The following is a 116102-nucleotide window of genomic DNA, read 5'->3' as shown; positions in this document are numbered from 1 at the left end:
TTTTCCTTCGTCTTAAATATATAATATACATATATATATATATGCGTCTTTAACAATTTCTTTATTCAGATTATTTAGAGACGAAGATGTAAGTATTCTCTAACTATTATTCAAACCCAACAAGGGAGTGAAGTCGACGTTCTAGATAGATAATATAAGGACATCACCTGATATTTTATCATATATTTAAGTTTACAATTTATCAATTTTAATAAATTATACACACACATATGTATGGACTCCCTTCTACTACTTAATGTGATGGAAATCACTACTATAGCACAGTACAGGTAAAAATAAAATTTTTATCATATATCAAATATATGTATCGAAATAAAATATACACATCATACATAATTTGGGTATATAAGTAACACATTTAATAAATGAATGCATAAATGAATATATACTTATTGTTCGATGTAAGATTATGGTACAGAAATAATTTTTATACTGAGACCATATCCATCTCACGCTATAATGATTCTAGTATGTCCACACTTAGTATGATTAATAATATTATTTTGGTCACCTATTTTTGTACTAGACACAAAGATTTCGCGTATCACCAGTATTTATGTCTCAAAATTATACACATGACTCTCACACATATAATTTTTATGACAACAAATTATTTTTAGAAAATATGAAGAAAAAAGAAGAAAAAAATTGTTTAAATTCCCCCCCCCCCCCCCCCCCCCCCCAATTTATTTCTTCTTCCTCACCAAATTGAATTCTCTCTCACGTCCATGAAGCCCCACTTTTAACTATTCAACCAATAATTAATTTTATTATGTAATGAATAATTAATTTTACTATGTATTATATACTATGCACTATGCATTATTGGTAGAGGGATCAAGAGTCAACTTTTAACCAATCACATCTAGAGATATTTCGAACACAAGAAGACGATATCAAACGCAACATTATATGGTGTGTAACTTTCTAGATTTACTATTTACTAACAATTAGATAACATCAAAACACTTTTCGGTATCGATCAATCATTTAACCCATTACCAAATTTCTCCAAATCCCAATGATATTCTGAGAGTTCCTAAATAATGCCTAGCAACGATTCAAGACAGTATAGGTGTAGTGAAGTTTCACTTTAAGTGAACTTATAGTTGACGATTACCGTATGTTATAATTATTTCATCACCTAACATCCCAACTGAACAAGAGTCATAGAGTGACAAACTCACAAAAATCAATAACTATATGTCAGATCGCATTAATGTGATTAAATGATACATCAAGAAACACATTTCCTGACTTTCAATCTGCTATGGCCAGAGATTGTCCCGTCACACTAATAATAGATCACATAGGACATTCACCCAATCAAATACCGATGAGAGCAACGGATCCTATTCACAATATCTGTCTCCATATACCAGCAATACGGAATTATATAGATGAGCGTTCTCATCTCCCAATTGGATGGTTTGACTCATTAGCAAATTTCACACACCAATAAACAAAACATCCGTGCATGTTCAAATTTAAAGATCAATACATCATCACAATCTGATGACTCAATCATTATCAGTCATGTCATGTGACCAGTCATCAGCATCACATTCGATTGATCATTCCCCAACGACCACCACAGGTTTACTAGTGACATCACATGTCATATGACTCGTGACACTCCATCCTCCCATCAGTATCTCCATATTGAACGAGGTAGTAACCCCTACGCTAGTTCATATTCAATTAATCAAAATCCCCATCTAAAGAATCTAAGGATTAAGAATAATTTAAGAGGTTTTGTTAGTAGATAATCCTATCACGCAGTCTTAACATCTTGAGAATAAGATTCTCATAAAAAAAATTTAGGAACTCATTCATATAATTGATTGAAGAAAATATGAATGAAAACAACCTTGCCTTTTAAAGATTTATACAAAAATACAATTAATGTATTACAAACAAACCGATTAGATATCATCCAAATCTAACATAAAAGCACACAAGACAAACATAATGCATAACATAATTATACACAAGCATATAAGTTTGTCTGTCCATCAGTCTAGTAGCAGAGCCACATATGGTCAAGGGTGGGCCATTGCCCACCTTGAATTTTTTTTTCTAATTAGTTAAAAATTATTTATTAAAAAAAAAATTAACAAATAATTTACAAAATTCACAAAACATATTCAACGCAATATTCAAAGTCTTTCAATCCCCTTCTATTTTACTTCCTTTGTCTCTCATTATTCTCTTTCAACATTGTGGATTAAGCAAACTTAGCAACCAAATGATTACCCTAAAATCTATCACAAATATACATATCGAACAAGTAATATAATAGTGAGTAAGAATATCGTTTTCACAAGAAAAAATTTCAAATACCAAAATTTCAAACTTTCTATATTATTCAGACAATTAAAAATTTTAAGTTTAATAAAAAAATAGAAAAAAAATTAATTAAAGTAATAAAATAAAATTAATTTAGAAGGCAACTTGAATCAAAGAAATCAATGAATTTTAATAACTAAGGCACATGTATAACGCTAGCTATGTAATGCAAATCATAGATTTTTATGCAAATGAATTGGTAAATTAAGTATGTGACGACAAAATCTTCTAACGCATTCGTTACTCTATCTCTAGGTTATAACGAATATATTCTCATTTAATAATTTTTTGTATCTCTATGAAAATTTAATTAAATGAAAATGCATTACAATTTGTGAAATTTCTATCTAATCGCTAAAACCCGTCCAAAGAAATCGAATTCTATTTTGAATTAATTTTACTTTATGGTGTATGGTACTTACAATGCAATTCCCAATCTGTCTCCTTTTGATTTCAAGATTAAGTATCTAATCATGTAAATAGTAGTCAATTATTCACGAATATTAAATCAAATACTACAAAATTCAACATAATCTAATTTATTCAATTACATAAAATTATAAAGAATGCACCATCATAATTTTAGCTAAAATATGGCCTTAGTTTAATAAATTAATTCATGATAGAATTAATTAAAATCTAAAATAATAGTGAAAGTATAAGAAAATTAATTAAACTAGAAAGAAAAAAAAGGAAGATGAAGCTCCTTACCCAGACCTAGAACAAATGTGGGTGCTTGCTGCTCCAACGGATCTGCCTCAGCCACTTCAGCCCGCTGCCTTGCGTCCTTCCTGGCTGTCCACCGCTTCAATCCTTTGTCCTCTTCTCTGCCTTTGCTTGTTAATTCCCCCTTTGCTGTGCGCCGCTTCCTTCTCTGCCAAGTCCCTTCTGTCCGCCACACTCCACCAATTCCTTAATATTATTATTATATATATATATATAATAACTCCATGTTCACGCCACTTCATATATATATATATATATAATATACATAATATATGATATAATAAAATATAATCTTTAATATTTAACATAGTATTAATTATATTAACTTTAATTATATTATAATATTAATCTTTTTATAATATTTATTTTTTATTTATATTGTAATATTAATTTATAGTATTAATATTTAAATTAACTTTATAATATCTTATTTTTTATTTTTATTTTTTTAACTCAAACTAGTATTCCCGTAAAATAACAAGAAGTACTAGAAATTAAATATATGTAAAAAAAACTTAAAATACTAGACAATTATAAGTAAAATACATATAAAATATTAAAAATATTACTCAATTATGACCAATAAATGTGTAAATAAATTCCCACATCATCGGACGCTGGTTGACAATAGTGTTTTCTTCTTCTTCGACATCTCTTTTTCTATTTTAGATGTTTTAAAGAGATTTAATATTGAATTTTAGGACTTTTTTAAAGGATTTAGGGGCTTAAGGTTGGGGCTTTTTTGAAGAATTTTGAGACTAAATTTTGGGACTTTTTTTGAAAGATTTAGGGACTGAATTTTGAGGCTATTTTGAAGGATTAATGGATTGATTTTTTTTTGAAGTATTTAGGAACTGGTTTTTGGGGCATTTTTAAGAATTTAAAAATTGCAATTTGAAAGATTTTTGAAGGATTTTGGAACTGCATTTTGAGGCATTCTTGAAAGATCATAAGTTTTTTTTTTTTTTTTTTGCATTCATGAAGATTTTGTTAGTAGCTTGGTAGGCAGACAATAATAGCTTGTTGCCTTTCATCCTTATTCAGTCATTTCTCCACTTAGCCCTCCATCAAATGCTAAGACAATTATTTTGAGATTGTTTATTGGGATTGTAATATTTTATGCAATCATTGATATATAATTTTAGGAGTTGAATGATCGTTTTTCTGAAGTAAATAGTGACTTGTGCATTTGTGTAGCATGTTCGTGTCCAGATGATTCATTCTATACTTTTGACAAAAAAAAATTAATTCGACTTGATGAGTATTATCTTGAAGATTTTTCACCAACAAATCTCTTGGCACTTGATGATATACTTGAAGCATATATTATTGATGTGCGTGTTGTTTTGCCTTTGATAATGTAAACTTTTTATTCTTGGTATTTGAAAATGAATTAAATTTTATCCTTGGAAATGGAAAATGTTCATTTTGAAATGAATTTTGGGTATTTGGTTGAAATCAAATGTGTTAAGAAGTGTCAAAATATTTTTCGGTCAAGAAAACTCATTTTGTAGCCAAAACTATCAAAGCTATGTTTTAAAATCTAATGCCTAAGAGTCAACTGTTATTGAAAATGAGTTAACCGTTTTTGAAAAGGATTCCACCGTTTTTGAAAAACGGTAAACCATTTTTTCAAGCATGTCGATAGTTTTTATGCAAGCTCTCTACCAAGTGCGGTCAATAGCTACTATATCATTTGCAATCGACCGTTTTATGTCCTATTGACCATTGTTTTGAATTTGTACTAACTAATCGGTTGATCCATTGTTCCAGTCAACCGTTTTTGTTGCATATCATTTTAACGACTAGTTTCTTTTGAAGTTTTGGAGAAATTTATAAATACAACTCATAGATACTTTAGAGAAGATTAATAGATGAGAATGAGTTGAATTGAACTTACAAAATCATTTTATTTGAGCTTATAAGTGTTTGTGCTTATTTTTTCTCTCTAAAGGCTTGATCTTCATTTGTATCATTTTGTCTAAGTCTTGTGTGTATTTTAAAAGGCATTGTAACTAAGAGTGTGTGCTCTCAAATAATCTCTTTTGTATCATTATTGTATTTCCTAATTTGTGTAGCTAGAGGATCTATTTATTTATAAATAAGAGATTTGTAATTTTTAGCGATTTATGTTCGAGGGCCTACCAGGTTTAGTAGGAGATTTTAGCGAATGTTTAAAAATCTTTAGTGAGAAATTAAAGTAATGGATTAGGCTTAGTTTAACCGAACTACTATAAATCCTCGTGTCTTTTATCTTTCTTGCTTTACATTTTTTCAAGCATTTGTTTTAACATTTTTATATTTTCTCTTTTAACTCACTAAAATTTCATTTCTAGCAAAAGATTTTTAAATTTTAAGCATTTTTTAAGTTATCTAGTTCACCCCCCTCTTGGGTGCGTGATGGCATACATTATGCCATTACTATACAATTCTATCAATTGGTATCAAAACTTAGTCTCCTTATTTTTCAAGTTTAACCATCTAAGAAGGATCCAAAATATGGCACAAATCTTTGGAGGACAAAGCTTTATAAAGCCACCCTACTTTGATGGGTCCAATTATGCTCATATGATGACTTGCTATGTGATGTAAGACCTCAAAGTTTATGAGACCATCAAGAAATGAGTCATTCTATCCCCAATGGAAAAGATTGATAAATGGACAAGAGAAGAAATAGAGGTTGTGGAGAAAAATGTTAAAGCCATGATGTCCTTTTTTGTGCACTTGGTCCAGAGAAGTTTAATAGAGTATACACATGCTCAATGCTCAGAGAGATTTGAGATAAATTGGAGGTCACTCATGATGGTACTAGTCAAGTCAGGGAAACAAAGATAAATTTCTTAATTCATGAGCATGAATGTTTTTCTAAGAAATCTTGGGAGTCCATTAAGGATATATTTACTAGGTTTAATAATATTGTCACATATTTAGAGGCTATAGGAAAAACTTTTTCAAATGAGGAGAAAGTTGGAAAAATTCTTAGGAGTCTACCCAAGGAATGGGATCCAAAAGTGACAGTCTTTCAAGAGGCTAAAGATTTAGATAGCTTATCTTTTGATGATTTGTTAGGATCTCTCATGACTCATAAGATCATGATGAAGAGAGATGATAATGAGGAGAAAATGGATAAATCTTTTATTTTCAAAGTCTCACATTCTTCTAGCAAGTAAGAAAAAAATGATGATGATGATTTAGAAATACTCACTAGGAAATTTAAAAGATACATTATGGATGAATCAAGCACAAAGAAAATAGGGAGGTGACGAAGAAGATCACCCCTCATTTTGGCCAACTAAGAATAAAAAGCTTTCAAATTTCATTTTCGATGGTATATTCCTCAACTTTTCATGTTTATGACAAATGTATAATGATTTTGATTGCAATATTCTTTCAAAAAGATTTCAATTATATTGGTTTCTCAAATTAAGGGTGAGTTTTAGTGTCAAAATGGTTTTCAATTTTTTTTAAGGGAGGGGTTTTTAAAAGTTTCATCTTTCCCCAAGTTATTTTACCTAATTCCTACCTTGTCTAATGGTAAAATTCTTTCAAATATATCATTTTTTATTTATGACAAAAAGGGGGAGATTTTTGGGTATTTCATAAAATATTTTATCATTATCAAAAAAGGGGAGACTTTGTTTTTCCTTTAATAATGTTTTGATGATGAAAAATTTTATATTCTTAGCATTTGAAAATGAATTAAATTTTATCTTTGGAAATGAAAAATATTCATTTTGAAATGAATTTTGGGTATTTGGTTGAAATCAAATGTGTTAAGAAGTGTCAAAATATTTTTCAATCAAGAAAACTTATTTTGTAGCCAAAATTATCAAAACTATATTTTAAAATTTAAGGCCAACGAGTCAACTATTTTTGAAAAGGAGTCAACCATTTTTCTAAGCATGTTGACAATTTTTATGCAAGATCTTGACCAAGTGCAGTGACAACTATTGTATCATTTTTGGTCGATCGTTGTATTGAATTTGCACTAACCAGTTAATCGATCCATTATTCCAATTGACCTTTTTTTATTGTAGATCACATTAACAGTTAGTTTTGTAGGCTCTAATGGCTATAAAGCCAATTTCTTTTGAAGATTTGGAGAAACTTATAAATACAACTCATGGATGCTCTAGAGAAGGCATGGATGCTCTAGAGAAGGTTAATGGAAGAGAATGAGTTAAATTACGCTTACAAAATTATTTTATTTGAGCTTACAAGTGTTTTTGCTTATTTTTTCTCTGTAAAGGCTTGATTTTCATTTTTATTATTTTGTCTAAACTTTGTGTGTATTTTGAGAGACATTGCAATTGAGAGTGTCTACTCTCAGATTATTTCTTTTGTATAATTCTTGTATTTGTTAGTTTGTGTAGCTAGATGACTTACTTGTGTATAAGCAGGAGATTTATAATTTCTAGCGGTTTATGCTAGAGGGTTTAGGGCCTACCAGGTTTGATAGGAGATTTTAGTTAAGGTAGTGGATTAGGCTTGGTTTAGCCTAACCACTATAAATTCTTGTGTCCTTTATCTTTCTTGCTTGACATTTTTCAACCATTTGCTTTGACATTTTATATTCTCTTTTAACTCACTAAAATTTCATTTCTAGCAAAAGATTTTTAAATCTTAAGCATTTTTTAAGTCATCCAATTCATCCCTCCTCTTGGGTGCCATACATTGTGCCATGCTATACAATTCTATCAGTGTGTACTGACAATAATTTTGAAGGACAAAAAAGAATGATGTGTATCCATTAGTTTACAGATTTGTGACATAAGTATTAATTCTTTATGTTACTACTATTACAGTAGAAAATGTATTTTTTGTCATGAAACTTATTAAGACCCAACTGCTCAATCAAATTAGAGATTAATGGTTGAATGACAGTTTAATTGTGTATATTGAAAATGATATATTTAATGAAATTGATAATGATGTCATTATGCGACGTTATTAAAATATGAAGAGCTGTGCTACAGTGCCCGAAAAAGGTTGACATACAGATTTACCGAAAAATTATTGGGCGGACTTCATCCCAGATGAAATCCGCCTGTGCTGGAGTTGAAGTCCGCCCAGTTCACTTTGGCGGATTTCATCATAGATGAAATCCGCTCGGATTTTATTTAAACGTGTGTGCAGTGTTTTCGAGGTAAGGATATTTTTGACATTTGATATTTTTAGTTATCCCATACGTCAACTAATTCGGGCAAAGTAGAATAATCCAAATATGAAAACGTGTCGAGAACAATTATAGTAATTTATCGATATATTTTCTTTAGTATTATGTTATTTTAATTTTTTTTACTATTTAATTTTTGTTCACCTTGATAAAAAAACTTGGATCCTTTTACACAACCCGATAACCTTACCGAGAGGTTGATCGAAAGGCGCGAAAATGACAGAAATACCCTAAACCAAATTTCAAATTTGTTTCCCCTACCATTTCTTTTCCTGCCTCCTCTCTTCTCTCTCTTTCCCCTTCCATAGTTGCTTCCAACAAACATCGACTGCCTTGTCAATTGCCACTACATCGCTTTCACCTCGTTGACTGCCGTTGCGAGGTGGTGAGGCAATGTCTGCCTTGTCGATTGCTACTACATTACTTTCACCTTGTTGATTGCTGTTGTAAGGTGGTGAGGCGATGTAGCAACGATTGATGCTTGTTGGAAGCGGTCATGGAAGGGGGAGAGAAAGGAGAGAGGAGGCAAACAAATAAATGGTAAGGAAAACAAATTTATAATTTAAGCGAAGATATTTTTATTATTTTTACGTCCTTCAATAATCAGTCTCTCATAAGATTGCCGGGCAAAATAGATTAATCCAAAACACTTCTGGCTCCGCCACTGCATCCGTCCGTCCGTCCGTCCGTCACGCTTCGCTTCCATCAGCATGTCTTCATCTGTTACGGCGCAACCTATTTCCAAAACCAAAACGAGGAGGAAAAGGGTGACAGTTACTAATGAGAGAGAGGGAATTTCTATTGGAGGGAAGGGACAAGGAAGGCTGTCCTGCGAGTGGGAGAGAGACGTCGTCAGAGCAGGAGAAAGAAGTGGCCAGAGAGAGTCTCCACCGCAACCTTGGTTTCGTTATCCTCTTCCACCACGCACAATCCCACCATCGTTAGCTTCACTTTTCCTTCATTTTCATCTTCTTTGTACTTTGCTTTGCTTTGTGCCCTACTACTCTAGTACGCCTTAATTGTCCAATATCGTATTCCACTTCCACTTCCACTTCCACCACTTCCACTTCCATTCCATGTTGTCGTCTTCATCTTAATTCGTCTACAAGGATTTCAACTATCCTCCCCCTACTTGTACCAGTGGTGCTGCTGCTGTGAGTGACTATTCCCAAAAGCCCATCCAAATCCATCGTGCCCAAAAAGACATTACTAGTATTTTATCAGTTTGGTGGGGGGAAAGAAAACCCAACTCACCAATCCAAGTCTCTCTTTTCCCTTTCTGCCTCCAAGTATTCTCTTTCTTCTTCTTCTTCGTAGCAATTAGTACCATTAATTTATTGGAAAAAGTGCCCCACCCACCACTCTCTTCGGTGATTTCTTCCCTTTTTTTCATGTGGTTTTGGCCATTAGCTTTTCCCTGGTGAGAATTCCACTCTTTCTTTTTATTTCCCTTTTCTTACATTATTTTGTTGTTGTTGTTGTTGTTTTTCGTCTTAAATTATTTCCTCTTCTGGCATTTGCTTGCTTGTGCACATCAATATTCCTCCTCATTTCTTTCTTCAACTGGCAAATCTGTCTGTGTGTTTGCTGCTCCACCGCCCCCGCCCATGTTCTTATATAATAAACCTTTTCCTTCGCCTTTGGGGTAAATCATCTTCAAACACGCTAAAAATTTCTTTCTTGTTTGGTGTTCCTTTCGCAAACTACAGATTACTGTTTAACTGGGACGGATATCTCTGCTTCTGGTCGTCTTCTATCTCTGCTCCTTAATTTATGGATTTAAGCTGCATCTAACCACCTTTCCTTGTAATTTTCAATCGTCTGACTAACTTCTGTATCTGTTGATAGTTTACTTACTTGTGTCTTTGTTTTACAGGAATTATTTCCAATCTGCAACTCCTTTTCTCGCGCGGCTATAAGGCTTCCGAGTTCACTGAGGCTTGCTTATCATTTTTGTCTTCTTGATTCTATGTTCTTCATATGATCACTAAGGCTCGGGTATTCTGTCATTGTTATTATTATTATATTGTCGATTCAGTGTTGCAGCCAAAATTTCCGTTTGGAATTTTGAGTTCCCCTCGCAGTTTTTGACGGGACTTGTGGTAGCTTTTTCACGGCAGGGCAGGGTCTTGGTTCATCATTTTTTATTTATATATATATATATATATTGTCATGAATTTGGCTTGGTTGCTGCTGCTGCAGCACATATTCCTTCTACTCATTGGATCAGGATACTGTGGTGAGGTCTCAAAGCCTGATGCCGTGAATATTGGAGCCATATTTACATTTGACTCTCTCAATGGGAAAGTTGCAAGTATTGCAATGGGTGCTGCTGTGGAAGATGTTAATTCTGATCCCAGTTTTCTTGGTGGAAAGAAACTGGCTATTACTATGCACGATTCCAACTTCAGTGGATTTCTTGGCATTATTGGAGGTTTAATTCTTTTTAGCTTTTATATACGTTTGATTGGTCTTTACTAGCATTTATGTCTTTTGGCTTCTTTCATTCTTTTTAATGATGCTTCCATTAGCACTACACCCAAAATAATTTTGTTTGTCATGGTTGACTGATTTTGTTTGCTTCTTGTGATTTTTGATTCCCTCCTCCCTCTATTGTTTGTTGGCAGCATTGAAGTACATGGAGACTGACACTGTGGCTATTATTGGTCCACAAACTTCAGGAATGGCCCATATACTCTCCCATCTTGCAAATGAACTCCATGTCCCGATTTTGTCGTTCACAGCCTTGGATCCCACCCTCTCACCTCTCCAATACCCTTACTTCATCCAAACTGCACCCAGTGATCTATATCTGATGACTGCCATTGCTGAAATAGTTAGTTATTTTGGTTATAGAGAGGTAACAGCAGTGTTCTCTGATGATGATGGGAGCCGAAATGGCATATCTGCATTAGGTGATAAACTTGCAGAGAGACGCTGTAAAATCTCTTATAAAGCAGCACTTCCTCCTGATACCAAAACAACTCAAAATGACATTAAGAATGAATTATTGAAGGTTAGACTGATGGAATCTCGTGTAATTGTTCTACACACTTATACAAAAACAGGTCTTCTGGTTTTTGATGTGGCTCGATCTCTTGGCATGATGGATAGTGGGTATGTCTGGATTTCAACTACTTGGCTGTCCAGTTATTTGGATTCTACAGAATCACTCTCTCCAAAGATTGCTGGGTCCATCCAAGGAGTTATCACCCTTCGTCCCCACACCCCTGACTCTGAAAGGAAAAGAGTATTCTCATCTCGGTGGAATCAGCTGAGCAATCACACTATTAAGTTGAATGCCTATGGTCTATATGCTTATGATACTGTCTGGATGATAGCCGCTGCAGTTAAAATGTTTCTAAATCATGGTGGGATTATTTCATTTTCCAGTGATCAAAATTTAAGAGGTCTGGGGGGAGGAACCCTAAATCTTAGTGCATTAAGTATTTTTGATGGAGGGAAGCAGATACTTAGGAACATATTGCAGACCAATATGACTGGTCTTACCGGCCCTCTCGGCTTTAGTGCAGACAGGTCTCCAGTACATCCTTCGTATGATATCATTAATGTAATTGGATCGGGTTTCCAGGCTTCCCGACATATAGGATACTGGTCTAATTATTCTGGACTGTCTATTACATCACCAGAGATGCTTTATACCAAAGCACCTAATCTTTCGAGTTCCAATCAACAATTGCATAGTGTGATGTGGCCTGGAAACACAACAGTTCAGCCTCGTGGATGGGTGTTTCCAAACAATGGGAGGCTGTTAAGAATTGGAGTTCCACGCCGTGTTAGTTATCAAGATTTTGTTTCACAAGTCAAAGCTAATGATACAATCCAAGGATACTGCATAGACGTTTTTCTTGCTGCAATAAAGTTGCTTCCATATCCAGTGCCTTATAAATTCGTTTCGTTTGGAGATGGTCACAAAAACCCAAGCTATACTGAACTTGTAAATATGATCACATCTGATGTGAGTAGAAAATTTATCAATGCTCTATAGGGTACAATATCTAGGATTTTGAATTCTGCTAACTCCTATGTCGTTGCTATAGGTTTTAGATGCTGCCGTTGGTGACATTGCCATCATCACAAATCGTACAAAGATTGTGGATTTTACGCAGCCTTACATAGAATCAGGACTAGTCATAGTGGTGCCAGTTAGAAAGTTGAACAACAGTGCTTGGGCTTTCTTGCGGCCATTCACTCCATTCATGTGGGGTGTTACAGCTATATTTTTCCTCATTGTTGGTGCAGTGGTATGGATTTTAGAACACAGGATAAATGATGAATTCCGTGGTCCGCCTAGGAAGCAGTTTGTCACAATTCTCTGGTGAGTACTTTTTTGTCATTTGATTTCCCAGTATATAGTATTGTTAGTAGTTGGAGCTGTTGCCCTTACTTTCTACTTTGAATTAATTTTATCTAAATATTTATATTTGTTGCAAGGGTCAAACAACTGACTGTGGGTTAGGTTAGAGCCAGGGTACATTCATGGAGCAAGGTGCATAACACCTATAAGAGAGTTCAAGTTGTGTCTTAGATAGGGATTTTGAAATCATGGTTGTGTAGGGTTCATTTGATAGGATGTTGTTTTTCAGTTACCATTTTCACCATTTTGACAAACAATAACCACATACTAAGTTTTTTTTCCCATTATGTGGGGTCGTCTACATGAATTGTAGTTCCCAATCATTTTTATCTATGAGCTTTCCTTTTGTAAGGTCCTCATAACTAATTTCGTGTGTAAGTGTCTTCCACTATGTTTTTCTTGATCTTCTTGTATCTCTTTACTAGATACTTGTTCCATTCTATTTACTATCCTAATAAGCGCCTTTATTGATCTTTTTCTCACATGACCAAAATATTTTATCTTCAATAGGAGCCACTTTGATCTTATTACAAATAACTTTATTTTTTATTTTATATTTTTTGTATGGTCAAACATTCATCTTAATCTTTCCTTGTTCTCTCCTAAAGTTTCATGGTACAATTCTTTAGCTTAATTCCTCTATAATTTCCACAACTTTTAACATCATCTTTATTCTTGTAAATAGGTACTAAAATGCTCTTCCTCGCTCATCTGACATTCTTTTTGATTGAAATATCATGTTAAATAATTTCGTTAGCCAAAAGAATGTGTTGCCATGCTTTTATCTATATTATCTATATATTTTCTAGTCCAATTGCTTTACTATTTTTCATTTCTTTCATTGCTTGCTTTATTTCATTTGGACTATACACCTGTAGAATATGTAGTCTAGTCCCAGCACTTGTTTTGCTATTTTGACAATATATATATATATATATATATAAAATGGCATTTGGTTCCTAGTTTTGGCATTTGGCATTATTGAAGACTTTTCAAAATTTTGAGAATTCCAAAAGGTGTTTTCACATCAAAATTTTCATTTTTTTTTTTATTTCTTTCCTCTCCCACACTCCTCACTGCTAGCAACTCATGTCACCAGAGGGTAGCCAGTGACCCCACTGATGATGGTGTCACTTGCCGGCGACTCTGATGGGAGTCACCGAACTTGCTTTCACTGATATGAAAACTGCCATATAAGACCACTGGCACCACCACCACCACCACCAAGGTCCCTGAAAAATTGCTGTAGATGCCTGGACACCACCACCAGGCTTGAACTCGACCACTGTGGGAGCAGCACACACAGTAGAAGTAGCATCCAACTGCAACAATACCTAGCCTAGTTTCAGTTTCTTGATAATGACATTGAAAAGGTAGAAGAGAAGAGGTGGTGGCCCTCCCAAGCATGTGTTCCTTTACTGAAGTTGCAGATGGCCACTGCCTGAATGGGATTCCTGGCATCAGTTACAGGAACCTTAAAGACGGTGCAAGGAACTAAAAATCAAATACAAAACTGAAAATAAAACAAAGTTGGCAAACAACATGTCAGTTTTCATTTTTTCAAATGAAAATTTAAACTGAACATAAAAAATTACTTATAGAGAAAAAAAAAAAGAAAATTAAAAATGAAAATTAGAAATTGAAAGCTATGTCAAATGACCTCTTTGATTTTTGTTGCCCAGATATTAAAGCCAAAAGGAGGACTTGAATTGGTCCCTTTTGTTTTTAAGAAAATCTGACTTAGTTTGTGATAGGATACTGAAAATGGAGAGAAATACAACTGAAAAATTAAGCAAATGAAAAGAAAATGGACTTTCGAGAGGTCCACACTCTCCCAATATCCTCACTAAAATATTCCTTGCCTTCTACTCTATTTGCTTCTCTATATATAGGAATCTGGTGCCCTCACATGCCCCCCCCCCCCCCTCGCTCTTCCCATTCTACCCCTTAACTGAATTTGTTAGTCTGCACATGCACCAATTGGCCTCTCCTATTTCAATTCCTATTCTGTCCTTATTGCTTAGGTCTTTGGTAGCGGAATGTTATGGGCTGCCTATCAATTTGTTGATTTGATTTGAAATAATTTTATGATGATCTGAGATGTTTGTAAGATATGAAAATGAACCACATACGCAACCAAGAAGAAGACATTTACATAGGTTCGACTCTTTCAAGCCTACATCCTCTCTCTTCAAGGTAAATCTTGAAGGTTCTACTAAGTAGAATTCGTAGCTTTTAATGGAGTTAGAAACCAATGCGATCCCTTGCTAAACCAAGAAGACTTTTTGTAAGCAAGAACAAATCCCTCACGCTAAGCTGAGAATCCTCTCACTTACAAGTGAGTAAATGCCACAACAAAAACTCACTACAACTTATAGAGCTTTGATTGCAAGAGATACAAAGAAGATGTAAATGAAGAACCCCTTCGATCAATGCTCCAACTTCAACAACACGATTTTTTTGCCTTGAGAGAACTCAATGCTCTTGCAAGTATTCCTGATTTCTGTATATTTTGAGGCTTTACAGATAACTTTATTTATAGCCCTCAATTCAAAAACTAGTTAGAAAGAATGGACAAGGAGACAACATTTGTAAGCTTCTTCTGCAAGGACCACACCCTTTCATTAATGATATTCTAGAATCCTGCACCCAGGACCTAAAAGAGAAAACAATATGGAAAATTTGATTTTAGGCTTGGTAGTGGCTAAAAATAATAGTAGATGGTCAACTCTTGGTTGCCATATCACAATTCGGGAGCAAAAAGGTTATTTCACTAAAATGGGAAAGATTTGGCATGATGTGTAAAAGAAGTTGATCAAAAGATAATTCATTGCAGAGGAGATGTATATATAAGTGTGAGACTATTTATATCACTTAAAGTGCTCTTTTGGAGATATGATCTTTTGGAACATTTCTTGAAAATCAGTCCTATTCAGGCGTTTGAAAATGAGTTTTCATCTACCCTTGTTCAAACATCTGAACTTGCTACACAAACTTATATTTTTTAGGATGGTCTAATTTCTTCAAACTTTGTTTTTTTTTTTTTAATTTTTAGATATTTGAACTTTGGCCAAGAGCGAGGCTTGTTTCTACCCTTGTTCAGACATCTGAACTTGCTACACAAACTTAGATATTTTAGGATGGGCTAATTTCTTGAAACTTTGGTTTTTGTTGTCTTCAAAATCTTTTTTAATCTTTTTAGTACCCTTGAGCCTCACTTTTGCTAGTGGTGCTCCTATTGTCAAACTATGCAGTTAGAGACAGTGGCTAAAGGATTAAAGTGGTTCTGCATTTATCTTTTGGACATTTTGGTGCTATTATGCTTTCATTCTAGCTTGATGTTGCTCCTTTGTAAATTGGGAGGATTATTTTTCTCATATTTGTGCTTATATGATCTTCAGCTAGAGGTGATCCAAGATGTGTGAATTCTCTGGGAAGTTTTTGGGTTGGTTTAGAGTACTCCAAAATTGAGAAACTCTGGTGCTCCTCCTTTTCTTTTCTTTTCTTTTTTTTCTCTAGTTTTTGCATTGAGTCATTAGTCCTGCTACAGATCTGTACCAAGCAAGCTGTATGCTGCCTAACTTTCATTTGTAAATTTTGCTTCTACCTTCTATGAAATAATTATTAGAATGTTATCCCCATTATTACTAAGGTGGTTGTCTAGAAGCTGTGATGTATTGTTGCTTCTGAAATGCAATTTGTTCAAATAGTTTCTGGTTGTGTATATCTGGATCTTAATTTATTATAACTTGGGCAAACCATGGTTCTTGCTTGCGACTCCTCACGTCTGTCTCCCCTTTCTTATCTTGCAGGTTTAGCTTCTCAACTATGTTCTTCGCCCACCGTAAGTGGTCATACTGACGATTTAGTTTCATCCTTCTTTTCTTACTGAAGAAAGTTAGTTAATAGTAGTTTTGATACTGGCCCACAATAATTTTACTTCAAACTAATTCTCAGGAGAAAACACAGTGAGCACACTTGGGCGCCTCATTCTAATCATCTGGCTATTCGTGGTTTTAATTATAAACTCAAGCTATACTGCGAGCCTGACGTCAATCCTGACAGTGCAACAGCTATCCTCTCCCATTAAAGGAATTGAAAGCTTGATAACTAGCAATGCGCCAATTGGTTTCCAGGTCGGGTCGTTTGCTAGAGACTACTTACACGAAGAACTGAACATTGCCAAATCAAGGCTAGTTGCCCTCGGTTCGCCAGAGGAGTATGCTATGGCCCTCAATAATGGAACCGTTGCTGCTGTGGTTGATGAACGCCCATACATCGATCTCTTTCTCTCAACCTACTGCAGGTTCTCCATTGTGGGCCAAGAGTTCACTAAAAGTGGCTGGGGATTTGTAAGTAGTATTTATTTATGAAAATTGATTTGAAAAATTGAGTTTAGTTATTGATTGATTGATAATCAGCATCATCATTTATCATAATTATCATCTGTCATAAAGTTAGTTTGTGGTAGGTAGGTAGGTGAATATGTTCTCACTTCATTAGTAGTAGTAGTAGTGTCTGACTTGAAGAACATGAACATGAACATGACAAACGGCGGTAAGAGTGGTCATGATCAAGGGTACTACTGATGGATGATAATTCTTTTTCTTAATGATAATAACAGGCGTTTCCAAGAGACTCTCCCCTTGCCATTGACATGTCAACTGCCATTCTGATGCTGTCAGAAAACGGGACTCTTCAAAAGATCCGCGACAAGTGGCTGAACAAGAAGAAGAAAGGCTGCGGTTGGAACTCTCAGCTGGTTGAATCAGATAAGCTTAATTTAACCAGTTTCTGGGGACTCTTTCTCATCTGTGGGATAGCATGCTTTCTTGCTCTGCTTGTATATTTCTGCTTGATAGTGCGCAAGTTCAGCCGATACTTCCCTGACAATGACGACGACGATGATGATGAACTTCAGCAGGATCATCCTCATCCTCCTCCTCTTGGCCGGGGCAGGGGAGGTATCCGCTCTGCGCGTGTCCAGAGATTCTTTTCGTTTGTGAATGAAAAGGAAGACGTATCTAAAAATAAGCTCAAGAGAAAGAGGGCAGAGATGTCATCCTCCAGCACTACAACTGGCCGGAGGGATGCGACTGTGGACGGACCGTCATCATCACTAAGAGCAGACATCTAATCTATTAGTTACTAGTAGTTGGGGGGATACTTACATTACATATTGGCTGGATTTAACTGATTTTTCTTACTACTATTGTATTGTATTGTATTCTAGTGTTTGTTTCACTTGTATATTATCATACCATAAACTACCACTCCTTCCCAAGAATGATCCTGGTTTCTTCTGTATGTACATTTGATTCCAAGGGGAAGAAAAAGAGACCAACAAATAAAATGCCAATTTGATTAAGAGAGTTAGGATACAAAGAGAAGTTTTAGGTTTTCCTACACATTTTTAGAACTCTAAGCCTTTCACAAACTTGAGGGAACCAAAAAAAAAAAAAACCAAATTCATATTTGATACACCCACCAAATCAAAAGCTTTTCATCACATACTTATAGTAACTCAACGGTTCTCAGAAACAGCTGCCTGTTTAGCACCAAGAGAGAAAAACTCACTGATCACTTCAAGCGGCATGCCCTTGGTTTCTGGCACCTTTAGGAAAACGAAAAACCACGATATGATGCACACAACAGCATACATACCAAAAACACCAGAAAGGCCAACGGAGCTGAGCAGCATGGGCAACGAGTAGGTAACAATGATGTCCCCAATCCAAAATGTAAGGGCACATATGGCAATGCAGAGACCACGAACCCTGGTTGGGAAGATTTCTGCGCACAGTATGTTGGGGACTGGCCCAAATCCCATCACGAAACAACAGAAGTAGACCACAACACTAACAGTAGAAATAGCAGCATTTGCAACATCTCCCAAGTTCACAAGACTTCCAATTACAAGGACAACGAGGGCTACTATCAAGACAGGGATTGTGCCAAGCAGTAAGCTCCTGAAATGTAAAAGCAACGATGAGAAAAGGGCAATAGCACATGCCTTTACTAGTAAAGGATATCAAGGGCAATAGCCGCAAGAAACTAACCAACGCAAGCTGAACATTAAGAATAGCACATGCAACTTATTTACTGCTAATTCTTAGGGCCTCAAGAAGAGCACTCCAACTACATAAATGCATGCAACTAAGATTACATTTCTTACCGGTGGCAGTTAGTGTAATGAATAGTTGCTTTCACGAACAAAGGTTATAATAGGAAACAGGAGTTGCTTGAGCTCCAGGCATTATTTAATGTTTTCCATATACTTCAAAATGCTGGGGTGATAAAATTCTACTTGTTAGAGAGTCTAAATTCATTGAATAGCAAAAAATAGTAATATACGCTTAAATTTCCACATTTACTTCCATTTTTCTCATTTTTCTTTCTAGAAAGAGTCATAGACAAGAATAAATGGAAATTGGGTAGGGTTTTCTAGCTTTCTAGCTGTCATTGTAAATATACAGTCTGTCACCTGCTTTCCTCTGTTTCTCAGCCTTGTACGCTATGATACTTCCTTTTCCCCTTTCTTTTTTCATTTTTGGTGGGGAGGGGGGGATTAGAAACAAAACAGGAAAAAATCAAAAGAATATTGACCCAATATTTGCAATAATTCAAATCACATTTACACACTTATTTAAAGATGCAAAGCCAGTTAATTTCTCCCGTGACAACCCTTTAAACTGTATTTTCTGAAACACGCAAAGGAATTTAGCTCTTCTAGATAGGAACTGAACCTAGGAAAAAGGGGAAAGAAAAAGGATAACAGAAAGCAAACAAGATGACACAAAACCCCTAAAAAGAGGGAAGGGAAGAGGATCCGAGTTGTGTAAGAAGCTAACAAAGCCAACCCCAGGAATAGTGAATACTCCTATAATGTCCTGGTGGAGGAAGTCCAAGCCTTCACAGGAGCACCAAAATCTCTTTCCGACTTGTTCCCTGATAGTTACACCTTCAGTTCCAATTCAAAACTAACGTCCAAGAATGTATGCAGCATTGAAGTATAGGTACAATACCTTAATATAGCTCTAAGAACTGACTACTTATCATCAGGTCCCCTCTTCTTGTGTCTCCAGCATTTGTATGGTCAGCCCATGAACACAGTGCACTTAGTTGGCAAAGACTGTTGTTGACTACTGAAGATTAGATTGATTGTTTAATTTAGGGGATTTCATTCTAGTTTCCTAATGTTTAAATGTATAGGTATTTTCCTTTATTAGTTAGTTTCCTAAATGTACAGGTTTCCTTATTAGTTAATTTCCTAATTAGTTAGTAGTCTAGTATTTCCTTGTATGAAGGGTTCGGGATTCACCTTAAATAGGGATGTAACTGATTCTGTGAATATGAGAAGAAATTATCAGAAAGTTCTTTCATGGTATCAAAGCCTCTTTCCTAGGGCTTCTCGTGTTTTCCCTTTTCTGGCCTTAATCGCCATTGCTACCTTTCGACGGTTCTGCCTTCATTGCAATTCCTCTTACTCGTTTTTTCTTTTCTTTCACAATATGTTGACTGCTTCTACTGATGCTACTTCGGCTGCTGTGGGTGAATCATTGGCCACACCGATGACTTTTATGACAACTGGAACTGGGATGATTTCCAGATTATGAATTCACTTTACTGCCTCGATGGAACTAACTACAGGTGGTTCACATGTTTCTTAAGGGACGTGGAAAGATAGATCATCTCACCAATCCCAGCTCAAAAGATGAGGATCCAGGATTTAGAGCATGGGATGAGGAAGATTCAACTATCATGCCATGGTTATGGAATTCCATGAAGCCAGAGACTAACAAAAATCTAATGTTCCTTGCTACTGCAAGGGCCATGTGGGAGAATCTGCAATAAACCTACTCCAAGAAAAAGGATGCAGCTTTGATTTATGAGTTGAAGATTCAAGTTAGCTCTACCAAGCAAGGGAAAATGTCTGTTACCAATTATTACAATCAGATAACAGGACTATGGCTGGAAATTGACCATAACCGTGACCTACAATTGGAGTGCAGCCATGACACTCATTGTTCAAGAACTCCTTCAGAATGATTGAGTATTTAAATTCCTTGCAGGACTGAATGCAGAATATGACCAGAACAAAGTTCAGAATCTTGGTAAAAATCCTACACCAACTCTCCGTGACAGTTTTTCAATTGTTTGTGTTGAAGAAAGCAGACAAGGTGTCATGTTGGAACCTCGTACACAAGAGGCTTCAGGAATGGTTTCTCATAGACTTGGAGGAGGAGGGAATGAGGGGAATGATAACCCAAGGCCTGTTGAATCAAAGAAACCATCAAATAAAGATGGACTGTGGTGTACCTACTGCAACAAGCCGCATCACACTCGGGAGGACTGCTTAAAGCTGCATGGCAAGGTGCAGGTTTTGGCACGGATTGGAGGTTTCAAAGGCCAAGCACATGTACTACAAGACCAGACAAAGAAGAGTTCACATAAGAAGACATAGGAAGAGTGAGACAACTCCTTAACTCCCTCGACAAATCTTCAGGTTCTTGTTTGTCAGGTCCTTAGATCTGACAATGTAAATTCTCAGCCAATTGGTGAGAACTAGGACAGAAAATATGGAGAATTTGAGAAGAAAGTTCGGAGAGAGAGAAGAATAGAAAGAGGCAAGAGAGAAAGAATGATAGAGAGAGAGAGAGAATTCTGGGAATACTTCTTCGATGCCCTTTGCATTAGGCTGGATTAGCTTTACATACTAATCCAAGCAGCAGTTAAGTTGGCACCAACAAGGCTGCCAATTACCAATTCAAAGTACAACTATGAGCAGCTAGCCCTCTAAGTACAACTGCTACTACTAATGCTGTCTAGGTACAAACAGCTAGGTACATGATAATTTAACACCCCCCCCCTCTTTTTAAAATTTTTTATCCTCAAGAAAAAAACACAAAAACCTTCTATAAAAGTAGACTCCAGAGTTTTCAAATGTCAGCCTTCTCTGTTTCTTCTCTTCCACAACTTGTATGGAGAAATCTTGAAGAAATTTTGTAATTTCTTACCAGAAATTAGTTTACAGGCTCCATCTCCAAGCTGCCGGTGAGAGTTATCTTATTTCCTTCCTTTCCGAAAGTAACCTCCAATTTATTGAAGTCAAATATGATTGGACCGAATATTCTCATTCAATCCACTCCTAATACAATATCACATCCACCTAATTTTAATAACCGCAAGTCGGTGATAAATTCCTGACCTTACATTTTCTAACAAAAGTCGACACACTTGGATTTAATGTACATTTTACTTCCATTTGCCACAGTGACCGACAAAGAAAAAGTATTTTTCAACTTATAACACAAGTCCTTGGCAGTGTTTTCATAAAAAAAACTGTGTATTGCCACTATCAATCAATATTATCAACTTCTTACCTTTTGTTATACCCTCCACCTTTATTATTTTATTAAAAGAAACCCCTTTAAAACATGCAATGAAATTTTCACTTCTTCATTCTCATAAGTGGCTTCTATTTCTTCTATTAATTATTTTTCTTCATTTCTACCTTCCAATTGCAACAATTGTCATTTACAATGATGTCCAGGAGAATATTTTTCTCCACTTTTATAACAGTCCCAATTGCCTCCTTTGTTCTGAACTGACTACTTTTTTCATATTAGGTTGATAGAAAGATGATGGATCTTGGGGAGGTTTTTGCAAGAATTTTCCCTTATTAGTTCCAGGATTGAAGTTTCTGGTAACCGATGAAATCTGTGCTTCACTTGACTCAATTCCTTTTTATGGAATTATGTTCTTCTTCATCAGAGCTTCTACAAATTCTGTCCACTAATAGTTATCTCTTAACTGGATCCAACCTTGGAACCAAGCATTAGCAACATCATTTAGATAAGCAAAAGCCAAGGTGACTCTCTGTTGATCCAATATATTATAGAGAGTAAACATTTTCTGACATTGCCTCACCCACTACCTAGGGTTTTGGCAGTCAAACAAGGGAATTTCCAACTTATGCATTGGAAAGTAAGGCTAATCAGTTGCAGCCGGTACCTCTTGCTTTCTCTCAATCATATTCTCTCCAACAACCGTTGGTTCTACCTCAAATTCAAAAGATCCAGTTGTTCTATGGATCAATCCATTCCCTGGTAGGAGTGGATATGATCTTTCTTTAGGAGGAAAATCAGAAGGAAGACTTACTTGAGGCAATTTCAAGAACATCAACATAAATCCATCTAACCTCCTTGCTAGGCCATCCATAGATGCCTCAAACTTCCGATCCAATGTCTCAAAATTCTGATCAAACTTCCAATCCATTGTAATGATTGCCTCATAGTTTCTGCTGGATCCAGATTCTAGAGAATCCACTCGAGTCTGCAGATCTGTGATTGTCACATTCACTTGCTACAGCTGAGATTCGAATTATTTCATGTGTGTACCATCAGCCATGGAGGAAATTGCACAAGCACAAGAAATTGAAGGCCAAGGAGGAGCTCCGATACCAAATTGTCAGGTCCTTAGATCTAATAAAAATTCTCCACCAATTGGTGAGAACTAGGGCAGAAAATAGGAAGAAGTTGAGAAGAAAGAGGCAAGAGAGAAAGTATGATCAAGAGAGAGAGATTGAGAAAGAAAGAGAGAATTCTGGAAATACTACTTGGATGCCTTTGCATTAGTTTGGATTAGCTATATGTACTAATCCAAGCAGCAGTTAAGTTGGCGCCAATAAGGCTGCCAATTACCAATTCAAAGTACAAAATTGCTAAAGAGCTCCATTGCAAAATAATGTTTTTTGACTCTCATTGTGTTTTTCAAGATCGAACCTTGGGGAAGAAGATTAGATTTGCCAGAGAATGTGATGGGTTGTACTATCTTGAGGACTTGGGAAGCAGTCAAATAAAGGGAACCCCGTCCACCCTCTCTCAAGCCTTTTTAACTATCTCAAATAAGAATATAATCTAGGCACATCATCTTTGACTTGGTCATCTGCATTTTCCTCTCTTAAAACACATGTTTCCTTCTCTGTTTAAAGATATAGTTGTTTCAAATTTTCAGTGTGAAGTATGTCAATTTGCAAAACATTGTCGTACTTCATTTCCAATAAATTCAGTAAAATGCAGCACACCTTTTTCTTTGATATATTATGATTATTTCGGGGCCTTCAAAAATTCCTAACATTCATGGGGCTCAATGGTTTGTAACTTTTATCGATGACTACACTCGTACTACTTGGTTGTTTTTAATGAAAGACAAATCTAAAGTTAGCTCATTGCTTCCCCAATTTCAAAAAATGATTTTCACTCAATTCGGGGCAAAGAAAAAAAGGTTTTGCTCAGATAATGCCAACGATTATTTCAATCAAGGTATTTCTTCCTTTTTTACAAGGGAGGGTATTATTCATAAGTCATATGTTGAAACACCACACCAGAACAAGATTGCAAAAAGGAAAAATCATCATCTCCTAGAAGTCACTCATGCACTTCTATTTCAGTCAAATGCTCCAAAGTTTCTAAGAGGGGGGGGGGGGGGGGGGGGGAGGTGTCATAACTGCTACTTATCTCATAAATTGTCTTCCTTCTAGAGTCCAAAACAAACATAGTCCTATAAACACACTGTCCGAACACTTTACAGATGTTGTTTCTAATTGAAGTTTGTCCCCAAAGGTGGTCAGTTGCATTGCTTTCTTACATATCCATAAAAATCAAAACTCCAAATTGGAGCCCCGAGTAAAAAAATGCATTTTTGTAGGATATTCTTCCACCCAAAAGGGTTACAAATGCTATGATCCTTCCAATCGGCACAACATTATATCTCTTGATGTCACATTCAATGAGTCTAAGCCCTTTTACAAGTCCCTTCCCACTCATCTTTAGGGGGAGCAGTCCAGGGAAGAAGATGTGTGCTCAGGTTCAATATCTTTTCTAGAACTAAACACAAAACCCTTTGATAATCCATCACCCTCACAAAACCCCACCAATGTTATCACCCCAAAAACCATGGAATAGGCAGAAGATATCACTGCTGTTATGGAGCCTATCATTGCCAACTATGTTACTACTAAATCTGCCAGTGCTGAAATTGTTGCCAATTCCACATCTAAAAACCAGCATCCTCGAAGTATTCCCTTATAACAGGCCTCACAAGTCCTAAAGCAAGTCCAAGAGCCAACCCCTATTATGACCCTAGGGGCAAATTAGTCTTTTGATGATTGGCATAAACTGCTTGTAAACTGTTAGTTACTGCTATACATGATTGTACCCTTTCAGTTACATTTCACAACTGAAAGGAAGAGCCTATAAAAGGCTTCCATGTAAGAGGATGGGAATTATGTTAAGACTATTAACAAATTCTTTCCCCTCTAATTTTCTTTCCTCTCTTTCTCTCTCCGAAATTCTTCCTCCTCCCTTTCAAATTCTCCCTCCATTTCTATTCTCTCTCTCTCTCTTGGATCTCTTAATTCCCAAAAACACCAAGCCTCAGCCTCGAGGCTTAACATTCTGGTGTTAGAGCTGACAATCCCTAGCGTCAGCATTGTGATTGGCACAGATCAGAGGAGTAAGTCTGACCATGGTGAATTGTGATCATTGGAAGGGATCGCAGATCTTTGGCAGTCAAAAGGAGGAATTGTGATTGGTATAGATTGGAGGGGCCAAATGGATCACAATGAATAGCGATCAGTTGGACGGGATCGTGAAACCTTTGCGATCAGTAGGACTATAGGAGGAATTAGTTGCAGGGCAAAGGCAAAGTCAGTGTAGATAATTGAGAGATGGCCGAAGGGACCAGGTTGAATTAGCTGGAATCAAGAATGGAGGCGTTGGAGTTCGGGGTGACACAAACGCATGAGGCGGTGACCCACAACAAGGAGGATATTGTGACCATCAGAGAAAACATGTGGGAGGATCTAGCTACAACTCGGGAGGGAATGTAGAGAGAATTGGAGAGGCATCGGGAGACGATGGAGCAATATGGCCAACAGATCAAAAACATGTTCAACATATTGTCCTCGTTACCTCAATTCCAGTTATCGATGGATTTTCCTCCCCGCACAGTATTTGATCCAATTCTGCCCAGCCATGGCATCCTTCCTAGGACCTCTGGACTACAGGAGGCAGAGGAACAATCAGCCCAGGAATCAGAAATTTAGGTGAGAGGATCATCCCCAAACACCCCCAATCACACCCTGATGACTAGGTTGGAAATCCCCTTGTTTGAAGGGTCGAAGCCTAAATGGTGGATTCGTCAGTGTGAAAGATTTTTTTCAATTTTGTAATGTGGCTAAGAGGCAGAAAATCAATTTGGCAGTAGCCTATCTAAATGATATGGCTAATTCATGGAACCAAGGGTGGACTCGGACCAGGGGATTTAAGGCTTGGTGGGCAGATTTTGTTGTATGACCATTTTGGGGAGAAGAATATGACCGATGTGATTGAGGAGTTCAACAAGTAAAGGCAAGAGGGATCAGTGATTGATTACAAAGTTAGATTTGAGGAGCTAAGGTCCCTAATGTAAAGTTCTCAGCTAGCCCTGACGAAGCACTATTTTGTGTCAAGTTTCATAAGTGGTTGAAGGACAAATTGAGGTCAATGGTCAAGATGATGATGCATGCAACCGCAAAACAGGTGGCCGAGAAAGCAAGGTTGTAGGAATTCACTTTGGAAGCCATATTCAAGAAGCACAAGGTCTTGGCCAAACCAAGTCCCTCCACTAGCCATCTAATAGGGGAAACCCTCGGACTATAGCTATGGGAGTGATCCCTAACCCTCCTAAGGTGAACACCTTAGTACAGTGAGAAACACGACCCTAGAGTAGAAGAGACTGTTAGTGTAAGTGCTCTAGACCCAATCAGATTGGCTATGTTGTACACTGACAATTGCAATCATATTTATTATTGAATAAAGAGTTATTCAATTTCACAAGAAGTCGTTCTATTAATTTCTTGTTATTATTGTAATAACCAGATGATACTAGATAGAAGTTCATATGATATATACTGTGATTAATCTATAAAGATGTGAGATGATGCATCACAGTTTGTAGACATCATTAAATGTCCCAAGTCGTAGCAATATCAAGAATGGACATAGACAATTGCGGTAAGACTTGTATGTGCTATGTTTTTGCTATCTGATAGCATTAGGGGTCTTACACCTATAGGTATGGGGATGCCTAGACAAATACATAGGTGACCAATTTTGGAGAATATGTCACTGGACATGACTTGACATGAGAATTCATTTTGGTTATATGTTGATGGAATCCTCATACGAAATGGGTGTAACTAATCTTTAGACCTAAGGTTGTCACGGTCATCTCATAAGAAGACCGGTATGCTTTGACATTGTTACGATGGGCCTAGACAAAGGCTGCACATGGACAATCGTTGGGCATATCATGAGGCTTATGGAGATGGGTGCATACCCAAGATGAGACTCATCTACCCCTTAATAAAGGATTATGTATCTAAGACGCTTTCGGTGGATATTCACTTTAAATTCATGGCCATAGTGAAAGAGATCAATAAGGAGTTATTGATTCACTTTCTATTGAGTGAGGATATTTAGAGGATCGAAAAAAAACTCATGTGATCGTAATCAAACTCCGCCTAGGGATGTTATCCACTGCCAGTCCCAAGCCCGGATAAAGGAAGAGGGTTGTGTTAGGTAGCCGACAGCCAACGTAAAATTTAGTCGGATCCAAAACATGAACTCTAGACAAATTATGAAAAATTGTTTGGGCGTGGGCGTAACCATTCATAACGACACGCTACACTGCCCGCGTATAGTGCCAAGTGAGCTAGGGTCGCTGTATCGGCGCCCGAATGTAGTGACAAATGAGCAAGGGTTCCCGCATTTGCTTGGACGAATGTGGGTAAAGAAGTTAGTCCAAAATCAAAATCAAAATCAAAACCAAAACCAAAAACAAAATCAAAATCAAAATCAAAATCAAAAACAAAATCAAATTCAAAGTCAGAGCCAAAAACAAAATCATAGATTAAGGATTCGGTCATGGAACATAAAAACATTAACAGGCAAAGCTATGGAAGTGGTAGATGTGATGATTAAGAGAAAGATTAATATTATGTGTCTTTAAGAGACAAGATGGGTAGGGAAAAAAGCAAAAAGTTTGCCAGAAAATGGATATAAAATATGGTACACAGGAAATGATCGAGCAAAAAATGGAGTGGGGATTATTATGGATAAAAGCTTAATAGATGAGGTAGTGGATGTAAAGAGAATAAGGGATAGGATTATCATGGTGAAGGTTATTCTAGGAAGAATGACTATGAATATCTTTAGTACATATGCACCACAAGCGGGGTTAGGTGAGGAGATAAAAGCAAAATTCTAGGAAGACCTAGAGGGACTCATACAAATAATACCAAGAGCAGAGAAAGTGATTATAGGAGGTGACTTAAATGGTCACGTGGGTAGAGACGGAAACGGCTATAGAGAGGTACATGGAGGGTATGAATTCGGGGAAATTAATAATGAGGGTAAGTCTAGAGATTTTGCAATGGCATATGGGCTCATCATAACCAATACTAGGTTCAAAAAACGGGATGAACACTTAATCACATATAAAAATGTCACATCAAGCACCCAAATAGATTACTTCCTCATGAGACAAGAGGACCGGGTATGTTGTAGGGATTGTAAGGTGATACCGGGAGAGTGTTTGACTACTCAACATAGACTTCTAGTACTTGACGTCCAAGTAAGAAATTGGAAGAGAAAAAATCACATAAAACAAAATCCAAGAATCAGGTGGTGGGATTTAAAAGGGGAGAAACAACTAATCTTCAAAGAAAAATTAAGGGGTAGAAGAGAATGGAATGGAGAAGGACAAACAAATCAAATGTGGAGAGAAATGGCTAATGCCCTAAGAAGCACAGTAAATGTAGTGCTTGGAGAGACAAATGGTAGAGCCCCCCCTAACCTTAAGGAGTCTTAGTGGTGGAAAGAAGAAGTACAATTGAAAATTAAAAATAAGAAAAATTGCTATAAGGCAGTATATCAGTGCAACAATGAAGAAAATAAAAAAAATTACAAAGAATCAAAAAAGGCAGTAAAAAAAGCTGTTAGTGAAGCAAGGTCAAAAGCATACGAGAATCTATATAGACGACTTGATACAAAAGATGGAAAAAGAGATATATATAAATTAGCTAAAGCAAGAGAAAGAAAAACAAGGGATTTAAATCAAATGAAATGCATAAAAGATGAAAATCAAAATGTATTAGTGAATGAGGGAGCGATTAAGGAGAGATGGAATGAGTATTTCACAAAATTATTCAATGATGATGGCGACACAAGAGTTAAATTGGAACATCTTAGTAACTCCGAAGGGAACGTGAGCTATACATTTTATCGACGCATAAGTTCAAATGAAATAAGACAAGCATTAAAAAAGATGAAAAATTATAAGGCGGTGGGACCGGATAATATACCAATAGAAGCATGGAAATGCATGGGAGAAGAGGGCATCTCCTAGCTAACGAAATTATTTAACGCGATTCTTAAATCAAAAAAGATGCCAGATGAGTGGAGGAAGAGTACTTTGGTCCCTATATATAAGAACAAATGAGATGTTCAAAACTGTGAAAATTACAGAGGAATTAAGTTAATGAGCCATATCATGAAACTCTGAAACTCTGGGAGAGAGTAATAGAGCAGAGGCTCAAAAAAGAAACAGAGGTTTCGAAAAATTAGTTTGGTTTCATGCCTGGTAGGTCAACAATGGAAGCTATATACCTACTGAGAGGCCTAATGGAAAGGTATCGGGAGCATCAGAAGGACCTGCATATGGTGTTTATAGATCTAGAAAAGGCCTATGATAGGGTCCCTAGATAAATATTATGGGGATTTTAGAGAAGAAAGGAGTCCGAATAGCCTATATACAAGCCCTTAAGGACATATATCATGGTGCAGAGACAAGGGTCAGAACATGCGGAGGGGATACTGAACCGTTTAAAATTACAATAGGATTGCATCAAGGTTCTGCACTAAGTCCATATTTATTTGTTTTAGTAATGGATGAACTCACTAAAGATATTCAGACAGAGGTGCCATGGTGTATGCTATTTGCAGACGACATAGTGTTGGTGGATGAAACAAAAGAAGGAGTGAACACTAAACTTGAGTTATGGATAAACAATTTAGAATCTAAGGGATTTAAATTAAGCAGAAAGAAAATAAAATATATGGAATATAAATTTAGTAAGAATGCAAGAGTGGAGGATGTTATAATAAAATTGGAAGACCAAATCTTACAAAGAAAAGATCATTTCCGATATTTGGGATCAGTGATTCAAAAAGATGGAGAAATTCACAAGAATGTCACACATAGAATTAAGGCAGGTTGGCTAAAATGGAGAAATGCATCGGGGGTGTTATGTGATGGTAAAATCCCATTAAAACTGAAAGGAAAATTCTATAGGACAGCTATAAGACCAGTTTTGTTGTACAGCTCAGAATGTTGGGCAGTCAAATACCAGCATGAGTAAAAGGCGAGCATAGCGAAGATGAGGATGTTAAGATGGATGTGCGGCCATACAAGAAAAGATAAAATTAGAAATGAAGTTATTCGTAATAAGGTAGGAGTAGTGCCAATAGAAGAGAAGATGAGAGAGACTAGACTAAGATGGTTTGGTCATGTGAATAGGAGACCAAGAGACGCTCCTGTGAGGAGAGTTGATGAAATGGAACAATTAATCAAAAAAAGAGGTAGAGGCAGATCTAAGAAGACTTTGGAAGAGACATTAAAATTTGATATGAAGTTTATGGACCTCAATGAAGATATGACAAAAAACAGAAATACATGGAAGTCTAGAATTCATGTGGCCGACCCCACATAGTGGGATAAAGGTTGGATATGTTGTTGATCGTAATCAAGCAACACATCGCCAGACTTGAAATCACAGAAGATACATTGACGAGAGTATTGAATTACACAACAACCATGCTCGTGAAAGATTGTTTGCGAATTATGAATCCTTTTGAATAATTATGTAGGCATGATGTCTTGCTAGAGGCCAATCTTGTCTTATGTGTTAGTATTGACACATTGCTAATATATTCGAAAGCCTAATGAGTCATACGCAAAAGGTACAACCCCTGGCTTAAACTAGGAGAGTGGACGTATGGTTAAGTGGGATACTTCGGCAAGAAGTTATGTCGTTGTAAGTTCTCACGGAAAAAGAACAAATAGACGTAATGACGTCGATTTGACGAGAGGTCGTCATAAAGAAATGAGTTTTCTAAAATGGCGATTGATTAAATTAGGAATGAGTTTCTAATTTAATAATTTTCTATATTTGTTGGAGTGGCAAATGGGAAATAAAATATATTTAGGCTTAAATTAATATTTGGGCTAAATAGAGTATTTGGGACAAATATTAAATTAAATATTATATTTGGACTAAATTGGATTTGAAAAATTTATTGGGAATTGTTATCTTGTTTAAAGCCCTATAGTCCACACAAAATCTCCAACCACCATCCTTCTTCTTGACCAACAACCCAGGGTTGGAAAATGAGATGATACTCAGCCTAATAAGACCTGCTGCCAACATTTCTCAAACCAACTTCTCAATCTCATTTTTCTGGAGATAGGTGTAACGATAAGGCCGTATGCTTACCGGAGGTACTCCGGATTGCAACGTAATCATGTGATCCCTTTTCCAGTGCGTGGGCAACCCACAAGGCTCCTCAAACACCTCCTTAAAATCTGTTAGCAACTCATGCAAATCCCTAGGAACCGCCTCTTTTTCCCTTTTGTCCTCAGCTATCAAAATCTCAAAAACTAGCTATTAAGGGGAGAGTGCCCAAGAGGTTATAAACCTCACACCAGGAGCCTGAACTTCCAGTGTGGGACAAGTCCCATACCCTACAGTAGACCATGACATACCACCATGCTCCACAGCCCGGCGCCCACGACGGTAGGTTGTGCACTAGTCACTGCTAGTCCCGGGTGAACACTGTAATGTCGATGTCACCTCCGTCGTCGCTTGCTTGCACTGGGAGCCATAGGGCCGACTTTGATACCACTGTTACAACCCACCCTCCAAAGCTAGTTGTTAAGGGGAGGGTGCCCAAGAGGTTATAAATCTCACTAGGAGCCTGAACTTCCAATGTCGGACAAGTCTCATACCCTGCAGTCGACCATAACAGTTTTACATGGTATCAGAGCCACCACAGAAACCTTTGTTGTTTCCTCCATCTCCAGTGTTGCTTCTACTATTGTTTCCTGCTATGTCATCCCTCAAGCAATGCCTTCTTTCCCATTGTGTAATCCTTCCAACGAAGTCTTTCATCGCAGCTTGCTCTGCCACCACAATCTCCTCGCTCTCTCCATTCTTCAGGCGGCTAGTCACCATCACTGCCATCTCTTGTCGGCCCAGATCTATCGTTGCCTCACCCGTGACCGCCAACCACCAGATCTGGACTTGCCTGCGACCACCCCTTAGATCTACCTCACCTGCGACTGCCAACCATCGGATCTGACACACCCACAACTACCGACCACCGGATCTGAGTCAGATCTAGCTCACCCACGACCCCTGCCACCAGATCTTGTCGGTTCTGCCTCACCCACAACCGTCGGCCACTAGATCTGCCTTAGATCTAGCTCACTCACGACTGCTGGCCACTAGCTCTTGTCGGATCCCACCAGATTTGTCTTAGATCTAGCTCACCCACAATAGCCATCGCCTAGACCTAGGCTAGATCCGCACCGCCTCTAGCATATGGGCCGGCCATCGTCGGATTTTCTTCTCCTTCTGCGTCGATTTGTCCTCTTCTTGGTCAACGACTTCAGATCTGTCACCACCACAACCGCCTCTAGCTTCTCACCATTAGATCTGCTTCGATTGCTCCTGCCACCGCCTTCATTGCTCAAATCTTCGGCCACTACACTTCCAAATCTGACCACCTGTCTCTAAATTTTAGATCTGCTAATAGGTGCAGTTATTTCAATTTGGCCTTTCAGATCTACTTTGACCCTACCAAGTGTGATCCATTTCAGATGTTTAAGCCTAGATCTGACCCAATAGACTGGATCTATTTAGCCTAGATCCGACATATCCATTTTAGATCTGTTTAACCTAGATCTGACCCAACAAACCGGATCTATTTAACCTACGTCCAACAAATCCATTTCAGATCTATTTAACCTAGATCCGACAAATTTGCCATTAAATATGTTAGGACCTAGTAAATCCAGTTCTTTCTTTGTAGGGGTGTGCACGGTGCGGTTTGGTCGGTCTGAACCATTTTCAGAACGCCAAACTGCAGTAGCAGTTTGGCGACCAAACCATACCACGTCTGGTTTGGGTGAGGCCAAACCGCACCAATCCAGACCGCATTTGCGGTCTGGATTGGTGCGATTTACCGTGGTTTGAAAATAACCTATTTAACATACAATCTCCAACATGTTATAAATAAATAAAACATGCGACATTGTTATAACATATTCAACTATTTAGCAATAATTCTATCCAACATATTCAGCAATAGCCACTGGATAAAACCATCAAGCACCAGAAGTACAACTCAACCCCATTAATTGTGATGCCAGCTGGCTGCAAAAAATGTCCATCAGTGATTTATCACTTGAAGCTACTTAATTACAAGTAACATCCTTTAGTTTAACAGCCTCTACATTTGTTGAATCAGCTTGAGTCACAAGAAACTTCTCCATGATATTATCCAATGCTTCTGGTCAAATTCTAGCTTGCTTTTGCTATTTTAATGTCAGATTGTTCATCTATGCCTAGTAATTCTAACTAACAACTCAGAGGAAGGTGTATTTAGATTAGCATACCATTCCTTTGTGTATGGGCATTCCATCAAAGTATATAGCCTCATGATTCTGGTCAAATTCTAGCTTGCTTTCGCTATTTCAATGTCAGTCTAATTTGAAATCAGACTGTTTTTCCAAGCAAAAATTCACACAATAGTTGAGAAGTGCTATCAACTTGAGAATAAAAAATAACCTCTCCTCTAGAGTGTTTTTCAACAGGAGTGTTTTTCTCTCTAAGAAAAAATTCCAACAGAACAGAAGTGTTTCTCTCTAGACATTAATAAAAAATTAAAAATAGACTTGAGAAGTGCTATCAACTTGAGAAATACACACAATACCCATTTTAGGCTGCAGTTAGTCAATTGTTAACACTTAGCCGAATCTCTTATCAACTTGAGAAGTGTTACAAGTCACAACCTAATGACCTATTTTAGACCCAATAACAACAAACAAACAAACACACACTAGACATTAATAAAAATACACACACCTACCTATTGGAGAACCAGTCTTCGCTGCCAGGTACACGGAACGATCCTCGTTGGTGAGATCAGTTAACTGCTTCGGCCCCAGCTATGTCAGTATGTCCTGAGCTTCCTCTCCTCTGCCGCGATCTGCCCGAGCTTCGTCTCCTCTGCCTCGATCTGCCTGGCTTCCTCTCCTTTGCCTCGATCTGCCGAGCTTCCTCTCCTCTGCCTCGATCTGCCGCAGCCAGCGGTGGAACCTTGGGTGTGGGCTACCACGATAATCCAAGGACAAGGAGAAAGAGAAAGCAGAAGGGAAGACGGTGGAAGGTTGCAACAACAGGGGCGATCGGATGATTCCGATTGGGGGGAACTGGGGAAGGGTTGCGCGGGTGGGGAAGGGCCGGAGGGGGCTGTTGATTAGAGTTGCGCAGGTGGGGGAGGGGGCTGTCGATTAGGGTTGCGCGGGTGGGCGAGGGGGGGGGGGGGGGCTGCCGATTGCGATTAGGGATTAGGTTGCGGGTGGGGGAGGGGGCTCTGCAGATTGTGATTAGGGATTAGGGTTGTGGGTGGGGGAGGGGGTTGCGCGGGGCTTTGGGTGCCTTTATATATATATTTTTTAATTTTTTTTTTATTTTCTAGGCGGTTCGGTTTAAAACCGAACCGCCTACTGTCCAAATCGCAAACCGCGCGGTTTGGACAGCCTTCAAACCGTTTCCGACTGCCAAAAAAAAAAAACTAACCGGTTCAGTCTGGTTCAGTTCGGTCTGGCCAGTTTCCACGGTGCACCTGTTTTTTTGAACACCCCTACTTCTCTGGTATCTTGTCTCCCTCTCCAACCATAGCTACTAAGAAGTTAATGGGTAGTTCAAATTATCTCTCTTGGTCTAAGGCTCTTGAACTATGGTGTATGGGTCAAAGTTTAGATGATCATCTGACTACCAAGTCTGAGAATGTGACCACATACAAAACTGCGTGGGTAAAAGTTGATGCTGTGTTATGCAGCATCCTGTGGTAATCAATTTATCACTCTCTTCACCCAATCTATACCAACTATACCACCCGATGTGAGTTATGGAGTTAGGCAAATGCTCTCTATACAAATGACATCCAACGCCTGTATTCAATGGTATCTAATCTGATTAATTTGAGACATTAGGGTATGACTCTTCTCAATTTCCTTGGTCGGATAGCTTCACTGAAGGCTGAGTATAACTCTCTTCTTCCCACTGGTAAGACTGTTGTAGAAGATCTTGCTCAGAGAGACAAGTTCTTCATGGTATGTACCCTTGCTGCTATTGGTCCCAAACTTGCCCCGGTTCATGACCAGATCCTTGTTAGTCCCAACATCTCTACAATGGATGAAGTGTATTCCCGTCTTTTTTGGGTTTCCTCTGTTCCTGCAGTGCCTATCTCTTCCACAAGCGATAATTCAGTTATGGCTTCGCAGATTCAAAATCGTGGAGAACAGGGAGGGGGTCGTGGTAGTAATCGGTGCAACCGCCTCAAGTGTGACTTATGTCACAAGTTGGGGCATACTAAGGAATGGTGTTATAAGCTACATGGTCGCCTTCCTCATGCGAATGTTGCTTCTGTTGATAGTTCTCGATCTAAATCTTCTGCTAGACATCCATCGAATTCCTTCTCACTGGGGACAACTATGACGAGTATCTCAAGTACGAGACATCCCAATAGTCATCATCCACAATTGCCTCTATCACCCACTTTGTTGACTCTACTGCCTTTCTCGCTTGGTCATCCACTTTAGGACTGTAGGTTCTGAACTTAGGTGCTTCTAACCATATATCTGGTAATCCCATCTGCTCTCTCATTTTATTCGTTTTGTTTCTTTACCTTCTGTTACCTTGGCTGATGGTTCTAAAGTTGTTGCTAAAGCTATTGGCACTACCAAACCCTTACCATCTCTCCCTTTAGATTATGTCCTTTATCTTCCCCATTATCCTTTTAATCTTATATCTATCAGTCAACTTACATGTGCCTAGTGTTCTAAAAGGCGCTAGGCGCTAGTTGGGCGGCAAGCTGCTGCCTAGTGCCTAGGCAGGGCCTAAGCGCCACCTAGAAAATTTAATATTTTTTAATTTTTTAAATTTTTTTTCTTAATATATTCTTTCTTTCCCCCACCCCACCTCCCACCCCTTCAAATTTCAGCGCGTTCTCACTCCCCCCCCCAAAAAAAAATTTCACAGCACTCTCTCTCTCTCTCAAACCTGCCTCCTCCGAGCACATCGCTGCCCCCCCGCCAATGCCAATTGGATCGTCGTTGTGTTACCACAGGTAAGTCCGAAGGCTGCTCTAGTCCCTGTCCAGCAGTGGCGATGGCAGCGGCAATGGCGACAATGGAGTCGGGCTACCCAGGCGGCTGCGACGATCATCACTGGGAGCCGCCCGAGCCCGATTAATTGGGCCGGCACCTAAGGGGCCGATTTGGAGGAACTCACGGCGGCTAGGGGCCGCCTCTCCGCCGCCGTTTAGAACACTGCATATGTGCCTTAAATTGTTCTATCACCTTCAATAACAATTCTGTTACTATTTAGGACCGTAGTACGGGACAGATGCTTGGCATCGGATGTGAGTCATAGGGTCTCTATTACCTCAACCTTCCTAAACCTCCTACTGCGTGCTCAGTGAGTGAGTCTCCTATTCTTCTCCACAACCGTGTGGGGCATCCTAGTTTGGCCAAGTTTCAGAATATGGTTCCTAGTTTGTCTACACTGTCAACCTTTCATCGAGAGTCTTGTCAGCTTGGAAAACATACTAGAAGTTCTTTTTCAAAGCGTGTTAATAATCGAGTTATGTCCCCATTTGCTTTAGTTCATTCTGATATTAGGGGTCTTAGTTGTGTTGTGTCTATCTTAGGTTTTCAAAATTTTGTCATATTCATCGACGATTATTCTTGATGCAATTGGTTATATTTAATGAAAAATCATTCTAAGTTATTTTCAATTTTTGAATCCTTTTGGGTTGAAGTCAAAACACAATTTCATACATCTGTAGTCTTATGCCTACACACCACAAAAGAATGGGGTTGTTGAGCATAAAAATAGACATTTGATTGAAACTGCTCACCCTTTCCTTTTACACTATAATGTTCCTTTTTGTTTTTGGGTTGATGCTGTCATCACTACTTGCTATCTCATTAATAGGATGTCTTCCTCTGTTCTTCAGCACAAAGTTTCTCACTCTCTCCTGTTTCCTAATCAATCATTATATGTTCATCATCCTCGTGTCTTTGGTTGCATGTGCTTTGTTCATAACATGTCTCCAAGTCGGGATAAATTCTTTGCTCGATCCATCAAATGTATTTTTCTTGGTTATTCCTAACTTCAAAAAGGTTACAAGTGTTACTCTCCTACCACCCGATGCTATTTTCTATTTGCTGATGTCACATTTTTTGAGTCATCCCCTTTCTACTCTTCCCCTCCTTCTAAGAGCCATCCCATTTCCGAGGCCATCCCTATTCCATAGAGTCCTCCGATTCCTCTTTTCCTTGTTCCCTCGTCTATCCCATTATAGGTCTATCATCGACGTTCTCCGCCTCAGTCACATGATGGTCTTGGTGATGTCCCCGTGCAACCTCTCGCTTCTCCTATTGCACCAGCAACTCCTGTTGCCTCGCCTCACCTCCCACTCCAGCATCTTCACCTATCGCGACTCTACCTCATGAGGATCAGTTTCCCATTGCCCTTCGGAAAAGTACCCGTTCTACACGCAATCCTCACCCAATTTATAATTTTCTTAATTATCACCGTCTGTCTTCTCCTTACAGTGCTTTTCTTTCTTCCCTATCCTCTATTTCTATTCCCAAAACTGTTAGTGAGGCACTTTCTGATTCAGGGTGGCGACAAGCAATGGTAGAAGAGATGACCGTTTTACATTCCAATGGTACTTGGGATTTGGTTCCATTACCCCCAGGTAAATCTCGTGTTGGATGTCGATGGATTTATATTGTCAAAGTTGGTCTTGATGGGCACATTGATCGGCTTAAGGCCCGTTTGGTAGCAAAAGGGTTAACCCAAGTGTATGGTCTTGACTATGGTGATACATTTTCCCTTGTGGCTAAAATATCTTCCGTGTGTTTGTTTATCTCCATGGCCGCTCTGCGCCACTGGCCATTGTATCAACTGGACATTAAGAATGCCTTCTTACATGGTGAGCTTCAGGAGTAGATTTATATAAAGCAACCTCCAAGGTTTGTTGCTCAAGGGGAGTCTGGTTTGCTTTGTAAACTTCGACACTCACTATATGGGTTAAAACAGTCTCAGTAAGCCTGGTTTGGTCGCTTCAGTACTATTATTCAGAAAGTTGGTATGACCCACAGTGAGTCTGATCATTCAGTTTTCTACAAACACAGAAAGTGTATATACCTGATTGTCTATGTGGATGATATTGTCATTACAGGTGATGATCAGGATGATATTACTCAACTGAAGAGACATCTTTTCCATCATTTCCAGGCCAAGGACTTGGGGTTGCTTAAGTACTTTCTTGGCATAGAAGTTGCCCAATCCAACTCTAGTATAGTCATCTCTCAGTGAAAGTAGGTGTTAGACATTCTAGAAGAAACCGGGATGCTTGATTGTAAACCTATAGGCTCTCCCATGGATCCTAATGTAAACCTTTAACTAGGACAGGAGGAGCCTTTTGCAGATCCTGAAAAATATCGCAAGCTGGTTGGAAAACTTAATTATCTCACTATCACTTGGCCTGACATCTCTTTCTCCGTCAGTGTTGTCAGTCAGTTTCTATAGTCTCCTTGTGATAGCCACTGGAATGCAGTTGTTCGGATTCTCAAGTATATTAAGGGAGCTCCAGGGAAAGGACTATTGTATGAGGACAAATGTCATATTTAGGTAATCGGATATTCAGATGTTGATTGGACTGGTTCTCCATCTGATAGACAATATACTTCAGGATACTGTGTTCTGGTTGGAGGGAACCTAGTATCTTGGAAAAGTAAAAAGCAGGATGTTGTTGCTAGATCAAGTGTAGAAGTAGAATATCGTGCTATGGTCTTGGCAACATGTGAACTTATTTGGTTAAAACAATTGCTTCAGGAACTCAAGTTTAGAGAAATATCATAGATAAGATTAATTTGCGATAATCAAGCTATGTTACATATTGCCTCCAATCCAGCCTTTCATGAAAGGACCAACACATCGAGATAGATTGTCACTTCATTCGAGAAAAAATTTTATCTGGTTGTATTACTACAATTTTTGTCAATTCAAATAACCAGTTAGTAGATGTCTTTACTAAATCCCTCAGAGGTCCTCGAATTGGGTATATATATAACAAGCTTGGTGCATATGACATATATGCGCCAACTTGAGGGGGAGTGTTGAGTTGTATATAGAGATAACACTAGTGTGTGTATTCTAGACTTAGGGTTAGCCCTATGTCATGTCTTATGTCACGGCTTATGCCATGACATAAGAATGATTTTGTATAAATAGGCGTACATTCTATTAGTTAAGACGTGAAAATATTTCCAATCTTAAGTTTTACAGTAACCTTGAGGAGGAGATCTGCATTGCCAGTACCACCCGGTTTTGGATCAAAGGCAAGTGAAGATGTGGTGTGCAGATTGAAGAAGGCACTATACGAATTGAAGCAATCTCCAAGAGCATGGATTGGGCAATTCACCAAGGTAATGCTCTATATGGGATATAAACAGAGTTAGGGTGATCATACTCTGTTTGTAAACCATTCGGCCTCAAGGTGATTTGAAGACCTATTCTAAATATGGACAAGATTCTAATTACAAGGAAAGAATCAATTTAAGAAAAATAAATAAGAGGAAATACAACAATTAAAGAGATGGATTCCTAAACTAAAGTTATTTCTAAATTTAGAATAGGGAATCAAGGAATAATTTCAAGAATCTTAACAAGGTGCCACATTGGTGATGGACCACTTCATTGGACTTGAGACATCTTCCTCCTCAATTTGTCCTACTTGAATATAACCCTAGCTTGGCTGAATAAACTCCATTCAAACTCAAAACTCTCTTTCCATATCCAAGTTGAAGCAAGGCCTAAATCCACACAAACAAGACCCTGGGAGAATTGTGGTTTGGAGGGCTAAAATCAAGGACATGTTAAGAGGCTTTTTCCTTGAAGAGAGTTTGCGTTAAATGTTAGTACAAAAGGAGGCTTCATTGACAAATGGTCAACTGCCACATTGAACCTAAAGTATGCCTAGATCACTAACAATTAGCCCCTGCATTGGCAAGCTGTTAGTTTTTATTTTGACTAGATACTGAGTTTTTAAAGTTTGAATTTCATGTGTGGCAAAATTTACTTAGAGCACATGACGCCTACTATCTAATTTAAAAGAGCCAAATCATAATCCTAGTTAGGTTTCAGCTAAAATATGACTTAGCTAGGATGTCCTGAAGATTTGATATTAGTTGGTTTGAGAATTAGGTCATTGTAAATTGGCAGACATGATAGAAGAACTTCAACACTGGCATTCCAATATATACAATAACCTGATCGTAAGCCATCTGTGGTCAAAATGCCAGAGCGCATAGAGCATAGCCTTATTGTAGCCACAATGGATCAAGGATCAACATTGCAGCATAAAAAACTGTTCACTGTAGTCTGACAGTGAGATGACTGTGCCCATGATAAGCAGAAACAAAATTTGCTTTGATTTGTCACTGTGCCCATGACTATCAGGAAATTGTGGCATGATTTTTATGGAAATCAATCCATATAATTTGAACTTAGAAATTACAATCTTTTATTGAAGGAGACAATTTCATTAAATCAGATTCATAAGAAAATATTTCCTTAAAAATCAGAGAATAATTCTCAGAATTTACAGAGAAATAATGCAGAGAAAAGAAATTTTATAGAGTTCCTCACTGAGAAAAACTATAAATGCTGTGAATTCAACACTCGTAGGTTTGTTGGACAACATCTTACTGATGGAAATTTCACACATTGTCAGTCTGTGTAGTCATTTTTATTTGTTGTTTCTGCAATCCATTAAGTGGATGTATCCGAATATATCAGTATTCATTTACAAGGATTAAAGCATAAATCCAAACTACAGGGACATTGTTGAATTTTCAAGGTCATGTGGAGAAAGTTAATTTTTCTTCACATAATCAAAGGGCAGTACACGGACAGAATATATACAAGACAGAGAAAGCTAATCACATCCCTAAAAACTAGGAATCTCCCATGAATCAGCAATCAACTAATCTAGATGGAAAACAGAGAAAGTTAGAAACTGTATAATCTCCTAGCTGTACATTGCCTAAAACAGAGAGATTCTGGTATATTCTGACAGGTCACATCACTGATGACTTAGATGACAAGCTGCAGGGGAGAGCCTAATGATTCAACACAGTTCTCCAGGGTAAAAGTGAGATCTAAACCTTAAAAAAAGATCCCCACAACTCAAGAATTATAATCCACCTTCTTCCCTTAGGGCCCTGCCTCCTCTTTCTACTGATTGCTTAAGTCAACCCCCTTCCTTTCCCCTCTGGTAGTTTGACTGTTCATTCAGTATACCTGGCAACTTCTGCTACAGAATGCACACAACTTTCTCTTGCCCAATTGCTAATTAAGCCAATACAAAATTGTCGAGCCCAAGCCCAAGCCCAACCTATTATCATTCTGATTTCTAAATTTACCTGAGTAAGACAGAAAAGAGAGTTCATCTTCAAAAAATAACAGAATACCGAAATTCCTTGTAAATTAACAGAATTCATAGTAATCACTAATCATGCAAAATGCATGCAAGAACATCAACTAAAACAACACATGAAGAATAAGATTATAGAGAAAATTACCTTCTGCCAGAGATATCCATGAGCCTCATAGCAATTGCTATAGAAGGAAGCATCAACATGGTCGTGATGGCACTGATGAGAAGAGATGCAGAACCTGAACTGATTCCCATATTTGACAAAAGAACTCCAACACCTGCCTGCTCCAAAATTTGAGGAGTGTAGTAGAGTACCCCATTTATCCCAGAAAACTGCAAAAGAATAGCAACCATATGAAACAAGATAGGAAACAGAGGATCATAAAAACATAAATTAACCATTTGATAAACTGAATACTTAGAGATATATCTGCAACAGAAAACAGTGGTGTGAGTTTCAAATGTATCAAGACTGTCTTATCACTAAATGAAAATTTTATCATGATGACACAGTGACATTTTTTTTTTTAAGAAACTTAGTAATCCAAAAGCAAAATCTTGATTGGGATTGCCAAGTTTCTTGATCAGGGATATGTTATTAAAAGAATATAGAAGCTGAATAGAAATTTTTTCTTAAGCAAAATGGTAAAACTTTTATGATAAACCATCACATTAATAATTGGATTTGAGGAAATCCTTCAGTCTCTTCCATACTATTCTGAAAATTGAAATGCCCCTGGAAGTTGTCCCTGAACCCTTTTCACATTTCTCTCATTATTATTAGCCCTTAGGCTTTTCACTAGATCCCTTTTTTTTCCCTGCATATTCCTAACATAATGTCAAGACTAATTATCCCGCAAGTCAAAAGTTTGTAGCATGTCATCCAATGTGTCATAAATAGGAAAAACTTTTCAAGCCAACTAAATTAGACATGGCTTCTGAATTTCTCAAAAGGTGGTAGGAAAATAAGCTCTACTTAATATCTGATTACAATTAGGGGCTGTTGGAGAAGTTGAGAAAAGAATGATTCTGAGTTGTGGACGAGTGGATAAGAGATGAGGTTGTTATGAGAGAAAAGATAGGAGAATTTCAGACTAAGAGGATAAATAAAAGAAAGGAAAGAAAGGATGAAGCAGTTTCAAAACAGATGAGAGGAAGTCAAGTTCAAATTTATTCTAATCCATAATGTATTGTTATTTAAATTTTTTGTATTCCATTCCTGTATTTTAGGAGATTTTATAGGATATCTTGTGTATATATATATATCAAAATACATATCAATGAAGTATTGAGGAATAACTTATTTTATTCAGCTTCCAAACCTTCAATATATCCCTATATCTAGTTTGTGTTCATGGTATGTTCTTGTGAAAGACATTTCCTCCTTACCTACTAATTATAGAGTCCTTTAGGGACACGCCATGGCTGAAATTCAAGCAGCTAGTGAGACGTCTACTACCGTCCCTCATCCAACTAGAAGTACACAAGCTCCAACTGTTCCAATGGCTCTCGATAGCCATTCCCTCCAGCTTACTCAGCATAAACTAAACAGAACTAACTTTAGGAAATGGTCCCAATCAGTTTTGTTGGTAGTTAAGGGAAAAGGGAAGGTTGGTTAACTTACAAGAGCAGTCCCTAAGCCTGACACATAATCAGCAACCTATGGCATTTGGGAAGCGGAGAATTCTATTGTCATGGCCTGGTTGGTCAATTCCATGAAGCTGAAGATTGGAAGGATCTACTTGTTCTACAAGATAGCCAAGGAGATTTGGGAAGCGGTACAAGAAATATACTTAGACATGGAGAACATTGCTCAGTGTTTTCAGATTCAATCCACTATTCGAACAAGAAGGCAAGGTACTAATTCTGTTACCGAATATTATAACACAATGACAGAATTGTGGCAAGAGATGGATCTATTCTATGAAATCACTTGGGAGTGTTCTGAAAATGGAATAAAGTATAACAAGATGATAGAGAAGGAGAGAGTGTCTGACTTCCTACACGGTCTCAATTCTAATTTAGATGAAGTTAAAGGCAAATTACTTGGAACTAAGCCTTTCCCATCTATAAAGGAAGCTTTTGTAGAAGTAAGATGAGAAAAGAGCAGAAAGAGAGTGATGCTAAATTCATCAAGGTCTTCTAATAATGATGTATACACACAAACACAAGCCCTGGCTACCTCAAGGATGAAAACTCCTTAACACATCTAGAGGAGAGTCCTAGAAAGATAAACAATGGTGTGATCATTGCAACGCAATAAGCCATACCATACAAGAGATACTTGCTAGAAGATCAATGGAAAACCAGTAAATTGAAGGCCAAAGAACTAGAGGAAGGGAACCTATTAGAAGGCCGAAGGTTCTATGCTTTCCCAATATGGAGATTTTCGAATTATGATTGGTTTCCTAATAGTGTTTGTATCATATATTCTTTGTATTCTAGACTAATTTGATTATATTAGTAGCTGTATGATTTGTTTCCTTTCTGTAAATATTTCCTAAGCTAGATTAGGCAACTATTAATTAAGAATCCTTTCTAATTAGCCTTAGGATCTTGCCTATTCAGGATAGGCGTATGTGTATATATGTCTTGGCATTTCATTGAGATTAATAAGATTGGTTTTTTCAGTCTTCTTGACATGGTATCAGAGCTGATTCCGATTGCCCTCTAATTTTCGGCCTCAATTGTTTCTCTTTTTCTGTGTTCTAGTTTTAGCCCACCCTTCGGCCTTCAGTGTCGTTCTTCGCTCTTTCGCCTTGACTGTTTCTAGCTATTATTGCCATATTTCCAGTCACCTTTTTTTCTTCCCCAACCTAGGAACCATGACTGACTCCGTGGAATCTGGCAGCATGACTGAGGTTCCTTTCATGGGCAATTCTGGAAGTGGTCTAACTTCCGGTGGGGAGTTACAAAATATCTAAGCAGCCTACAGGTTGAATGAAAAAAATTATCTTAAGTGGTCTCAATTGATTAGGACTTTCTTGAAAGGTAAGGGAAGGTTGAGCCACTTAGAGGGAACCGGTCCCAAGAAGACGGATCCTACACACGCTGCATGGGATGAAGAAGATTCACTCATGATGTCCTAGCTTTGAAACTCTATGATTCCAGAAATTAGTGACACTGTGATGTTTCTCACAACTGCTAGAGAAATCTGGGAAGCAGTGAAGATAACATATTCAAAGGTGAATGATGCAGCACAGATTTATGAGATTCGAACCAAGGTTGTAGCTACTAAGCAGGGAACTCGGTCTATAACCGAGTATGCTAATTTGCTGCAAACCTTATGGCAGGAGTTGGATCACTATCAGTTCATCCAAATGAAATGTAGTGAGGATGCTGTTGTTTTCAAGAATTCAGTAGAGAAAGGGAGGACCTATGACTTTCTAACAGGATTAAATGTAGAATATAATGCAATCAAAGTGCAAATTCTTGGCAAAACGGAACTGCCTTCATTAAATAAGGCAATATTGATAGTATGAGCAAAAGAGGGGTGATGTTGGAGACTGGTCATATAGAAAATTCAGCCCTGCTTAGTTTGAAAGGGCGTGGTCAACAGAGGCTGCCAAGGGGAGATAGGAAGGCTATGGAGCCATTCAAGACCACAAACAAGGATGATTTGTGGTGTACCTATTGTCAAAAGCCTCGGCATACGATTGAAAAGTGATGGAAATTGCATGGGAAACCAACTAAAGGAGGTCCATCAAAGGGGCAGGCTTACATTGCCAATAATCAACATATTATTAAAACAAAAGGTTCCGAACATACTGGACTAATGGAGGTTCCAAACATACTGGACTAATGGAGCTAAAACAGGAGGAAATTGAGAGGCTGAGGAATCTGCTGGGACTACTTGAAAAAGAATCAGAGACAGCAAGTGCGATAGGAACCTCTAATCTAGCCTTCACAGGTATAACTTCCACTTCTATTGCTTTTCATACTTCAGATTTAAGCCTTAAAAATACTTGGATCTTTGACTCCGGTGCCACAAACCATATGACTCATTTTTCCCACAAATTTTTGTCTTATAAACCCTATCCTAGTACAAAGAAAAACATTCTAGCAGATGGGTCTTTAAAAACAGTGGTTGGACAAGGAGATGTCCTGATAAATGAAAACCTAACCCTGAAAGACGTTCTCCATGTGCCTAAATTATTCACCAACCTTGTTTCCATTAAAAAAATTGACCCATGATGCTAATTGCCGTGTTATCTTTTACTCTACCTTCTGTGAGTTTCAGGAAAAGAATTTGAGGAAGGTGATTGGGCATGCTAAAGTGAAGGAGGGGCTTTATCATCTTGAAAGTCCTAGTGAACATATTACAAAAAGGGGTTTCTCCTGCATCATTCTTAGTGAAATCCAAAAAGGATGTGCTTTGACTTCATCATTTTCACCTCGGCCATCCATCCTTTAGTGTTCTTCAATTTATGTTTCCCTCTTTGTTCGAGAGATTAGATATTAGAGAATTTTTGTGTGATGTTTGTCAATTTGCTAAACATAAGGGGCTTCTTTTCCCTTCAATAATAATAGAAGTTCTTCTCCTTTTGCTCTCATTCATAGTGATATATGGGGTCCTTCTCCTGTTTCTAATCTCTCAAGTACACGATGGTTTGTGCTTTTTATAGATGATTGCACAGGAGTGATGTGGTTATATCTACTGAAAGCTAAATTAGAAGTATGCACTGTCTTTCAAAACTTCCACACTATGATTAAAAATCAATTTGGGGCTGAGATTAAAAGAGTCCGAATAGATAATGCCAAAGACTTTTTCAATCAAACGCTGTCCAATTTTTTCAAATTAAAGGGGATAATCCATGAGTCTTCCTATGCCTACACTCCTCAGCAAAATGGGGTAGCTAAGAGAAAAAATGGTCATTTGCTTGCTGTTACAAGAGCCTTGTTGTTTCATAATAATGTTCCTAAAAACTATTGGGGAGAAACTGCCTTAACAACAACCTATCTCATTAATCGGCTGCCATCTAAAAGTCTTGACTCACACAGCCCCATTCAGCTACTTTCTAAGTTTTTTCCTTACTTCAGTCCTTCTCGCGGTCTTTATCCTAAAGTGTTTGAATGTCTGGTTTTTGTTCATAACCATTTACCTAATAGAGGTAAATTGGATTTGAGAGCTTTGAAATGTGTTTTTGTTGGGTATTCTTCCACTCAAAAAGGGTATAAGTGTTTCCATCCTCCATCAAAACGGTTCTTTGTCTCAGCCGATGTGACTTTTGTGGAGGAAAGTTCCTATTTTAACAAGTCCTATCCTCAGGGGGAGACTGCATTCTTGGAGGGCAGTGATAGGGAATTGTTCTTTCCTACTCTACCTTATTCATCTCCTCTCTCTTCTTTTTGTCATCCCAAGAATATCCCACAGGATTCTCTAAATATGATGCATGGGAAACAAGTTTATACTAGTCCACTAAAGGTCTATTCAAGGAGAAAAGTCTCAAATCCTGAACCTAAGCATGTTGAATTACCTACAGTAAGTCAAGATTCTCATCCGAGCCCTGATTTAGAACCCCAGCCTATGCATTGCCCTGATTCTAACACATCATAACCAAATTTCTCTACCCATCAAGAATCTGAACCTAATTTTGATGATCTTGACATTCCAATTGCCCTAAGGAAGGGAACTTGAACATGCACTAGGCATCCCTTGCACCTATTCTTGACTTACTCCCACTTATCTCCAGCTTATAAAGCTTTTTTTGACAAACCTACACTCTATCCCCATTCCAAAAACCTTATCTGAAGCATTAAGTAATAAAAATTGGAAGGATGCCATGAAGGTTGAGATGGAAGCTCTTGAAAAAAATTAGACCCGGGAATTGACTAAGTTACCAAAAGGGAAGATGCCGGTAGGGTGTAGAAGAGTTTTTACAGTGAAATATAAGTCTAACGGGTCCCTAGAAAGGTATAAAACTCGCCTAATAGCTAAGGGGTATACTCAAACATATGGGGTGGATTATCTTGAAACTTTTGACCTAGTAACAAAGATGAACACAGTGAGAGTTTACTATCATTAGCAGATAACTTTGACTGGCCTCTTCTACAATTTGATATAAAAAATGCTTTTCTGCATGGGGGCTTAGAAGAGGAGAGTTATATGGAAGTGCCTCTTGGTTTTGGAGTTCAAACTCAAGGAGAAAATGTAGTGTGTCGTTTAAAAAAGGCTCTCTATAGACTGAAACAATCACCAAGAGCCTGGTTTGGGCGGTTTGCATGGGTTATGGTTGGTTTAGGGTACAAGCAGAGCCAAGCTGATCACATTCTCTTTATACATTATTCAAAAAAGGGGAAACTTATAGCCTTGCTAGTCTATGTTGACGATATTTTTGTTACCGGGGATGATAAAGAAGGAATGGAGCTCTTGAAGGTGTGTTTGATTAAAGAATTTGAGATATAAGAGTTGGGGAAATTAAAATATTTTCTGGGTATCGAAGTTGCTTGATCTAAGGAAGGAATATTTATTTCTCAACATAAATACGTGTTGGATCTTTTGACAAATGTGGTATGCTTGGTGGCAGAGCTGTTGATACACCTATTGAGCCAAATCATAGACTTGGTGCTGATTCGGAAGAAGGTACAATAGATAAGGAATCCTATCAAAGGTTGGTAGGGAGATTTATTTATTTATCTCACTCTCGACCAGACATTGCTCATGCGATAAGTGTGGCCAGCCAATTCATGCATTGTCCTAATAAGAGTCATCTAAAAGCAGTGCATAGAATTCTTCACTATCTTAAAGGGACTCCTGGTAAGGGCATTTTGTTTAAAAAGGGAGGCAAATTGACTTTGGAAGCATATATAAATGCAGATTATGCTGGCTCCATTGTTGACAGGAGGTTTACTTCGGGTTATTGCACTTTTCTTGGTGGAAATCTTGTCACTTGGAGAAGTAAAAAACATAATGTGGTGGCTAGGTCAAGTGCTAAAGCTGAATTTAGATCCATGGCTCTAGGTATTTGTGAGTTATTGTGGCTGAAAATTCTATTGGAAGACTTAAAGGTGAGTTGGTCAGCTCTAATGAGGCTTTATTGTGACAACAAATCATCCATCAATATTGCTCACAACCCAGTCCAACATGATAGGACTAAGCATGTTGAGGTTGATAGACATTTTATTAAAGAAAAACTAGAGAATGGCTTGATCTGCACACCCTTTGTTCCTACAAGAAAGTAGTTGGCAGATATCTTGACTAAGGGTCTCCCAGGTAATGTGTATCACAGGTTCTTGGGCAAGATGGGCATGCATGATATACACGCTCCATAATGAAGGGGAGTGTTAGAAGGCCGAAGGTTCTATGCTTTCCTAATATGGAGATTTCCGAATTATGATTGGTTTCCTAATAGTGTTTATATCATATATTCTTGGTAGTCTAGACTAATTTGATTATACTAGTAGCTGTATGATTTGTTTCCTTTCTGTAAATATTTCCTAAACTAGATTAGGCAACTCTTAATTAAGAATCCTTTCTAATTAGCCTTAGGATCTTGCCTATTCAGGATAGGCGTATGTGTATATAAGTCTTGGCATTTCATTGAGATTAATAAGATTGGTTTTTTCAATCTTCTTGACAAAACCCAATCTGCCTATGTGACAGAATCTGAAGTTAGAAAACCAACTAATAGGACCTTATCAGCAGATCAGTTGGAAGTATTACAACAACTGTTGAACCAGACCAAGATGATCAAATTTGATGCCATAGATAATCTTAAGTCAATAGTATCTCTGGCCAAACAAGGTATATCTAGACACTCCCTACTATCTCATAAATTCACTACAGATTGTTGGATAATAGATATAGGTGCTTCAAACCATATGACTGGTTCACTCAAGGTTTTGTCAGCCTATAATCCCTGTGATTAGGGTATAACCATCTCCATGGCTAACAATACAACCTCTTTGGCTCAAGGGAAAGGGACAGCTTATGTGGCGGGCTTAACCCTAAAATCAGTATTATATGTGCCTGATTTAAAATGTAATTTATTATCAGTAAGCGAGCTAACTAGAGACAGAAGTTGTTTGGTAATATTTTTCCCATCTTATTGTGAATTTCAAGACCTATCTTCGAGGAAGATGATTGGCAGTGCTGAGGAGAAAGGTGATCTCTATCATCATTCAGGGCCTGTCATCCTCTTGGATCTAGGTCACATATTCGATCCTTCTTATCTTCTATTTCAGATTTTGAAGTCATATTATGGCACCAACGTTTAGGGCATCCTAGCTTTAATTATCTTAAAGTTCTGTATGTTTAGCTTTTCATCAATAAAAAGAGCCATTCTTTTTATTGTGAGGACTCTATTCTTGCTAAACAAACCAGAATTCCACATCCCATTCATATCTATAAGCCTTCAAAGCCATTTTACTTGGTCCATAGTGATATTTGGGGTCCAGCAAGGACTCCTAACTTAACTAATATTTGTTGGTTCATCACTTTCATAGATGACCATAAGAGGGTTAGTTGGGTCTTCTTAATGAAAGACAAATATGAAGCCTATATTGTTTTCAAAAGGTTTCGTCAAACGGTGAGAAATATATTTCAATCCTCCATCCATGTTTTACGTTTATATAAGGGTCAAGAATATCTCTCAAATGAATTTAATCATTGTCTAACTGAGCATACTATCATTCATCAAAGTTCATGCCCTTACAATCCTCAACAAAATGGGGTGGCAGAAAGAAAAAATTGTCATCTTCTTGAGACTGCTAGGGCTATCATGTTCACTAATTTCGTGCCTAATTCCTATTGGGGGAAGCAATTCTCATAGCCTATATCTTATTAATCGACTTCCTTCTAAGGTTCTTGCATTCAGAACTCCTCTAAGTGTCTTCCTTGAATTCTACCCTCATCATATTCAAATCCTTAATTCTCTTTCCCCAACAGATTTTTGGATGCACTATCTTTGTGCACAAGTACCAACCTTCTCAATCCAAACTTGAACCTAAAGTTCTCCAATGCATGTTTGTTAGCTATTCTCCTACCCAACAAGGATATAAGTACTATTATCCTTCTACTTGGTGATTTATTGTGTCTTGTGAAGTCTCCTTTCTTGAGCATCAACATTTTTTTTTCCCATATTTGTCCTTCTCCTACCTTTCCTTCTACGTCTCTACCTTCTACTGTTTCTGTTACTTCTCCTACAGTTCCCACTAAATCACTTCCTGTTCCTACCCAAAGCTTGGTGCCTTATCAAGGGGGAGATAAGAACAACCAGATGTAAGAAGGTCAGGCTTCTGAAAAACCACCATTGGTTTATTCTAGAAGGCCTCATGATCCTCAGCAAGGCCCATTGTCCAATCCAGAGATAAGTCCAAATGCTGATGCAACATTGGAATCCACAAGATTTGATGACTTAGATATCCCAATAGCACTACGGAAAGTGGTGAGATCATGTACTAATTATTTGGGGTATTCAAACCTATCTCCTCAATTTAGGCTATTAGCATTGATGACATTGAGATCTCTAAGATATATATCATGCACTACAAGATGAAAAATGGAAGGCAATAGTTATGGGTGAGATGCAGGCCTTAGAAACCAATGACACATGGGATATTGTGAGGCTACCTGATGGCAAAAAGATTGTTGGCAGCTAGTGGGTATTTACAGTTAAGTATAAGTCAGATGAGAGCGTTGACAGGTACAGGGCTAGACTAGTAGTCCAAGGTTTCACACAAACTCAAGGACTTGGCTATGAGGAGACTTTTGCCCCAGTAGGTAAGCTAAATTCTATATGGGTGTTACTCTCATTGGCAGCCAATCTAGATTGGAAATTGCACTAGCTGAATATCAAGAATGCTTTCTTAAATGGTGAACTGGAAGAAGAGATTTATATGAGGATACCATCAAGATTTGAGACAGAGGATACAAAGGGGAAGGTATGTGAACTAAAGAAGTCACTATATGGCCTTAAGCAATCCCCTAGAGCATTGTTTAAACAGTTTAGTGATATTTTAAATAAGCTTGGATACAAACATGGGCAAACAGTCCATACCCTATTTATAAAACTTGAAGCATATGGAAAAAGAATGGTCCTTATTGTGTATGTGGATGATATTATCATCATAGAGGATAACAATCAAGAAGTTGAGAATCTCAAGAAGCAACTAAATCACGTATTTGAAGTAAAAGGCTCAGGTGAATTGAGATATTTCCTTAGAATGAAAGTGGCTAGAAGCAAAGAAGGTATTTTCATATCCTAAAGGAAGTACACTTTAGATTTGCTGAAGGAAATGGGCAAACTTGGGTGTAAACCTACCAGCACTCTACTAGAACCAAATTGGAAAAATAAAGATAGCAAAGGTGAATATCAAGTGGATAAGGGAAGATACCTACACCTAGTTGGGAAACTAATCTACCTATCTCTCACTTGTCCTGACATTGCTTATGTTGTAAGTATAGTTAGTCAATTTTTGCACTCTCCTACAAAAAGACATCTTGAGGAAGCACACCACATCCTTAAGTATCTCAAGGAAATACCCGAAAAATGACTGTTATTTAAAAAGAGTCAAGACAAGGGAATTAGTGGATATGTAGATGCAGATTGGGCTGGATCCATTGAGGATAGCAGGTCTATATCAAGTTATTGCACTAAACTATGGAATAGCTTGGTTACATGGAGAAGCAAGAAGCAACTTGTAGTAGCTCGTAGTAGTGCAAAAGCAGAGTATAGAGCCATTGTTCAAGGCATATGTGAGGTTATTTGGCTGGAAAAATTAATGAGGGATCTAAACATTCTTATATCCTCTCTAATAAGACTCTATAGTGACAGCAAATCGCCAATAAGTATTGTAAATAATCTAGTGCAACATGACCGAATGAAACATGTGAGAATTGACCGACATTTGTCAAACAAGAGATTGAAAACGGAGATATAAGTCTCTCTTATGTTCCTATATAGTTTCAAGAGGCAGACATCCTTACTAAGGCAATGCAGAAACAAGAATTTGAATCAATTAGAGGTAAACTAAAAATGATAGATATCTATTCACCAGCTTGAAAGGGAGTGTTGGAGAAGATGAGAAAATAATGATTCCAAGTTGTGAACGAGTGGATAAGAGATAAGGTTGTTATGAGAGAAAAGATAGGAGAATTTCAAACTAAGAGGATAAATGGAAGAAAGGATGAAGCAGTTTCAAAACAGATGAAAGGAAGTCAAGTTCAAATTTATTCTAATCTGTAATGTATTGTTATTTAAATTTGTTGTATCCCATTCCTATATTTTAGGAGATTTTTTAGGATATCTTGTGTATATATATCTCAACCTACAAATCAATGAAGTATGAGGAAGAATTTATTTTATTCAGCCTCCAAACCTTCGATATATCTCTCTATCTAGTTTTTGTTCAGGGACTACTGCTTCAAGATCAAATATCAGCTCTGTAATGAATCTGTCATCCTCCCAAACGCAGGACAAACATATTACTAGGGCATGAAAAAATACAAATCACATTACTTAAAAAAGAAACAAGAAAGTGCAACTCATTTTTAAGATTTAAAGAAAGGGAAAATAAGATATATTATACTGCTGCTACTAGTAGGAAGGTCACAGATACTTCCAACAACTGAACTTCCGTAGCATGAGAAAAAGCTAGAATACATCTGAATATACTCTATATTTACCTGCTGAAGTATTTGAATTCCCACCCCAACAGCCAAAGCATGCTTGACTCCTGGTTCAAAAAGGTCAACCCAACTAGGCCCTTTGGCTGCAGTTTCAGAAGGGTGTACCATAGCTGGTCCAATTGGATTCTGACTCATAAGCTTCTCAGAATATAAGGCTGGTTGACTCACCAAAGCAGCAGCCTGAATGAATTCATTATCCCCAGGGGCATCACCACCAGGAAGAGAAACTACAGATGCATGCTGAGATCCAGGGACACCCTCCTGATGCAAATACATTCTTTTAAAGCCACCTTCCTTCTTTCCATCCTGACCTTCTCTCTCAGTCCACTTCCATGCCAGCTGCCAGCCCCCACCAATACCCAAGCTGTTGACTGGTTCTCCAGTGTTTCCCAGCATGAGACTATCTTGCCTCAAGGTTACAATACTTCCATGGGCAGCTGACGGGACCATGTCTTTCTCCAAAGTCGTTGTCTGACGCGAAATTAGTGGACTCTGCAAGTTGTCATCAGAATCAGCAGGAGCAGCATCAGATGTGTAATCCTCCCCTTCTCTGGCAAGGCTCTCTTCATCCCACTCTTCATTTTTAGGTTGCTGGCCTGCAATGCTGAACATGCTGCCAAAGTGTGGAAAAAGCATGCTTCTCATGCTTCCTGTCTCCGGAAGTTTTTCATGGATACTGCCAAAGAGCATCACAACAGGATCCATAAGAGGCACCTTTTGGCTTGCAATGCTTCCTTGACGAGATGCAAAACCCACAGAACTCTGCCTAGTGACTGGTCGAGCAACCCAAGATGCACCTTCTTGCCCATATAACCCAATTTTATCACTATCAGCAGTTGGTTCCTGGTCACCAGTAAGTACATTGGCTGGACAAATGATGTATTCTTCTATAGATGTTTCACCTCCTACTCCAAGACCTTCGACCAGCAAAGCCATTTCACCTATAGATTGAGAGGAATGAAAATTATCCACTTAATGAAATAGTCATGATAACAAAAATCTGCTAATCAATAATCCTTAATTAGTGCAATTGTCAGGAGTACAAATACTTGTAAGATACACCATGCTAACAAAATACATTACCCCAAAAAAGAAGGTTAAAGACTTTTAGGGGAAGAAAAGACCTTGCAACAATTTGAACCAATAAATCAGTATGCATGCACAAAGTTCTTCCCAAAAGGTAGTGTGCAGCAGAGGAGGAAAAAGAAGGGAGCTAAGTATCCAAGCCATTTATGGAACAAGAGTTGGGTCTTGAGTAATTGCTGCTATGGCATATTTCCTGGACATCTATTTGCCATTATTAGTTATCAGTTTTGAATAGTTTCTGGACTTTGCGAAGACTTGGAAGATGGATTTTCATTGTCTTTACTCTTACATTTTCCTTCCTGTTTTCTGTGTGTACTATGGAGCAAACAGATAAAGCCACTTATGCTTTTTAGTATTTGTAGTTTAATGAAGCCCATCAACACGTCTGATGTCTCAATTATTTGTAAGCCAAAAATCATTGTAATTCTGTAGTACATGAATAAGCTATGGTTATAGTTCAAGATCAGTCATAAAATACCTACAAATTTTCTAAATCTATGGAAGATTAGGATCAGAATTTCTGTATATTCTTCATTGCATCAATGGAAATATATATACAGTAGATGATTTACAAAAATGGAAACAGAGGCAGATTTCCTAATCACCTAATTAAGGTAAACTTCTACATACAGAAGACTAATTACATCCTTAATTCTAGCCTTAACTCTCTATACTTAATTCCAGCCTTGATTCTCAACAATAAGAGTCTTGATTCTCAACACTCCCTTTCAAACTAGTGAGTAGACATTGCCTATTCCTAGCTCGGCTACAATCTTATGAAAGAGTGGACTCTTGAGTTTGTTGTGGGGTGCCCAAAAATTCCTAAGTATTAAGCAATTTCCCGATATATCCAAGCTCCTCAGAGACTCTCCGGGGAAGTAGTCACCCGGGCCCCCGATGGGTCCCCCCGGGATGGTCCGACTTGTATCTTCGCATAAGTCCGGAGACACCTTCGAGGTCTCCTAGGCCAAAGCCACCCGATGGCCCCAAAACTCTCTTCAGGGCCACCCGGAGACAGCCATCGGAGCACTTCACCCCAAAGACGTCTCCTGGCCCCCGGCCTTCTTGATGCATTTCTCGTAAGAGTCCAAAGACTCGATCTTGGGTCGGGCCGCACCTATAGTCTATAAATATTTGCCTCCTCCAAGGTAAAGGGATATTTCGGGATCCCTTTGAACCCTACTCTTTCTCTCTAAACCCCATCTAGAACACCCTCTTCGGGACACCGAAACAAACTCTACATACATACATACATTGGAAATTTACTTGCACACTTCTCATTCTTTTCAAACTATTGTCTGACTTAGGCATCGGAGGGCCTGCGCGGGGAAGTCTCTCGTGTGCCTTTCTAACGTCCTTTGTGCTCACAGACTAAGGCAGGACCTTGCTCCCCGAAGACCCTGAGACCCCTTTCCCCAAAGACTCTTCCGGACCCCTTATTGTTCCCCCCGAAGACCCATATGGGCTAGCCATCCTAAAGGCCCCGAGGACCCCATCCGGGCTCTTAAAGCTCTGGCCTCCCAGGCTATGAACCCGGTGCTAACCCAGTTAGCCTCGCTCGCAACATCTTGGACCCTCTGCCTCGGTGAAGGACTCTGCTTTAGCTTATCCCAAGACAAATAAATTTAATTGTTGTAGTTTAACAACAATTTGGCATCGTCTATGAAAAATGTGCAAAAAGTCATCCTCCTTTGCAACAGTTGTAAGGGTCATTTGTGTGAAGATGTTGCCTTAGCGCTCCCATTCCAGCCCATGGTGCCTCCTAGAGAACCATGCCCTGAATCCTCCAGGAGGCACCGGGGAGCTTTTTTCGAGGGTTTTCTCCTACTATTATGAGCCTTCTAAGGCTTTTCTCCCGTTATTACGCCGGCCCATGGGAGAAAAACATACCTCCCCACCTTGTATCCAGGTTGGGTCTCCATGTTCTTTAAAGCATGGAACCAACCAAGGAAAGTGGGAAGTGAGGAGATTGGGCCCCCTATTGATGAAGACCAAGTTCGGGAGCTTGTCACTTCCCAGACTTGTATTTGATGATGGGGTCATTCTCCCTAGCAATGCCGACCCTCGCGAGAAGAGCGTTGCCCCCAAAGATTGGAATTATGAAGGCCTCTCCCGTGGGAGAAGTTCTCGTGGGATGTGTCTACAAGAGTGTTTTATGAACCCAAGAGGGAGTACCCCAGGCTTCCCAACTTTCTCGAATATTTTTTTCCAAGCCTGGGGCGATTAAAGAGCAGAAGGTGGCCTACCAACTCAAGTGGAGACAAGAGTTGTAAAGTTGCATGAAGGGTCGACGAAAGAAAATAAATTATCAACATCCTTTGCAAGAGCAGGCCCTATAGTGACTGTCAATCTATGAAGACAACTCTTTGTAGTAGTCCCTTTTCTGCAACCACTCCTGTTGCAGTCTTCGCCCCCTTTGCTAGAAGGTGTTTGGAGTTCCACGCTGGCCCACTCAAGCCACGCAATCAGCTACAACGAGAATTTCTCATGACCTGGCCATGGGTATTTCAAAGGCAAAGGACTGCTGGAGCCACTTGTAGCGTTATATTGATCGTTTTAGGAACACCATACCTAATGATGCAGAATAAAGTTGTCTCAGATCACAGATCAGAAGGTGCCAGTTCACAAGCAGAAGCTGCCAAGAGAAGACATTTCTAACTTAAAACTAATTCCTCCTTGTAAATCACGGATGTAGGTGCCTATACTGAACTGCGCCAACAAAATACTTCTACAATGTAACAAAAAGATATAAGGTAACATATATGTGTGTGTGCTCTATTTTGCAGCAACTCAAAGAAAGACTAAGGATTTGACTAGGGAGCTAAGGGGATGGAAACCCTCAAGCTCAGCCCAACATAAATCTTCTATAATCTCAAATTCAAAGTTGGAATAAACGAGGTTTCTGAACGGAAGTATTCCATCGAAGAAACACTACAAGTTGTCTAGTATTCTGATATAAAGACGACCACACTATTCTGCAAAGGCAATTTCTAAGGGCGAACGTAGGTGAAGGGCTGAATTGCCAACACAAAAGTATTTGACTACATCCAAAGTGTGATCACGGTCAAAGGCATTTTACAAAAGTATTGCCATCATAGGCCCCAGTTAAAATATTTATCTCATCACTTGATTGTGGAAGTAGGCACTCCGCTGAACTGCTTCAACAAAACATGATGATTATGGAAGTAGGCATCCCACTGAACCACTAAAACAAAATAGACACGCGAACGTAGATTATCGAACTACGTCAACAAAATAGAGTGCCTTCAGGCATACTCTGTGCCATTAGGGCCCCTATCCTCTCCACCCAGAATTCTCTTTCATACGGGGCCTCGAACATATCCTGTCAGACAGTTTCATTGTCTTTGGACGCAAAGACCAGGGTCTCTCCCTTCAATAACTGCTTCTCTTGCCCTACACATTTATATATCAATTGGTGGAAGGAACAGAGTTTAGAGAACATTATTTCATGCAAGTCTACTGGTACTCACTCCTTCCACTACACTAGGGTGCCTAGGACCGTGTACCACTCCTCGCGGCCAAACCTTTCCACAAAAGGACTCTATGGGTCGGTGGTCCTCCCTCCCCTCACATGGCCTAGGGGCATAGTGGCAAAATTCCAACTACAAATGAGACTAACGAGACTAAGGCGGTTGGAGGACTCAGGCACGTGTCTCACCCCTAGTTGCAAGTAGCAATAGTGGTACTCCCATATGATGCCAGTTGCGAGATGTTTTATGTCTCATTCTGAATTTATGGATCTTTCAATTGGGATTCTATATATTTCAGGACAAGATATTTCACATTACCCTGACAGGTATATCGATACCCCTAAAATTACTATACTCCTTCCATAAGTTCATATATGCAACTGTTTTAGCCTCCACGAGTTGGAGGAGGCCAACATCCCTGCTATACAAGGAGCTGGATTCTTTTGGTGTGCCTATGAATATGTAGGAATGCAGGAACTTATAAGGCGCGTGGACCCTACTTAAGGAGAAGGTGCGCCTTTATCAGTAACCATTGAATTATTCTATGTTTCTATTTCCCTCTCATTCATGCATGCATTCATAGAGCCCATGCATACGTTAGACTCTCGCTTAGCCAACCAAGCAGCAATTCGTTACCCAAAAGAGTGCTCATTCTATTATCATCTGTTCAATTCCCAAAATACAAAAAGTGCAATCAGCCAAAAAGTCAAAAAGGGGCAAAAGGAAGCCCATCCTAAATTAGAGCCGTAGGAAATCTGCCCTCTGGAGTAGGGACTCCTTTTGTGAAATCCAAGTCAACAAACTCAATGTTTGCCAAGGCATTAATTGCCTTCATCCCTTGGGGAGCTCTGTGGTCAACTGGCGTCAAAGGGTTTGAATCCGACTCTAGAACATATGGGCTCCATGGACCTATAGGTTTGTATAGATCCTTCACCTTGGCATTCAAAAAATTCATTTGGCGCTTAGGGTCCGAATCCCTATACTCTCGCCAGTTCCAAATGCCCATAATCTTTTCGCTCGAGAAGACGACGTCAAAGAAATCAACGTTCGAGCGCATTCTCTCCAAGTTCCGCCGGGCCAAATAAAATCCATACTTAGCAAAGCCTGAGGCATACCTCTCCTTCTTCTCATGGCATACCCACGACGATTGATATTCTTTCATTGCATCTTCTCAAATGGCGTCGATGTTGACCCCCTGGAGCTAGTTCGACAACTCCTCAATTTTCCTCTGTGCTCTTGAAATTGGATATGCGCGCTATCCCTCTCCTCCAAGGCCTGATTGTGCTCAGCAATTATGGCAAAGTTAGCCTCGTGAATGTCGTTTCGGTCTCCCGATATTTCCTTTGCTCTTCCTCAACATCACCCTTCAAAGAGTCTCTCTCCCTCTTTGCCTCCTCAGCCTCGCGCTCATGTTGAAGGGCTTGTTTCTTGTATTCTTTGAGGTCCCTGACCTCGTGCTCTAGCGGCCTCATCTTGTGTAACACCCCCTCTCCTAGAACTGCCAGAGAAGAGGTGCTACGGGGAAAATAAAATTAAATAACTGATAAACTGAAATCTGATACCATGACTAAACATCTCAATCAACTGGAATAAAAACTCTGAGTCATTACAAACTGAAAAGCATAAACTCTGACTAAGGGACAATCCCTCAACTAAAATATAAAATAGATCTAAACTGAGAAAACACTATAAAACTCAACAGACTCCCAGACATCTTTTATCTTGAGCGGCTCTACGTACACACACTACTGAACACTGCTGCTAAGCCCCACATCTGATACTCCCCTACTAGAACCTGGAGGGGTGAAGAGTACAAGGTGAGCTACAAAAGCTCAGCAAGTAATAAGGTGGAAAGAATACTGAAGCTGAATCGAAGAATATCGATACTGATAAATAACTCACTGAACTTATACTGAATAATCACTGTCTGATTGCATTCATAAAAATGTAATACACATAAACTGTAAACTAAATGCAAGTATGCAATTTTGGCTCATAGGCCCACATAATCTGATAATACATACATGTCTGATCTGAAACCTGCATATATAAAAACTGTAAGCACATACTGTGGGCAAAGCCCCTAGCCCCCTGGTTGCCACCAGGCAAGCAACTCATAAACTGAACTGAAACTGAAACTGATGGGATCCCCGCGGACAAGCCGCCTGGCGCGCATAATGCAATGCAATGCTCACATAAATACTAGCACACGATATGTAGTGCTCCATATAAAGTCATGCTCAATGCTCATACCAAAATGTATGCACATAATCTCACAAAATAATGCTGATCATGTTATGATAATGCTGAATATGATATGATCTTCATCTATATATTAGAATACAAAGATTCAATGAATTATGATTTAGGGTATGGGTATGATTAACTTGTCATGTTTTGGCTTATGAATTCAATGTTGGAAGATATTGAATATATTAATTGAATTAAACTTGAATTAGGACTCATTGGAAACTAAATTGGATTTCTGGAAAAGTCATCCGAATATCAGGAAGGATATCCGGATATGATGAAAGACATCTGGATATGAAGAAAGCTCATCCGGATACACTGATATTCAAAGCAGAAGCTATTCGGATATGCTGGGAAGTATTCGAATATGAACTAGGACATTTGGATTTGATTCTGGTCATCCGAATATCTCACTGATGCGTTCGGATATAACTGGGGACTATTTGAATGAAAAATTCAACTTTTAAGGAAGGCATCCGAATATCATGCGAGACATCCAGATATTATCTTGACCTTTCCGGATGTATAAACAAACCATCTGGATATTATACTCGAAGAACTTTAGATACATCCGGATACGATACAAGGTATCCGGATATTAGAACTTAGAGTAATGGAACTTGCAATCCAAAATGGATATGGATTAATGGAACTTGCAATTCAAAATGGATAAGGATTAATAAAACTTGCAATCCAAAATGGATAAGGATTAATGGAACTTGCAATCCAAAATGGATAAAGATTAATGGAACTTACAATCCAAAATGGATAAGGACTAATAAAACTTACAATTCAAAATGGATAAGGATTAATAGAACTTGCAATCCAAAATGGATAAGGATTAATGGAACTCACAATCCAAAATGGATAAGGATTAATAGAACTTGCAATCCAAAATGGATAAGGATTAATAGAACTTGCAATCCAAAATGGATAAGAATTAATTGAACTTGTAATCCAAAATGGATAAGGATTAATAGAACTTGCAATCCAAAATGGATGAGGATTAATAAAACTTACTCATAACTTCACTGTTATACGCATATATATATATATATATATACGTCTCTGCTTACTGATATAAATCTGAAAACTACAACGAAGAACTGGAATAATCTGAAATCAAAACTGATATGAACCTGTAATGGAAGGGATTACAGGAAGAATACTTGCCTGATAGAACTCTCTGATCGAACCTTGGAGCGATCTTGAAGACTCTAGCAAGCCTCTGCTATCTCTTGGCCTCTTGGTTCTTCACATGGCGTGAAGAAAAGCTAAGTTAATGGGCTCTATATATAGACATAAAGCCCTAGATCACACTTCTTCTACAATTTAGATTCCTTCACCAAATCTAACTACGAGACTTTCAATCCAAATCCATCTCATACATGGATTCTCATTCTCCTTTAAATACATAATCTCACTTGATTAATAATAATACAAAATTTATTATTAACACTCTCAATTAATAATAAAACTCCAAAATCACCTTCATGCCCTTGCATTTAATTTTCAAAATAAATAACTAGAATTAAATGCTCTTTAAATGCTATTTATATACTATTCTCTCAATTAAAAATCTAAATTGCCACTTTGGCAAATTCCTTTAACTCCAACATTAAAAGGAAATAAATGCTATTCTTTTCCTTCAAAATCTCTAAATTGCCACATTAAATAATTAATTGGCAAAATCACTTAATCAAATACTTCAACAATTAATTAAATCATTCTTGAAAAAATATTGGGTCCTCTAATGGGTCGTTACATCTTGTCTCTCTAACGGAGAAAGTCGCGAACCATTTTATCTCTATTTACCTGGGCTTTGCCCAAATTTGCTCGAGCGTTCGCCGTTGCTAATGCCTGGCGCTACATTCCCTATCGACTAAACAAAAGCCCAAATATTAGAAATCGCAATAAATAAAGGGGAAAAATATTAAAAGAAATTCAAAGTCTCTCATACCTCAACCAAATACTGTTCAGCTATGTCCAGTTGGCTCCAAGTGTCCCCCGAATACCTCGATTCATCGAGCGACATTATCGTGGCATACATCAACCTTGTCGCAACGCTTGGCTCCATAATAGAGTTTATATCCAGGAGCCCTAGGCAAGCCAAAAAATCATGCCCCCTCAGCTGTTGATCCCCTACTAGCACCACTCCCAGGTGGACAGGGCCCAAATTTGGAAAGATGGACAGATGTCTTTTGGACTCTGTGGCCAACGCCCTTCGTTCAAGCTGGTCCATTGGTTGGGGATAAGGTAAGTTGCTAATAGCCCGATTCCGAACACGGTGCCTCTCTAATTCAGCTCAGACCTCAGCCCCCTCTCTCGTCTCCCATTTGGCCCTACCAGCCTCAATAGTAGCTTGAGCCCCCAGATTTAAGGGCGATAGCAGTGGAATCTCTCCCTTTTCAATATTCCCGCTTGCAGATGGCGGAAGATCCGACAAAGGAAAATTGACAAAATCGTCTGAAAGTGAGTCTATGGAAGTTCCCACTATGCTTAGCCCCTCACCATCTAATATGGCCCTTTTGTTTCTTTAGGCCCGCAGAGCTTCCCCTTCGTCAGCTTCCCCTAATAAATGAGGAGCTTGGTTGATCTGCAGTGTCCTTTGGAGGGCTTCCTGCACCCTCCGCTCTAATTCTTCTTGTCTGGCTAATGTAGCCCTCTAAAGCCGCCTCATCTCTGCAAACCAAAAGCAGTCAAATCATCAGTGCAATTATCAAAATATTAAAAGTAGCAAAATGCAAAGAAAAAAGATAAGGGTTAGGGTGAGCACCCTCAGGGTCTATCTCCCCTTCGCACCCTTCCTCTTCCTCCTCTCCAACCGCATCCGCATCCGCATCCCTTGTAATATCTACCTCTTCGTCATCCTCATTTTCCTAACTTTCTTCTTCGCTATCATCCGACGAAGAGGATAACGGGGACGCGGCCTCCTGGGACTCAATTGGTTCCAAAGGACCAGCATCATCGCCCCCTTCAACAACCATCCATCATGTCGCAATAATGCGCGTGTCATTTATTAAATCTAACAAAACTATTGGACCCCCTTGGGTCAGTTTATTGATCTCATCTCAGTGGTCCTTCACCAGTGAATCAACGTCCAGCCAATCGCACCCCACGCTCCTCATTTCCTCATAGCACCAATATCGCATTGACCTCCAACATCCTAGGGGAGACGTGACCACTAGCCACCTAGTTTCAAAATCATTTATCTTTTGAGCTCCACCCCTAAATGATTTAACCTTAACAGGCATCCTTTGGAGGGACACAAATTCTTTCTCTCCTCTTATGGTTTGGGCTCGATAAAAGTGGTGCAATAAGGACGTGATGGGTTCCACCCCATGCTCCTTGCATAAAACAAAAAATCCTACTAGCACAGCCCATCCATTTGGATGCAATTGGGCTATCACCAGTATTTCCTTCTTCAAAAATTGCAACCCAAAAGGGTGCAATGGAATCCTAAGTCCTGCTCGTAAGCTATCTAAATGCATCGCCATCAATCCTCCCCTAACAGTAGCAGTAAACTCCTCTTCCCTAGGGCCCCTTGAGTCCCATGACTGAGGAATGCGATAGGACCATGCAAAGTCTTCGGCAATTTTGCCTTTTAAAACTGAGGGTTTTATTCATGGGGAGATATTAATTTCAGTGGGAGGTTGGGAAGAAGCCATTTTTACTTGAATGAGTTAGTTTTCCAACGAGTAAGAGTTTTCTGGAGAAGCAGAATCTCCGAGGCCAAAAGCAGCAAGGAGTCTCCAAGACGATTGAGGGTCTTCGGGAGCTCCAAATGACTCTGGCTCTTCGGGAGAAATGTAGCCCATAAGGGACCACCTAATATTTATAGTCAAAGTCCTCGGCAGACCAAGCGTAGCCAGTCCCCCGGAGACTTTGCCTCAATGAGTCATACCAGACACCCACCTTTTTTATACTCTTCTCTTTGCCTTTCAGCCCAAGACAAGAGTGGGGAGCTATTGTTGTGGGGTGCCCGAAAATTCCTAAGTATTAAGCAATTTCTTGATGCATCCAAGCTCCCCGGAGAGTCTCCGGGGAAGTAGTCACTTAGGCCCCCAATAGGTCCCCCCGGGTTGGTTCGACTTGTAGCTTCACATAAATCTAGAGACAACTTCGGGGTCTCCCTGACCAGAGCCACCCAGTGGCCCCTAAACCCTCTTCGGGGCCACTCGGAGACAGCAATCAGGGCACTTCACCCCGAAGACATCTCCAGGCCCTCCAACCTTCTTGATGCATTTCCAGCCAGAGTCCAAAGACTCGATCATGGGCCCCACCTATGGTCTATAAATATTTGCCTCCACCAAGGTAAAAGGATCTTTCGGGATCATTTGAACCCTACTCTTTCTCTCTCTAAACCCCATCCGGAACACCCTCTTCGGGACACAAAAGACATTCTGCATACATACATACATACATTGGATATTTACTAGCACACTTCTCATTCTTTTCGGACTATTGTTCGACTTAGACATCGGAAGGCCCACGTGGGGAGGTCTCCTACGTGTCTTTCTGACGTCCTTTGTGCTTGCAGACTAGGCAAGCCCCGAAGACCCTGAGACCCCTTTCCCTGAAGACTCTTCGGGACCCCTTATTAGTTCCCCTGAAGACCCATCCGAGCTAGCCATCCCAAAGGCCCCGAGGACCCCATTTGGGCTTCTGATGCTTCGACCTCCTAGGCTGTGGACCCGATCCTGACCCAGTTGACCTCGCCCGCAACATCTCGGACCCTTTGCCTCGGTGAAGGACTCTTCTTTGGCTTATCCCAAAACAAATAAATTTAATTGTTGTAGTTTGGCAACAACAGAGTCCCTTGGTTAGGACATTTGCTACTTGTGATTCACTTGGTACATAGGGTGTACAAATGGAACTACTGTCAAGCTACTCCTTAATAAAGTGTTGGTCAACTTCAATGTGTTATGTTTGATCATGTTGCACAGGATTGTGTGCGATGCTAATTGCAAACTTGTTGTCAAAGTAGAGCTTCATAGGACCATCCCACTTGAGTCTTAATATCTTCCAAAATGATCTTCAACCATAGTAGTTCACATACACCTTGCGTTGTTGCCCAAAATTCTGATTTTGCACTTGATCTTGCAACTATATTCTGCTTCTTGGGCCTCCAAATGACTAGGTTTCCTCCCAAGAAAGTGTAATATCCCATGGTGGATCTTCTATTTAAGCTTGTGTGGTCTACATCTATGTAGACCTCCAGAGTGAGTTTCTCTTTTCTTGAATAAAATTTCCATTCCTAGGGTTCCCTTAATGTAGTGCAGTATTCTTCTGTGGGCTTGCTTGTAAGTGAAGCTCCTTGGGGTGTGCATGAATTGGCTCACTACACTAAGTACATAGGCGATGTCGGGTCGTGTGTGGGACAAATAAATTAGTTGGCCAACTAATCTCTGATATGCTTCTTTGTCTGTAGCTCTGTCTCCCTCTGGTTCACCAAGTTTATGATTGGGATCAATCGGGATATTGGATGGTTTGCAAGCCAATTTTCTTATGTCTTTTAAGAGATCGAGGACATACTTATGTTGGGATATAAAGATCCCTTTTCTTGACCGTGCCACTTCAATACCTAGGAAATATTTCACATCCCCTAGTTCCTTAATCTCAAATTCCTTAACTAAGCACCTTCCCAAATTCTTCCTTGCTTTTTCATCATTTCTCGTCACTATGATGTCATCAACATAAACTACAAGAGCAATAACTCCCCCTAAACCTAAGTGTTTAATGAATAGTGTGATCCCCTTGGCTCTGCTTATACCCCATGGAATACATTACCTTGGAAAATCTCTCAAACCAGGCTTTTGGTAACTGTTTCAGACCATATAGTGCCTTCTTGAGTTTGCAAACCTTATTTGTAGTTGTGTTTCTATTAAATCCTGGGGGTATTTCCATGTAGATTTCCTCCTCAAGATCTCCGTGTAAGAATACATTTTTTACATCAAACTGTTACAAAGGCTAGTTAACTGCTAGAGGCAGAAGGATTCTCACCATTTTCATTTTGGCAATCGGAGCAAAGGTTTCTTGATAATCTATCTCATATGTCTGAATGTACCCTTTAGCCAGCAGCCTAACTTTGTACCTCTCAAGTGTCTCGTCTACTCTATAATTGACTGTGAAAACCCACTTACATTCCACCGGTTTCTTTCTTTTTGGAAAATCCACAATCTCCCAAGTATTGCTTTTATCCAGGGCCTACATTTCAACATTCATAGCATTCTTCCAATTCTCACAATTTAAAGACTGATAATGTTGTGGGAATGGATGTCGTGGTTATGCTTGTAAGGAGACTTCTATGGGATGGAGAGCATCTTTTAAAGGACACAAAGTGAGATATTGGGTATAGTGGATGTTTTGTGCATTTTTTGGTTCCTTTCCTGAGTGTTATGGGCAAATCAAGATCAGATAACGAATCAGAAGTTAGGCTAAAGGATATTACCTCATTTCCAGAAGTTGGGTATGATGACTGGTCCAACCTTGGTTCAGGCATTAGATTTGTCCTTCTTGAGTAAACCTATGAGAATCGTTTGTCAATAGTGATCTGTCCCCCTTCTGGTTTTGAAACAGTTGTGAGGGGAACTTATTTTGGGTTTGTGAGAAAGGTTCAAGTTTGGGTGTAGGGGTTGGAGTAACAAGGTTAGGTGAAGGCTTAAGAGATGATGGTGGTAAGTCAAGGAGGAAAAAATCATGATCCTTATCTTCCACAAATGATGTCACCCTCTGAAGAAAAGGTTGGGTGAATTCAACAAAGGTGACATCTGCAGAGATAAGGAGTTTTTTAGTAGGTGAATGATAGCATTTGTACACTTTCTATGTTAAATAGTATCCCACAAAGACACACTTGGTAGCTCTAGGGTCCAATTTCCCTCTATTTTGACAATGAACATGAACAAATGAAACACACCCAAAGACTCTGGGAGTGAGAGGGTTTGTTATATTAAGCCCGGGATAAAACTGAGATAATACTTCCATGGTGTCACATTCCTAGGGGCAAAAAAGTCAATTGTATTTCTTTTCTTATACTTGTTGTTTGTAATGCTTGTACTTAGCGGTTACAAGGATTGTGCTTAACTGGATTGTCCATTCCAGATAGTGGTATCGCTGGGCTATATATAGGCCACAGCTAGAGGATGGGAATTATCATGTGAATGAAGAATCCTTTCCCTCACTTTCTATTATCTTTCTCTCTCTCTATCTCTCTCTCTCTCGAACATTCTCCCTCTTCCTTGTTGTTTCTCTCCCTCCAAATTCTCTCTAGCTCTTAGTCCTTCCCAATTGATCCCTTGTCAGATCCAAGAATATGACAATTGGTATCAGAGCCAAGCGATTCCAACCTTGTTGACAGAGGTTGCAACGTTGGGGTGAAGCAATTCCGAGCGATCAGATTTATCACGATCACTATCAGATTGTGGGTGATCGGTGATTGGTGATTTTAGTAGCGGTCTATAGGTCAAAATCAACCCTTGGAAATTGGGTTGATCAAGGCTAATCGATAGATTAAGAGGATGGTTGAGGGAACTAGAATGAAACAGTTGGAAACTCGATTGGATGCGATGGAGATTGGGTTTTGAGTTTCCTCAGAATCAAGAGCAATTGGAGGATTGATTGGAGTCGATGCAGTTGGGCCTTCGCCATACTCAAGAGGTGGTGAGTCGTGGCAAGGCAAAAAACTTGGCCACTTGAGAGGCGATGCTATCGTTGGAGAAGAGTGTTCAAGCAAAGGTCACCGGTGTTAGAGAAGATGTAACAAGACTCAAGGAAGAGGATGAACTTCATGCCAAACATGTCCACTAGGGGAGTGTATGCAAACTAGAATCATGCTCTAATGCCAAGGTTGGAGATTCTAACATTCAAGGGTGACAAACCAAGATGGTGGATCCGACGTGAGCGGTTGTTCCAACATTATCGAGTGGGAGAAAGCCATAGGGTGAACCTAGCCACCGCATACCTTAACAATGCGGCGGATGCCCAGTTTCAAGGTTGGGGCAGAAGAAGAATTAAGCTGAATTGGGAAGAGTTCGTGGAGGATTTTTGTGCTCATTTTGAAGATAGAACCGTGATAGACATAGTAGAGGGGTTCAACAAACTTAAGCAAGAAGGATCAGTTGAGGACTACCAAACCAGGTTTGAAGAGTTGAGATCCCTACTAATCCTCTCTCACCCAACTTTGGATGAACCCTACTTTGTGTCTAGTTTCATCAATGGGTTGAATGATGAGCTTAAACCCACTATTAAGATGTTATAGCAAGCCACTGTTAAGCAGGCTGCAAAGAAAGCCCGACTCTAGGAGTTAGCCTTGGAGGCGATTTTTAAGAAGCACAGGTCAATATCTAAGGGTTTATCGAGGGCAATTTACAAGACAGTTGGGGGGGCAGGGGGAATGACTAAGCCTAGCAATCAGGCGGTGCAACTAGGGCTCTGTTTCCAATGTGGGGAGAAGTAAACCCCGGGACACCAATGTAAGAGACAGCTATTACGCATGGAGGGGCAAGTAGAAGAGGAAGGAGGCTGTAGAAATGGAATTAATAGGAAACAAAACTACAAGGGAAGAAGATGGGGAGATATCGTTGCGTGCTTTGCAAGGCTGCCCATCTGAAAAGATAATTAAGGTGAAAGGCTCAGTGGGGAAGAGGAGAGTGATGGTTCTTATTGACAGTGGAAGCACGCACATCTCCCAGGATGAGGATACTGCCATGGACTTACAGTGTCCACCACAGGCGACCCTTCCTCTATCTGTTACAATTGCCAATGAAAATAAAATGATAAGCAGGTTCAAGTGCCAAGGTTTCAATTGGGTGATGTAGGGTCAAGAATTTATAGCAGATTTGAGAATCCTAAAATTGGGTGGCTACCACATTGTTCTAGGGGTGGATTGGATGAAGACAACAAATCCCCTAATTTTTTATTTCAATAAACTTGAAGTAACCTTTGAAATGGCAGGGAAGAAGATGACATTGAGAGGGAGTTTAGATGTAGGTGAATGCAAGATGGTGACAGGTAAAAAGTTGCAGAAACTTTTGCAGCATGAAGAAGCTGCCATAGCCCAGCTACATTCTCTATATGCAGTGGAGTTGGAGGCTGAGGAAGGAGAGGCAAGAGAAAGTGCAATGGAAGAAAAAAGGGACCACTCATGGCCTACACCTACTTCCACTCTGCATTCTCTCAATGAGGTACACTCTTGTGACCCCCTACACTCACTGTTGATTAAGTTTGAAGATTTGTTTACTGAACCATCTGCCCTACCCCCGACTAGATTCCTTGACCACACTATCCACTTAAAAACCCAATGTAAAATCTGTTAACATCCGATCCTATAAGTATTCACCCCTATAGAAAGCTAAAATAGAAAAACTGGTCAAGGAAATGCTCACCAAATCTATAATATAGCCAAGCCAAAAGTCCTTTTTCATCCCCCATCCTCCTAGTCAAAAAGAAGGATAGAACCTGGCAATTTTGTGTGGATTACTAACAGTTGAACTCTCTTACTATTAAGAACAAATTTCCCATCCCAATCATAATGGATTTGTTAGATGAACTAACAAGAGCCACTATCTTTTCAAAGTTCGACTTAAGAGCTGGAAACCACCAAATCAGGATGAGTTCAACTAATATCCCCAAGATTGCTTTCAGAACTCATCAAGGCCTAAATGAATTCCTAGTTATGTCATTTGATTTAACTAATGCCCCTGCCACATTTCAAACTCTGATTAACCATATCTTTAACCCATATTTGAGAAAATGCATCCTTGTCTTTTTTTACGATATCCTCATGTACAACCCTTCTATTGATCAACATTTTATTCACTTAAGGACAGCCTTCAAAATCCTCAAATCTAATCAACTATTTGTAAAGAGGTCCAAATGTACTTTCACTAAGAGAAAAGTGGAATACCTAGGCCACATAATCACAAGAGAAGGTGTAAGCACAGATCCAAAAAATAATTGAGGCTATGGTGGGGTGTCCAAGACCACAAACTATCAAGGAGTTAAGATGTTTTCTAGGCCTGACGGGGTATTACGGGAGGTTCATCCAAGGATTATGGCATCATAAACAGGCCATTGACTGAATTACTTAAGAAGAATAGCTTTGGGTGGAATTCACAAGTGGAGACAGCCTTTCTAACATTAAAGAAGGCTATGACACAGGCCCCTATACTAGCCTTACCCGACTTTTCGAAGCCTTTCATTTTGGAGATAGATGCATGTGAGACAGGGATAGGTGTTGTGTTAGTTCATGAGGGTAAACCCTTAGCATTGCTTAGCCAAGCTTTAGCCCAAAACACTTGGGACTAAGCATTTACAACAAGGAGTTGTCAGCAGTGTTGATGGTTGCAAATAAATGGAGGTATTACCTAGAAGGGAACCAGTTTGTGATCCGATCTGACCATGAGAGTCTTAAATTCTTGATGCAATAAAGGCTGCACACCCAGCTACAAAGAAAAGGAGTGACTAAATTGTTGGGGTTGGACTATACAACACAACACCAGAAGGGGAAAGAAAATACAACGACAGATGCATTGTCAAGGAAAGAGGAATTGGGAATTACCAAGCCATTTCAGCTGTGGTGCCTAATTGGGTAAAGGAGATTATATCAAGTTATGAGCAGACCACTTGTGCAAAAGATCTCATGACATAGCTAGCAGTTCAACCTGCTCATCAGAAGGGATACACCTTGTTAGCAAGTTTACTTAGGTAGAAAGGAAGGTTAGGGATAGGAGAAGACGACCAGCTTAAAAAGAGGATCCTGCAACCACTGCACATCTCACCAGTAGGAGGACATTCAAGGTTAAATGTCACTTACCACAAGGTGAGACAATTGTTCATTTGGCCTAGATTCAAACGAGATGTGATTGCATATGTGTTAAGAGTGCCCTATCTGTCAGCGCTTCAAACATGAGCAGGTTTCTTATCCTGGCCTGCCAGAGCCACTAGACATACCAAATCAAGCCTAGGAGCAAATCTCTATAGACTTCGTTAAAGGGTTACCTAAGTCAAAGGGTAGGGATGTTATAATAGTAGTGGTGAACAGGCTGACAAAGTTTGGCCATTTCTTAAGTTTGTCCCACCCTTTTACAGCCCTTGAGGTAGACAGATTGTTGTTGGATTCAGTTGTGAAGATATATGGGCTGCCTTTGTCCATTGTCTCAGATAGGGACAAAATATTTACTAGTAACTTTTGGAAGGAATTGTTCAAGACTTTGGGTGGGATTGCATATGTCAACAGCTTAACACCCAGAAATTGATGGCCAAACTAAACAAGTAAACCAATGCCTTAAAACTTATGGCCAAACTAAACAAGTAAACCAATGCCTTAAAACTTACCTCCGGTGTATTTGTTTCTCTAGACCAAAAAGTTGGAACAAGTGGCTATCACTAACCCAATGGTGGTATAACTCTAATTTTCACAACTCCTTGAAGAGGACCCCATTTGAGGCCCTCTTTGGTTGCAAACCACCCCTATTACCTGCTGTTACGAGATATACTAGTGCTGAAGTGGCGGTGGATCAATATTTACATCAAAGGCAAGAGGCATTACAAGTAATCAAAAAAAGAGCTAACTGCGGCGCAAAACAGGATGAAACAAATGGAAAATAGAAGGAGGAGTGAAAATTCGTTTTAGGTAGATGGCATGGTTTATTTGAAGGTGAAAAGGTTTCAACAACAAGTGTTCTCAATGACCCCTGCAACCAAACTCAGCCCAAAGTATTACGGTCCTTTCCCCATAGTGGTCAAGCTAGGAAAGGTAGCATACAGGTTGCAGCTACAAGAGGGAGTATTGATTCATCCAATTTTCCATGTATCTCTGCTAAAGAAATTGATGGGACCTACTGTCCTCACTAGTTTGGATCTTCCCCCTATTGCAAAGGATTTAACAATAAATGTGGAGCCCCTAGCGGTGCTGGAGAAAAGGGTGATCTACCAAAATTCTCTATAGTCTATTAGCCCATGTTTTGGTGCAATAGACCCACTTACACCTTAATCACACATGAGACTACTTGCCTGACCTCCTCAAGCAATTTCCTTGAGTTGCCCAGCTTTTGTAACTTCTTAGGGACAAGAAATGTTTCATTGGGGAGGGGGAGGGGGAGGGGGGGGGGAAGGGGTATTGTCACATTCCTAGGGGCAAAAAGTCATTTTATTTCTTTTCTTATACTTGCTTTTTGTAATGCTTGTACTTAGCTATTATAGCGGTTGTGCTTAATCGGATTGCACATTCTGGATAGTGGTATCCCTGGGCTATATATAGGCCACAACTAGAGGATGGGGATTATCATGTGAATGAAGAATCCTCTCTCTCTCTCTCTCGAACATTCTTCCTCTTTCTTGTTATTTCTCTCCCTCCAAATTCTCTCTAGCTCTTAATCCTTCCCAATTGATCCCTTGTCAGATCCAAGGATCAAACACATGGGTCTCTGGAAGTTTAACACTCAGTATAGTAATCGGTTTATGACATGAATGGTTATAAGGACTACTTCTCCCCAAAAGTGTTTGGGCACATTTTTCTGAAACAACAAAGTTTGAGTAGTGTTTAGGAGATGGTTATTTTTCCTCTCTACAACACCATTATATTGTGGAGTGTGGACATAGGATGACTCATGAATAACTCCACGTTGGTGGAAATATGTGGAAAGGGTTTGGTTGAAATAATCTTTGACATTGTCCAACCTAAACCTTTTGATATGTACCCTAAATTGGTTTTGGATCATGGAAAAGAAGTTACTCACATCAAATTTGGATTTAAGCAAAAATAGCCAAGTAACCCTTGTACAATTATCAATAAATGAAATAAATCAACGTGCCCCCAGAAATATTTTGGAATGGTTGAAGGAGCCCATACATCATTATGAATCAACTCAAAGAGGAAAACGACATCTTGTATTATTGTTAGGAAAAGTAGCACGTTTGTGCTTTGCAAGTTCACACATCTCACAATAAAACTACTTATTATCTAACCCCTTAAATAAAAAAGGGAACATAAGATCAAGAGTTGAAAAAAGAAGGGTGTCCTAGCTTGTAATGGTGAAGGCAAATTTTCTCTTTTATTGGTCAAATGTTGTTCAAAGAGGCAGGTTAAGGGTTGATTCCACTTGCTAACTTTCGATTTCTCAGATTCCTCAAGATAGTATAGTCCATCCCTTTCCTTAGCACGTTCAATCATAATTCTTGAATCTTAGTCCTAAAATAAACAATAGGATGGGAAAAAGGTCACTTTGTAGTTCATATCATGGGAAAGTTTAGATATTGATAAAAGATTAGTGGACAATTTAGGAACATGGAGCACATTTTTTAAAGTAAGGTTTGGACTGACTTTTTTAAAGTAAGTTTAGATATTGATAAAAGATTAGTGGACAATTTAGGAACTTGGAGCACATTTTTTAAAGTAAGGTTTGGACTTACTTTTATCTCTCTAATCCCAGCTATCATGGTCAAGGAAAAATCAGCAATGGCAATTTTTCTACTGTTAGAACAGGGTGAAAATGAATGGAAATTTTGAGAGGAATGGGACATATGATCAGTGGTTCCCAAATCAATAATCCACGAATCTTTAAAGGGTATGTCCGAGGCATTTAAAGCATGACAGATTGGAAGTTTCCCTGAATGTACCAGTGAACAGTTACCTGAAGATTTTTCAAGGGTACTTAGAAGGTTTCTCAGCTTCTTGATCTCTTCCCTGTTGAACTCCTTTGGTTCTTGGGTCTTTTCCTCGCCTTGTAGTGCTGCCATACACAACTAAAATTATAAAATCCTAAACTAAATAGGACTCATATCTCTACCATTTTCCCCTATGGAAACAATAAGATAGAGGGGATTCGGAATTTTAAACTTTTGTTTAGATTATTTGTCTAGTGTGGATTAGAATGTTATGTTTTTGTTTCTTATTTAATTAAGGGTCATTGTTTGGTAGGATTTTTTATAAATATCTCACGAGTGTAAAAACTACTCATGTTTTATTATTGATTATTGATACAAGATTTGGATTCTCCTTTCTTGGTATTCTTTCTCTCTTTATTGGGTATTCTTTCTTCTTTTCCTGCTTGGCTCCATTCACTCTTCATGAATTAAGATCCATTTCCTTTATAGTGTTTCAGCTACTTATCAATATGCCTTATTTCTATTAGGGATCCCAAGTTTAATTTTACATCTTCAAATAGTTATTTTGGTTCATTTAAAAGAAAAGCATTCCTCTTATCATATTTCTACTAAATGTCACTATAATGATAAAGTTGATATGCTTTCGGACTCTAAGATAGATAAATCAAGGACCTTAAATCTCCATTCCACAAACTGTGAAAAGGATAGCATCTACATAACATAAAACATCAGTTCTAGATTCTTTATAAAACTCATTGATTGTAATTTCCTTTATCACAACCAATGCCACCTCGGTAGTTTACTAAGGAGGTCTTGAATATATTACTTGGTCTATGAACCCAATAGTCACCTTCAACAAGCACTTTAAAGTAATAACTTAAGGTGTTACAAGTGGTATCGGAGCCAATCTGGATGACAACCAAGTGGGTGAGAGCTCAGAAAGTGTTTTGAGACTGACATGTGTTAGATTGAGAAATGGGATTTTCAATCTAGTAAGGACACCAGGAAGTAAACGAAAGGAGTTTGTTATGACCCAATCCCACATTTGTAGTTTCCTAGGGGGCTTGGGTTTTATTACTTGGTCCCATGAACCCAATAGGCACCTTCAACTAGCAATTTTGGGTGATGACATGTGGTGCTTCATCCTGTTTGTTTGGATGCAGATAAGTTTGACATGTCAAGTTGGTTTGTGGGTCCATCTTCTTTGGAACTTTTAATATGGAAAAATGAGAAAAGCTCTAAAGAAATTACAATTTAGACTCTAGATTATAGTTCTGAAAGGCGATAGACACATCAAGGCGCAAAGAGTCCTGGAGCCTGAGGCACGAGACGCACGAGGCGAGGCGCACCTTTGTGAAGCGAAGGGCACCTTTTAGAAAAAAAACTGAAAATCTTGTAAAATCATAAACTATCAAATTATCAATAATAACACATACATATCATTCATGATTCATCATCTTCAAATTCTAAACTAACAACATTAAAGTTGATTCATTCATCATGTAAATTATAAACTAGAAAGATCATCAAAGTTCAAACACAAAGTCTCAAACTCAAACAAATACCAATCATCATGGAAAGTTCTAAACAAACACATAAACACTACAAGTTCACAATCAATAAACACTACAAGTCCACAATCAATAAAGAAGTTGTTGAAGTATGTCTTGATTTCTAGAATGAAGTCCGTTATTTGACCCGGCCTGGATAATTTGGGACAAGACCCAAATGTGGATTTTTCAGGAGAGTTGTGGTGGTAGTGGAGGCCCAAGCCCAAAGCCCACCACTGCTCTCGTGGGGGAGTGCCGGGAGGGGGGGGTCTTTGTCTCACTTTCCTCCTCCTCTTCAATCTCCAGAGTTACTCGTCGCTTTGAAGTCGAAGCAAAGTTGAACCCAATTGTGATCGAGTTTGTTTTACTTCTAATTCTAATCAAATAAAACAAGCAAAAAACTCACGAGAATAGGTTGGAACCAAGAAGAGGGGAGGCTAGAACCGAGAATGGCAACTGATTTCGGTGGGCAGCGAGCAGCTTAACAGCTGGTTTCATGAGGCGCGCCTCATGCCTCTGTGCCTCGCCATGCAAGGGGCGCGCCTCTCAAAAAACACCTCATCTCAGCCTAGTCGAGGCGCCAAACTGGCGCCTTGCGCCTAGGCGCGCCTTTAACATCTATGCTCTAGATCAAAATAAATTGGCTTAAGCGAGAGACATGAATATGATGGTTTGTACATGTGAGAAGAAGACCAATAGAAGCACATGTGAGGCAAGTGGATAAAATTGAGAGAGTGTGTAGCAAAATAGGGGGAAAGATACCAAAGAAAATGTGGCATGAAACCCTTAACTATGACATAAGATATGGTAGCCTTACGAAAGATATGCCCATGGATAAAGATGACAAGAGCTTTAGAATTTATATAGTTAACACTGCCTATTGGGATTAAAACTTGTGATTGTTGTTGAAGGGTTTTCTATTCCACAAGAAACTCTCACTAAAAAGTTCAGAAATTCAAGTTTTCAAAAATAAAAGTTCCAATTGAATTATAAAAGAACAAAAGATTGTTTACATGACAAAACACTTATTGGCCTACTGGTGACAAAGTCTAGAACCAAGGAATATTCAATTATCATACTGCCTGTGCCTGAATGTCACTCAGGAAGTGCAGACTACTTTTTCTTAAACACAACTAAAAAAGAAGATTTTAGCATTACATGTTGAAACAAACATTTCTTCTTGCTTTTCTATTAGGTAGACTGAAAAAAGGAAAAGGTTAAATAGCAAAGGAATCCCATAATAATATGAAAAAACAAACTTACCATCACTATCAAAGCTCACCTCTTTGCAAATATATTTGGAAAAAAAAAAATTATGAAAAGCAATGATATATGCTTAACTTATAAACCTTATTGTCGATTTTGGAAAAACAATGACAACATACCAAGCCTATATCCCACTAGTATTGTCAATTTTAGAACTAAAAAAAAAGGCAATAAACAAATGTAGTTTATTACTGTATGATAGCGATCACACAAAAAATAAAGAAAAAAAGAAAAGCTACATTAAAGGATATGCAGTTTAGCATATTTCTTGACTCATTTGCAGTTGGTTGCCATCTTTTTTTAGGCAAACCACATGTTGAAAATTGAAGAGTTTTAGTAAGGCACATAAGACTGACCGGAGACATCTTCGGTGCCACGCAGTCTCTGCAACACCTGTTTGGCCTCAAGCATGCGCCCTTTACTCACAAGCCACCTTGGAGACTCAGGCAGGTAAAATGCTGTTAATACAAAATAAAAGAGGGAGGGAAGGGCAAGAATCCCGAGCATCAACCTCCAGCTTGGTGAATTCATCAGGGACATTCCAAAAATCATACAGTATGACAAGAACATTCCCCCTGAACCAGTAAACTGAGGCAAAGTATTCAATAATCCCCTTATCTCAGGTGGTGCTGTCTCAGAAATATAGACTGGAACAATAGTAACCGATAAACCAATTCCAAAGCCATCTAGAAGCCTTGCAATCAGTAGTACATAAACATTAGGGGACCACAACATTACTAGACTGCTAACAAAGTAGAAGACAGATGAAATTATAAGCAGGGGTCGGCGACCAAGCCAATCTGCTGCAGCACCAGAGCATGTCGTAATTGAGATAGCACCAATGAGGGACATGGCTACAATTAGCCCCTCTATAGTTGGTTCACCTTCCAAATTGAATTCCTTCTTTATATATAATACAGCCCCTGTTGTAACAGAAGAATAATGTGTCAAGAAAGCAGGAAAATAAATTTGTGCAACACATGAACATTATTGAACAGTTAAAACTAAACCCTAGCTAAATTAGGAAGGTTATGAAGAATTTTGTGCAACAGATGATTAGACAATTCAAGCCTAACGAAAAGCAAGAAGGTCGTAAAAAAAAAATCCACCAAAAATCCTGCCGTTCTCTCAATCAAATACTGATTACTAATACAATAAAACGCGAATGCCCAAATGCACAGAGCTGAACCATAGTCCGAGCCTAATTGTAGAAACAAAAGTTTAGAAAAGGAAGAACACGTTAATATATACAGTGTATGGGTAGAAGAAGTATTAAAAATTTAAATTACCAGCGATAGTCGCATTGTCCCATCCTTGTAATAAGTTGCCTATTGCGGCAGCAACGGCAACGAGCACAGCTCCACTCATATCTTCTTCCAATTCTATAACGACTGCGATATGTACAGAGGCAACCTGCTTAAATAGGAACTCGATAAACTTAACTTATAGGACAACTAAATAAAGCCAATAAAACAAAATGATTAACAAGAATGAGAGAATCGTTTTCCCAGTTGGAACGAATTTGACAAAACCAGAGTGCTTGCTTAACAACTTTGGATCTCCATGAGAAGGTTGGCGATTCCTTCATTAAAAGTAATTAAACATAGCAACGGATCGCAGTCGTAGGAAACGAAGCTTCAGCGTGTACAGACACAGAAAGACAAACACAAGCATATGACCGTGATGGAAGTAAAATTTGACATGGAAGAAAATAGGAGGAAGAAGAGAAACAGTAAGCTTAAAAGACGGGAAAAATCAGAAATGAATTTGGGAAAGGGACTAGCGCCAAGTCTAATCTAGCTAAGAAATAGATTATAAAAAAGGAAGTGAAGAAGAAGAAGAAGAAGAAGAAGAAGAAGAAGAAAGCAACCCTACCAGAATCCTGTGTGGTAAGAAGGATCTGGATGTATTTGATCGGACAGGGTGAGAAATCGGCAATCGGTATCTTGAGTTTCAGAATTGGACAAGCAAACCCCTCTCTCTCTCTCTCTACTAGCTACGCCTGGGCTTGGGAGGGGAAAAGGCAAACACATTTTGGCACCATCTTAAGAGAGTGACTGAATTGCTGAGGTGGGGAGCTTTGGAAAACCATGGGTGAGTGGGTGGGTCATGTAATTTTTAGTAGCCCCCCGACCAGCACAAAGCTTTTAGAATAAGACGCATCGGAGAGCTTTTGTGGGTTTATAACCGCCGGTTCGCTCTCAGACACCTACTCTCATTGTAACATTCCAGGTTTAAGGAAACATCACCTTATAATCTGTTTCCCTCGAAAATTTTCATAAATATTATAATTTTAAAATATTTTAGCAGAATATTAGACTGTAAATTATCTAACAAATTATTAAAAAAAAAATTCCGACTTTGCATGTTATGTTAGTACGTGAGTTTTTTTTTTTGATAAATCAAATTCACTATTTGGAGTGGCAAAATATTATGCTACTTGCACTTTAATTTATTTCAATTCTTCTTTTTACCCATCATCTTCCTACACTTACTACTTGACACTTTAACAAATTTTTTAGTTTCCTCAAACTCGTTACTGAAAGTGTGTATTTCATTGTATCTCGCTATTACTAGTAGCGAGTTTAAAAAAACTTAAAAATTTGTCGAAATATCAAGAAAATAGTTTAGGAAGATGCTATACAAGGGCAAAAATTAAAACAAATTGAACTCACTATCGAGACTAACGTGTATTGTTGTAACTGGTTATTTCCATTGAACACGATGAGTTGATAAAAAGAAGTATTTTATTAAATTAATTAAAAAATTATAATATTTTAAAATTATATGTGAGTTTACCATGTTTAACTTAAATATTATGGGTTTTTTAAAATTATGTATTTAGTTATATTAAAGAACTAGGGTATACCCGTGCCTAAAGACACGGTGTAAATAATATTAAAATTAAAATATAATAATATTCACTAATATTGTAAAAAAAAAATTACAAATACTGTATACACAGAACACACACATGCACATAGCAAGAAGTCCAAATTGTTCCCAAGTGATGGTTTGACTCAAGGAAGTGTGGCTCTGACTTTTTTCCTATCTACTCCAAGCCTCCAAATGCCTGCAACAAAAGGACCAAAACCAAATACACAGAACACACAACTCGCGGTCGTCACACTCATATACATGTATACACAAAACACACACACCCATTTACATATACACAAAACACACATATACATGTATACACATAACACACCCATTTACATATACACATAACACACACACATGTATACACAGAACACACACACACCCCCGTTTACATATGCACAAAACACACACATACATATATTACATATATATGCACACACACATATATACATGTATACATAGAGAACACACACACACACCCATTTACATATACACATAACACATACACACACACACCCATTTACATATACACAAAACACACATACATATATTACATATAATTGCACACACACGCACACATATACACATGTCGACAGTTGTATACACAAAACACACACACCCATTTACATATACATAGAATACACACCCATTTACATATACATAGAACACACACACACCAATTTACATATACACACAACACACACATACATATATTACATATATTTGCGGGCACGCACACACTCGTCGGTGGCTATATACACAGAACACACACACACACACCCATTTACATATACACACAACACACACATACATATATTACATATATTTGCATACACACACATACCCGTCGGAAGCCGCGAGGAACGTGACTATCTGTGGAAGCTGTCACCCCTCCCTCTGTGCTCGCACCGCCTCTTCCCTACCACCGCAAAATGCGCCACCCCACCTGTCGGCCCCCCGCCATTCGCACCTCTTGCTGTCGCCCCCCACCGCCTGCAGGTTGCCCCTCCCACTGTCATTTGCTGTCAAAAGGTTACAGACAGCGAGCTTCTCGCTGAGAGAGGAAGAAGAACACAGAGGAAGAGAGAGATAGGAAGAAATGGAGAGAGAGATAGAGAGGAAAGATGGGGAGGCAGAGGCTAGATAGGAAGAAACCCAAATTACCTCTTTCATAAACCCATTCTTCTTCTTCGACGACCGCTTCATTTTTTCCTTCCCATTTTCTTTTTCCTTCTACTTTTACTTCACGCATGGCCGAACCACCAGCGCTAGTTGCCTTCGGCCACCGGCCTGGGCCCTCGCCGACCATCGTCGTGGCCTTTCCCTCCGCCGTCTATAGCCCCCTAGCCACCATCGAACACCATTGCGGCGTCGATGCTCGCCTCCGATCGCCATCTCTGGCCACTAATCGTCGTAGCATCCAATCGCCATCGGTCGTCCATCGCGGCTTCAGGTCATTACTACGCCTTCGACCATTAAACCCAGCCGTTGCATCGGCTCTCCACCGCGAGACCATCTCTGGCCGCTCCATCGTCAATCGCTGCTACAATCAACCCCACCAGCCAGCCCATGGCAAGCCACCATTCAGCATTCACTACTTGCTCTCTATAGATAGAGAGAGAAGGGGGGTCGACCAGAGAGAAAGAGAAAGGGAGAGAGAAAGGCAGTGAGTGAGAGAGTGGATGAGTGGGTGGGTGTGAGACAGAGAAAGAGAGGTAAGACAGAAGGTAGTGAGAGTGGGCGGGAAATTGAAATGTAAAAATTGATCCAAGCCATTCATTTACACTGAAATCACTCTTAACCATAGGATCAAAAGACATTTTGAGACATTTTCAAAAATAGTCCTCCCTTATTATATAGATTTAAATGTTATCTCTCGAGCGTAGGTTTGAATTACTAAAAAAAATATTATAGTTGATAGAGAGAAGAAGGCCATTGTATTGTGTCACTGACAAATAAAATAATTTCATCTAACTCCTTAAATCCCTAATTCTTATATTGTTGTGTCATAGAATTCCCGACGGTCCACCTAGGGGTATTTCGGTCAATAAGCCCAAGGCAGACAGACCCCAAAAGTGGTCCTAAGCCGGGACACATTTTCCAAGAAGAAACTGATGTTTTACACTTGTGATTAGTTTTGATGATGAAAAATATCATTTGGTTTTGATCCCCAAGTATCGAGTCAAGTTTATGATTTTCAACAAAAATCAATTTCAAGTACCTATGTGAAATGAAAACCGAATGATCTATAATTTTTTCTAAGTCTGAAAGATTAGTACATTATAAGGAGACATATATGAAAATATTTTCATTTTGAAAAACTATTTTTCGGTATTTCAATAGCTAACATTCATTGGTGTTAAAATGATTTTTAACGAATTTTTCAAGAAATAGAAAGTGTATATCTTGAAGGTGGTAAAATCGCAAAATCCTAAGTTTGTACTAAAACCCAAATTCTACTTTCTTATTGTTATGGATTTTGATTTTTTAGATATTTTTATTGAATCCAAATTAGGGGTATTCTCTTATTTACATTTATATATTAAAGTAAATTGAAGGTAAAATATAAATAAAATAAAATGAGGACATTTACTTAAACTAAAGAAATGTAAATATGTTGTGGATTATGTTGTGGATTGTATCATCAAAGCAGTGAATTTTTATCTTAGCAAACTATCAACAGTTTGTTTCAAGATGTCGACAATTTTTATAAAAATGTCGACAGTTTAATAGAAACTGTCGACAGTTTCAAACATTGCTCTCTGTATCTAAATGTCGACAGTTCCTGCATAAAAAATGTCTACAGTTCTTCAATATTATCGACAGTTCTTCATCAAATGTCGACAGTTTATGTCCCAGACAGCTTCTAACTACTAGATTCTCCACTATTTACGTCTCCAAAGGTTTTATTTTTGAATAGGCTCGAGATGCTCTATAAATAGAGATCAAATGGGTGATTCAAAGAAACCAAGAGATTATATTTCAAGCTTTCAAGTGCTTACTCTATTGTGTGCTTCATTGGTGATTTTATTTCTCTCCAAAAAGACTTTGTTCTTATCTTTGTAAATTTATCTTCAATCCTTGTTGTATTATTGAGAGAATTTGTAACTAAGAGTGATAACTCTTAGATCCTCTGTTATCTTGTACTGCTTTGTAAAATTCCTAGCTTGTTGTGCTAGAGGACTTGCTTATTGAAGCAAGGGGTTGAAATACCTAGCTTGGTGCTAGAGGGTTTGTTTGGTTAAGCAAGAGGTTGTATCTTCCTAACTTGTTGCTAGAAGATCTATCCGGAGAGATAAGAGGTTTTTAGTGGATTGATTGAAAAATACTTATTGAGGAGCTAAGGTAGTGGATTAGGCTTGATTTAAGCCGAACCACTATATATTGTTGTGCCTCTTATTTACTTGTGTCTTTGTTTCATTTATTGTTCCAAGCATTTCATTAATCCTCACTTATACTAAAATCTCTTTTTTCATCAAAAGGATTTTCAAATTTCAATTAAATTTTTAAAACAACCCAATTCACCCCCCTTTTGGTGTTGGTGTCATTACTATTCAAACCTAATAGAAACTGCGGTTAAATAACCAAAGAGCTAAGTTAATGGCTAAAGTGTAAATGACCAAACTTAAGGGGGTGAAAGTGTAATAAATGAGAAGTCTAAGGGTATATAAGGGAGAAAAAGACAAAAAAGAAAGGGACCCCAGCCTCTTCCAAACTGCTCCCTCTCCCTCTCTTGACAACCTCTCTCGGATAGGCTTTAAGCCTTTCCGAGAGGTCCCTCTCTCAGCAATCTCTCTCTGAGACGTCTCATCCCCCTCTCGGTAGTAAAAGCTAGAGCCCTCGAAAGTGATTGCAAGTTTCTCGACAACCCTCAACAAGGAGCAGCATGCCTCTCGGCCATGGTTACAATCTCTCTCGCTAGTCTCTCCACTAAGAATCCCCTTAGCTGCAACTGTAGCTCGTTCTCAGAAAGGTAGGGCCGCCATTCAGCAGCCATATGACAGCTCTCTCGACGAGAGTTGCATTCGGTTAACGAAGCAACAACAGCCCTCTCTGAAGCTTCTCTCTCCACAACAATCTCTCAATAAGAAGCAGCATGCCCCTTCGCCATGGCTGCAATCCCTCTCGGTGGCTTTTGGCAAGATGGCCTGTGGTGGAAGCCTCTCTCGATGAAGCAAAGCCACCATCCAGCGACAATGGTTTCTCGCAGGAAGGTTTCTTCCCGAGAGCTCTCTTAGCGGCGACCAGCTTCTCTCAAGAAGAAGCCTTCCTAAGAGGCTTCTCTCTCGCTCTCTATGTTTCTCCCCTCCAACCATAATGTATGTATATATATATATATAATATGCACGCGTATATGCTCACGTGATGGCTAGAGATGTGGTTTCATGGAGTGGAATGGGCTTATATAATATGCTAAGGTTGATATATAATGTGTAAACTACATGTATATATGTATATGTGGGCATGCGGCTTTGGCCAGGGGTATGGTCACAAGACAATGTATATAATGTGTTGGTTCCTTAGGGTATGGCCACTCAAGAGGGGGGTGAATTGAGTGATTAAAATTTTTCTCAATTTTAATAAATATTATTGATTAATGATTTTATTAAAAAAAATATATTTGATAAATATAATAAATTATATTTGAGATTAATAATAAATGAAGCCACAAGATATGACAAAAATAAATACAATGAGACACAACACAATTTATAATGGTTCGGTGTCTTCACACACACCTAGTCGACTCTCCCAAGGTCTAATGTAACGGCCCGCCACCCGGAGCCTCCTTGTGCACAAAGAGGATTCGTGAGAGGGTCATTATTAAAATGATACCGAACAATAACACAATCCTTATTTAAATCATAATATTTTTTATTATAACATCTCATAATCATCTTTACAAAAACCATTCATCACTTGGGCCCGCTTGGGCTTACATAACACACATCAATCTCAAAAACGTAAACATTAACCATAACAAAGGCACAATGACACCCAGGATCTAGTTTCGAGAGAGCTCTGCACTTACTACCATGACACGACGGCCTGGAATGATGGAAAGCAAACGTGAGTCGCGAGACTCAGCAAGCTCATGAAAGAAAGGCTGTAGGTTTAAGATTGGACTCTTCCCATGACACCCCATGCAATTCATGTCAATGCAAACACACCATGTCATGAGCCATACGTGCTTTATGTCTAAATGCATAACATAAAGTTAACGGCACATAAAGGAACTAGGGGCCCACATAAGTCACATATTAGCACCCAAGTCCCGCATATAAACCTGTTACAGCCTAACATAGGCTACCATTTCATCATTCTCTTGGACCCGCCTTTTCCTAACATAGTCGGCTTTTCCTGACATTCACATTTGGCTTTTCCTGATACTCGTTACATGTTCTTCCTGATACCCATCATAACCTCATATGCTTTTCCTGACATTCACATTTGGCTTTTTCTGTCATCCATCACATTATCATATCCTTCCGCGATCATGGTCTTCCCTCGGGCCACCCTGAGCTAATATCTAAGCCGAGCCGAAGTTCACAGTCTTCCCTCGGGCCACCCCCGAGCTAATATTTAAGCCGAGCCGAAGCTCACCCGAGTCAGTATTCCCTACACCTGGCACGGTACTCCCGTTCAAAACAACAGTAACAATAGAACCATGCAATGCAACACATAAGAAATGCAATAGCTTTTGTAGCATAAACGTGATGACAAGGCCCTCATAAACCAAGCATCAGGCCCTGCTACGCCCACATAGGAATACACACATGCGGCATACTATAAATGCATATGCTCACCTAGGATACCCAAGTTGGCTCTTAGACTAACTGGGTCATGCAAATGTTCACACATCCCATCACACACAAAGCATGTCCCCAAGTGAATGCAACCCAAGCCCCTGTAGCATACACATCATGATATGCACAAACTAAGGCGGGAATCTGAAGTACCAGCTTTTCTGGTCCATCTAGCGCTTATCGTAACAACCGATGACTAGCGCCCATACATCCAACCATCAACTGCCACGACCCACAGTCGATAGTCAGTGGCTTTGTACCCACACCCTTAGACACACTTACTGACACTATTAACTTTATATCCTCTAAACTTAGCATTACACAACATTTCTCCATAACTCTTCATGTACATAACCTCATGAACATCACAATACCGTTCTCATTCTCATCCCTTATAAACATGGAAATGAACCACCTACTTGTCCGATTAAACTCTTTAACATAACCCCATAAATCATACCGACTCTTCTAAGAACCTAACCCATCGGGTTCGACATCATTCCCAAGGAAAATAGAGTGATACAAAGCTCTATAACGATTAAAATGAAAGACACCAAGATATATTTGCTTAACTTATTTCATCAACAATAACCTCATTAATAATATATAAATCATAGGGTGGTTGCCACGCGGAGTATTATTATTAAAGCGTGGAACCGAGTCAAGGTGAGGGAGGGTTTAAAATACAAGAAACCTCGAAGACTTTCACGGGAAATAAATAACGCGAGGATAAGGTTAGGAGCTTGCCTAAAATCGACTAATTCCAACCTCTCTTGTACTCTCGTTGCGAAGTAAAATATTTTGTTGTGTTTAATAGATTCATAGCTTAAATTAATTAAATATAACCCCATAAAATTTATAATTTAAACATATCACGTTTCTACTAATTTTTAGCCACGTATCTGATCACTTTTCATGCCCAAAAATCCCAAAATTCCTTTATTTTTTTCATATTTTCTTCCTTTTCTTTCATTTTATTTTTCTTTTCTTTTCCTTTCTTTTCATTCCCTTTCTTCGTCTTCTTCTTCTTCCCGGCCTCTGCTCCTGCGCGCATGCTGCTTCTTCTTTTTCCTTTTCCTTCTTTTTTTCCCTTTTCTTTCTTCTTTCTTTTCTTCTTCTTCTTCTTCTTCTCTTTCTTTTCTTCTTCTCTTCTTCTTCCTGCACATAGCTGCCTCAGCACACTAGCACGGCTGAACTCCTCCAGACGCCGCCGTCGCCTCCTGCCAGCGACACCACTGGCCACCCCCGCTGCCGGCGCCGTCACCCACGGCCGCGCTACTGGCCGCGTCGCTCCCTCCTTGCTCAGTTGCGGAGCTCGATTGCCATGGCCGAGCTTCACTCAGCCTGCTCCCATAGCTGCCGCGCCTCTCTCCCTCTTTCTATCTCTCCATCTCTCTCCCTTTCCCTTCATCTCTCTCTCTCTCTCTCTCAATCTTGATCTCTCCCTCCCTCAATCTCTCAACTCCTTTCTCTCTCTCTCTCTCTCTCTCTCTCTCTCGCTTCCCCACTATCTCCTCTATTTTAGTTTGAAGACATGGCCACTGTGCAATTCTTAGACTCCAAGCATACGCGCACAGCCACACAAATACACATATTAATTAATTTAATTTGAATTAATTAGGTTTATTCTTTTATTATTATTATGATTATTGTTATTATCTCTATTACCATTGGCAATATATATATATATATGTATTTATATATTAATTCAAATTAAGTTAACATAATTTACACATTTTTTTTATTATCATCATCATTATCTCTTTTATTAGTATTATTTTTACCATTATTTGGTTACCTTAAATCCTCAAATATTCAATACAGACCCCAAGTACTGAAATTTAATAACTATTATCATCTTCAAAATTTCGAGATATTACAGTTCTCTCCTCCTTAATAGAATTTCGTCCTTGAAATTCGCGCTCGGTCCATTTCCTCAAGACACACTCGCAACTCTCATGAGATTACTCAACATCACTGTTGGGACATTCCATATCATCATTTTATAGTATCTCACCAGGTGTCTCGCCTCACGGGGTTACTTCCCAGGTTTCGCCTATACTGGTTTCATCTTATTTTTTCCATATACCAAGTCAACTACTAACCTCAATCTTCTTGCACCATTTGTGACTGACTACCGAATTTCTATTTGGGTGTCCTTGATCTATAACCATTCATCATGCACCAAGCCTCTCACTTATATCAGACCTTCCATCAGGGCCGCAAGCTAACACCAATAGGAACACAAACCCCAAGATCAACCCTAAGCGGCAAATGCGTACCTTGGGTGGGGTCTACCCCCACTTCTTTCCCATGGCTAATCTCAACACCCACGGATCTCTAAACCCGTGATGGTGCCAACTGGAAGTCTATTCCTGACATCCCTAGCACCTCTGACTCTCAAGCTGGTAATTTTCTTTCCTTAGCATTCACTTCCCTACATTAGCGACCATACTTAGAAGTCCAGATTCTAACTTAGCTTGTCTCACACCAGGAATACAATCCTAGCCTTACAACCGAGAACACACTCATAACTCTACTCGACCGTCCTATGTGTGCAGAGTCTCCTTCCTTAAACTTGCTCTGATACCAAACTGTAACGGCCCGCCCCCGAAGCCCCTACCGCGCATAGAGGATCCATGACGGGTCATTATTGAGTGATACCGAACAATAACACAACTACAACTCGCAAACAACCCTTATTTAAATCATAATCTCTTTTTTTTTTAGAAATTAATCTTATTTCATGCAATTAAAGGTCTGAAGGGCGAGGTAGGTTAATTAGCTTATACTAAACATTTTCTACGAATTAAATTGTATTTTTAGGCTGTATTTTGGTTTATTTTAGTGTTAATATTATTTTACAGTGCGCGGCCATTTAAGGCCAATGATTGATGTAAAAAAATGCAATATTTGTTATGTTTTTATTACCTCCTAATCCATTTGATCGACTTAAAATCTCCAGAATTGCTTGTTGCAGCCCAAAAGAAGGAAAAGAGATGAAAGAATGACTCATACTCTCCAAAAGCATGATTGAAAGAGGAATAAAAAGTCAAGAAATAAAGGTGTCCTAATGAAAGTCAAAGCCATTCGAATAAGTCTTCAAAGGTATTCAAATATGGAGCAAAACAGAAGAGAGCTGCTCAAACATTCGAATAAATCATTCAGACATTCGAATATGCAAGATATCGGGTATGTATTCAGATGAGCTTGGCCTAATTCGAATAAGAAGTAACAAAAATCAAGATCTCCAGATTGTGCATATTCGAATGAAATCCAAGTCATTCGAATGAGCCGAGCATGAGGAGAAATTCGGATGAGCATATCGTTTGGAAGCAGTGAAGACATATTCGAATGAGATCCAAGTCATTCGAATGAGCCGAGCATAAGAAGAAATTCGGATGAGCACATCGTTTGGAAGCAGTGAAGACATATTCGAATGAAATCCAAGTCATTCGAATGAAGTTGAAGAAGAAAGGAAATCTATTCGAATGAAGGCTGAGTAATTCGAATGAGAAGCAACCCAAGGAACTCCATATTCGAATGCTCTCCAGGTCATCCGAATGCAATGAAGAAGTCAAGAGAAAAATTAGAAATTCATTCGAATGAAAGTACTGTTGCATTCGAATGACCGAGAAAATCGCCGTGTAAGGAACAGTAAAGCATGAAATTCATTCGAATAGGACTAAAATTCATTCGAATGAGCCGATCAGCCAAAAGAAACTCCGCAAGCATTCGAATGAGCAGCCGAACAAAAATTCTGACATGCGCAAATACACGCGGTGGCTCTAAGGTAAATTCAACCAACTTTTTGAACAACTTTTCAACAAATGGTCCCCACTTCCATGCGCCATAAGCTTAAAAAGGGACCAACATTCTTTGGAATCGGAGGTTGGCGAGTGCAGAAGATACTAAGAAAAACAATACAAGAAAGAAGAAGATCATTTTGAAAGCGCAAATTTATTTTCCTTTCCTTTTGTCTGTTTCTCCTATTTTTGTTCTTGTCTGTATCTCTTTCTTTGCGAATAGCACTTCAGTTACACTAGTTGTTCTTGCTAATTCTGAGCTCTGTATTACAAGTTCATTTTAATTTCTGCTTCATGTTGTAGTTCGTTTCAGCAATCAATACAGCAGTAGTTTACCAAGTTCTTATCTGTTGTCTCAGTTATTTCCTTTACGAATCGTGTATTCATCTGTAGAGATTAGTTTTAGTCGTGCACTTCCTATGAAGATGTGTGGTTAATTCGATTCTTGGGTTAAGGCAAAGATGGTGCCCAAAGCCACTGATGAATCAATATAACAGAACTCCATATGTCAAAGTAACAAAAGCAAAAGCAGTTTGGGAAATATTATTAACGAAAACCTCAGGCTTGGATTGATTCGTACGCCTAACTTAGAGTCTCCATGCCATGTATGGAGGCTGCTTGACCTGGAAACGTTCTCATACCCAAGCCCCGAGCAATTATTTTGTCAAAACATTATTTATACACTGATTTATGATAGCTTCTTACCATAGAGTCTCCATGTCATGTATGGAGGTTGCTTGAGCAAAGAGTTATCATCATCTCAGTAGTACATTTAATGGTTGAAAACCCAAGCTATTTGAGCTGCTAGTTACATCACAGAAAGCTATATGGTGAATCAGTTGGGTTTGGCACCAGATTTGTCTTGACCCAAGATCTATCCATTTCCAGATTACAGTTATATCACATTTAGTTTGATCTCATTTCATTATTCCGTTAATCAAAAGAACTGGTGTGGTTATCTCCTTCCATGAGTAATCTCCCTGTGAGTCGACCCGGTCTTGCCCGGAAAAATTACATATAAATTTTCTGCTACAATCACACTCGTGCACTGGCGAGTCTAAACGCCTCATCCTATCTGCGAACATAATTAGTTGCTAAATCAGCTGAATTAGTGAAAGAAAAATACAAAAAGTGACAAATGCAGGGTAAGTGCTGCAGCAGCCAAGACTCTACAAAATAAGGTAAGCTCTAACCCTCTCCTCGCATTATTTATTTCCGTGAAAGTCTTCGAGGTTTCTTATACTCTAAACCCTCCCTCACCTTAACTCGGTTCCACGCATTAATAATAATACTCCGCATGGCAACCACCCTATGATTTATACATTATTAATAAGGTTATTATTGATGAAATAAGTTAAGCAAATATATCTTGGTGTCTTTCATTTTGACCGTTACGGAGCTTTGTATTGCTCCATTTTCCTTGGGAATGATGCCGAACCCGATGGGTTAGGTTCTTAGAAGAGTCGGTATGATTTATGGGGTTATGTTAAAGAGTTTAATTTGAAAAGTAGGTGGTTCATTTCCATGTTTATAAGGGATGAGAATGAGAACGGTATTGTGATGTTCATGAGATTATGTACATGAAGAGTTATGGAGAAATGTTGTGTAATGTTAAGTTTAGAGGATATAAAGTTAATAGTGTCAGTAAGTGTGTCTAAGGGTATAGGTACAAAGCCACTGACTGTCGACCGTGGGTCGTGGCAGTTGATGGCTAGATGTATGAGCGCCAGTCATCGGTTGTTATGATAAGCGCTAGACGGCCAGAAGAGCTGGTACTCCAGATTCCCGCCTTGGTTTGTGCATATCATGATGTTTAGCACCGTTCTTACATAAACATTCATATCGTGAGCCCATTTGGCTTACAAAATACACATCCCAAAACATAAAGCATTAACCTTAAGACAAGTACAATGACACCTAGGATCTAGTTTCGGGAGAGCTCTACACTTGCTACTTTAGACCCAAACCCCGCTGAACGTACCTGCTATCACAGGCGTTTCTCTTACCTGGAATGATGGAAAGCAAACGTGAGTTGCGAGACTCAGCAAACTCATGAAAGAAAGGCTGTAGGTTTAAGATTGGACTCTTCCCATGACACCCCATGCAATTCATGCCAATGCAAACATGCCATGTCATGAGCCATACGTGCTTTATGTTTAAATGCATAACATAAAGTTAACTGCACATAAAGGAACTAGAGGCCCACATAAGTCACACATTGGCACCCAAGTCCTACATACAAACCTGTTGTAGTCTAACATAGGCTACCATTTCATCATTCTCTTGGACCCACCTTTTCCTGACATGGTCGGCTTTTCCTGACATTCACATTTGGCTTTTCTTGATACTCGTTACATGTTGTTCCTGATACCCATTGTAACGACCCGATCGAGCGATAAGAAGAACCGGAACAACTTACCTTGATGGGCCTACGCGAACTTCCCAGGGGGGTCACCCATCCTTGGATTACCCCAGGTTAAGCACGCTTAACTTGGGAGTTCTTTGCCAACATTCAGCCCAAAAGGTATCCAGCTGGTGTTGTTTCATTTCTTACACCATCCTCGATATATTCTAACTTCTCTGGGCTCTCGGGGTATTACACCCATCATACATTCATATGCTTTTCCTGACATTCACATTTGGCTTTTCCTGTCATCCATCACATTGTCATATCATTCCGCAATCTTGGTCTTCCCTCGGGCCATCCTGAGCTAATATCTAAGCCGAGCCGAAGCTCACAGTCTTCCCTCGGGCCACCCCCGAGCTAATATTTAAGCCGAGCCGAAGCTCACCCGAGTCGGTATTCCCTACACCTGGCACGGTACTCCCGCCCAAAACAACAGTAACAATAGAACCATGCAATGTAACACATAAGAAATGCAATGGCTTTTGTAGCATAAACGTGATGACAAGGCCCTCATAAACCAAGCATCAGGCCCTGCTACGCCCACATAGGAATACACACATGCGGCATGCTCTAAATGCATATGCTCACCTAGGATACCCAAGTTGGCTCTTAGACCAACTGGGTCATGCAAATGCTCACACATCCCATCACACACAAAGCATGTCCCCAAGTGAATGCAACCCAGGCCCCTGTAGCACACACATCATGATATGCACAAACCAAGGCGGGAATCTGAAGTACCAGCTCTTCTGGCCCGTCTAGCGCTTGTAATACCCTTGAAGAGTCATGATAAATTTTGTCATTTAAGAGAATTTTAGTCTATGAAAAATTCCAAAATTGCCCTTGAATTAAAGAAAATGCCATGAAATATTGGATGTCTTGTGAGGGGCAAAATGGTAATTTGGAATTTCATCCCAAAGGAAGATAAATTATTTTTGGAGAAATTATTTATATTGGAGAATAAATGTTGGAGAATTTAATTCTTGATTAAGTGCATAGATAATTAGGAATTAAATTGGAAAACCAAGTATGGTTAGATTGATGACACTTGGCAAGTTCTTATGGAAGAGATTTAATTTAATTTGGAGAATAAAGATTTATTTAATTAAGAGAATTTGGTGACACATGGCATGATCTTATGAATCAAGAGGGATATTTAATAAATGAAAAAGGAAAAAGAAATTAGTCTCTCAAGCATTAATGAGAGCCATTATGGAGAAGATTAAAAAGAAAATCAATAATAAAAAGAAATTTGTCAAGCATTAATGTTGAAAAATGGTGGATTTAAATAAATGCTAAAGAAATTAGATTATGTCTTTCAAGAGCTTTTAAATTTAAATCAAAAAGGAAATTATTTAAGTCTCCATTAAATGCTTGAAAAGTTGTGGATTTAAATTAAATGCAAATTTGGGAAATTAGTCAATCTTGGAAATTAGTCATGATTTAATTAAATGGAAAATGGAGAATTATGGAAAATTGGGATTGATCCAAGGGAGGAGATTTAGTCTCCAAAGAGAGATCAATGGAGGAGATTTAACAAGATAAGTCTCTTGGATTTGTGTTTCCTTTGTATCTAGGCAAGAGTTCTCCTAAAATCAAGGGCTAGGATTTAACTTGGGAGAAGCACAAGGATTGTGCTAATGTTCAAAGGTAGAGATTAGGTCTCTTGAAATAAGAAAAAAAAATCAATGGCTAGGATGTGATCTTAAGAATTGGCATGGATTAAGAAGAAAACTCTATAAATAGGAAGTGAGAAATTAGTTCCAAGCTTTTTCCCATTTGTGAAGCAGAGAAGCAAGAAGGCAAGTAAGAAGGCAAGGAAGTCTAGAGAAGGAAGAGAAAGTCTAGCAAAAGGTAATCTAGTTTTCTCTTTTGTTATAGTTTAAGGCATGTGTTTAAGAGCTAAAGTCTCTTTTATTATTTTTCTTTAAGGGTGAGTATTAGCTTGTGGAGGTGTTGAAGCTTCAAAGTCTAAGAGGGATTCTTGGCTTGTGAGAGTGTAAAGCTTCAAGGAAACAAGGTAAGGGATAGCCCCAAGTGGAGGGGTTTTTGCTTGCATTTGTACATGTATGAATGAGTTGCATGTGATGGTTCTTTGCATGTTTGTGCCCAAGTGGACCTATGGCCATAAGGAGGACTTGTGAGGGGAGTGAGGGGTTGGTTGGTGCCTTAACCTAAGTGGTTATGAGGGCATGGAGAACTACCCTTGATATGCATTGCATTGCATTACATGTTATGTTTCTCATACTTCATTTACATTTGCATAGCACCCTTACTGAGCATTGGCTCATAAGGTCCTTTGACCTCAATGTAGGTGGAGAAACATCCAAGGGAAAGGGAGTTTTGCAAGGGTGAAGGTATTAAATCAAAGAGGAAAACTATGTGTAATGGTTATGTAGTTTGTATTTTTGTGTTGTATTATTTTGTTAAACTTGGATTGTATGTAAATGTGGTTAAAAGGGGGAAAAATTTAGTGTTTTGGAAGCCCCTTGATATGGAAATGTATTCTGGAAAATATGGTTTTATTTAAAAAAAAAATATTTTTTTTGGAAAAAAAATGGCCAGGCAGTGGGCTGGGCAGCCAAGGTGCGCCTGGGCGGGCTGGCGCGGCCTCGCGCGCGGCCATGCGCGGCCCACACGCGCAGCCTGCGCGCGCGCTGGGGGGCGCGGTTGCTACTGCGCGCTGGGGGGCGCGGCTGCTGCTGCGCGCCCCCCCTGTGGCTGCTGTGAAGTTCTTTTTTGTTTATTCTTTTTATATTTTTTTTGGGTTATTTAATTATTTCCGACATTTATGAAATTATGAAATAATTTAAATAAATAAATAATTAAATGAGTATTTAGCCTCTAAATTAATTTTTTTAAATTAATGTAAATTTGAGGCAATTGTGGGAAAAATTTCTAAATTTTGAGAAATTAAATAATGAGCTATTTTCCTTAAATTTTGAAATTGGATGAGGATGCTTGAGATCTGTATTTCAAAAATTATTTTCCTAATGATTGGAAAATTATGGAAATTTTGAAATAAATTAAAGGGAAAATCAATTGAGCCTTAATGAGGAGAATTTTATTTAAATTTTTCTAAAGGAAGATTAATCCAAATATTTTCCTAAGGAATTGGAAATGAAATAAATGAGTTAATGCTTGGGGCAAAGATAAGAAAAACCTATTTTCTTATAATTAAGGTATTATGCCATAAATTATTTTAAGCTAGAGAGTCAGCTTAATTCCTTTTCGATCCTGGTAAGTCACCCTTAGCCCTTCATTAAAGAGCTCAGGAAGGGGTGACGATTGCGAGGTTTCGGGTTTAATAGGTCGATCGATAATTCCCGGACCCTCGAGCGGAGCGAAGAGAGGGCAAAGTCTAGTTCCCACCTAGGTCGTTTCCCGTTGAAACGTAGCCGTCTCTTCATCTTTGCCCTAGCGTGTGAATAGTAAGTTGGCTATTCGTGAGTAACACCCGTAGATGGGAGCGGGGCGTTACAGCGCTTATCGTAACAACCGATGACTAGCGCCCATACATCTAGCCATCAACTGCCACGACCCACGGTCGACAGTCAGTGGCTTTGTACCCATACCCTTAGACACACTTACTGACACTATTAACTTTATATCCTCTAAACTTAGCATTACACAACATTTCTCCATAACTCTTCATGTACATAACTTCATGAACATCACAATACCGTTCTCATTCTCATCCCTTATAAACATGGAAATGAACCACCTACTTGTCCGATTAAACTCTTTAACATAACTCCATAAATCATACCGACTCTTCTAAGAACCTAACCCATCGGGTTCGGCATCATTCCCAAGGAAAATGGAGCGATACAAAGCTCCGTAACGGTCAAAATGAAAGACACCAAGATATATTTGCTTAACTTATTTCATTAACAATAACCTCATTAATAACATATAAATCATAGGGTGGTTGCCACGCGGAGTATTATTATTAAAGCGTGGAACCAAGTCAAGGTGAGGGAGGGTTTAAAATACAAGAAACCTCGAAGACTTTCACGGGAAATAAATAACGGGAGGATAGGGTTAGGAGCTTGTCTGAAATCGACTGATTCCGACCTCTCTTGTACTCTTGTTGCGAAGTAAAATATTTTGCTGCATTTAATAGAATCATAGCATAAATTAATTAAATCTAACTGCATAAAATTTATAATTTAAAGATATCACGTTTCTACTAATTTTTATCCACGTACCTGATCACTTTTCATGCCGAAAAATCCCAAAATTCCTTTAATTTTCCCATATTTTCTTCCTTTTCTTTCATTTTATTTTTCTTTTCTTTTCCTTTCTTTTCTTTTCCTTCCCCTTTTTTCTTCTTCTTTTTCTTCCCCGCCTCTGCTCCTGAGTGCATGCTTCTTCTTCTTTTTCCTTTTCCATTTTTTTTCCTTTTCTTTTCTTTCTTCTTCTTCTTCTTCTTCTTCTTCCTTTTCTTTTCTTCTTCTCTTCTCTTCTTCTTCCTGGGCACAGTTGCCTCGGTGCACCAGCACAGTTGCACGCACCAGCGGCCACCAGCCAAGGCCAAACTTCTCTAGCCGTTGCCGCCACCTCTGCTTCCTGCTAGCTACACCACCGGCCAACCCCGCTACCGGCATCGTCACCCACGGCCGCGCTGCTGCCCGCGTCGCTCTCTCTTTGCTCTGCTGCGGAGCTCGACTGCCATGTTCGAGCTTCACTCGGCCAGCTCCCATGGCTACCGCGCCTCTCTCCCTCTTTCTATCTCTCCATTTCTCTCTTTTTCCCTTCATCTCTCTCTCTTTCTCTCTCAATCTCGATCTCTCCCTCCCTCAATCTCTCGGCTCCTTACTCTCTCTCTCTCTCTCTCTCTCTTGAGCTTCCCCACTATCTCCTCTATTTTAGTTTAAAGACATGGCCACTGTGTAATTCTTGGCCTCCAAGCATACGTGCACAGCCACACAAATACACATATTATTTAATTTAATTTGAATTAATTAGGTTTATTCTTTTATTATTATTATGATTATTGTTATTATCTCTATTACCATTGGCAATATATATATATTTATTTATATATTAATTCATTAATTTAAATTAAGTTAACATAATTTACACATTTTTTTTTATTATCATCATCATTATCTCTTTTATTAGTATTATTTTTACCATTATTTGGTTACCTTAAATCCTCAAATATTCAATTCAGACCCCAAATACTGAAATTTAATAACTATTATCATCTTCAAAATTTCAGGATATTACATCTAACCACTCTTGGGGTTCCACTAAAATAATTTCACCAAGATTTCCACACTAGCTCACATTGAAAACTAGATATACACTTATATTATAATAGGTTCTAGGCAACCACTACACCAAGGTTTTCTTTTTAGCTTGCCTTGGAAACTAGATTCATCTAGATTTGAACGGTTTTAGGAAACCTATACAATCCACAATAGTAATTTACATGTTACAAATAATTTGTACACATTTGGACAAAAATAAACAATTAAGAACAAATTATACAAGGTAATAATATTTAAATAAATAAATAAATTTATAACCTCAAATTGAGAAGTTTGGATTTATCGTAAAATACTTGAAGAACTTTTCTTCTCTTATCTTGTGGCTCTTCGGTGGATGTGCAATAATATTTCGAGAATCTCAGATTGCTTGGATGCTTTGCTTGAGAGGGTTTGAGAACTTTCGGGTGCTTTGGATATGCAATAGAAGTACTTGGATACTCAAAAAATGAGTTTGGGGGGGGGGTATTTATAAGAATTTTAGTCACTAAAAAAAGGGTTAATATGAATTTTGAAATTCAAAAAATATTTAGGCTTTCTCAAACAATAAGAAAATATGTCTCACCTTTAATTCAAAATAAATTTACTTTTTGCATGAGAAATCAAGATTTGAAAATTCAAATATAAGTTTTTGAGACATAAATGATTAAAACAAGAAAACATATCTAAAAGTAATCTCTTTTAAATTAAAATAAATTTACTTTTTGTATGAGAAAGAGAAAATATGTCTAAAAAAAATTCTCCTTTAATTCAAAATTTGAAAATTCAAATATAAACTTTTGAGACATAAATGATTAAAACAAGAAAACGTGTTTAAAAGCAATTCTCTTTCAATTTAAAATAAATTTACTTTTTGCATGAGTAAGAGAAAATCTTCATATCATAAAAATATTTTTGTTAATCATCAAAACTTAATTAATATGAGCAAGTTGGCTCAATATTCTCTCCCTTTTTGATGATGACAAAAAGCATAATTTATGAGGTGATTAATGTGATAAAATATTTTTAAGCTCCCCCTTAATTTTATACTATAAACTCCCCCTTTCAAAAATACTAATAGTATAAAAATATTTTGGATATAGTTTAATAGATAAAATAATGTTTAAGAGTTTTTAAGACCAAATCTGATTGTCTTGATTGCACTTGCTTGATGTCATATTTCTCAGATATACTATTTCCTCATATACATGAAAAAATATCATAATAAATTTTTCTCCCCCATACAAAAATAATATACAATTCACACTCTCACACATACAATCTCTCATCTCATAACATCTTATTCTTCTCCCCCTTTTTATCATAATCAAAGAGACATTGTTAACAAAGAAAATAAAGATTTAAACAATGTAATCTATGAGAGAAATTTACCAAGAATAATCCATATAAATAATATGATGGATGATAAACAGAAAGTACTGATAATATAGATATAACGTTAAGTATTAAAAAAAGTACAACATATCCATCATGGAGGTTGTGCCATAGAATTCCTAAGCGTCCACCTAGGGGCACTTCGGTCATTAAGCGCCTAGGGGTATTTCAGTCATTAGGCCTAGGCGGGCGAGCCCCAAACGTGGTCCCAAGCCTGGGTTTCAATCCCTAGAAAAATCGTGGTCGAACGGCGAAGAAATTATTTAAATCAGAGACCAAATGAATAATATAGAATTTAAGGGGCAAAAGTGGCATAAGGCAAAGCTTAGGAGAGGGGTGAAAGTTTAATAAAAGAGAAGGCTAAGGGTATAAAAGAAGGAAGAAGGAAAAGGAGAAATTAGACTGCTCATGGGCAGCTCTTTCTCTCTCCTACGCTCTCTCTCAGCGCTCTCTGCAAATCTCTCTCCAAGAGAGATTTTCCTCTCTCGGAGAGGATCCCTCTCTCTCGGCAGCAAAATGGTCCTCTCGGAGAGGACCTGTGCCTCTTAGAGGGGCTCCCATGTCTCGGCGAGGCGAGCAGCAACAAGCTCTCCTGGAAGCAGCAAAAATAGCTTTCTCCGTACGTCTCTTACGGCTACGCACCTCTGAGAGGTACTCCACAGCCTCTCAGCAAAGCCCAACATCATCTTCTCTCCGCAGCCTTCTCGGTGACTCTCGGAAAGGCAGTCTTGGCGATGGTTTCTCTTGGCGAGGCAAGGTCGCCTCTCAGGGTCCATGGATCCTCTCGGGAAGGTTTCTTACCTAAAGTTCTCTCGGCGGTGGCTATGGATTCTCTCGGGAAGCAATCTCTTGGCGGCAACAAGCTCATCTTGGGGAGGTTTCTCCCCAAGGCCTTCTGGGAAAATCAACTTGCGAGCCTTCTTCCCCCCCTCCCTTTGTTTCTCTCCCACCATTAGTATATGTATGTATGTATATATATATAGTGTGCATGAGCGTGGTGGCTGTGCAAGGCATATACATGTATATATCTATCTATATGTTGGCTTCTGTATGAATGTGGCAGCCAAGTGATTAAGCCCATGGTCGGTGATATGGTGGAATGGCATGCATGTTATTATGATGCACCCTTAGACCCCTATATCTCCTAATGTATGTCACATTGCGTGTTGTATATAATGTTTATATTATCTCACAAGTGGTATATGTATAAAATGTAATGTAATATGCTGGCATTTGCGTAATGCAATATGTCCCTTAAGGAAACAGTGGTTAAGTAAGTATCACCCTGAGACACCTCTCACCAAGCTAGGAGCTGCGCCCGGGCAGGTCCCTTAGGGACCAAGAGCTTGCTTCGGCAGCCCGCCGTGAAGCCCACCTTCTCTTGGAGGGCTCCCTAAGCAGTCTAACCCTCCGAGAGGGATTCTTCTTAAGCCCTTCCAAATGCTACTAATGTGCAGGTCCATCCCCATCCCCCTATAACAGTACTGAGATCGACCCTCTCTCTTTGGGAAGGTATCATTGTTTTATAATGACATGTCTTACTTATCTATTGTACTATTTTCCTACTGGTATTGACTTAAGCATCGGAGGGCATATGTGGGTGAGGAATCCTTGCGTGCCTTCTAGCTTGCTCCTGTGAGTGTAGATATGTCCCGAACAAACCAAAAGCCACTTCCAGGAGCTCTTGAGAATGCCCCTAGAGGTCCACCTATGACCCTGGTCAGTACATCGAGGACCGAAGCCACCAAACGCCTATCTCCACCAGTAAAATTTTGCCAGCTTCAACCTCGCTTTGCCTCGGCTCTAGTTTTTCCTCTCTACAAATTCTATTATCGTGGTTTCTGGGCCACAACAATGGAATTTCAGGCTAACCATTCCAACCATAGATATAAAATTACACAACATAGAATATATCTACAAAGAAAGCAATCATAGAATAGTTAAGGGGTACAGTAGCATTACAGAATCTACAAAGTAGTAATCTAAGTCATCTACGTTGATAACTTTGAATTTTGTCGATGCTTAGTGCTGATGATGATTGTCGAACACGACGGATCCAAGTTCATCGATATCACCTAGGAACGACCACTGGCTACTACTAGTTTTGACTGGGTAATATTACAAATCAGTCTCTTAGAAATAAGAAAATGATATATTTTTTTCTTGAATGACTGGGTTTTCAAAATTCCAAATAGGGTTTGGATCATCCACAAGGAAAGATCCATTGTCATAATATGGGTTTGAATTGGTTTCTGGGTGAAACCAATTTTGAACATTGAGAGGGTTTGCATAAGAGCTTGCAAATAGTAATTGCTCTAATAAAACTAGATGAAATTAAATATCGATGACCTGCTATTAGAGGGAAAAAAATGTAGGAGACACAGCTGTAAATAGGATCTTGAAGCCTAGCTTGAGCTTTATATAAGAGTGTAGCGGCAATCCCATAACGATCACTTACTGGAAGCTGGGCCAGGAGCTTGGAAGCATTATTGGCACCAAAAACCATGTGAATAGCTACAAAATCAGTAGCTCCTTCTTCATGATAGAAGTAAGGGGCAAAGACGCATGATTGGGTACATTTTCTTCTTAATACTTTGCCTTTGCAGGCACCTCACGGAGTGCAGGGTCCTGACATAATCTTCTAGTTTTGTCTTTTTTTTTTTAACATTGAGTAGATCTGGCCGGATCTGTGTACTAGGTAGATCTGGGTACTGGGTAGATCTAATCGGATCTGGGTAGATTTGGATAGATCTACCTGGATGTTGGGAGTGGGTAGATCTTTATAGATTTAGCTGGATCTGGGTAGATCGGGCTGGATAAACAGACAAACGGACAGACTTGGAGGTCGAATTTGGATAGATCTGGCTGGAACAACGAATAACTATGAAACCCTAACAAGAACAATCACAAAGATAGGAAAAAAAATAAAAAAAAATGCAAATGAAAAGAACCTCACCATGAAGTCGAATGAGGGAGACTCGGGACACGTGGATCTGATTGGCACCGTGGATCTAATCGGCTGCACAATGAAGAGTGGACGACGAATGAGGGAAATACCAGAGGAGTACAAAGAGGGTTTGAATGAGAGAGACTCACTGAAGCTTGGCGGATCGAGTAGCGGTGATGACCAAAGATCTAGGTAGCCGAAACAAAGGCCGCAATGATGGAGAAGCGACGAATCATGCGGATTTGAAGGTTGCGAAGACCGAGATGGTTCAAATGAGAGGCGGCGGACGAAGGAGACGATGGAGAGGCGACAACAAGTGTGAACCTAGGTGGCTGTCTGCACAAACCTAGAAGGTAGTCGTTGGATGGTGTGGATCTGAAAGTTGCAACGATGGCTACCTGCTGAGAAGGCGGTAAATGAGGGAATGACGGAGAGGCGGCGAGGGAGGCGAGAGAGAGAGAGATGGGTTTCGGAAATCTGAGAGAAAGAGAACAGATGGGTTTTGATTTTTTTTATGTGTTTTTTTTAATTTAATTTAATTTTTATTATTTTATTATTATTATTATTTTAAATAGAAACGAAATTTGCATAAAAATTTTTCCCACTTCAATATTCTAAACTACCCAAAGGGATTTATTATCCCTAATTCCCTTCTAATTTAGTCATTGTGTTCCAAATATAGAAAAATCTTTTGATTTTAGAACTAATTTCCAATCTTAATTTTTCTTGCACAACATTGATCGAAAATTCATTTTCTAAGACTTGATCTATGTAAGTTGGCTCAATCATTAGATATGAAGGCCACATTGTAAAATATATAGTCCTTACACTTTAACTTGGTTCTCCAATTATTTTGATCCATAGGATGATTATAAATTTGTATTCTTAGGAAGCTCATCTAAATCTCCTTAAATAGATCTATTGTTACCTCATCTTCATCTTCATTATTTCTCTTTGACTCAAAGGATTTATTAAATTTAATATAAATAGATTCTTCCAAAGAGTTTGTCATAAGATTATACATTTTATAAGCCTTACTAGTATTTGAATATCCAAGGAAGATTCCTTGGTCACTTTTAGCCTCAAATTTTCCTACATTGTCCTTTGTGTTCAAGATAAAACATTTACATCCAAAGGCTCTAAAATATGATACATTAGGCTTTTTCTTATAGTATAATTCAAATGGTGTTTTCTTGATGTCTTGTCTTAGATTAAATCTATTTAAAGTGAACAAGCGATATTAACTGCTTCGACTTAAAAATAGGTAGATAATCTATTCTTCAAAAGTATAGTTCTAGTCATTTCTTAAAGAGACATAATTTTCTTTTCAACAACACCATTCTATTGTGGGGTTCTAGGAGTGGAGAGTTGATGAAGAATCACATGCTCTCCTCAAAACTCCATGAATAATCTATTTTCAAATTCCCACTATGATCATTTTTTAGAGAGACAATTTTATCATTTAACTCTCTTTACACTCTTTTAGCTTTCTTCACAAAACTTTAAAAAACTTCATCATTTGAAGTCAAAAGCATAACCCAAGTAATTCTAGAGAAATTATCTGCTACAACATATAATGTTTTATTCTTAGATTTAGACTCTAGTTTGCTTACTTTAATAGCAAGCATCACAAAAACTTTCTTCACTGATTTTCATTTTAGAAAACCCGACAACTAGATCAAAATTTTCATGATTAGGTTTGGATTTGCATAACCTAATATGTCTTTTATGCCATAAAAAGAATATCCTCATTCTTTATTATTAGGCATTATTTTTAGAAGATGACAGACCTTCATTCTTTGGGAATGAGATCTATATATCTCTTCCACTAGTCATGTGCTGTGACCATCCACTATCCATATACCATTTTGTTTCACATTGTGCTCCTTACGCACGTCTACATATTTGATGAGATCATGTTTTAGGTTTGGGCACCCATCTATAGACGGGTCTTGTAACGCCTCACTTTTTCGAGCGCGTTATAACTTGGGACAATTCTAGGACAATAATTTTTTTCTTTCAAATACTAAAGTTAAACCACATCATACCTCGATTCGGTCCCAGAACTTCTAATAATTTTTCTCGAAAGAGAATCATTATACACATCAAATGCGAAAGCAATGATCGAAACCTTATATCTTAACATTAATCATAAATAAATTCTTACATCTTCAACATTCCTCAAACGTTCAGAATCTAAAGTAGCAGAACTTAAATACAGGGGTTACATAACATACATTTCATTCTTCATTCACTCTGCTAAGTGCCATTTCATGCATCATTATTCTCGAATCTGCTACAATCTCCACCTGGAACGTTTGAATATTCCAGGAGGCAAAGCCCAAGTTAGATGATGAATCATTTAAGTAAGGGTACATAATGCTATGTCATGTGTGTATGCAATGTCTTTCATCGTAGGTGTCAACTACACCCCTCATGCTACCTACCATTTTTGTGGCCCCCTCTTTCGAAGCCGAGGTGTATGGGTGCACCCTTGGTAAAACAGTGGTGCCAGTTCGTACTCCCTATGGCCACAAATGCACGTGATCGATGATATCAACGTGTATTTATGCATTTCATAGTCATGTATGCAGCCTACGTGATGGATACATATCAGAGCATGTCAATATGATGAAAACATTTTCGAGGAAGTGCCACTCACCTTCTCAAGCTTATCGGGCTACCTTGATATCTGTGCATTGCCTTGTGCATCGCCTTGATTTGCGTGCCAACCTCAAAATTTGACAAGTCACTTCAACTTATTCCTCAAAGCATCCTAATCATCATAATTATTTAAATAAATATTAAAACCTATTTTTCCATAATTTCTGGCATTTTCTATAATTTTCTCTCTATTTCTTCCTATTTTTCCTCAATAATTCCAATTTAAATATTTCTAAAATACTTTCTCAATTATTTCACTACGAAAATTCATAAAATAATATTCTTGAATTTCTGAATTTTTCTAGAGAATTTTACTTACCTTGACTTAGTATCTTTGACTTCCTCAGTTTGCGTGCCCTAATCTCGAAACGTGTGCCCGGGCCATTTTTCTTGCCAAAATCTCCGGGATATTATCGAAACATAATTTCCTATTTTTCAAAATTTTCTAAGATTTTTCCCATCATTTTCCTATTTTCTTTTCCTTTCTTTCTTTTTCTCTTCTTTTATTTTTCTTTCTTTTCTCTTTTTCTTTCTCTTCTTCCTCCCTCTTCCTTCTTCTTCCCTCCCCTGCTTCCCCGTGAAGGTCTGCAACGCACTAGCTACCGCCGTCGTCGCGAGCCATTGCTAGCGCCGCCGCCCGCGCCATGCCCTCCGCCGCGAGCCATCGCCCGTGCGACCACCGCCATCTCGGCCAGCCGTAGCCGCTGCCCGCGGCCATGGCCACACCTGCTTCGCGACCAGCAGCTTTGCGTCGGCCATGGCTGATCGGTGCTGCTGCTCGCCTCAGCCCTCGCCGGACGCAGCACCCATAGTCGCTGCCTCGACCTGCTGCCAGCACTTCCGATCGCTCCAGCTGCCTCGCTCGAGCTTGCTTCGCGAACAGCCATGGCCGACTTCGGCCCACCTCCCTTCCAGCCCGCTCTCTCTCTCTCTCTCTCTCTCTCTCTCTCTTGGATCGCCTAGCCCGAGCTCGATCCCTCCCTCTCTCTCGCAACACTCGACCCCCTTCTATCCGAAGCTCTTAGCCGAAGCTCCTATGCTTATTCTTCTCCAATTGCTCCCTATTTATAGGCCCACGCCACAACCTCGCGTCTGCCTCAACCATCCCTCTTGGCGTGTAAATTACACCATTTCTTCAACAATCAGATTTGCAGGGCATGGCTTGGAGATTTGTAGAGGCATTGCAGGGCATGGCAAGTTGCAGGGGACGGCTACCATACACGCACACGCACATGCAATTTATATATATATAACTACATTAATATATATAGAAAATTACATAATTAATTTAAAAATTATACATTAAACCCTAAATTTCATCCTTATTACACTAGTGCATATCTCTAATTGAAGCTACGACATTAAACCTCAAATTAATTTGCATTATAATACTGAAATTCCACAATTAATAATCCAAATCTTAGTTGAAAATGACGATTTCACCCCAGTGTCCTCACCGAGCTATCGATTAATCCCGAAACCACTGAAGAGTTAATCTTTACACAAAACTGGAGGCCCCCTAGGGTTCCCTTAATTTTTTCGGAGTCTAACACGACGATTCGATTTTACAGCCTAAATGGCAGCTGTATTTTAGCTGTACCGAAAACTGTTTCTGATCCGATTTCTTTCGACACCATAAATCTTATCTCGATACGCTTGTAGAGATCATATAATTTTTCTTAGGCAATTTCACTCCGAGGTATTCCCTGCAGTTGATTCAGTACTTATAATTGCTATCAAACCAATTTTTCGGTATTCTAATCTTATCGAAATTACGTGACAACTTTATACAAACATGGGGTATTACAGGTCCCTGGAATCTTTCGTCATTGGGATCAAATGATTTAATTATTTTTGATGTATGTGGATGAGGAGCAACATTTAAGATTTTATGATCTAACTCATTCATTGTTTGTATTACTCATTTGGGTATCCACATTTATACTATGTTCTTTTTCTTAGCTTGGGATCTCTATCTAGATTGTTTCCATTCTCTCTTATGTGTTTTGTACCTTGATTTTAGTTTTAAATTTTTCTTTAAAATTAATGTGGCTAAACTTTTCTCTATGACTTTCTTTTCTATTAATAATTTATTATTTTGAGTTTGTAATATTTTGTTTTCTTCTTCAAGATTAATTAATTTATCTTCATTTTCTTTCTTGAATTCTTGTGATTTTTCTTTTAAGTTCTTTATTTCACTTTTTAATTTTTTATTTTCTTCTTTATGATTTTTCTTGATTGTTTTTACTTCTTTCTTAATAGATATATATATTATATATATAGTTCTTTGTATGCCTTTTGTAATTCTTCTAACTCTAAGTTATCTTCCTCTTCTTCATCTTCTTCTATAGCCATAAAACATTTCTCTTCATTTACTCTTAGAGCCGAGATTTTCTTATCTTTTTTATCCTTCATGTCTTCATTTATTTTACTTAATATTAATTCATGAGTTAGAAGTGTTCCTATTAATTCTTCTATTTTTAATTCTTTTAAATTTTTAGATTGAGAAATAATAGTCACTAAAGGTTGCCAATCTACTGTTAGAGATCCAAGAATTTTCTTAATTTGATCTTCTTCTGAAATTATTTTTCCTAGCATTTTAAGATTGTTTATAATATTTTGGAATCTACTATTCATATTACTAATATTTTCATTTTAAAGTAGTTCAAATTATTCATATTGTAACATTAAGAGATTAATCTTAGTATCTTTTACTTGATCAATACCTTCATATACTACTTCTAATTTTCTCCAAATTTCATGTGATGTAGAACAAACAGAAAAATTTTCATATTCACTAGGAAGGATTGAACGAAAAATTATGTATTTAGCTTTATGATCAATTTGGTATTTTTTAATATCTTCTTCAATCCATTTATCTTCTTTAGTTGAAGTTGTGATAAAACCATCTCTAACTAATTTTCACAAATAATAATCTATTGAAAATAAATAGACTCCATCCTCATTTTCCAATAAGCAAAATTTGTGTCATCAAAGAATGGTGGTCTAGAGGGTGAGGGTCCTTCGGCTATAGCTTGGTTTGAGAATGCAGACATCTAGATCTCTTCTAAGTTAAAGTGTAAATTAAGAGTTTAACTATTTTAGAAGTCTGTTTTGATATCAATTGTTGGTCTCTTAAAGTATGACCACTCAAGAGGAGGTGAATTAAGTGATTAAATTTTTTCTCAATTTTAATAAATATTATTGATTAATAATTTTATTGAGAAATATATATTTGATAAATATAATAAATTATATTTAAAATTAATAATAAATATAAGCCACAAGATATAACAAAAATAAATACAATGAGGCACGAAACAATTTATAGTGGTTCGGTGTCTTCACATACATCTAGTCCACTCTCCTAAGTTCTAATCACCTTTGGGGTTCCACTAAAATAATTTCATTAAGGTTTTCACACTAGCTCACATTGGAAACTAGATACACACTTATATTACAACGGATTCTAGGCAACCACTACACCAAGGTTTTCTTCCTAACTTACATTGGAAACTAGATTCACATAGATTTTAATGGTTCTAGGAAACCTATACAATCCACAATAGTAATTTAAATGTTACAAATAATTTGTCTACACTTGAACACAAATAAACAATTAAGAACAAACTATACAAGATAATAATATTTAAATAAATAAATAAATTTGTAACCTCAAATGGAGAAGTTTGAATTTGTCATAAAATACTTGAAGAACTTTTCTTCTCTTATCTTGTGGCTCTTCGGTGGATGTGCAATAATATTTCGAGAATCTTAGATTGCTTGGATGCTTTGCTTGAGAGGGTTTGAGAACTTTCGGGTGCTTTGGATATGCAATGAAAGTACTTGGATACTCAAAAAATGAGTTTGGGGGAGTATTTATAAGTATTTTAGCCACTAAAGAAATGATTAATATGAAGTTTGAAATTAAAAAAATGTTTAGACTTTCTCAAACAATAAGAAAATATATCTCACCTTTAATTCAAAATAAGTTTACTTTTTGCATGAGAAATCAAGATTTGAAAATTCAAATATAAATTTTTGAGATATAAATGATTAAAACAAGAAAACATGTCTAAAAGCAATTTCCTTTAATTCAAAATAAATTTACTTTTTATATGAGTAAGAAAAAACATGTCTAAAAATAATTCTCCTTTAATTCAAAATTTGAAAATTCAAATATAAACTTTTGCGACATAAATGATTAAAACAAGAAAATATGTCTAAAAGTAATTCTTTTTTAATTCAAAATAAATTTACTTTTTGTATGAGTAAGAGAAAACATTTATATCATAAAAATATTTTTGTTAATCATCAAAACTTAATTAATATGAACAAGTTGGCTCAAATTAATGTTAGATAATGTATATAATGTTTAGATGATTTCACATATGATACACTTATATAATGTAATGTAATATGTCGGCATCTGTGTAATGCGATATATCCCTTAAGAGACTAGTGGCCAAGTAAGAGCTACCTCGAGACATCTCTCACTAGGCTCGAAACTATGCCCGGGCTGGTCTTTTAGGGGCCGAGACCCTGCTTCGGTAGCTTGCCGTGAGGCCCATCTTCTCTTGAAGAACCTTCTAGGCTGTCCGGCTCTCCGGGAGGGATTCCTCTTAAGCCCCTCACCATGTTACTAACGTGTCGGCATATTCCTTGTTCCCTGTAACAATACCGGGACTGATCCTCTCTCGTCGGGCAATGTATAACTATTTCCTATTCAATAATAGCACGCTTTACTTGTCTATTGAGTTGCTTTCCTATCGGTACTGACTTAAACATCGGAGGGCATACGTGAGTGAGGAATCCTCGTGTGCCTTCTAACTTGTTCCTGTGAGTGCAGATATGTGATAGAGCGCATATTTTCATATTATTTAGCCCTCATACTTAATCTTTTTGCACATTAGTTGTGTCATTTTATTCATCTTGATTTTATTTTATTTTATTTTATAGGAATTGGGCTTCACACTATTTTATTTTATTTTGGATAGATTAGGGCTTCCTGGGTCATAAGGAATTTTGATGGCAAGAAGGAAAACAAGGAGATTGGAGACAAAGAAGCAAAAGTGTGCTGGCAGATTTGACCTTCTGTGATTCTTTCAAATGTTTGGCCAAGTTATAATCCAGAACGTGAATGATGTCTTCAGAGATATTGTAGAGGACTTCTTGGGCTTTCCATAATGGTATGATTTGTCCAAATACGAGTTCGTTTGGGCCTCCAAATATTGCTTCAAGTTAGGGCCGAAAAGCTGGGCCAAATCCTAATTGGATTAGAATTCTGCACAAACATGGAATCTTTAAAAGGCTATAACTTGAGCGTCCGATATCCAAATCAATTTATTTAAAAGCCCAAATTCATCTACTCTTCCTGATGCACAATTTTTATGAAGGGGCCGAAGCCCAGAACGCACGTTATCCTATTCGAAATTGGATGTGAATTGGCGGTAACCTAGGGTTTCCTCCCTAAGCTCTATTTAAGCACATTAAGTGGCCGATTTTGGGGAGATTCTTTTCTGACATGAACAGTAGCCAATTTTCCTTTTTCTCCATTGTTCTTATCAAGATGGAAGGCTAAGGATTTTGTAACCGGTTGCATGCCATACTCCTTATCTGGTTTGAATCTTTGGACGTTTTTGTATATCTGTTTTCATCTTTAATCTTATGGTTTTGTTTCTTTGCTTCTTCTCAAGTGTGTATGTATTTTATGCGATCGTACGAATGCATGCATGATGCTTGGGTAGATTTGACTAATAGGCTCGATTGGGGTATTGATTTGCAAGAAACAACATAAACTTAGTGGGCGATTGTTCATGTCAGTTTTAGATCTGTGTGCTAAAAGAAATTGAAACTTGTATATTGATCAAGAAGATCTTCTGTGATTTTTATATTTGTTTCGATTTAGTCTTCGGTGATTGTCAAGCATATTTTGTTAGATCTGGGGATTAAAGATAAATAGGTTCTTTATATGGTGGATGATGATAATCGGGTAGGGAAGAAAGGTTGCAACTGGTTGCATCTCGGTTTACTGTCTTCGTGTTTATTTTGTTTTCTGTTTTTCACCAAATCCCCCCTCCCCCCGTTTAGTCTTGTTTTGACAGATCCGTTTGAGGTTCGTTGGGAGATGACTTTGGGTTGCACCCTTGCTGCAAATCAAAATCATTATTCATCTGATTGGGTTGTCGAACACCGATAGATTAGATGAATAATGATTTTGATTTGCAGTAAGGGTGCAACCCAAAGTTGTCTCCCAACGAACCTCAAACGGATCTGTCAAAACAAGACTAAACCGGGGGGGGGGGGGATTTGGTGAAAAACAGAAAAGAAAATAAACATGAAGACAGTAAACCGAGATGCAACCAGTTGCAACCTTTCTGCAAATCAAAATCATTATTCATCTAATCTATCAGTGTTCGACAACCCGATTAGATTTTGGCGCCGTTGCCGGGGAACCGTCATTCTATTCTGCCATAACAAGATTTATTTTCTGTCTTTCTTTTTCTTTTTAATTCTCTTTCATTCTTTGTTGCTTTCTTTTGTTGCTTCTTCGTATCTTGCTCTTTGGTTTCTCTTTTCTTTTATTTCCTTGTTGATTCTTTGTGTTTTCTTTGTTCATTCTTTGTGTTTTTCTTTTCGGTTTGCTTGTTTTCTGTTTTTTTTTTGCCATAAACAGCACTGTTCACTGCCGACGACTATCTCGGAATGCCCTGATTTTTGGTGTCCAAAGGAATGGGGGTGTGGGGAGAAATAGTCATTGCTATGTAGTGAGAAGGGCGTTTTTTTGGCCAAATTCCGACGTTTAGACCACTTTTTGGGCCATTTTGTGTTTTCTTGGTGTGTTTATGTGATTTTTCCTTGTGTGTTTTGTTTTGTTTTTGTTCTTGTTGATATTTAATGCATGACCAGATCATCTAAGGGTGACCTAATTGATTTAGATCCAGAAATTGATAGAACCCTTAGGCGACAAGCAAGAGAACTTAGATCCCAAGATAGGGCAGTGACTAATAGTGTCTTTCCCATTGTTTCTGATACTGTGTTTGAGTTTCAACCTAAACTGATCAGTATGGCCAAATATGAAAACAATGGCAATGAGAATAGGAATAATGGGAATAATGCTAACAGAACTATTAAAGAATTGGCTGCCCCTGATGTGCATTATCAACTCTTGTGCATTCAGTATCCTCAATTAGAGGCAAACTTTGAACTGAAATCTGGATTGATACATTTGCTTCCCAAGTTTCATGGTCTTGCAGGTGAAGATCCACACAAGCATCTGAAGGAGTTCAACGTTGGCAATAAAGTCCTTCTCTACAATTCACGCCTAAAGCTGATGCCTGGTAAGTTGCGTTCTAGATGGGTTGGTCCTTTTGTGGTTACTCATGTTTTTCCCTATGGTGCAGTTGAGATCATGGACGGGTCAACTACGAAGAAATTCACAGTTAATGGGCAGAGGCTTAAACATTTCTACGAGGTCTTTACAGAACACACAGTGGAGGAGCTGTCTCTCTTGGACCTTCCTCCGACTTGATACCACCAAGCTGTTTTTCTCTCCTTACTTTTCTTACTTGTCCTGTACCTGATTCTTGCTGCATGCTTACATTGAGGACAATGTAATGTTTGAGTGTGGGGGGGAGTTTTAGAATAGATGTTTCTTTTCAAAAAAAAAAAAAGATTTTTGGCAAAATGAGGCAAATAGAGTTTAAAAAAATTTTGGCATGATTAGAAAGTCAATCTTATCTTTTTGGGCTCTCAAGTAAATTGGCAATGAATTTGGCTTGGTGGGTTGATTGAGGTAGTCTTTGTGAGGATATTTGTGCATGTTCTTTCTTATGATATGCGTGCATTCACTAATTATGGGTATCACTCCAGAGCTTGTTTTGAATCTTTATTGAAGCTATCAGTGCTCATGCATGTGAAAAGATGATTAAGGCATTCTTTCATTTTACCAAAAAAAAACAAAAAAAAATCTTTCCCCTTCTTTAGGTTGAAGAACATTCATTGCATCCCTTGATTATGGCAACATATTAAGCAAGTCCTTTGGAATCAAAAGAAAAATAGATAGAAAGGCCAAAGGCCAAGGTGAGATGGAGCGTAAAACGCACTCACAAAGGTTGGGATGGAGTGTAAAACGCACCCACCTTTCAAAAAAAAAAAAAAAAAAGTTCTATTTTCTGCTTGCTTAATAGTTCTTCATTGATCTTGGATTATCTTGAAAGTTTTCTTCCTAAGGTTTACTTTACTTTTCATTGCTATCTTCCTATCCTTTTCAGAGCCATGAATAAAAGTCCTTTTGATTTGCATGCAAAAAGCATTGAGAGTGGAGATTTAGAAGATGAGCATATCTGGTAGTGGAATTGTGATTGAGTGGAGTGAGGCATAGCATTTGAGGAACTTGAGAGCATATTCTTATTCTATGAGGGTCTGCTTATTTTGACTCGTCTTGCCAAGTAAAATTGCCATGCTACTTGTTTGTCTGGGAAGTGTAAGAAAGATGATCTTTGAGTGTTGAATTCCTATAAAACTTGCCGTGCCTCTCATTTTACATTCTTCGCATCCTTTTTGTTTGAAAGAGTGAATGTTATCATTTAGTGTTTTGCCCAGGAGTGCAAAAGTCTAAGTGTGGGGGAATTTGATAGAGCGTATATTTTCATATTATTTAGCCCTCATACTTAATCTTTTTGCACGTTAGTTGTGTCATTTTATTCATCTTGATTTTATTTTATTTTATTTTATAGGAATTGGGCTTCACACTATTTTATTTTATTTTGGATAGATTAGGGCTTCCTGGGTCATAAGGAATTTTGATGGCAAGAAGGAAAACAAGGAGATTGGAGACAAAGAAGCAAAAGTGTGCTGGCAGATTTGACCTTCTGTGATTCTTTCAAATGTTTGGCCAAGTTATAATCCCAGAACGTGAATGATGTCTTCAGAGATATTGTAGAGGACTTCTTGGGATTTCCAGAATAGTATTATTTGTCCAAATCAGAGTTCGTTTGGGCCTCCAAATATTGCTTCAAGTTAGGGCCGAAAAGCTGGGCCAAATCCTAATTGGATTAGAATTCTGCACAAACATGGAATCTTTAAAAGGCCATAACTTGAGCGTCCGATATCCAAATCAAGTGATTTAAAATCCCAAATTCATCTAATCTTCCTGATGCACAATTTTTATGAAGGGGCCAAAGCCCAGAACGCACGTTATCCTATTTGAAATCGGCTGTGAAGTGGCGGTAACCTAGAGTTTCCTCCCTAAGCTCTATTTAAGCACATTAAGTGGCCAATTTTGGGGAGATTCTTTTCTCACGTGAACAGTAGCCAATTTTCCTTTTTCTCCATTGTTCTTGTCAAGATGGAAGGCTAAGGATTTTGTAACCGATTGCATGCCATACTCCTTATCTGGTTTGAATCTTTGGACGTTTTTGTATATCTGTTTTCATCTTTAATCTTATGGTTTTGTTTCTTTGCTTCTTCTCAAGTGTGTATGTATTTTATGCGATCGTACAAATGCATGCATGATGCTTGGGCAGATTTGACTAATAGGCTCGATTGGGGTATTGGTTTGCAAGAAACAACATAAACTTAGTGGGCGATTGTTCATGTCGGTTTTAGATCTGTGTGCTAAAAGAAATTGAAACTTGTATATTGATCAAGAAGATCTTCTGTGATTTTTATATTTGTTTCGATTTAGTCTTCGGCAATTGTCAAGCATATTTTGTTAGATCTAGGGATTAAAGATAAATAGGTTCTTTATATGGTGGATGATGATAACCGGGTAGGGAAGAAAGGTTGCAACTGGTTGCATCTCGGTTTATTGTCTTCGTGTTTATTTTGTTTTCTATTTTTCACCAAATCCCCCCCCCCTTTAGTCTTGTTTTGACAGATCCGTTTGAGGTTCGTTGGGAGACGACTTTGGGTTGCACCCTTGCTGCAAATCAAAATCATTATTCATCTAATCTATCGGTGTTCGACAACCCGATCAATATGCCCCAAGCACACAGAAGGCCATCTCTTGGCACCCTCAAGGATGCCTTCAAAAGTCCACCTACGACCCTGGTTAGCACATCGAGAACCGAGGACCGAAGCTACCCAACACCTATCTTCACTAACAAGCTCCTGCCAACTGCCAACCTCATTCTACCTCGGCTCCAGCTTTTCATCATTATAAATTGTAACACCCCCTTTCCTAGAACTGCCCGAGAAGAGGTGCTACGGGTAAAATAAAATTAAACTAGCTGATAAACTGAAATCTGATACCATAAATGATATCTCAATCAACTGAAATAGAAACTCTGAGTCAATACAAACTGAAAACCATAAACTCTATCTAAGAGACAATCCCTCAACTGCAATGTAAAATAGATCTAAACTAAGGAAACATTATAAAACTCAACAGACTCCCAGACATCTTTTATCTTGAGCGGCTCCACGTTCACACACTATAGACCACTGTTGCTAGGCCCCACATCTGGTACTCTCCTGCTAGAACCTGGAGGGGTGAAGAGTACAAGGTGAGCTACAAAAGCTCAGCAAGTAATAAGCTGGAAATAATACTGAAGCTGAATCGAAAAATATCGATACTGATAAATAATTCACTAAACTTGTACTGAATAATCACTGTCTGATTGCATTCATAAAAATGTAATGCACATAAACTGTAAACTAAATGCAGGTATGCAACTTTGGCTCATAGGCCCACATAATCTGATAATACATACCTGTCTGAACTGAAACCTACATACATAAAAACTGTAAGCACATACTATGGGCAATGCCCCTAGCCCCCTGGTTGCCACCAGGCGAGCAACTCATAAACTGAGCTGAAACTGAAACTGATGGGATCCCCGCGGACAAGCCGCCTGGCGCGCATAATGCAATGCAATGCTCACATAAATGGTAGCACACGATATGTAGTGCTCCATATAAAGTCATGCTCAATGCTCATACCAAAATGTATGCACATAATCTCACAAAATAATGTTGATCATCTTATAATAATGCTGAACATGATATGATTTTTATCATCTATATTGAGACTCAAATATTTTGAAAATTCTGAGTATAGGTATGGCATATTGGATTTTATCATATCTTGGCATAAAAATTCAATATTTGAATAATTGAATATTTATATTAAATTTAAGACTTGCATCAAGAATTTATTGGAAGCTATTTGGATGCTATATGATATTGTTTGAGATGATTGAGAAAGTCTAAGGAGCTATTGGAATGAGAAACAGCTCATCCGAATGAAGAAAATGAATTACAACATGGTCATTCGAATGACAGAAGGCTCATTCAAATGACAAAGGCTAATTCGAATGACAGAGGCATTATTCGAATGATATACGATGAATAACAAAGGCTATTCGGATCTGATCAAGGACTCATTCGAATGACTTCCAAATTCATTCGAATCGATTTTGGAATTTTCCAACTTTTGAACTGGCAAAAACTGACTCATTCGAATGCAACAGTAACCTCATTCGAATGAATTTACGGGTCATTCGAATGACAGGGAAACTCATTCGAATGCTAGACTATACAAACAACCACTTCTTCAAATCTTCAAGGGCTCATTCAAATGACAAGAAAACTCATTCGAATGACAGACTCAAAACTTCAAAAATACATACGAATGATACGATAACACATGACTTATTCGAATGATAAAGGACTCATTCGAATGACTGATATATTATAAGGGAAAAACTTACGATAACACTGGAAACTCATTCGGATGCCTCAAAACTCATTCGAATGACACAAGACTCATTCGAATGACTGGAATCTCATCAGAAATAAAACTCACGATAACAGAGACTACATCTTGAATCAAAACTTAACATTGCTACACCATTTTGAAAGAAATCTTGGGAGAACAATCCCAATTGACATAAACTAACTTAAGGACGAATTAGAGATCGTTTCTGAAAGCAAACGTTGAAAGATTTATGCACCAGTTATCAAACTCACTGGGCATGGTTATAACTGCACATATACATACGCCTGCAAACTCAACTGATAAAGATCTGGGAACAAGAACGAAGAGTCTTGTTTAATCTGAGAATATATGCTAACATGATTTGGAGATCATATTTAAAAGAATTGCTATAAGAATCATGCATAACTTCTTCATGCACTCACTGTTATACACACACACATATAGATATATATATATACGTGCACTATCTGTAATCAACTGAAACTTAACAAAAGAGTTACTGAAAAACTGAGATTAATCATTGAATCATGATCCCGTAAGAATGTTTTACAGGGATAGATGCTTGCTCAATGAAGCCTTTGACACGCTAATCTAAACACGCATATAGGAATATATATATAAACTGGTTGATAAACTGAGAATTCATTGAAGCGCTGGAATAAACTGAGAACAAACTACTATAAATCTGTAATGAAAGGAATTACAGATAGGATACTTGCCTTGTGATCTCTTTAATCGACTCAATGATCTCACGAGAGCCTCCTATGCAAAGCTTGAACTCACTG

General features: G+C 38.4%; 2 protein-coding genes and 1 long non-coding RNA gene across 8 annotated transcripts; 2 read left to right on the top strand and 1 right to left on the bottom strand.

The window, feature by feature from the left end:
* Positions 1 to 9014: 9014 nt before the first annotated feature.
* On the top strand, positions 9015 to 17961 carry LOC127802756 (glutamate receptor 3.2-like). 4 transcript variants are annotated; one of them, XM_052338765.1, is made up of 8 exons: positions 9015 to 9692; positions 9982 to 10017; positions 10149 to 10706; positions 10900 to 12251; positions 12334 to 12611; positions 16463 to 16494; positions 16608 to 17002; positions 17275 to 17961. In XM_052338765.1, exons 3-8 carry the CDS (start codon positions 10445 to 10447, stop codon positions 17785 to 17787), a joined length of 2832 nt encoding a protein of 943 aa, XP_052194725.1. In that variant the 5' UTR covers positions 9015 to 9692; positions 9982 to 10017; positions 10149 to 10444; the 3' UTR covers positions 17788 to 17961. The 4 variants fall into 4 exon arrangements, with proteins under 4 accessions (XP_052194725.1, XP_052194724.1, XP_052194726.1 ...); XM_052338764.1 differs by lacking the exon at positions 9982 to 10017; XM_052338766.1 differs by lacking the exons at positions 9015 to 9692; positions 9982 to 10017 and adding an exon at positions 9700 to 9917.
* A 27-nt stretch (positions 17962 to 17988) lies between these two features.
* Positions 17989 to 78562, bottom strand: LOC127802757 (monosaccharide-sensing protein 2-like). Of its 3 annotated transcripts, none has more exons than XM_052338768.1 (6): positions 78307 to 78562; positions 77721 to 77847; positions 76788 to 77354; positions 53181 to 54124; positions 41700 to 41887; positions 17989 to 18619 (listed from the first exon to the last, which is right to left on the bottom strand). In XM_052338768.1, the coding sequence occupies exons 2-6, from the start codon at positions 77797 to 77799 to the stop codon at positions 18175 to 18177; spliced, it is 2223 nt and encodes a 740-aa protein (XP_052194728.1). In that variant the 5' UTR covers positions 77800 to 77847; positions 78307 to 78562; the 3' UTR covers positions 17989 to 18174. The 3 variants fall into 3 exon arrangements, with proteins under 3 accessions (XP_052194728.1, XP_052194729.1, XP_052194727.1); XM_052338769.1 differs by having other exon boundaries at positions 77721 to 77822; XM_052338767.1 differs by having other exon boundaries at positions 77721 to 77844; positions 78307 to 78561.
* Positions 78563 to 93129: 14567 nt separating this feature from the next.
* LOC127801119 (uncharacterized) lies at positions 93130 to 93686 on the top strand. Its single transcript, XR_008022958.1, has 3 exons — positions 93130 to 93188; positions 93267 to 93354; positions 93649 to 93686. It is a non-coding gene; the product is annotated as an uncharacterized LOC127801119 (long non-coding RNA).
* The last annotated feature ends 22416 nt before the right edge of the window (positions 93687 to 116102 follow it).

This window comes from Diospyros lotus, chromosome 5, assembly GCF_014633365.1.
Source record: "Diospyros lotus cultivar Yz01 chromosome 5, ASM1463336v1, whole genome shotgun sequence".
NCBI classification, from domain to species: domain Eukaryota; kingdom Viridiplantae; phylum Streptophyta; class Magnoliopsida; order Ericales; family Ebenaceae; genus Diospyros; species Diospyros lotus.
Note: the sequence above shows the minus strand (reverse complement) of the source record. Positions and strands in the feature narration are given on the sequence as shown.

What these genes read in the sequence shown, in the direction of transcription:
- LOC127802756 (XM_052338764.1), top strand. Translation starts at nt 10,445, where the DNA reads ATGAATTTGGCTTGGTTGCTGCTGCTGCAGCACATATTCCTTCTACTC. An exon ending in ATTTCTTGGCATTATTGGAG is followed by an intron (nt 10,707 to 10,899) that starts GTTTAATTCTTT and finishes GTTTGTTGGCAG; the next exon opens with CATTGAAGTACATGGAGACT. An exon ending in TAAATATGATCACATCTGAT is followed by an intron (nt 12,252 to 12,333) that starts GTGAGTAGAAAA and finishes TCGTTGCTATAG; the next exon opens with GTTTTAGATGCTGCCGTTGG.
- LOC127802757 (XM_052338768.1), bottom strand. Translation starts at nt 77,799, where the DNA reads ATGAGTGGAGCTGTGCTCGTTGCCGTTGCTGCCGCAATAGGCAACTTA. An exon ending in GGACAATGCGACTATCGCTG is followed by an intron (nt 77,355 to 77,720) that starts GTAATTTAAATT and finishes CTGTTACAACAG; the next exon opens with GGGCTGTATTATATATAAAG. An exon ending in TGGCACCGAAGATGTCTCCG is followed by an intron (nt 54,125 to 76,787) that starts GTCAGTCTTATG and finishes CTCAATCTATAG; the next exon opens with GTGAAATGGCTTTGCTGGTC.